Source organism: Dromiciops gliroides, chromosome 1 (genome assembly GCF_019393635.1).
Source record: "Dromiciops gliroides isolate mDroGli1 chromosome 1, mDroGli1.pri, whole genome shotgun sequence".
Lineage (NCBI taxonomy): Eukaryota > Metazoa > Chordata > Mammalia > Microbiotheria > Microbiotheriidae > Dromiciops > Dromiciops gliroides.
The window spans coordinates 546,808,838-546,953,016 of NC_057861.1; the positions used below are offsets into that span (position 1 = coordinate 546,808,838).

At 40.1% G+C, this 144,179-nt stretch overlaps 3 protein-coding genes across 4 annotated transcripts; all 3 read left to right on the forward strand.

Annotated features, from left to right (window-relative positions):
- Positions 1-5,835: 5,835 nt before the first annotated feature.
- TMC7 (transmembrane channel like 7) lies at positions 5,836-79,472 on the forward strand. 2 transcript variants are annotated; one of them, XM_043979588.1, is made up of 16 exons: positions 5,836-6,000; positions 21,561-21,810; positions 28,659-28,807; positions 34,341-34,508; positions 35,041-35,123; positions 44,612-44,757; positions 51,143-51,290; positions 53,289-53,462; positions 54,879-55,036; positions 55,973-56,090; positions 59,557-59,654; positions 64,673-64,859; positions 67,524-67,654; positions 69,586-69,741; positions 76,393-76,471; positions 77,324-79,472. In XM_043979588.1, exons 1-16 carry the CDS (start codon positions 5,949-5,951, stop codon positions 77,396-77,398), a joined length of 2,172 nt encoding a protein of 723 aa, XP_043835523.1. In that variant the 5' UTR covers positions 5,836-5,948; the 3' UTR covers positions 77,399-79,472. The 2 variants fall into 2 exon arrangements, with proteins under 2 accessions (XP_043835523.1, XP_043835524.1); XM_043979589.1 differs by lacking the exons at positions 76,393-76,471; positions 77,324-79,472 and adding an exon at positions 73,975-74,250.
- Positions 79,473-84,882: 5,410 nt separating this feature from the next.
- COQ7 (coenzyme Q7, hydroxylase) lies at positions 84,883-91,261 on the forward strand. Its single transcript, XM_043976249.1, has 6 exons — positions 84,883-85,046; positions 87,980-88,158; positions 89,090-89,204; positions 89,285-89,424; positions 90,554-90,622; positions 91,089-91,261. The coding sequence occupies exons 1-6, from the start codon at positions 84,971-84,973 to the stop codon at positions 91,164-91,166; spliced, it is 657 nt and encodes a 218-aa protein (XP_043832184.1). The 5' UTR covers positions 84,883-84,970; the 3' UTR covers positions 91,167-91,261.
- Positions 91,262-122,301: 31,040 nt separating this feature from the next.
- Positions 122,302-124,650, forward strand: ITPRIPL2 (ITPRIP like 2). The gene is given in 2 exon segments (XM_043976286.1): positions 122,302-124,370; positions 124,372-124,650. Coding segments are annotated over 2 exon segments (1,608 nt in total). The 5' UTR covers positions 122,302-122,972; the 3' UTR covers positions 124,582-124,650.
- Positions 124,651-144,179: the final 19,529 nt, after the last annotated feature.

Below are 144,179 nucleotides of genomic sequence, written 5' to 3' on the forward strand. Positions count from 1 at the left end.
TAATAAATGTTTATTGGTCAATTTATTGGTTGGTTGCCTCTTCTGCTGCTGGAACAACAACAAGGAGTTGAATTTGCAAGAGAATCCAGGTGTCCAGATCAAACACACACTTTTGGCTGCCTGATGTTGTTTCCAGCCAATACAAGTTGTGTGTTTCCAGTTTCCAGTTTTGCAGAGTCTTTGGCCCTTAGCCTAGGAATATTAAAACATGCCCCCCACCCACCCACCGACACACACACACACCCTAAAGAGCCATAAAGTTCTACTCTCAAACTAATTCTATTTTTGTTATCAGCATCGTCACAGTCATCATCAGGGTCACTTTTTTCTCCTGTGGGCAAGAGCAACAGCTGTCCTGCTGAGAGATCAGGGTTTAAAAAAAAAAAAGGCAGATGGCTCTCTTCCAAGCTCTATTAGCTGCTATTTGAGGCGTACAAATACTGTCCTTGATCAGTCTTCTGGGCAATAGTGTTCAAATAACTTTTCCTATCAGGCACAGAAAGTGCTTTGACGTTCTAGTTCACTAACAATTACAGGCTATTCTGGGAGAGGACCTTTTTCAGTCTTAGTTGATCAAAAACTCGGCCATGCTCAACTTGACTCATAGAAACCTCTTAATTGCTTTCTATGATGAGTTATAAAGGATAGACTTCAAAGTCCTTAACAGAAATGTGTCAAGGTAAAACACTCCCCATGGTGTTCCTTTAAAGTAAATCTAATTGGGCAGCTAGGTGGGGCAGTGGATAAAACACTGGGCTTGGATTCAGGAGGACCTGAGTTCAAATCCAGCCTCAGACACTTGACACTAGTTGTGTGACCCTGGGCAAGTCACTTATCCCTCACTATCACACCAAAAAAGAAAAAATAAAGTGAATCTAATCTGGGGGCAACTAGGTGGCCCTGGATTCAGGAGGACCTGAATTCAAATGCAGCCTCAGACACTTGACACTTACTAGCTGTGCGACCCTGGGCAAGTCATTTAACCCCAATTGCCTCACAAAAAGAAAGAAAGAGAGGCAATTGGGGTTAAGTGACTTGCCCAGGGTCACACAGCCAGTAAGTGTTAAGTGTCTGAGGCCGGATTTGAACTCAGGTCCTCCTGACTCCAGGGCTGGTGACGTAGAAGATCAGTTATGCCAGCAGCAGCAGGGCAGATGGCCAGTCTCTCCTTGGTCTTTTTTTTTGTGAGGCAGTTGGGGTTAAGTGACTTGCCCAGGGTCACACAGCTAGTAAGTGTGTGTTAAGTGTCTGAGGCCAGATTTGAACTCAGGTCCTGAGTTCAAATCTGACCTCAGATACTTAATACTTATATTTTGAAACTAGGCATGGGAATGAAAAGGTGACATGTGCAGAAAAGGCCAAATTTGTCCCCAGATTCACCTTATGACATGTAAACCCCCAAAACACACCTCCACTGAAAAAGGTACCGGCCTTGGGGGTTGTCTCAAGCCCCTAAGAACTCTAAATTAGAATAAGCCCTCCCCTGTACCTCCCTAAAGTGGAGATTATTATAATGAGACTGATAATCAATTTATCCATACTATAAATATAATTATCTTTTCCTTCCCTATTCGAGAGATACCTTTCCACTTTTCTGGTTCTCTCCCGTTGATCACTCACAATATTGCAATAAAACTTCGGAAACTGAGTCACTGAGCCTTGTAATTCTTTTGGGGTGACTCATGATCAATTTGACCCTAAATCCATCCCACATCATGATTAATAATAAAATCAACATTACTTTTGTTCCTATGAAAAACATGCTCATTCCCTATGCCAGGGTTCTTAAATTTTTTCCATTCATGACCCTTTTTTCCCCGAGAAATTTTTATGGAAGCCCAGATATATAGGTATATAAAATAGGTAAAAATAACCTTTTGCCGTTGCCAAATTTTTTCTGACCTCCCACATTCAGTTATGTAATCCTATATGGGACTTTGATGCATAGTTTAAGATTTGCCCTGTGCTACCCTACTCGTAATCCCAGTTATTTAAAATCTCTATCACCTGGGCTGAAATTCCTTTTCCTGGCAACCACTATCCAATTCCTCATATCCCTTCGTATCAGTCCTTTCTCTCCCACGTCCTAATCCCATTCTACCTACCCTTCCAATGTCCCCTTTTGAACCCATTCTATTGGTAACTACTCTTCTTATTAACCCTATACTCTCCCTGGCCCTCATTATTCTATAAATGATGCAACATGTAAAAAGCACTTTGCAAACCATAAAGCCTTTATAGGAATGCCCAAAAGTCTTAGTGCTGTTTCAGATTATAGTTTAAAACTACACTGGTTATAAAGGCAGCTAGATGGCACAGTGGATAAAGCACTGACCCTGGATTCAGGAGGACCTCAGTTCAAACCCAGCCTCAGACACTTGACATTTACTAGCCGTGTGACCTGGGCAAGTCACTTAATCCTCATTGCCTTGCAAAACAAAAAACAACAACAACAATGAAACCCATGCTGGTTATTATTAAAGTAAACATATTAAACTAATTATTAAATTATTTAACTGGTATAAAAACATACAAGTTATTATTATTATTATTTTGTACTTATATGTGTACATGTTATTATCATCATCTCCCTCCCCATATCACCCCCTACTGAAATGAAACTCCTTGAGGTAAATGTCTTTATTTCTACTACCACCCCCTTCTCTTTGCACTACAACTAGAATGGCTCTAGAACTTTGTACACACTTCTCATAGCACCTAGAACAATGCTTGGAAGGAGTAGGCACTTAATTGAAATTATTATCTCATTTGATCTTCACAACAACTTTGGAAAGTAGGTGCTATTATTATCTCCATTTTAAAGGTGAGGAAACTGAGGCAATCATTAAGTAACCTTCCCAGGGTCACATAGCTATTAAGTGTTGGAAGTCAGATTTGAATTCAGGTCTTCCTGACTTCAGGCTCAGCACTTTATCCACAGTCACTTGGTTGCTCCTACAATATATATCTGTATGGAGATATAAAAATATATTTTATCTATGTGTATATATATATAGATAAGCATTATATATGCATAGATACATGATACACATTACACATATACCCATACATATGTATATGTATATCCATAGATATACATTATACTCTGTGTGTGTGTGTGTGTGAGAGAGAGAGAGAGAGAAAGAGAGAGAGAGAGAGAGAGAGAGAGAGAGAGAGAAGGGCAGAAACAGAGACAGAGACAGAGACAGAGACAGAGACAGAGACAGAGACAGAGACAGAGACAGAGACTGGAAGGCCAGAACTTGGAGCAATAGGTTGGAAGCTGCCAAAAGATAAATTTAAGATTAAACTTAAAAAACAAACTTCCTAATGATAAGAGCTATACAAAAGAGGAAGGAATTGGTTTCTGAAGCTAGTGGATTCCCCTTCACTGGAGGAGATAGCCTTTCAATTGAATTTCCCTGGGGATTTTTTTTTTCCAGGCACGGGTTGGAGTAGATGGCCAATAAGATCCCTCTCAACTTTGAAATTCTGTGATTCTATGTTTTGTTTTGTTTTTTGTTAGGAATGCCTTTTTTTTTTGGTGAGGCAAATGGGGTTAAGTGACTTGCCTAAATCACACAGCTAATAAGTGTCAAGTGTCTGAGGCTGGATTTGAACTCAGATCCTCCTGAATCCAGGGCCAGTGCTCTATCCACTGCACCACCTAGCTGCCCCTGGAATGTCTTATTGATATTGCACTGTTGTTCCAATGCTCCTCTCTTTTCCCTCATCCTCCATAAGATTCGTGAGAGCAGGAACAGATTTTTTGGCTTGCATTCACATTTTGGTATATAGCTTAATAAATAAATGTTTTCCAGATTGGAGTTTGAGCATATAATACAACAAATTTATTAAGCACCTATGATGTGCCAGGCACTGGGCTAAGTGCTAGGTGTGCAGATAAGAAAAAGACAGTTCTTACTGTTATGTGCCCAGGGTACCTCAGAAGTTTTCTGGGGTAAATCAAAGAACCTTCTCCTTGAGAAACTAAACCAAAGGACAGACACACTTAAGGAGATAGGGGGACTGAATTAACTCCAGGACCTCTACCTTTCATTCCAGTTTCCCCCAGCCCTTGGGGAGATAAGATTAGGTGTGGCTGCTGCCTTTGTGGCCTAAGGAGCAGAGAGATGGCTTGAGAGATCTGCAGCCACCCCTCACCCAACTCCTCCAGCCACCACCAGTGGGATGATCCTCCCTCACTAAGGGAACTTCCCACAGTCAGATGATCACCCCCATCAGTCCTCTATAAAAGTATCTGCCTGTCTCCTGCTCGAGAAGATTGGTATCTCAGAGCCACGCTCTGTGCCATGCCTTTCTCCCCATAAGAAATCCAAGCATTTCTCTCTTGGTTTCCCTTCCCCAGCCCCTAAATAAACTATTATCTTATTCTATTGGATTTGTGTGGAAGAGAGTGTAATTCTTTAAAGAAGAATTCTTAAAGACCCCAAACCCCTACCCCTATCCCAAACCCTCTACCCTATTTTCCCTACAACATCTATATCTAATAGAACTGATCAGCAAGGCTTGGCAGGTGACTGTCTTTTTTCAACAGTCCTGTAGCTAATGGAGCATTCAAAGACTGGCAAAATAATCATCCCAGGTGATGAATGAGGAGAAAAGAAAAAAACAAAACAATGGGAAACTAGCAAACTCATCCTTCTCTTCCACTGTTACTAGCCAGTCTAAGATGCCCACCATGATGTGACCATAGGGGATATTTCCATAATGTCTATCAGTTCATCCATTTCCTTTTGTTCACTTCCCAAATGATAGGGGGTCCATGCCTGTGGGGGTGGATGGATTTGGTGGGGTCCTATTTGAGGATCCCAGCTGAGGAAACTGAGGCAAATAAGGTTAAGTGACTTGGCCAGGGTCGAAGTGTCTGAAGCCAGATTCAAACTTTAGATGTTTTCCTGACACCTGTTTTCCTGACAGTCCTAGCACTCAATGCATAGCGCCGCCTAGCTGCCCCTTACAAACCTGCCTACCAAATAGGTTAAGGGACTTGTCTAAGGTGAGTTAAAGGTACGGCAAGAACTAGGATCTATGTTTAATTCCTGGGCTGATGCCTTTTTTGTATCAGAAGGGGTTTCTTAAAGCAACTTTGGAAAGGCACCATTTTTCGATCTCTTTAAGAAATTCTACCATAACCACGGAGGACCACGTACTGCCTCCCTTTCTCCCCTAACCCCATCTCCATTCCCGTTTTCCCAGGTTCCAATTCTCTAGCCTATCCCCATAGTCTCTGGTGTGTTGTAGGAGCTGACCAGACCCTAGGTAAAATGGCCTACAATTCCTAGGAATCCCCCAATCCGGCTCGATCCTCATTCTGGGACCCGCCCCCCATAGAAAATCCCACAAGGCTCCATCAAAGCATCTTCCTAAATGTCTGAGGTGAGCAGGGATAGGTAATTTTCTTTTATTGATTGACTAGTAGTCCCTTAATGCTTGTTGATTGGATAACCTGTACTACAGGGATTCTAATATTTCCCTTTCAGAGCCCTCCTACTTCCTATCCCCAATATGCCGCCCCCCTCTCTGCCCCCCCCCCCCGTCCCATGCCCGATGAGAAGTCCCCTACCCTTAAGGCCCCAAGCCTCTCATCCCTCGCCCCTCCTCCTGCTAACTTGCTCTAACAAGAGCTGGGTCGCCTGGGTCGTGCGGACGCATGGCTCTGACTCCATACACCTAGATGCCTCCTGGAATGGCAGCTTGGGACTCCTCCTGCCCCGTATGCTGAGAGCCAGCCAGAAGTGGGTCGCGGAGTGCAAGCCTCCTCCGAACACCCAGATCCAGTGCCCTCCCACTGCCTCTGTGACGTCAGTGACCGGAACCTGGAATCCCGGCGGCTGGGAGACCGGTAGGGCCGCAGCCGGAGATGTCGCTTGCTTCTCCTGCTTTTTCTCTCTCCTCCTCCACCTCCTCTTTCCAGTCGCGCAGCCATGAGTGACACTAGCTCGATCAGCCGGCTGACCTGGAACGACCACAGAGATGGTAAGCAAGGGGGATAGGGGAGAGCGCGGGCCTGGGCTGCAATGCCCCAGAAAGAACGGGCGTCTGGGGGGATTCCCGGGACCAGACTTCAAAGAATGGGCAGCTCCCCTCCGCCCGCACCCACTGGTTCCTAGGCCGGAGAGGAGACACTGGGAAAGGTGAGACACCAGCGGAGGACACTCCTTGAATCAGGGACGCAGGAGTCTCCAGCGAATCTGTAATTCCCTTTCCATCTCGCTTGCCTCCAGTGAATTTAAGCAGGAAAGGAGGAAATCTTTCTGGCCCCCACTGACTGGACTCTCCAGGCATCGGAAAGTTTGGGATCAGTCTTGTAGCTGAGCTGTTTCTACCTTCTCCGGATGCCCATTCCCTGAAAAATCTAGTTGGATGAAAACATCCATGTCCACCTTGGAGCTGGGAGGCAGTTACTGTGGAGTAATTGCAAAGGAAATTGGGAGAACTGATTTCTCTGTGAGTCTTACCTCTCACACTTACCTAAGTGTGATCTTAATCAGACTAGTCATTAACTCTGGACCTGTTTCCTAATCCTGAAAATCCTCATTTATATAGAGCTTTTAAGTTGAAACTGCTCTCTCTACAATGAGGAGGTTAGCTAGAATGATTAGAGGTTGCCAACAGGTCTACAAAAGCATGCTTTGGTTTCAAAAAGACACCTTCCCCAATACAAAAACTCAATATTTAGGGGAAAGTTTTGGGAGAGTTTCTAACATTTTAAAATCTTGCTAGTCAAAATTAGTCACAAGAAATGGACTATCTTGCCCTGTTCTTAATTTCAAAGTTTGTCTCTGTTTGCCTCAATGAGAATTTTCCCCCCTTACACAGACTACTTATTCAAAATGACTGGAGATTGTTGTTAATGGCAGGCAGCTCTGGGAAGCATGGGTTTTTTGTTTTTGGTTTTGTTGTTGTTGTTGTTGTTTTTGCGGGGCAGTGGGGGTTAAGTGACTTGCCCAGTGTCACACAGCTAGTAAGTGTCAAGTGTCTGAGGCCGGATTTGAACTCAGGTACTCCTGACTCCAGGGCCGGTGCTCTATCCACTCCGCCACCTAGCTGCCCCAGAGCACTGGCCCTGGAGTCAGGAGTACCTGAGTTCAAATCCGGCCTCAGACACTTGACACTTACTAGCTGTGTGACCCTGGGCAAGTCACTTAACCCCCACTGCCCCGCCCAAAAAAAAATGCTTACTATATGTCAGGCACTAGGCTAAACTCTGTAGATACAAAGAAAGCAAGCCTGCCCCCCCCCAAAAAAAAACCAACAGCAAACAAACAAAAACTCAGCCCCTCCCAGCTCTCAAGGAATTCACATTCTAATGAGGGAGACAACATGTAAATAACCATATGTTCATACCAGTGATATCTGGAGTCCACCACTTTCCATTTTAGGGGTAGACATAGCAGCTGAAGAGGAGGGAAGACCACCTGCAGAAGCTAAGACTTGAAGGAAGCCCTGGATGGCAAAGCCCTGAGATAACACTGAGCTTCTCTGCACTATGTCATGGTCCCCTGGGATTTAAGGGTTTCAATAAACCATTTTGATTTTTTACTAGTTTTTATTATTCCTGTTATTGTTTAGGAAAACTCACTAATTTTATGGTAGAAGTGATTATGTTTTGGGTTCTGCTTGGCATTTCCCCTGCACTGGGGAAAATAAATATTTAGGAGTGGTTTGAGAACAGCAAGTTCCACATAAACCAAGGGCATGCATGACATTGCAGCCCAAAATGCCAGTGCAATTTTAGGTGGCTTTAATGGAGATACAGTGTCCAGAGCAAGAGAAACATAGTTGTCTTGAACCCTTTACTGCTATGTTCAATTCTGGATGTTCCAACTCCAAAGGAACACAAATTAAATGAAGCATATCCAGAGAAGAGTGGTCAAGATGACATGCATGCACCTGAAGGGTCAGATTTTGGAAAGGTCATGAAGTGGTTGTTGTTTATCCTTCATCCTCCAAGAGGGCCATGTCATCTCTGTGATGTCATGACTTGCGCTCAATTGGATTTAAGTGAGAGAGGGCTGTACAAGGTCACCAACCTCTTTCCTCCAGAGCTATTTGGGTCCAGTGGTAAGATATATATCAGGACAAAAGGAGATGACCCCAGATTTTTCTTAAAGGCAATTGGGGTTAAGTGACTTGCTCAGGGTCACACACCTAAGTAAATGTTTGAGGTGAGATTTGAATTCAGGTCCTCCCAATTTCAGAGCCACCTAGCTGCCCCTCATGAAGTAGTAGATTTATTCTGGCAGAATAATACTATGATTAGCGAGAGAAAGTTACAGAGTCAGTTTATGGTAAAGGTTGGGTGAAATCTTTTTTTTAAAGACTAAACATTTTTATTATTCTGTCCTAAAACAACAATTAACAAGTATTTCTGCATTCAAACAAGAACAGAATGAAACAGAGTTTATAGAAATCTCCAAATACAGTTGGATGGTACAGTGGATAGAGCACTGGGTCTGGAGTTAGGAAGATGAATTCAAATTCAGCCTCAGATGCTTATTAGTTATGTGAGCCTGGGCAAATAATTTCACTTCTTTTTGTCTCAATTTCCTCCTCTGGTAGAATGGGGATAATAATAGCACCTACCTCCCAGAATTGTTGTGAGGATAAAATAAGAAAACAGTTGCAAATCTTAAATGCAAGCTGTTAAATACTCCTAACTACTTATAGCTTTCCTTTTTCAAAAGTAAGACATTTCTTTTTAAATATATATATATATTATTTAATTTAAAAAAATTTATTTTCAGTTCCAAATTCTCTCCCTCATTTACCTACTGAGATGGCAGAAAAAATAAGGCCCTTTACAAATATGTGTAGATATACAAAACAAACTTCTGCATTAGCTGTATTCCAAAAAAAAAAAATAGAGAAAAAAGGAGAAAAAAAATAGAAGAAAATTTGCTTTAATCTGCAGAGTCCATCAGCTCTCTTTCTGGAGGCAGATAGCATATTTCATTATGAGTCCCTTGGAATTGTTGTGGGTCATTGTGTTGATTAGAATTACAAAGTCTTTCAAAGTTGATTATCTTTATAATACTGTTGCTACTGTGTAAAATGTTCTGATTCTGCTCACTTTAATTTGTATCAGTTTATATGTGTTCCCAGGTTTTCTGAAACCATCCCCTTCATCATTTCTATTGTTGTGCTTTTTGTTGGTGATTTTACTATTTAAAGTGGTCCCCAAGCACAGTGCTGAAGTACTGTCTAATGTTCCTTTTTTTTATTTAATTTTTTTTTTTGGTGAGGCGATTGGGGTTAAGTGACTTGCCCAGGGTCACACAGCTACTAAGTATTAAGTGTCTGAGGTCACATTTGAACTCAGGTCCTTCTGAATCCAGGGCCGGTGCTCTATCCACTGCGCCATCTAGCTGCCCCCTATACAGTAATTCTTAGGCAATTTGATCAGTATGACATTGACTAAGTAAATTAATTTAGGTAATATTGTCATGCTTATCCATGAGCAATTAATAGTTTTCAAATTTTTTAGATATGTCTTTTTATTTGTGTGTGGAGTGTTTTATAATTATTTTTTTTTCCATATAATTCCTGTGTATATCTTGGCAGGTAGACAGACTCCCAAGTATTTTGTGCTACTTGTAGTTATGTTAAATAGAACTTCCCTTTCTATCTTCACTTGTTGGGTTCTGTTGATAATACACAGACATGATAATGATTTGTGTGGGTTTATTCGATATCTTGCAACTGCTGAAGTTGTTAATTGTTTTGATTAGCTTTTTAGTTGACTATAGGGTTTTCTAACAAAGGGTTTAGTTGACTCTAGGGTTCTCTGCAAAGTGCAATAGGTTTGTTTCCTCACTGCCCATGCTTATCCTTGTGTGTGTTTTTCTTGACTTAATGCTACCACAAGCATTTCTGGTACAATATTGAATAGTAATGGTGATAATGGAAATCCTTGTTTTGCCCCTGATCTTATTGGAAAGGATCTTATTATTATAGATAATGCTTGCTCTTGATTTAAGATAGATACTACCAAGGGGCAGCTAGGTGGCACACTGGATAAAGCACTGACCCTGGATTCAGGAGGACCTGAGTTCAAATCTGGCCTCAGACACTTGACACTTACCAGCTGTGTGATCCTGGGCAAGTCACTTGACTCTCATTGCCCTGCAAAGAAAAAAAAAACTAGATAGATATTACTTATCATTTTAAGGAAAACTCCATTTATCCTTGTGCTTTCTAAAGTGTTGTGTTTTTTTTTTTAAACAGAAATGGATGGTGTGTTTTGTCAAATGCCTTTTCTGTATCTATTGAAATAATGTATATATTTTTGTTATTGATATAGTCAATTATGCTTATAGTTTTCTTCATATTGAACCAACCCTCCATTCCTGGTATAAATCCAGTTTGGTTGTAGTATATAATCTTTGTAAAATGTTGCTGTTAGTTCCTTGCTAGCAGCTGAGGTGGTATATTGGATTAAGAATTTAGGTTGGAGCCAGGAAGACGAGTTCAAATCTATCTTCAAACACTTACAAGCTGCGTGACACTGGACTAGTCACTTGAACCCAGTTGACCTCTATTTCCTCATTTGCAAAATTGGGGTAGTGGAGGCAGCTAGGTGGTGCAATGTATAAAGCACTGGCTTTGGAGTCAGGAAGACCCGAGTTCAAATATCACTTCAGATACTTACTAGTTGTGTGACCCTGGGCACTTAACTCTAATTGCCTTAAAAAAACATCTGGGGGAAACCCCCCCAAAAAACATCTGGGGCCATCTCCAGACATTCTGATATATATCTTGCCACTGGACCCAGATGGCTCTAGAGGAGAGAGTGAGTTTGGTGACTTTGCACAGTCCTTCCTCACTTAAATCCTATTCAGTGCAAGACATGACATCACCCTGATGTCTTGGTCCTCTTCAAGAAGGAAGGACAAATAACAAGAATATAATACTTAATTTTTTTAACTATTCAGGAAAAGGCACTAACAACACTTTGACCCATGATTAGCAGAAATAGAATTTATTTGTTTCCATTTTTTTTCAAGGCCACAGACAGGAATGCCATAGAATATGTCTAGTAATCTTCAGTTATTAAAAAAGAAAAACAAATGAAATAACTTTGTTCGGCTGGTAGGGGTGGGGTAGTAGAAAGGAGGAGTTGGAATCTTGGGATTTTAAGAGTAGGGAAGCTTTATGCCACTGGATAGGAATAAGACTTAATGTGAGGTTTCCAATTCCTGGGTCTATGATCACTAAGGTTAATAAGGACATTGTATCCTTCTTCATACAGACTAAATCCATGGCCTATGGTCTAGCTATGTTAAATAAGGGTTAAATTGAAATTCATATTAAGAGCTTGTTTTTGCCCTGAAGCTGTGTAATTTTTCATGCTTACCTGCTAACTCCACCCATCTGAGTCAATTTTCACCCCTTAAGCCTTTTAATCTTCTCTCTCTCTCTCTCTCTCTCTTTTTTTTTTTTAATTTTCCCTTTTGCATCTTCATTTTGTATGGCTGTTTAAACCTTCAACCAGATGGTTGTCAATCCCACCATTTCCTCAGATCTGGGAGGTGATTTTTTTCTGACTGGGTTCTGAGTCAGTCTTGACACTACTTGACTTTTTCTCTTTTGTCCTGAACCATGGTTTCTAGAGTGGGGATGGGGGGTGGCGGAGGAGGTGGGAGGAAGAGGAATCAGTTTTGTTCAGCAACAGGTTAAGCTCAGCAAATTCCCTTGTTCTTTTTATTTATTTATTTTTCCCCAGGAAATGAGGAGTAAGAGGATCAAAGAAAGGAAATGGATGTTCAATATTGTAACCTTTGTTGTAAGCTAGTTACTTTTTACAGACCATTGTTTCTGTCTGAGGCTAATCCAACATTGAGGACAAGCCAGGTCACACAGGATTGGGTTCTAAAATTAACCATGGGACAAGAGGATTCTGACCTTAGAAAAGTAGTACTTCAGTCTAATGCGGTGATCTACAAGATATGCACATGCACATTATTATTATTTTAAAAAAAATTTTTTTTAAATTTTAGCAGGGCAATGGGGGTTAAGTGACTTGCCCAGGGTCACACAGCTAGTAAGTGTCTGAGGCCGGATTTGAACTCAGGTACTCCTGAATCCAGGGCCAGCGCTCTATCCACTGCGCCACCTAGCTGCCCCTGCAAGTGCACATTATTGATAATAATCCTTTAATCACCAGCCAGTTGAATTGAGTGTAGGAAAAAAGAGACTTGGGTGGAGAACAGCTGGATTTTAAAATGAGAGCCAGAGAGTATAGGAGATGGAGAGAAGAGGAAAAGGAGAGGAGGGAAAACTGTTTAATTCTCCTCATTCTCTCCACTTCATTACTCATTGCCATTTCTTTAGGTAGTCCAGGTATTACATTTAATATACTATTAAATACTTCAAAGTACTTATAGCTTGCCACTTAAAAAAAAAGAACTTTCTAATAGCTATCAATCAATCAATAAACATTTATTAAGCATCTACTATATTCCAGGCACTGTACTAATTTCTGGGAATACAAAAAAGAATCCCTGCCCTTAAGGAGTTTATAATTTAATGGGTGAGAGAATGTGCAAAACAAGCTATATACATGATAAAAAGGAAATAATTAACAAGGAAGGTGCTGGAATTAAGAGGCCTTGGATGAAAATAAATAAATAAAATTTTAAAAAGGAGCAGCTAGGTGGTGCAGTGGATAGAGCACCAGCCCTGAAGTCATGAGGACCTGAGTTCAAATCTGGCCTCAGACACTTAACACTTACTAGCTGTGTGACCCTGGGCAAGTCACTTGGCCCCAATTGCCTTACTAAAAAAATAAATAAATAAGAGGGCTTGGATGGGGGCAGCTAGGTGGCACAATGGATAAAGCACAGGCCCTGAATTCAGGAGGACCTGAGTTCAAATCCGGCCTCAGATGCTTGATGCTTACTAGCTGTGTGACCCTGGGCAAGTCACTTAACTCTCATTGTCCCACCAAAAAGAAAAAGGGGGATGGGGTGGGGAAAGCTTCCAGGAGAAGATAGCATTTTAGTTGGGACTTGGAGGAAGCCAGCAAGGTCAGGAGGCAGAATTGATGTGGGAGAGGGATGGGAACAGTAGAGAAAATGTCTGGAGCTGAGAGATGGGAGTGTCTTATTTGTGGAATAGCCAGGAGACCAGTGCCAGTGAATTAAAAAAATATGTATTGGGGAGTAAGGTATAAGAAACCTGAAAAAGTAGGAGGGGGTCTAGGTTATGAAAAGCTTTGAATGCCAAGCAGAGGGCAGCTAGGTGGCACAGTGGATAAAGCACTGGCCCTGGATTCAGAAGGACCTGAGTTCAAATCCAGCCTCAGACACTTCACACTTACTAGCTGTGTGACCCTCATTGTCCTACCAAAAAAAAAAAATGAATGCCAGGCAGAGCATTTTGTATTTGCTCCTGGAAGTACTAGGAAGCCACTGGTGTTTACTGAATGGGTGGTATGGTGTGGTGTGATGTTGGTATGGTGTGGTGTGTTTGTGACATGATCTGTTCAAAACTATCTAAAATTCTCAAGAAAGGGCTATCTTCCCCCTTTGCTTCTACTTCCTCACCTTCTGCTCAGTCTTGAAACTCTTGCCAATCAACTTCAGATTCCACCAATCTACTGAAACATCAAGGATAACCGTAACTGCTAATTCCCCCCCACCCCTTTTTGTGTTAGTTTTAAAAAATTTAAATGTACATTTTCTTTTCTTTTCTTTTCCTTTCTTTTTTGCAGGGCAATGAGGGTTAAGTGACTTGCCTAGGGTCACACAGCTAGTAAGTATCAAGTGTCTGAGGCTGGATTTGAACTCAGGTCCTCCTGAATCCAGGGCCAGTGCTTTATCCACTGTGCCACCTAACTGCCCATTTTCTTTTTAAAAATATTTTATCTCCCCCCCATTACATGTAAAAGCAAATTTTAAACTTTTTTCTTTAAGGTTTTTTTTTTTTTTTGCGGGGCAATGGGGGTTAAGTGACTTGCCCAGGGTCACACAGCTGGTAAGTGTCAAGTGTCTGAGGCCAGATTTGAACCCAGGTCCTCCTGAATCCAGGGCCGGTGCTTTATCCACTGTGCCACCTAGCTGCCCCTTTCTTTAAGTTTTGAGTTCCAAATTCTCTCTTTACCTCTCTTCCCTCAGAGATGATAAGCAATTTAGTATAGGTTATACACATGCAATCATGTAAAACATTTCCATATTAGTCATTTTGTACCAGAAGACGAAGGAAGGAAGGAAGGAAGGAAGCAAGGAAGCAAGGAAGGAAGCAAGGAAGGATACTTGGGTCTGTATTCAGACAATAACTGTTCTTTCTCTGGAGGTAGATTTTTTTCATCATGAGTCCTTTGGGAATGTCTTGGATCATGGTATTGCTGAGAATAGCTAAGTCATTCACAGTTTTTCATTGTTCAAAATTGCTGTTACTGTGTACAATGTTCTGGTTCTATTCACTTCCCTTTGTATCAGTTCATGTAAATCCAGGTTTTTCTGAAATCATCCTGTTTGTCATTTCTTATAGCATAATAATATTCCATTACAATCACATACCACAACTTTTTCAGCCATTCCCCAAATGTTGGGCATCTCCTCAATTTCCAATTTGTAGCCACTACAAAAAGAGCTGCTATAAATATTTTTGTACCAATAGGTTCTCCCCCCTGTCCCACCTTAAAAAAAAAATCTCTTTGGGATACAGACTTAGTAGTGGCATTGCTGGATCAAAGGGGTTTTATATATATATAGTTTATACTCTTTTGGGCATCCTAACTGCTAAATTCATTCATTCAATAAGCACTTATTAAGCACCTTTTTCTTATCACTCACAGGGGTAAAGATGTATTGCATTTAAAAGAATGGTAAATTCAGAGTCAGGGACTGTATCTAAATCCCCTTTCTGCTAATTAATACCTATATGATATTAGTAAAGTCATTTAAGTGCTCTCAGCCTAGATTTCTTTATTCTTAAGAAGGAGTTAAACTAGATTCCTTATGAGCCAGACTTTTCAAAGACTCATCATCAAGTCAATGAGTCTATGATCCTATGAGGTCATAGCCTAAGAATGAATGTTACTATTCATATCATCCAGTGCAATCATTCTGCGCGTGACCTGTGGCCAACTTTTCATTATAATGTTCAGAAAGAATGCTGAACCAGTAGTCAGGAGACTTGGATTCTAGTCTTGGCTCTGCTATTAACCCAGTGTATAATCTTGGACTTAACCCCTCTCTGGGCCTTCAGTTTCCTCAGTGTCAGTCTGGGATACCTGAATCATACTATTATTAGGGAATATACTCCAACAGTTTAATAAAAAATTAAAGAGTGAACTTTCTGCTTAAATATCTTCAAAACTGAATTATTTATCATTAAAAACACACACAAACTGAAAGCTATTTAAATGTCCAACATTGGAGGAATGGTTAAATAACTGTGGTACATTCATGTATAATGTAATTAAGACCAACAAGTGTGAGGAATATAAAGAAATTTTCAAAATACTTTATGAAATAATGATGTGGGAAAAAGCAGAACCCCTATAATACAGTACATAAGAAAAGTGAGTAAGAATGAATGGACTGTGAATCTTGATATAGGCTGAGAGGGCTGGAAAAGTGATGATTTATATATTGAAATTAACTTAAAAAATAGAGTGTCCCCAAAGTCGTTATGGAGTTTTAAATTTTAATAGCTTAAAATTGTACTAAAACTTAGTATGTCCTGTATATGTAGTCATAAAGCATATTTAGCTTTATTGACATTCAATGTTGTTTATAATAAAGCATTTAAAAATAATGTCTGCATTAGCTCTCATTGTGCTTGTGAGGATAAAATGAGATCATAAGATTATAGATTTAAGAGCCAAATGGAACCCTATGGACCATCTGGCCCAAATTCCTCATCTTTGAGATTAGGAAGTAAGAGAGACTAAATGACTTACCCAGTGTCTCATAACTAATTAAAGCGAGGACATGAAACCATGCTCTCTGACCTTCAACCAGTGTGTACTTTCTTTAAGAAGTATAGAATTTGGAAGCAGCTAGGTGGTGCAGTAGATAAAGCTCCAGCCCTGGATTTAGGAGGACCTGAGTTCAAATTTAGCTTCAGATACTTGACACTTACTAGTTGTGTGACCCTGTGCAAGTCACTTAACCCTCATTGCCCTGCCAATAAATAAAAAATTAATTTAAAAAAAGAAGTATAGAATTTGAAACAAACATAACATATTATGATTTTTCTTTTATTATAGCTATTGTTCACCCCAGGTTAGCTTCAGGAATCTCTTCTTTCCTTTCCTCCACCAAATAGATGTTCAAGAAAATGAAAACTCACTTTAATAATAATCCGAAACATGAAGAAAATAAATCTGTTGTTAAAATATCATTCCTTGTCATTTCAAAGGAAAACCAAGCTTTTACCAAGTGCTTACTTACAGTGTTCTCAGAACAGGGCTTTTTGTTCATTGCTTTGATCAAAGTTCTTAATTCCTTCAAATTTGTTTTTCTTTATGATGTTTACAATGTTATAACTATTATAGACATTGTTTTTCTGGTTCTCCTTGCTCTTCTCTATATTAATATATTATTATATATTGAATATTAATATTATATAAGTCTTCTCAGGCTTCTGTGGATCTATTCCTTTTGCTGATTTTTGTTTGTTTTTTGCAGGGTAGTGAGGGTTAAGTGACTTGACAAGGGTCACACAGCTAGTAAGTGTCAAGTGTCTGAGGCTGGATTTGAACTCAGGTCCTCCTGAATCCAAGGCCAGTTCTCTATCCACTGCACCACCTAGCTGCTCCCTTACTGATTTTTTATATAGCAAAATCATGTTTAATTACATTCATGTAGCATATATTTCTTCATCCATTCCTCAATTAATGGGCACCATCTTTATTTCTAGTTCTTTGCTTTGAGAAAAATATGCTTCCATAAATATTTTTCTGTGTATGGGTCCTTTTCTTCATTCTCTGATCTTGTTGAGATACAAATCCAGGTGTGATATCACTGGGTCACAGTGAAGTGACTTTTTGGGTAGAGTTCCAAGTCACTTTGCAGAATGTTTAGACAAATTCACAGTTCCACCAGCAGTGCATCCTCATGCATGCCTTCTCATAGCCTCTCCAATAGTTGTCATTTTCCTCTTCTGTCATCTTTGCCAATCTGATGGATGTATCATAGAACTTCAGAGTTATTTAGCATGTTTCCTATTATTCATTTGGAGCATATTTCATATCGTTCTTGATAGCTAGTATTTTTTTTAACTGCTTATATATATATAGTTGGCCTATTTACCTTTTGTGGAATGGCTTTAAAGGATTTTGTCAGATTGTCAAAATTCACTTTAATTTTCATTTCCCTACTTTGGGGTCATGGTGTTGGAGATTATGAGAGAATATAATGTCATAAATCAGGCAACACTAATCAGCTCCAAAAAAGGTTAATGGTATAGATGAAAGATGTTTGGACTTAGGTGTCAGATGATCTAGTTCATAATTTCAGCTCTATTACTTTTTTTTTTTTTTTGGTGAGGCAATTGGGGTTAAGTGACTTGCCCAGGGTCACACAGCTAATAAGTGTCAAGTGACTGAGACCAGATTTGAACTCAGGTCCTCCTGACTCCAGGGCTGGTGCTCTACCCACTGTGCTACCTAGCTGCCCCACTAACTTTTTTTAAAAAGGTAAATTGACATATTTTATTTCAACACATATAAACTTCCAGTATGCTCCCAATGGCATCCCCCACAATATGTAATACTTGTATACTCTTGCTTTTTATGTGATCCTTGGTAAGTTACTTAATCACTCTGGCCTCCAGGTTCTTCACTGGAAAATGAAGATAGTCAAATTAATTAAAATTTATCGGGCAGCTAGGTGTCACAGTGGATTAAGCACCAGCCCTGGATTCGGGAGGACCTGACTTCAAATCCAGCCTCAGACACTTGACACTTACTAGCTGTGTGACCTTGGGCAAGTCACTTAACCCCAATTGCCTCACCCCCCCCAAAAACATTATCAGGTGCCCTTTATATGCTAGGCACTGTGCTAAGCTCTGGGGATACAAATAAAGGCAAAAACTTTGCTGTCTTCAAGGAGATCCCAGTCTAATGGGGGAGACAAGATGCAAAAACAGCAAGCTATGTACACATTTAATTGGAGAGAATCAACAGAGGGAAGGCTTCTTGTAGAAGGGAAAGTGTTTTGTTCCTTTCCTTTTATAACAGAAACACTGAAGGATTCCCTGCCTTATCTTTTGCAGTAAAATTTGGAGAGGAAAAGCTAGTTGTGTGTCTCTGATGGAAAAGATGGGTAGCTTGGCTGTTGAGTAGCTCCTCCTTCCTATGTAAAGACTTCTCTTCTTTGTCAATAAAGCTCTTTTGTTTCATGAGATGTGGGGAAGTGACTGCTTGTCCTCAGAGCCTGGACCCGTTATGGAGCAAGCTTGCCCCCCCCCTTTTCTTTTTTGTAGACAGAGCACAATTCACTTTTGTGTGTGTGTCATGCTAGGCCACGATGCCAGCTGCTAACTACGACTTATGTCTCAATGTGCCAGCTGAAGGAATGCTTCGTGCATGGACCTTTGGAAAAGAATCCCTAAGTCCATAGTTGAGCAGCCATGACTGTGATTTTAAATGGCACTAACAGCTAGCAGCATGGATTTAGCTAGTTCTTTTTGCTTTCCAAAATGGTTTCATATACGTTATCTCAATTAATCTTTGAAAAAATTGTTGGATTGATTTTTTTAACCCTTTGAACTTTCCAGTAACATTTCTCCCAACAGCCTTTTGCCCTCCTCCCGCATATGAACCCTCCCTCGTAACAAAGAGGTACAACTGGGTGTAAAACAAATTGACCTTGAGTCTGACCAAATCTGCCTCATTTGGAACATCCATATGGGCCACCGCCTGTCAGGTGAGAGGAAGAAGGGATAATTTCATCCTCTGTACTCTGGAGTAAAGGTTAGTCAGTGCATTGATCCAAGTTTTACATCAGTGTGTTCCTGGTGTCTTTTATCCTTTGCTTACTTCACTCTATATCAGCTCATAAAAGTCTTCCCAAGTTCCTCAGAAATCAATAAACAGGCAAAAATTAATTATCTAGACTTTGCATATGAGAAACAAATGAGGTCAGGTGCCTTGCCTAAGGTCACACAAGTAGTCGAAGAGCCTGGACACTGTAGGAGGCCTTGTGGGAGGCAGTGTGGTGCAGGTAAGCCTTGTTTTTTTGGAGATGTATATTCAAAACATTCCTCAAGACCATTAGCAGCATGATCATGAGGAAGTCACTTATCTATCAGAGCCTCAGTTTCCTTTATCAATAAAATGGGGATAATAATACTTTCATAATTTTCTCCATCAAGAAAAGTACTTAGCAAGCTTTAAAGTATTTTATGATGTCAAAAAGTGAGTCATTGGACAGCTAGGTGGCGCAGTGGATAGAGCACCGGCCCTGGATTCAGGAGGACCTGAGTTCAAATGCGGACTCAGACACTTAACACTTATTAGCTGTGTGACCCTGGGCAAGTCACTTAACCCCAATTGCCTCACAAAAAATTTTTTTAACTGAGTTATTATTTCTAGTCTCAAACTCCATCAGTAGACTATCACAGTTGTGAGGGAGGACACTGTACAGAAAATAAATCTACCTATTCTAAGTGAGTTTACTGCTCTGTCTTCTATCCCAATAAGCAAATCAAATGAGATCAATATGACTTTGTCACTGATGCAAGGAAGTGATTTTTGTTCAAGACTGGTTGTGGTGTATGAAAAGATCCCCATTTTCTTCTTGGAGAGTAGAGCATGGAGTGATGGATAGAGGGTTTGGAGGTGGAGTCAGGAAAACCTGAGTTCAAATCCTGCCCAAACATTTATTTTTATTTATTTATTTTTTTGTGGGGCAATGGGGGTTAAGTGACTTGCCCAGGGTCACACAGCTGGTAAGTGTTAAGTGTCTGAGGTCGGATTTGAACTCAGGTACTCCTGAATCCAGGGCTGGTGCTTTATCCACTGCGCCACCTAGCCGCCCCCTCCAAACATTTATTAGAAATATGATCCTGGGCAAGTCAAACCATCTCTTTGAACATAGTTTCCTCATTTATAAAATGGAGATTATAAACACCTAGGGTTGTGAGGAGCAAATGACATCATGAATGAAAAGTGCTTTGTAAACTTTAAAATGCCATACAACTGCTGGATGTTACTGTTGTCATTATTGCTACTTCTACAGATGGTTTTATTGCTATTTCTTCCTCTCCAATAAACCAATTAAATGAGATCAATATGGCTTTGCCACTGATCTAAGTGAGTGACTTTTACAAGGCTGATTATGTTGCATGAGTTATTGCATGGCAAACCTTTTTGTTGTTATTATTATTGCTGTTCAGTCATATCCAACTCTTTGTGACTCCTTTTGGGGTTTTCTTGGCAAAGATATTGGAGTGGTGGGGGACAACTAGGTGGTGCAGTAGATAAAGCACCAGCCCTGGATTCAGGAGGACCTGAGTTTAAATCCGGCCTCAGACACTTGACACTTACTAGCTGTGTGACCCTGGGCAAGTCACTTAATCCTCATTGCCCTGCAAAAAAAAAAGATATTGGAATGGTTTGCCATCGCCTTTTCCAGTTTGTTTTCCCAATGAGGAAACTAAGGCTAATAGGGTTAAGTGACTTGGTCAGTGTCTGAGGCCAGATTAAAACTTAAGAAAATGAGTCTTCCTGATGCAGAAATGTTTCATGTGATTGTACATAAATAACCTATATCAGATTGCTTTCTGTCTTGGGGAGGGGGGAGGGAAGGGAGAGAGGGAGAAAAATTTGGAACTCAAAATCTTATGAAAACAAATGTTGAAAACTATCTTTACATGTAACTGGAAAATAATAAAATACTTTTATGATAAAAAACAAACAAAAAAAGGAAATGAGTCTTCCTGACTCCAAGCCTGCCATTCTATCTACTGTACCAATTAACTACCCTTTACAGATGAGGAAACTGAGGTAAATAGGGTCAAGCGACTTGCCCAGGGTCACACAGGTAATAAGTGTCTGAGGGCAAATTTGAACTTAGGAAGATGAGTATTCCTGATTCCAGGCCTAGCCCTCTACCTGTAAGGGGCTAAAATTCTAGCTAGTCTGTCTAAAATATCTAATGAGTGGTCGCCAATAAATTATAAGCTTTAGCAAGAGTTAGACTTTTAAGCATTTATTAAGGAGAATAAGAATTTGGTGAAGAAAGAAAGGCCTAGATTCATCTATCAAAGGGAGAGCACATTTCTCGCTCCACTTTCCCCCAATGTCCTGATGAAAAAAGAGAGCAAGAGAGCCAGCCTCGCCCCCTCTTCCTCCAACAAGCAAAGGTCACTTCCTGACGCCAAAGAAAAGCCACATGTCTTGCCCTCAGGCGCCTTCTCCTCATGGCGGAACCCTCCTACAGTAAGTCTCCAGCAGGTGGCGTCGTTCCAATCATTATATACCCATTGTGCTGTCTAGCTGCCCCATTATTTTATTATGATGATGCCATAGGTGTTTCTTGCCATCTAATGCTGTTTTCTCTTCCTTTGTGTTTGCACAGATACATTCTCAGATTACTATCTCTTTAATTCAATGACGATGAGCTTCCTTCAAGAGCTGCCCAGTTACCGGTCCATTGTCCGGAGGAGGACATCCATCCTCGGGAGGGATAAATCAGGAGGCACTTTGCTGAAGCCAGCCAGCTCTGAAAGCAGGTCCTATTTGGAAGTAGGAAGATCAGAGAAAGAACACCTCGGGAACCAGTCCATCAGAAAATATGCACTGAATATCTCTGAGAAGAGGAGACTAAGGTTTGGTCTGCAGTGTTTTTTCAGGTTCATTCAGAACATATTAAGAGACAGTGTCATGGGGGTGTGAAGATTCATTCAGCAAATATTCATTGAGCTCCTACCCCCTATGGTAGGGGTTATGGAGATTACAGAAGCATAAGATGTAGGTCCTGCCCTAAAGAACCAATAGTCAGCATTTATTAAGCACCTGCTCTGTCAGGCTCAGCAGAATTAAAATTCCTTGAGGTTAGGGACTTTGTGCTTTTTTTTTCTTGGTATATAGTAAATGCTTAATAAATGCTTGCTTCCTTGATGGATTGATAAGTACTGGGGTTACAAATTTTAAAAAGGAAAGCATTTGACCTCTTTAGGAAATTAACATTTTATCAGAAAACATGTGCCTATATAAGTTTATATATAAAGTAAATGCAATAATAATAATAATTAACATTTATATGGCTATTTCAATTGTGCAAAGCACTCTTTTTTTTCAAAGCACTCTCACAATGTTATTAAATAGCACTTTAAGGTTGCAAAACAATTTATAAATGTTTTCTCATTTGATCCTCACAACAGCCCATTTTATAGATAAGGAAACTGAGGCAGATAGGTTAAGGAGACTTGACCCAGGGTCACACTGCTAGTAAGTGGCTGAGGCTAGATTTGAACTCCTCTTCTTGACTGCAGGCCCAGTGTTCCATCCACTGTACCATTAACTATATTTTGAGATTTCTATAAACTATTTCATTTAGTTATTTGAATGCAGAAATACTTGTTAATTGTTGTTTTAGTACAAAATAAGAAAAAATTTAAAAGTCATTAAAAAAGAAGTGTCTGAGGTTACATGGTTACATTTGAACTCAGGTCTTCCTGATTTTAGGTGGCACTCTTTTATGATACCTAGCTGCCTAGGGGATTATTATATATATGTGTGTGTGTGTGTGTGTGTGTGTATATATACACATACATACACACACATACACATATATACATACATACATACATACATATATATATATATATAATTTTTTTTTTGCAGGGCAGTGAGGGTTAAGTGACTTGCCCAGGGTCACACAACTAGCTAGTGTCAAGTGTCTGAGGCCAGATTTGAACTCAGGTCCTTCTGAATCCAGGGCTGGTGCTTTATCCACTGCACTACCTAGCTACCCCATAGGGGATTTTTTTAAAAAAGTGAGGCAATTGGGGTTAAGTGACTTGCCCAGGGTCACACAGCTAGTAAATGTCAAGTGTCTGAGGTCGGATTTGAACTCAGGTCCTCCTGAATCCAGGGCTGGTGCTCTAACCACTGCACCATCTAGCTGCCCCTTGGGATTATTATTATTATTATTATTGTGTGTGTGGGGGGGCAATTGGGGTTAAGTGACTTGCCCAGGGTCACACAGCTAGTAAGTGTTAAGTGTCCGAGGCCGGATTTGAACTCAGGTCCTCCTGACTCCAGGGCCGGTGCTCTATCCACTGCACCAGCTAGCTGCCCCCCCATACCCTTTTTATAAAGAATTGTGACCTGTTTCACTTTTTAATATTTCTTCCCAATTACATGTAAAAACAATTTTTAACCTTTGGTTTTTTTTTAATATTTTGAATTCCAAATTCTCTCCCTCCTCGTATTCCCCTGTCCCTGAGATGGTAAGCAATTTGATATAGGCTACACACATGCAATCATGCAAAACATATTTCCATATCTTCCCATATGCTCTTAGCTAAAGCCAAATTGAATGACAATCATAGAATCACAGATTTAGAGCAGAGAGTAATTTTAGGGAATGTCCAGAGACTCCCAACCTGGGTCTCTCATAACCCCAAGGAATAAGAAGAGGTTGTCCAACAGGTACAGGGAATATTTTAATTTGATTGAAAAAAAATAGATTTCTAATAAAGGAAGGTAAGAAATTCTGCTTAAATTGATTTATAGAACCCAGGGCTCCTGTGAGTGCTTAAAAAGAAAACCACCGAATCACTTTATCTCATATAAATTCTAGAATTTATTCTTTTCATATTGAATGGGGGTACATTAGGGTTTACTGGCATCCAAGGGATAAGAGAACAGAAAAAGGTCAAAAACCCTGACCTAGTCCAGTAACTTCCTTTCATAGATGAGGAGACTGAGGTCCAAAGGGGTGACATGATATTTCCAAGGTCACATGGTAGTAAGTGGTAAGGCAAAGATTTAAAGCCCAGTCTTCCAGCTTCATGAACTACACTGCTCTCTCCTTAGAATTCTTATGATCTGCTTTTCTGCCCATATGTCTCTGTGCATATGTTGTTCCTTTGTCTGAAATGCTCCCTTCACTACTTCCGGCTGCTGGAACTTTGCCCATTATTTATATTTCAGCTCTTTAATAATATTTCATATTCATAAAATAATATTTCAACTCTTTAATAATAACGATGATGGAGGCAGCTAGGTGGCACAGTGGATAAAGCACCAGTCCTGGATTCAGGAGGACCTGAGTTCAAATATGGTTTTAGACACTTGACACTTACTAGCTGTGTGACCCTGGGCAAGTCACTTAACCCACATTGCCTTGCAAAAGATGATGATGATGATAATGATAGCAGAATTTAAATAGTGCTTTATGGTTTGCAAAGCACTTTACAAACATTACCTCATCTATCCCTCACAACAACCCTATGAGATAGGTACTATTATTATCCCCATTTTAGAGTTGTGGAAACTGATGTAGACAGCAGTTAAGTGACTCATTCAGGGTTATACAGCTAGCATGTGTCAGAGGAGAGATTTGAACTCAGGTCTTTGCCTAGCACCACCTCTTTCTAGAAGCTTTCCCAGAACCCTGAGTTCATTAATTTCCCTTTGGGCCTCACAGCACTTTTTGCTTGTTCCTCTCTGTACTTTCCATGTATTTGTTGTTGTTGTGTTGTGTCATTATTAGTGTGCTATGTGCCCCACATAGAATATAAACTCTAAGAGGACAGTGTCTTACTAAAATTTTGTATCTCCTCCAGCACAATGTTTGGTATGCAGGAGATGTGCATTGAACTAAATTGAATTGAAGAGTTTCTTCCTATTAGGTAATAAGAATAATGATATTAATACTTTTTTTAAAAGGCAGCTTGATGGCCTAGTAAATAGAGTTCTGGGTCTGGAGCCCAGAAAACCTGAGTTCAGATTTGGCCTCTGACACTAACTAGTTGCATGACCCTGGGCAAGTTGATTAACTTCTGTTTGCCTCAGTTTCCTCATCTGTAAAATGGGAATTATTAGGGATCTACTTCACAAAGTTGTTGTGAGTATCAAGTGAGATAATATTTGTAAAAAGTCTTTAGCACAGTGCCAGGTTTTGAAAAGATTCTATTTTGTAATGGGCCCAATGAAACAAGCCCGAGATTCTGAAGTGGGACAATGCTGGCTGGATGCTGCTGGAACCTCCAGAATGGGCAAGGCGGGAGTGGTCCCTCTTAGTTTTCCTTAACTTTAGCATCCTACCCCAGCTCGGGATGAAGTTTCCTTAAATGTCAAGAGAGTCTGCTCAGATGTCAATATATTTGGTAGTTTTTTACTTTATTTTTTTTTTTTTACCCTGGTACCCTTCTTACCTCTCAGGTTTCTCCTCATGGAATCCTGAGAAATTCTTTTCATTTATTCTTTTTTTTTTTTAGTGAGGCAATTGGGGTTAAGTGACTTGCCCAGGGTCACACAGCTAGTAAGTGTCAAGGGTCTGAGGCTGGATTTGAACTTAGGTCCTCCTGAATCCAGGGCCGGTGCTTTATCCACTGCGCCACCTAGCTGCCCCTCTTTTCATTTATTCTTATTGTACTTGGGTACAGCCAGTTATATAGCCTGTATAACAGAGCAATTGGGCCTATATGCATCAAGGCAGATTTGGACTCTCTAAAAGTTTAAATGAATTGGCCTGTAAATAAAGATCCTGTCATGTTGTATTTGGGTATGGAGCAATGTTTAATCCTTGTAACCCGGGATTATTGTTCACCTTTAATATCCAAGAGGAAGGAGGGAAAGCTAATTTACTCTGCTTAAAGAAATGATCTAGTCATCTTACCTTGATTAGCTGTTTTCTTAGAGAAAAGGTGAGCCTTCGGTTAACAATTGACAGTTTTTGGAGAATCGTGAAAAGTTGTTTCGTTCTGAAGCAGTGTGGGGAACCTGTGTCCTACAGTCTAGATTTGACCCCTCATTTAATTCCTTGGAGGAATTAACAGTAGATAATCTGTTTTATGCCTATAATTGTGACAATCCACCAAGGCTTTGAAAGACTTTGGTAGCATTATCTGAAAAGGCCTTAATAGGGGGATTTTCCTGAATTGGTCTTTCTCTCTCTCTCAGCCAATAGCCTTTATTTTTTATGAGTATCTCACTCTGAGTGTCTTGCTATATAGATCATTCTGGGTTCTTATCTGTATCTGTATCTTATATCTGTATCTGTTTTCCTCTTGTATTTTCCATTCTTTCTGTTTTTGTTTTTAAATTTCCTCCTCACTTTCTGAGTTTTGTTCTATGTCTTGGTATTTTTACTACTAAGAACTAAAATACTCTTCATTGCTAAACAAATTCCTTTATTGATAATGGGTCAGTCATAAAGTTTAGGTGGATTTAGCTGTTTAGCTCTACAGACAAACTAAGAGTGTTAGATACTGAATAGTAAATAAAACCAGGCTAGTCATCTAACCTAGAGTGGGTAGATAAACAGATTCCTTTTGTTTTCGGCTTTTACAAAGGTGCCAAAAAGCTCAGGTTCTACTTAGATACTTTATACTTTTCTATTTAAAAAGCAAAGATTAAAAACATGAAATCTAGAGCCAAGATTGGAAGAACATATTGGAATCTAATTGTGAGATTTAAAATTGGATATATAAGCATTAAACTCCCCCTTTAACTTTTCCCTTATATATCTCTAAGAAAAAGAAGCCTCAGCTTTAATCAGTGAGGGATTAGTTTTTATTGTTTGGGAATTAATTAGACAACAAAAGGTGATACCAATTAGGGAAATAGGAAAGTAGAAATACAAATGAATAATCTTAGATCTAAACTTAGTCTATTTTCCTTTATAAAACTCACCAAATCCCAAACTGCCCGCCAGGCCAAGAGCCAAGAGCCAAGAACCAGCACACACACCGCCATGGCTAAGTTTAAAAAACCATAGAGACCCACTTCTGTTCTTTCTCAGTTTTTAAACTGCTGTCCTGGAAGTTGGTGCCCTCGGACACGGCGTACTTGGCCAGCTCTCTGGGCAGCAGCAGGCGCACAGCTCGGCCGTTCGTCGTGGTCTCCTCCCAAAAAGGGTGGTACTTCAAAAGCTACTTTAGTAGCATGCGTTCAACTTTCAAATGATTCAGCTAAAACTTCCCTTTTTTACCACATAATAGAGCAGATATTTCTAACCCTATAGTTTGTGATTTAAATTTTTTTTGATAACCATTTAAATACATTTGATTTCCTTTGTAATTTTATGGATTTTATGGATTTAAAAACATTATTCAGAGAAGGGGTCCATAGCCTTCACCAGATTGCCAAAGGGGTCCATGACACGAAAATTAAGAATCCCTGGTCTAGGTCTTCCGATATGGTATGATGGCTTATCTCTTGGCGTGCTACTTACCTCTAGGCTTGGCTCTCTGGTCCATCTTGATTTTTTGGCTCTCAAGTTTCCTTTTCTCACCACTTTTTTTTTTTTTGAAGGAAGGATAAGGTCAATCAAAGTTGACCAGGGATAGATAGGTGGCACAGTGGATAAAGCACTGGCCCTGTATTCAGGAGGACCTGAGCTCTGCAATGATTGGAATGATGCCACCTACTGGAGACTTGCTGTGGGAAAGCTCCGCCATGAGGAAAATGCCTCAGAGGGCAAGGCCATGTGGCTTTTCCTTGGCGTCAGGAAGTGACGTTTGCTCATGGGTGCTGTCTATCAAGGCTACCAGCCAATCAACTTGAGGAGCCTCCTATTTTCTGGGAGGAGACAGGAAGGAAGAAAGAGGACCTGCATGGAGAGCTCTTGCACTTTTGGGTTCCTGACTTGATGGTGGTGGTGGCGGCAGAGGACTTCACAGGAAATTTGAGGAAAGATAGGAATGCCAGGCTGTTGGAATTCTGTTCTCAATCTTTTTCTTTCTATTTTTCAATAAACCCTTAAAAACCTAAACTCGTTTTATCAGTGATTTTAGTCAGTTTCCCCCAAAACTGGGGGAACAGATTAGAATCCACATTTAGAATCTTAAATTACACAGTTCAAATCCAGCCTCAGACACTTGACACTTACTAGCTGTGTGACCCTGGGCAAGTCAGTTAACCCTCGTTGCCCTGCCAAAAGAGAGAGAGAGAGAGAGAGAGAGAGAATCAAAGTCGACCGCTTTCTTAAGTTCCTTTTGCCCCAAACTCTAGCTACATCTGCCTTACTAGAAAACAAGCTGAGACATTGTCTTACATGTCTTTATATTCCCACATATGCCTTGCAGATAGCAGGCATTCAATAAATATTTGTTGAATGAATGAATGAATGAAAGAAAAAGTCTAGTCTTGTCCCTGTGACTCATTTATTACCTACAAGTTTCTGACAACCTGGCATTTCTAATAGGGTTTCAGATATCCCAGGCTGTTTCAAATGCTCTATTTTTTGTTAATATTGCCTCACCAGCTGGAATGAATTGAGCCATTTTAAACATCGAAAAAGTTGCTACCTCTGTTTGTCTTAGGAAAAGAGGTTGGGCTATAATCCTGCATAATACCATCTTACCTGGAAATAGTGTTCTTAGTGGGGGGAAACAAAAATCACAGGTTTATGTGTTATCTAGCTATTCCTCAGGTATAGTAGATATTAGTTCAAAATTCAGTAATTTTTGCTGTTATGTTGTTATTGTTTTTATCAACTTAGGGAAATTCGGGAGGCCCAGGTCAAATATTTATCCGACTGGGACCAGTGGAAACAATACAGCACCAAGTCATGGAAAAGATTTATTGAAGAGGCCAAGGAGGTGGCATCCCACTTGGAACTGTGGAAAAATGACATTCGCAGCATAGAAGGTATTGATGTGTCATGTATGGTTGAATAACACTGCTTATGGGATTCTTATTCAGAAAGTAATGTTGGGGTTGGAAGGCAGGTTTTCACTGGGGATTTTTTTTGAAAGTGATCTGCTTCTTTCTTTAAAAAAATATACATTTATACATACATATATGTATATATACATATGTATATGTATATCCACTGTCAACCGGACCTTTTCCAGAATCAGTCTCTAACCAGTCTCTATGTATGACTGGAGCTGCACAGAATAGGCCAGAGACAGGTGTCAGGAATTAGAGAGAAAGTTTATTTTCTAAGTGAGGAAAAGGGCATGCAAAGCAAGGTGGAGCTATAGACACAAGTGCTGGGGCCCCAGCCCTAGTGGGGGTGGGGTACCTTAGGTAGTATGGGGACATCTCAATACTTATAATAGTCTCTGTTCAGTGAGTTGTAGCCCTAACAATGAGGGAGCAGCAAGCATGTAGCAAGTTTGATTCACCGCAGGACAGTCTGACTTGGTCCAGTGTTTGTCTTGACCAGAGAACACCTGGTGAATTGTGTGACTAGCCCAGAGGGTGAGATCATCTAAAGGATGATTGCAAAGGATTGTCCTGCCAAGCTCAGGGCACAGCTTGCTTGCTGAGCCTTACCTCTGGAAACAGGGAGTCTAAATTTTACTTTGTCATCACCTACCTATCCATGCATTTATTAATTTTCTCTCTCACATATTCCTTCTCTCCTCCTCATCATAAACATATGGTTCTGTAAAAAAAATTCCTTCATTGTCAGTATCCAACAATATATGTCTTATATTGTATTTTAAATACAACACCTTTTCTTTTTCTTTTCTTTAAAATTTAGTTTTTAATTTTTCAGTTCCAAATTCTCTCCTTCTTCTATACTTTCCCCTAGTACCTTTCCACAGTAGCCATGTTGGTCCCCCCCCCCATCAAAAAAAAATAAAAAGAAGAAGCAGCAAGAAAAATAAAGAGAGAAAATAAGCTTTAATCTGCACTGAGTTCATCAGTTCTCTATCTGGAGGGGGATAGCATTTTTCATCATGAGCCCTTTGGAATTGTCTTCGATCATTGTATGGATTGGTTTCTGGGTCTTTCCCCTGGTTCTGCTCACTTCACTTTTTTTTTTCTTTTCTTTTTTCACTTCACCTTTCATCAATTCATATAAATCTTTGCAGGCTTTTCTGAAACACTCTTCTTCATCATTTCTAACAGCACAATTGTATTCTATCACAATCATATACCATCAGTTGTTTACCCATTTCCCAGTCAATGTACATCCTTTGCCACCACAAAAAGAGCTGCTATAAATATTTTTGCACATAGGTGTAAATCCATCAAAATAATGTTTCTTCATAATGTCATTGTATAAATTGTTTTCCTAGTTCTCACTTCACTCTATCATTTCATTGATATATTTGCAGTTTCCTCAGAAATTACCCATTTTGTCATTTATAGTACAATAATAATAAATATTACATTCATGGATTCTAATTTGTTTAGCCATTCCCTAATCACAGGCATACTCTTGGTTTCCAATTTTGAGTTAACCTGAAACATATAGGTAATTTTTCTCTTTCTTCGATCTCTCTGGGGTATTGGTCTAGTAGTGATATAACTGAGTCAAAGCATATGCATAGTTTAGTGACTTTGAGAACATTGTTCCAAATTGCTCTTTAGAATGGTTGGACCAGTTCACACCCAGTGCACAGTCAACCTGTTTTCCTGAAGGCCCTCCAACATTTGTCATTTTTCTTTTGTTATCTTTGTTAATTTGACAGCTGTGAGGTGTAACCTCAGACTTCTTTTAATGTGCATTTCTCTATTTAATATTTGGAACATTTTTTTTCATATTGTTTTGAAAGTTTTGTTTTCTTCCTTTGAAAATTACCTGTTCACAACATATCCTTTGACCATTTATCTATTGGAGAATGTTTCTTTCTTTCTTTCTTTTTTTGGTGGGGCAATGAAGGTTAAGTGACTTGCCCAGGGTCACACAGCTAGTAAGTGTCAAGTGTCTGAGACCAGATTTGAACTCAGGTACTCCTGAATCCAGGGCTGGTGCTTAATCCACTGTGCCACCTAGCTACCCTGAATTTTCTTATTCTTATAAATTTGAATGTGTTCCATATTTATCTTGTAGATGAAACATTTTTGGAACAATATTTTATTTTTTCTCCAATTTTAAACATTCATTTTTTGAAATTTTGAGTTCCAAATCCCTCCCTTCTTCCTTGCCATCTCCCCTCCCTGAGATGATAAGCAATTTGATATAGGTTATACATGTACAATCATGCAAAATATATTTCCATATTAGTCATGCTGTGAAAGAAACAGACCACACCCCACGCACACACACACACACACACACAAAATCCACCATGAAACAAATAAAATGAAAAATAGTATGCTGCAATCTGTATTCAAACTTGATCATTTTTTTTTCTCTGGAGGTGGATAGGATTTTTCATCCTGAGTCCTTTGGAATTATCTTAAATCATTATATTTCTGAGAAGAGCTAAGTCATTCATAGTTGATCATTGTACAGTATTATCCTTACTGTGTATAGTGTTCTGATTCTGCTCACTTCACTTTGATGAAACTTTTCTTAAAGAAACTTGCTGCAAAGCTTTTTCCCCAGTTATGTTTCCCTTCTCACTTGAACTGCATTAGTTTGGTTTGTGCATCTGTTTCTGTCATCTGTTTTCCTCTCCATTTTTTGGTTATTAACTCTCCCTTATTAAAGAATTTATACAGGATTGTACATCCTGTTATAATCTCTCTGTTCTCATCTTGATCTTCCTTCTTGGTCTAAACCTCATTTTGGAATAGAACCAACAGAAGGTGAGAGAAATGAGAGCCTCTTTCTTTCTTTCTTTCTTTCTTTCTTTCTTTCTTTCTTTCTTTCTTCCTTTCTTTCTTTCTTTCTTTTGGCAGGGCAGTGAGGGTTAAGTGACTTGCCCTGGATCGCACAGCTAGTAAGTGTCGGGTGTCCAAGGCCTAATTTGAACTCAGGTCCTCCTGAATCCAAAGCCGGTGCTTTATCCACTGCACCACCTAGCTGCCCTCCAGAGCCTCTTTCTAATTGGCTTTTGGAGGGTGCTATGGCTTTCCCAGGCATAATGAGACCCAGGGCACTGTGAACATCTTCCCCTGAAACACTTCTGATCTTAGAGGATGATTGATCCCTTCCCATGCTCTTCCAGCCCACCTGTTATCCCCTGGCTTCTTGTGTCTATAGATTTAGTCACTAGGTTAGTGGGGAGCCCCTGCTAAAATCCTAGGAGGAAAGACGAAATGTCTGCCAGATGTTTGTCCAAACACATGTTTTAACATGTCTCCTGTATGTTATTTTAGACAAGTGACTGTTATTCTTTAGTACTAGGGCCATGTCAGGGTTGAAGGCATAATATAAAGATCATATATTTTTTTAAAGATCATATTTTTTTTAATTTTTTTTTTAGTGAGGCAATTGGGGTTAAGTGACTTGCCCAGGGTCACACAGCTAGTAAGTGTTAAGTGTCTGAGGTCGGATTTGAACTCAGGTACTCCTGACTCCAAGGCCAGTGCTCTATCCACTGCGCCATCTAGCTGCCCCTAAAGATCATATTTTAATATGATGTGGATTTACTGCTGTTGAGTTGTTGACTCTTGGTGACTCCATTTGTGGTTTTCCTGGCTAAAATAATGAAGTGGTTTGCCATTTCCTTCTCCAACTCATTTTACACATGAGGAAACTGAGACAAATAGGGTTATGTGACTTGCCCAGGGTTTGAACTCAGCTCTTCCTGACTCCAGGCCCTGCACTCTATCCATTGCACCACCTAGCTGCCCTAGCAGCTAATAATGTGGATATTTGCTTATTGTTAATACCATCCAAGAATGAGGTCAGTGAAACCAAGAATGATGTCAGTGAAACCTAGAATGATAACACCATCTAAGTACAGAGATTTGTACTCCTTGAATTATTTATTTGTATTGTTATCATTTTTTCTCTTGTTTTTCATATTAACTGGTACAATGAAAATAGCATTGAATTTGTAAACAAAGAAAGGCATGGATACAAATCCTGAATGCTGCTGTACTGAACCATAGCTTCCTCACCTATAGAACCAGAATATTGAACGCAGTGACTTCTAAGGTCTCTGCCAGTTCTAAATGTGATCGCACTTAGCTGTAGTCAGAAGCCCATGAGAATCCATTGCAAAATATTCAGGGTGAGCATTAACATCTCAGCAAACTGCAACAAATCAGGACTTCATTTATTGTTTTATTGATCATATAGACTTATTGATCATATAGACTTAAGAAAGTGATGAAGGAAATGTCAGTAACATAAATTCAGCTTAAAAGGGGTTTGTGGGCACATTATTCCCCCACTCCCCAGAGGCAGCTGTTACACATTCACCAGCCCTCCCCTGTTTATATTTCAGAAGTGTTTTAAGGTTTGCAAAGTATTTCTCCAGCAAGCAACCTTGTAAGGTAGGTAAGATAGTATTACCATCTCTGTTTTTTTAAGAGGCAGAAATTGAGGAGATTTATCCATTCTTTGTGAGAAATGCACAACAGAGAAAGTTCTTTTTCAGCTTTATATACTAGACTTCTCCCCCTCTTCAAGCTCCTCAAAGTTTGTGTCAGCTCAGTGGTACCAGTAGAGAGAACACAGGAGCTAGAGTCAGGAATTCCTGAGTTCAAATCTGGACTCAGATGATAGCTGTATTTAAACACTTAACCTAAGTTTTCTCATCTGTAAATTGGGGAGAATAATAGCAACCTCTCTTGGGACTCCTGTGAGGATCAAATGGGTTAATATTTGTAAAGCACTTAGCCTAGTATCTGGCATGTAGAAAGCATTACATAGATGTTAACTACTGTTGTTTTATCACTACCAGAGTTGCAAGAAATTTCCTACAACCAGAAACTACCTCAGTGAAGAGAGATAGGAATAGTTAAAAAAAAAAAAAAGGAAAATAAGTGAAATATTTTGTAATAATGGTAGTATCCCATAGAGTCGGGAATTGAGGTAGAATATAGCAAAGAAACAATAAAATATGGTCTCTCCTATTTTCACTCTCCTGTCTCTATCAACCTAAAAACTTGGAGGGAAATGGCCAGAAGAAAGGAGGAAGGACATTCAAATTTGAGACTTTTCCTTCTAAGGGCAGAGAAGCACTCTGAGGGCAGAGATTGCTTTGATTTTGTCTTTGTTTCTCTATTTCATAGCATAGATCTGGTATTTAGTAGATCAACGAATGCTTGCTTTATTAAATTTTTTTAAAGTGTGTGTGTGTGTGTGTGTGTGTGTGTGTGTGTGTGTGTGTGTGTGTGTGTACATGCACATGCGTGGTATTCAGAAGTAAAGGAAGGAAATGAAAGAACTTAAAAGAAAAAACAAAAAATTATTTCTTTCCCCCTGTTCCTTCTCCCATCACCCCCAGCCTTCAACCTTAGCTATATCTTAGGATACCAGGTCCCTATTGGTCCATTTGACTTAATATCCCTACTAACTGGGGTTTGCTTTTCTGTTTTCCAGGAAAATTTGGCACAGGGATTCAGTCCTATTTCTCCTTCCTTCGCTTCCTGGTGATATTGAACTTGGTGATATTTATTATCATTTTTTTATTTATTTTGCTTCCGATCTTCCTTACTAAGTACAAAATCACCGACAGCACCTTCCTGATTGTCCCTTCCAATGAAGTAGGTGAGTCTTCTAACAGATAATTTAATTCCCAAACCCATATCTTGTTTTCCAAGGTGTTCATGTGCCCAAGAAAATACCATCTCATAGAGAAGAACAGGAAATGTACCATCAGGATAGGATGTTGTTGTTGTTTGTCCTTCCTTCTCAAAGTCCCATGACTTGCACTGAATTGGATTTAAGTTAGGGAGGGCTGTGCAAGGTCACCAACCTCACTCTTTTCTCCAGAGTCATCTGGGTCCAGTAGCAAGATATACATCAGGATGGCTGGAGATGGCCTCAGAGGTTTAATGCAATTGGGGTTAAGTGACTTTCCCAGGGTTATACAACTATTAAATGTCTGAGGTGAGATTTGAACTCAGGTCCTGCTGACTTGAGGGCTAGTGCTCTAGACACTACGCCACCTAGCTGGCCAATCAGGATAGAAGCATAAGCTAGGCCTATCTTTAAAAGTAGGATAGATGCTTTCCCCTAGCCTTTTGTGCCCTGACCTTTCTCCCCTAAGAAGTATTTTTTACTTTTTTTTTTTAAACAGATATACGATGCAAAGTTTACCCAGTGAATAGCACCGGACTCATTTACTTCTATACTTATATGATAGATTTGCTTTCTGGCACTGTGAGTATTTTGGTTAAACTTCCTATTTGTGGGTTTAAAGTATAAGTATTATTATTATTATCATTATCTTTGGAGGCAATCGAGGTTAAATGACCTGCCCAGGATCACACAGCTCACAAGTATCTGAGGCCAGATCTGAACTCAGGTCCTTTTGACTCCAGGGCTGGTGCTATATCCACTGCACCACCTAGCTGCTCCAAGTTTAAATTCAAGTAGAAAGGAATTTCACATCATTTCCTAGATTTTTGGCAAAGAACACTTGTGTTAATGAACAGCAACTAAAAAAAAATCTGCAAATAAGTTTGGGGACTTCAAGCTGAGAACCTGGGGCACTCAGGTTACAACAAAGGAGTAGGGACCAGTTCAGGAGCTCTGGGGTACAGATAGTCAATATTAGGATGAAGCTGGGTTAGAAGTAATAATAATAATAATAGCTTACATTTATACACTGCTTACTATGTGCCTCGCACTTTATAATTATTATCTTATTTAAGCTCACAACAACTTGGGAGGCAGGTGCTATTATTATCCCCATTTTACAGATGAGGAAAATGAGGCAAACGATTGACATGTCCAGGGTCACACAGCTAATAAGTGTTTGAGACAGATTTTGAACTCAGGTCTTCCTCTCTCTAGGCCCAGAGCACTATCCACTGTACCACCTGGTTGCTTCAATCCTAGAAATAGGATGACTAGAGGCTATAAACAGGAGATGGGGGGCAGCTAGGTGGCACAGTGGATAAAGCACTGGCCCTGTATTCAGGAGGACCTGAGTTCAAATCCAGCCTCAGATACTTGACACTTACTAGCTGTGTGACCTTGGGCAAGTCACCTAACCCTCATTGCCCCCCCCCCCCCAACCAAACCACAAACAAACCCAGGAGATGAGGCAAGAGCCACATCCTGATAGAAACCGGGAGTTTTTAGAAGATGATGAACAGAAGTCAAAGCTTCTTTAAAAAGAAAAGAGAAAAAAAACCCAGACTGGTTACCAGAGAAACAAAAACTTAGAAAACAATTCCACTTCCAGGATTCTTTGGGGGATTGGGATCTTCAGTCTGCCACACTCTTCTCAAACCTTAAAGAACCAGTGCCTGGTTGAAACCAGTCAGTCAACAAGCATTTATCATATTTATTGAACAGTTACAAAATGCCAGCTTGTGCTCAATGTCAGAGGTACAAATATATATACACACACAGTAGTGGATGGAAGAGCATCACAGAGAGAAGGCGCTAGCATTGGGGAGGATGGGGAAGTCTTCCTGTAGAAGGTGAGATTTGAAGTGAGTCTTTAAAAAAAAAAAAAGCCTGAGAACCCAGGAAGTAAAGGTGAGGAGACAAAGCATTCTAGGCAAGAGGAAAAGGAGTTAAAAAATGGACTGTCTAGTGCAAGAAACAGAATGTAAGAGCTCTGTGCCTAGATTGTGGAGTGAAAGAAGTCGGGGTAACATGGAGGAAGGGAAGGGGAATGAACAAACATTTATTAAACACCTACTGTATATACCAGGCACTGTATTAAGCACTTTACAAATATTATGTCATGTGATCCTCACAACAACCCTGAGAAGAAGGTGCCATTATTACAGATGAAGAAACTGAGGCAGATAGAGGTTTGGTGACTTGTCCAGGGTCACACAGTTTGTAGGTTATTGAGGCAGGATTTGATCTGAGGTCTTCCTGATTCCAGGCCTATCCATATACCTCCCAAAACAGCATCAGATTCTAGGATCTAGAGCTTGAAGGGACTTTAGAGATTGTCTTTGGCATTTTTGTGTGTCATGTACCCCATGGGCAGTTTCATGAAGCCTACTGACCTAAATTCAGAATAACATTTTTAGATATTTAAGTTTATAAAATAGAATACATAGGAATATAAAGGAAACCAATTATGTAGAAATAAATATGTATTTTCTTTCTATCCAAGTTCACTAAACCTCTGAAATATGTCTGTAGTTTGTAGATTAAGAACCCTTCAACCTAGCCCAACCCCTTCTTTTTATAGATGAGGAGAATGAAGACCAGAGAGGTTAAGTAAGTTGTCCAAAGTTTAGTGGTATTTTATAAGAAAATAGTTCATGACCTAAATTGTCTTAATTGAGAATAAATCTCAATTATGGAGGGATAAGATAGCATATTAATTTATAGTTTAAAAAAAACACTAAAAAGATACTATATTTCCTATAAAGAGTTCATTCAATAAACATTTATTAGGCACATAGTATGGGCTAGGCACTGTGCTAAGTGTCGTGGGTACAAAAAAGAGACAAAAGATTGATCCTGCCTTCAAGGTCACAATCTAATGGGGGAGACCACATGCAAACAAATATATATAAACAAGCTATATACAGGATAAATAGGAAATACTTTTTAAAAAATAATACATTTTTTATTTATAGTTTTAGGTTCCAATTTTTATCCCTCTTTCCTTCCCTCCCCTCACCCCTCCCAGAGATGGCAAACAATCAGATATGGCTTATACATGTATGGTTATGTAAAACATTACATATTATTATATTTGTCATTTTGTACAAGCAAACTTGATTAAAAGAAAAAAAATGAAAGAAAGTGAAAAATAGCATTCAGTCTGTTCCATCAATATCAGTTCTTTCTTTGGAAGTGGATAGTATGTTTCATCAATAGTTCTTTGGGATTGTCTTGGATCATTGTATTGTTGAGAATAGTCAAGTCATTCACAGTTCTTCATCAAACAATATTGCTGTCTCTGTGTACAAATAAGAAATAATTAACAGAAGGAAGTCATTAGAATTAAGAGGGTTAGGGAAGGCTCCCTATAGAAGATGGCATTTTAGTTGGGACTTGAAAAAAAAGCAGGGAGGTCATTAGGTAGAAGCTGAGGAAGGAGAGGCATGGGGACAGTAGCAGAAGATGCTTGGAGCTGAGAGATGGGAGTCTTGTTTGTGGAATATCTAGGAGGTCAGTGTCACTGATGAAAGAGTACCTGGTAGGTAAAAATTATTTTAAAGAGCTAGAAAAAATAATAATAATTCATATGAAAGAACAAAAGGTCAAGAATGTCAAGGAAACTAATGAAAAAAAATGCACAGGAAGGTGGGCTAGCTGTACCAAATCTGAAGCTATACCATAAAGCAACAGTCATCAAAACTATTTGGTACTGGCTAAGAAATAGAGTGGTGGATCAATGGAATAGGTTAGGCACAGGAGACACAGTAGTAAATGACTATAGTAATCTACTGTTTGATAAACCCAAAGGCTCCAGCTTCTGGGATAGGAACTCAGTATTTGACAAAAAACTGCTGGGAAAACTGAAAGATAGTATGGCAGAAACTAGGCATAGACCAACGTCTTATACCATATACTAAAATAAGGTCAAAATGGGTACATGATTTAGTGGGGGGTTTTTGTTGTTTTTTGTTTGGGGTTTTTTTTGCAGAGCAGTGAGGGTTAAGTGACTTGCCCAGGGTCACACAGCTAGTAAATGCCAAGTGTCTGAGTCTGGATTTGAACTCAGGTCCTCCTGAATCCAGGGCCAGTGTTTTATCCACTGTGCCACCTAGCTGGCACCCTGTGTACATGATTTAGACATAAAAGGTAATACCATAGGTAAATTAGGAGAGGAAGGAATAGTTTACCTCTCAGATCTATGGAGAGGAGAACAATGTATAACCAAACAAGAGACAGAGAATATTATGAAATGAAGAATGGATGATTTTGATTAAATTTAAAAGGTTTTGTACAAACAGAAGCAATGCAGCCAAAATTAGAAGGGAGGCAGAAAGTTGGGAAACAATTTTTACAGCCAGTATTTCTGATAAAGGCCTCATTTCTCAAATATAATGGGAACTAAATCAAATTTATAAAAATGCAAGTCATTCCCCAATTGAGAAATGATCAAAGGATTTGAACAGGCAGTTTTCCAATGAAGAAATCAAAGCTATCTATTGCCATTTGAAAAAATGCTCTAAATCACTATTGATTAGAGAAATGCAAATTAAAAAAACTCTGAGGTACCACCTCACACCTATCAGATTGGCTAATATGACAAAAAAGGAAAATAATAAATGTTGGAGAAGCTGTGGAAAAATTGGAACACTAATACATTGTTGGTGGAGCTGTGAATTGATCCAACCATTCTGTAGAGCAATTTGGAACTATGCCCAAAGGGTTATAAAACTGTGCATGCCCTTTGGCCCAGAAATACCACTATTCTTTATACCAAAGAGATCATAAAAAAGGGAAAAGGACCCACATATACAAAAATATTTATAACTGCTCTTCTTGTGGTTGCAAAGAATTGGAAATTGAGGGGATGCCCATCAATTGGGGGATGGCTAAACAAGTTGTGGTATATTGATGTAATGGAATACTATTGTGCTGTAAGAAATTATGAGCAGGCAGATTTCAGGAAAATCTGGAAAGACATAAGTGGACTGATGCTGAGTGAAATGAGAAGAACCAGGAGAACATTGTATACAGTATCAACAACATTGTGTGATGATCAACTGTGATGGACTTAACTCTTCTCAGCAATACAATAGTCCAAGATAATTCCAAAGGACTCATGATGGAAAATGCTCTCCACATCCAGAAAAAAGAACTGGAATCTGAATGGAGATTAAACCATACTGCTTCTACTTTTTTTTCTTTTTTGAGGTTTTTCCCTTTTGTTCTGATTCTTCTTTCACAGTATAACTAATGCAGAAATATATTTAATGCGATTGTACATATATAAACTATATCAGATTACTTGCTGTCTTGGGGAAGGGGGAGAGAAAGAAGGGAGGGAGTGAAAAAATTTGGAACTAGAAATCTTACAAAAACAAATGTTGAGGGGGCAGCTAGATAGCACAGTGGATAAAGCACCGGCCCTGGATTCAGGAGTACCTGAGTTCAAATCCGGCCTCGGACACTTGACACTTACTAGCTGTGTGACCCTGGGCAAGTCACTTAACCCCCATTGCCCCGCGGAAAAAAAAAAATGTTGAAAACTATCTCTACATGTAACTAGAAAATTATAAAATACTTTTATGATTTTTTTCTCTGATTTTTTTTTTTGGGTGAGGCAGTTGGGGTTAAGTGACTTGCCCAGGGTCACGTAGCTAGTAAGTGTCAAGTGTCTGAGGCTGGATTTGAACTCAGGTCCTCCTGAATCCAGGGCTGGTGCTTTATCCACTGCACCACCTAGCTGCCCCTGATATTTTTATGATTAAAAAAAAAAGAAAGAGTACCTGGTGAGGAGGAAGGTATATGAAGATTCAAACCAACCAGCAGGCTATTATAATAGAGTGGGAGAGACGATGAGGACTTGCTCCTGGGGGGTGGCTGTGAGCAGGCAGCTTTATAGTTAAATTCACAGGTCTAGAAATGTGTGTGTCAATGTATGTCTTAAACAGGTTTTTTTCTTTCTTTGTTCTTTCTTTCTTCCTTTTTTCTCTCCTTCCTTCCTTCCTTCCTTCCTTCCTCCCTCCCTCCCTCCTTTCCTTCTCTCCTTCCTTCCTTCCTCCCTCCCTCCCTCCTTCCCTTCCTTCCTTTTCTCTGTAGAAGGAGAAAAATGACTTGAAAAAATAATTCATATTAAAGTGTTAGAATCTTAATATTCTCCTCCTGCCAAGAGTTTCTGTGCAGAAGTCTCTACTTCTCTCAGGTATATTTGCATAGAAATTAAATTTCTTAGTTCTGGAGATTGTCTCTGAGAGGCAGATGTTATCTATACATGCCATCTCATCTTCTGTAATGTTGTCACTGCAAAAATCTGCAGTAGAGTTCATTTATTAGCAAGGCTAGCAATTGCCCCCAAACTGAGATTCCAAGCCCCTTGGTGGCCAGGGATCAAAAAGTTACAAGATTTGGCTAAATAATAGACATGTAGGATTTAAATCCTCCGAAGTTTTAGGTGTGGGTTCCCAATTTGATATTCTATAATTCACCACCTCAATTAGTTATTCAATTGTATTAAGATCTGGTTTTTTGTGGGTTTTTTGGTGAGGCAATTAGGGTTAAGTGACTTGCCTAGGGTCACACAGCTAGTAAGTGTAAAGTGTCTGAGGCTGGACCTGAACTCAGGTCCTCCTGAATCCAGGGCCGGTGCTCCATCCACTGCGCCACCCAGCTGCCCCAAGATCTGTTTTGTAAAAGGTTATAACAGAAACCCCAGGAACCTTTGCACCTCTGAAGGCCCACCTTCAGAGCTGCCATCATCTGAGACCAACTCCAGAATGAGACCAGGAGAAGTTGTTTCCAGGGACCACATGAATACCTGAAACATCTGAAACTCAATTAAAGATTACATAGACATTGGCAGTAGGCAACTTGCGTACAAAGGCACTTGATCATTGTATCACCTGGAGGACATGTAGATTCTACCTCTCCCATGTGTCGTTTTCTCTGTAAGGCTAACCTACTGAAGGGGACTTTTCCCAATGGATTTTGTCAATGAACTGGCCATAGGTAGCACCAAAGCACTCTTGAGTCATGGGACCTGGACCATTTATAACAGCCAATCAGCGCCAGTAAAAATCAAACCTCTCATGGTTTACCTTGTATAAAATGTTGAATTCTGTTCTCATTCCTTATCCCAAGATCTTTCAGCAATAACATTCACACTTTTCTGTCTTAACACAAGGTAGATGGATAATTTGTTAAATGAAGGAAGGGAAATTGAGGAGGAAGTGACTTCTCATAAATCATTCTGATTACTTGTTTTTGAACAGGGTATTAAAATTATGCTGTTTCCTTTGTATAAGTCCCTTTAGAAAAACTGTGGGCAAGTAATTATGATCATATCTTTCTTGAAGGTGTCTCAAAATTCTTTTCTCTCCTAAGGCGGTGTGGGGTAGTAGAAGGTTTCATAGTGGTCATCTAGTTTAGCTTACAGATGAGAAAACTGGACCAGCTAGGTGGTGCAGTGGATAGAGCACCCGCCCTGGATTCAGGAGGACCTGAGTTCAAATCCAGCCTCAGACACTTAACAATTATTAGCTGTGTGACCCTGGGCAAGTCACTTAACCCCAATTGCCTCACCAAAAAAAAACCCCAAAACAAAACCAACCAAACAAACAGATGAGAAAACTGAGGCCCAGAGACAGTAAGTAACTTACCCAAGGTCACACATGTAGTGCAGCAGAGGTAGGATTCAAACCTATACCCCTGACACTAATTCTATTCTTTCTGCTCTACCAGAGGCAATATGAGTAGACAGGAGATAGAGACAAGAGATGCTGCATGGAAGAGTAGAAGGGTCAATGTGCTTGAAGTTCAGGAAGGTTTGGATTAAAATCCCATTCTAGACACTTACTTTGTGTCCCTGGGCAAGTCACTTAACAGCTTTTCTATAAAAAGAAGGGATTAAAGTACATGCTTTTCTCTTTTTTTTTTCTTTTGGTGGAGACAATCAGAGTTAAAGTGACTTGCCCAGGGTTACACAGCTAGTAAGTGTGTGAGGCTAGATTTGAACTCAGGTCCTCTTGACTCCAGAGTCAGGTGCATCCACTATGCCACTTAGCTTCCTCACTGGATGTTTTCTTAGGGTCATTTTCAGCTCTAAATTTATTACCCCAAGTTGCAGGATATAAAATAAACCCCCATAAATCATCAGCATTTCTATATATGACCAAACAAAGAGTGGCAGCAAGAGATAGAAAGAGAAATTCCATTTAAAATAACTGCACATTAAATCTGGCCTCAGACACTTAACACTTACTGGCTGTGTGACCCTGGGCAAGTCACTTAACCCCAATTGCCTCACCAAAAAAACAAAACAAACAAACAGAAAAACTGCACACAAGAAATCTATCTTCCTGTGCTGGCAAAGTAGAAGAGACAAGATTGGGCAGCTGTTTGGAGAATTAGAGAGAGTGATTGATTGGACCCTGAGAGAGAGAAAGTTTTTCCTTTTTTCCCCCATTTATTTAGAATTTTATTTTTCCCCAATTACATGTAAAAACAAATTTTAATATCCACTTTTAAAACTTTGTGCTAAAAATTCTCTTCATCCCTCCCTTAAGAAGGCAAGCAATTAAATATGTTATATATGTGTAATCATTCAAAACATTTCCATATTAATCGAGAGAGAGAAGGGAAGGTCAAGGATGACTCCAAGATTTTGAACCTCAGTGACTAAAAGGAAAGTTTGGAGGAGGAAAGAGCTTGAGGTGGAAGGGGGATAGCTTTTTTTTTTTTTTGGCTGGAGAATGAGAGTTAAGTGACTTACCCAGGGTCACACAGTTAGTAAGCATCAAGTATCTGAGGCCAAATTTGAACACAGGTCTTCCTGAATGCAGGGCTGGTGCTTTATCCACTGCACCATGTAGCTGCCCCCGGAAGGGGGATAGCTTTTGCCACCTTTGCCAGTTCAATGGATTAAGGTGTGATAACATAGCTGTTTTAATTTGTATTTTTCAGATTATCCATCAGATTTAATATTCTTTCAGTGATTATCGATAGTTTGAGGGTTCTTTCAGGAACTACCTCTTCACATCTTTTGATGACTTACCTTTTGGGGAATAGTTCTTAATATTATAAATTTGTTTCAGGAGTGCCATTTTTTCTCATCTTATTTCATTAGTATATTCTCAGTCTTGGGATGGACTAAATCAAATCTACCAAAATCTACCAAATCTTCTTTCTCAGCAATTAATCCGTCTCCTTATCTTCCAAACAAACCAAAGCAGCTCTCTCATGCTCCAGGTTTCTTTCCTCTTGGACTAACTTCAAGCTTATAGCTTAGAGACATATCAAAACGTAGAGCTGCAAGCTTTGAGTCATCCTCCTTCCCAGGTGAGAAAAGACAAGATAGACATGAGATACTCATTGGCTGTGCATCTCCTTTCTCTGAGTTGAAAAAGAAGGTAGAATTAGAAGAATAAACAAGAATCATGTAGTTCCTTATTGAGATTTTCTTAGACTATAACAGCACCAATTCCCAGGGTGGTTGTGAGGATTAAAAGAGATAATATTTGTAAAGTGCTTTGCAAAACCTTAAAGTGCTATACAAATGTTGCTATTATTATCAATGATGTTGTTGTTATAGTGATCATACTCTTAAGATTAAGTAAACAGATTTTTGCCTTGCTTTATATCCCCAGGATTTACCATAGTGCCCAGCATATAGTAGGTGCTTAATAAATGCTTGTTGACTGACTGACCTCAAAGCAATAAACCTCTTCAAGTTATAAGGAATCTTAGACATCATCTGGTCTAACTCCATCTTTTGACTAAGGAAAAAAAACAAGTCCAGAGGTTTGAAGTGAGTGCCCACGGTCACAAAGCCAGCTAATAACAGGATGAGGCTAGAGCTCAGGTCTGCTTTCTCCTACATCTATTCCCTTTCTAGTATGCTACCTCTGACTGATGGATGCAGAAATAGGAAACTGAGTCCTCTTCCCAGGACTGAAGCCTTTGGCAAGGCTTAATAAGAAGAGCTTTTTTAGATCAGAATAGCTCTCGTTACTTAGCCTTCTAACCCTTTAGGAGATAATCTCACACTGTGTCCTTTGCCCTATTTTATTCAGGGTTTCTTGGAATGGACCAGCCTGTTTTATGGCCATTACACTGTAGATGGCATAAAATTCAAAGAATTCACGTATGATTTGCCCCTCGCCTATTTGCTGAGCACAGTGGCTTATCTGGCATTGAGTCTCCTCTGGATAGTGAAAAGGTAAAGTCTACTTTATTATTGTTTGTTCATTGCTCAAGACTGCTGCACTTTGAAGCCAGGACCACAGCGAGAAGTTCCATTTACCCAGGGTGTGTGGGCCTGTCAAAGAAATCCGGGCATCTGTGGAGAAAAGTATTGGAATATATGGTCTGGTTGAGCTGTGAATCACTGGGGAGAATGGTGAAGCTTTTAGGCTTGTACCATCCTCCCTGTGAGGAGCCCTTGATAATCATCAAGGGATATTCTGCCTATTTCTGAGCTGCCTTCCCAGTCAAATGTCCCAGCTCAATCCCTGCCTCCCTCTCCCCGACCTTGTTGTGCTTTGTAACCATTTAGGCAAAAGGAAAGGTTAGAAGGAATCCTCTTCCAAGCCAAAGGTCTCAGTAGTCCAGTAAAGCAGTCTGTCAACAACTGGGGAACTAATGCAATCAGTGAATGTCCTGTCTGGTTAGAGAAGAAAGCTGGGGGCAGCTAGGTGGCGCAGTGGGTAAAGCACCAGCCCTGGATTCAGGAGGACCTGAGTTCAAATCTGACCTCAGACACTTAACACTTACTAGCTGTGTGACCCTGGGCAAGTCACTTAACCCTCATTGCTCAAAAAAAAGAAAAAGAAAAAAAGAGAGAAGAAGGCTTATGAGGCCAAGGACATGTTGGATAGGGTCCTTAGTGAGCTAGTTAGGTTCAATCGGTTCTCAGGTCATTAACTGGATTCAACTCCAGTTATGTCATATATACAGCCACAAGGACAGGGCAGGGGACTATGATGGGCTTGGATCAGGGAAAGCTCATTTCTATTCCACCATCATGACCCCGACCACCATGACCCCCAGTGGAAGAACAAGCCAAAATACATGTACTCCTACTCAGTGGGTTTCTAGAATAAGATCTTATTACATCACTGGGGATAAGTAGGTGTTTGCTGATCAACTGTTTTCTAAATCTTTAGGGAGATAATCTTACACCATGCCTATTGTGAAAATATTTTGGCTAACTTGCTTAATTTGGGGGGACTAAACTGACTGGAGGACTAATCTGGGGACTTTTGACTGACTGGCTATCTGACTGCTATTAACTTAGCATGTGTCTCTGGAACTGTGTCCTTCTGTTCTCTTAATCTTCGCTTTCTCCAACCTGTACCCCGTGCTGACTGCTTCTGTGCTCTCCGCTGCCTCCTGTTCTGTCTGTCTGTCTGTCTGTCTGCTCCATCAGTCTGCCCTCTGCTGCCTTTGCTGCCCCTCTAATCTTGTCAGCCCCTTCTTAATCTTGTCTGCTGGCCTCTCTATTCTCCTAATCTTGTCAGTCTTCCCTTGCTGTCTAACTCTCAAAATTGATAAGCTAAAGATTAAGAAGCCTCTTAACTAAATAATCAAAGCAGAGTTTATTTATGAGATGCAATTTAAAATTATGAATACAGGGAAATAAAATGTACAACCTGACTGCATTCCTGTGGTCTCTTCCCACCTTTTGTGCCTGGAACTTTTTTTTTTTTTAGTAGGGCAGTGGGGGTTAAAGTGACTTGCCCAGGGTCACACAGCTATTAAGTGTCAAGTGTCGGAGGCCATATTTGAACTCAGGTACTCCTGAATCCAAGGCTGATGCTTTATCCACTACGCCACCTAGCTGCCCTGCCTGGAACTTTTTTAATACAATAAGGGCCAGTGCTGCATCTTGCCTTAGTGTATGTTCCACTTTCACTTCTCAGGTCCTTTATTCTAACTCCAAGCCCCTTTCATTTTGTAAATCCCCCTGCTTCTAACTTTCCTCTCTTTACTGCCACTGCTGAACCCCTGTGTTTCTCTCCCATCGACCTATCCTTCCGTTCTCCTAGTGCTCCAGTGTCCTTCTCTGTTCAGTTCCTCTCATGAGCCCCCTGCTGTCTCTAGTCTCTGGAGTCCTCCTTAATCTTGTCCTTGGGGGGGGGGGGGCTGGCGGCTAGGTGGCGCAGTGGATAGAGCATGGGCCCTGGATTCAGGAGTACCTGAGTTCAAATCCGGCTTCAGACATTTAACACTTACTAGCTGTGTGACCCTGGGCAAGTCACTTAATCCCAATTGCCTCACTAAAAAAAAAAAAAAAATCTTGTCCTTCGGCCTCTGTCCTTTCTTTCTCTTAGCTTTTTCTCCTTTCCCCGTCTCTTAGTGCTCCAGCCTTTCTTTTCTCTTAATCTTGTCAGCCCCATCCCCCTTCTTACTCTCAGGTCTATATATATCTTGCTTCTCCCCACTCAAATCTCAGGGCTTTTTGTACCCCCACACCCAGGAAGCTAATCCACCAGCCAGGGCTGCGGCTGGGGGGACAGGGACGCTCAGGTGTCTCATGCGTACCATACCCAGGGCTCCAGGACCCTTGACCCCTGCTGTATGCCTGACCTCGGCACGGGCTATGCCAGAGCCCGGCCTAGAAGAGCCGGGATGTCTGGGGTAGATTCTCTCAGGGTGAAGGGAGCTGGGGGCTTTTTCCTCCCAGCTGTCTGACCTGGTGTCTCATACAGCCCAAGGGGCTTTTTGGCTCAGCTGAAGCTGATGGAGAGTGGCACCAGTCCCTCCCTCACAGAAAAGCCTTGAGGGCCTAAGGCTTTCTAATCTCAGCCCAAAGGTAGGGTCCCCAAATCAAAATTAATTTCCATACTATTTTATTCAGGGTTTCTTGAAATGGACCACTTGCTGATCTAGCTCCAACTGTTTTTAACCCACTATATGACATTGGGTGTCACTTTATGATATTTTTCCTTCCTGGACTTCAGTTTCCTCATTTGTAAGGGTGGGGTTGATGAGTGAACAACAGTTGAAAGGGTTGAATTAGATAATCTCAAAGATCTGTTATAATCCTAATATTATTTGATATTTATTAATATCCTCAGTTATTGTATAACTCTTTTCTTTTTATCTATATTTAAAGGGTTCTTAACCTTTGTTGTGTCATGGACACCTTTGGCAATGTGGTAAAGCCAATGGATCTATTCTCAGCAGAATGTTTTTAAATGCATAAAATGAAGTCAATTATATTGAAATGCAGTTTTTAAAATATGAAATTCAACAACCCCAAGTTAAGAACCCTGATATATTAGTTTTCTTTTTTCCATTGTGACCCTAAAAGTTATGATGATCCTGGAACATGGAAGGAGAAAAAAATTTTCACTGGTGGAAATGGAGTTTTCAGTGTGTTTGGCTAGCACTGACATTCCCATTCGCAGAGGGATGGTGTCCAATTCTTTGATTTGATTCATATATGTATCTCGCAGATGAGAGAACTCCCTCTTCCAATGCAGATCAACATCTTTGCAATTTATAATTTTAGAGGGTTGCCTAGGTCACTGAAAGGTTAAGTGATTTTCCCAAAGTCATATGGCCAGTATGGGTCATTGGCAGAGCTTGAATTCAGATCCTTCTGACTTTAAGGTCAACTCATTTTCCACTATACCATGGTGCCCTTCCATATTCATCCACAATTATAGAAAATGAGTGACTAGTTGTCTGATACATTGTAGAGAGAATTCTTATTTGGGTACAGTTTGGACTAAAAAAAGCCTTTGAAGTCCCTTCTGTGACAGTTAAAAATATGAGAGACATGGTTTCTGGGTAATTTAATAATTTTATTAATAAGGCCAATGGAAGGGGCAGCTAGGTGGCGCAGTGGATAGAATACTGGCCCTGGAATCAGGAGGACCTGAGTTCAAATCCGGCCTCAGACACTTAACACTTACTAGCTGTGTGACCCTGGGCAAGTCACTTAACCCCAATTGCCTCACTAAAAAAACTAAATAAATAAAAATAAGGCCAATGGGTTATGTTATTAGTAAAATCAAGTCTATGGCATTTCTCTCAGACCAAAGACCCCTTCCTCAAGGTCAGGTCTTGGTTCATATACCCTTCCCACTGTAGGAGTTCCATCAAATAACAATCAAGTCTAACTGGTTAACATCATTCAAATCTAATTGGTTAAAAAACAAACAAAAATTGAGGGGGCAGCTAGGTGGCGCAGTGGGTAGAGCACCGGCCCTGGAGTCAGGAGGACCTGAGTTCAAATCTGGCCTCAGACACTTAACACTAGCTGTGTGACCCTAGGCAAGTCACTTAACCCCAATTGCCTCACCGAAAAAACAAACAAATCTAATTGGTTGATATGATTGGAGGTGGATTATACTAAAATGAAATCTGGGGAGACATGACTCAGGTTGCCCTTCTCTTGAGGAAAATGATGTCACAGAAAGAATGTAAGACCCCCCCCCCATTCAAGCTATTTGCCAACCTAGGTGTTGTTTAATATCATCAGTAGCATTTTTGGCCTACAGAACCAACGATCTGTCAACACTCAAGACTCCTTTGTTAGCTTGGGTCTGGTATGATCCAGATGAATCTGACTTTCAAGGACTTAAACATAGAGTAGGGGTAGAGAAAAGGACTAAGAAAGAAGGGGAGATCACTGGGTCTCCCAAAATATTGATTATTAATAATTATTTCTCACACTCCCATCTGGAAATCCTGTGATCTTTCAAACATGGAATGTACCCCCTCTCCCCCTTCATTTCCACACTTTTGAAATACTCCTCTTTCTTCAAGTCTCAACTCAGAAGCTCCCTCTTCCACAAATCACCAGAGTTGAAAGTGATCTATCCTATTTCCTAGCATATTCTGTTTTAATATCTTCTTTTCCTTCCTTTCACGTTTTACCTTGTTCATATTTATTTGTGTCCATTTCCTTGTTCCACTTTCTTCTCTACTCCCAATAGATTATATTTCTTTTTATTTATTTATTTTAAATGCAGGGCAATGAGGGTTAAGTGACATGCACAGGGTCACACAGCTAGTAAGTGTCAAGTGTCTGAGGCCAAATCTGAACTCAGGTCCTCCTGAATCCAGGGCTGCTGATTTATTCACTGTGCCACCTAACTGCCCCCTGCCCCCAGTAGATTATAAAAGTTCCTTGGGCTTGAGGGACTATCATTTTTCAACTTGGCACATTCAGTGCCTAACACAGTGTCTAGTTGATTCTGAATAAATGTTAAATTGAACCAAATGGGTTGTCGAATAGTTTACAGAAAACACAAGAAAATTTAGCTTTTAAGAGGGTGAAAAATTTGCAATTTTTTGCAGAGATAATGGTAAGTAATTCTGTTTTGGGGGCAGTTAGGTGGCAAAGTGGATAGAGTGCTGGGCCTGGAGTCAGGAATACCTGAGTTCTGATCTAGCCTTAGACACTTACTGTCTGTGTGATCTTGAGTAAGTCACTTAAACTCTGTTTGCCTCAGCTCAGCGTTTGTAAAATGAGCCGGGGAAGGAAATGGCAAACCACTCCATCATCTTTTATAAGAAAACCCCAAACAGGGTCATGAAGAGTCAGGACTAAAATGACTGAACAACACGTTCTTTTTCTTTTGAATGGAAGGATTAAAGAATGGAAGGAAGGAAGGAAAACATGTATTTAGCACTGTATGCCAGACACAGTGCTTAACTCTGGAGATAGAAATATAAGAAGTCCTTGCCTTCAAAAAGCTTGCATTCTAATAAGAAAGGATAACATATATAGTGAAGTGATGACCAAGATGGGATATTTTGATTTTGAAAGTTATAAGAATGGTGAGTGGGGCAGCTAGATGGTGCAGTGGTTAAAGCACCGGCCCTGAATTCAGGAGTACCTGAGTTCAAATCCGGCCTCAGACACTTGACACTTACTAGCTGTGTGACCCTGGGCAAGTCACTTAACCCCCATTGCCTGCAAAAAAAAAAAAAAAAAGAATAGTGAGTGAGTGGAGCCTTAAGGTAATATGTTGATAAACCCTTTCTGGGAGCAATTCGTAGGAACATAGATCCAGAGGTGAAAGGGAACTCAGAGGACATCTAGTCCAACCTCCTTTCTTAACAGATGATGAAACTGATGCCCAGGAAGGGTTAAGTGAATTGCTGGAGGTCACAAAAGTACTAAATGTCAGAGGTAGGATTTGAACCTAGATCCTCTAACTCCAGAGTCCATGTTCTTTTTTTTTTTCTGATTTTTTTTTTAATTTTCATTTTTTTCAGGGCAATGAGGGTTAAGTGACTTGCCCAGGGTCACACAGCTAGTAAGTGTCAAATGTCTGAGGCCGAATTTGAACTCAGGTCCTCCTGAATCCAGAGCCAGTGCTTTCTCCACTGCACCACCTAGCTGCCCCCTACAGTCCACATTCTAAGGCCATTAATTTAATTATGATTCCAAAATTGGAAAGGGGTGAGGGAGGGTCAGAGGGAATGAACGCAGCAGTGTAGAGGCCAGCAAGGGGAGGGCCGGGGAGTAGAGTTAAGCGTGCCTAGAGATGGGTACAGACATGGTGGCACACTAAGACAACCATCACTCGGGTTCTTTATGCTAGGATACATATCCGTCTCTTTTATTTGTTTGTTTTGATCAGGTCTGTGGAAGGATTCAAACAAAACTTGGTGCAAAGTGAAGAACAGTATCAGAGCTACTGTAACAAAATCTTTGCTGGCTGGGACTTCTGTATCACAGACCAGTCGAGTGCGAAGCTCAAGCACAGCAGTATACAGTATGAGCTCAAAGTGAGTTCTGCCGATTTTGACCATCGCTGTGGATTCCTGAAGGGTTAAATCAGCTTCAGATTTTAGGGGGAGGGGACTAGGGCTGGAGGAACTCTTTTCACTCTTTCATGTGTCATTTTCTGGGGTTTATCCCTGAGGTACAATATATCAGAGAACTTGCTTTGAGAGGGACCAGTTTGTCTGGAGATAACGGAGTGACTCAGGGAGGGAACAGACAGGAAAAGGAGGTGACAGTAGCCACACCGAACACCACCCTCACCAGTTCAAACCACAACAAAACAGCTAACACCTAAGAGGCTCAAGTACAATCTGCTCATAGCCCCTATCTGCTACTAAAGCAATGCAGGCATGACTAATGTGGCTGCCTAAGCAACAATTTCTACCTTCTCTCTCTCAGACCCTTCCTTTCCTTCCCCTCCCCCCACTAATCTTTCCCCCTTTCTTACTTTTCTCCCCTCTCCTTTCCTTTTCCCCCTCTTTCTTTTTCTCTTCAAAATTGCCCTTGCTGATATTTTAATATGATTTCACCACGATAAAAATGTCCACAGGTATGTGTTGGAGAGGCTGATAATCCTACACAGTGTGAGTATACTCACATGTTTAGACACTCCCCTTTCTGCTGTGAGCCCCTGTTTCCTTTATACTACAAGGAAAATGTGACACAAGAAGCACAAAGTGTGACATAAGAAGCCAGCCTGGAAGGAGGAAAAAAAGGAGACAGATTGTGAATGCAAAGGAGAGAGGCCCTTCTGCAATGAATTGTGATATTTTTCATTCCAGATCAGGAAGTCTTAACTTGTGGTTAAGATTTCAGAGGGGGTCTGTAGAGTTGAATGGGAAAGAAAATTTTCGTTTTTATTTTCACTAATCTCTAATTGGAATTTAGCATTTCCCTCAATTAAGATTTTTCAAAAATTTTCTGAGAAAGGGTCTGTAGACTTTACCAGACTATCAAAGAGATTCACATAGTTAAGAACCCCCAGTTCTAGACAGACTCTGTTCTGTAAATGTGAATTCTGGGTCTCCTTTCTAGCCTGTTGCCCAAAGAAACATACTAGAAATACATGCTGGGCAAGATTGGTTGGTTGTTGTCCTTCATGCTCGAAGAGGACCAAAATGACATCACTATGGTGGGGTCAAGGTACAGTGTGTCCAACTGTGGCCAATCAGACCAAGATGAGCTCAGAAGACCCTACCACAGGCCAGGCACAAATAGTCCCCATGAATATTTGGGGTGGAGTTGTCTTTATGTTTGCGCAGCTCACTTTTCTTTTGAGCTACTACAGTTCTGCTTTGCTTGTAGAGCACACTGCCTTTTTTTGATGTGGGCATGTCATGCAGGGCAGTCCTGTGCAATATGTTCTTCAGAGGGATTTTGAGAGTGTCTTTGTATTGCTTCTTTTGACCTCTGTGAGGGTACTTGCCTGGTATGAATTCTTTGTAAAATAGCCTTTTAGGCAAACATACATTTGGCATTCTAACAACATGGAATGCCCAAAGGAGTTGTGCTCACTGTAGTAGAGTTCGAATGCCTGTTGGTTCAGTTAGAGAAAAAATTAATTCTTAAGAGTACTGGACTCCCTCCAGGAATATTATAGCCAAATTCCAGAACTCCCAGATCAAGGAGAAAATATTGCAAGCAGCCAGAAAGAAGCAATTCCAGTATTGTGGAGTCACAATCAGGATAACACAAGATCTAGCAGCTTCTACATTAAAAGAAAAGAAGGCATAGCATGTGGTTATCACAAGCCTAGGGAGTGCCTTTAGAAAGTGGATGGGGGGGGGGGGCGGCTAGGTGGCGCAGTGGATAAAGCACCGGCCCTGGAGTCAGGAGTACCTGGGTTCAAATCTGGCCTCAGACACTTAACACTTACTAGCTGTGTGACCCTGGGCAAGTCACTTAACCCCAATTGCCTCACTAAAAAAAAAAAAAAAAAATTCAAGATCTGGATTTTGCATCCTAATGAGAATGGATTCCTTTTGCTTTTTGGTCCTTAGACAGACTTGGAGGAAGAAAGAATAAGGCAAAAAGTAGCACAGAGGACTCCGGAGGAAACCTTACGGATTTACAGCCTCAGACTGCTTTTGAATGCTCTAGTTATAACTGTCCTGGCAGCATGCTTTTATGCAATCTATGCAGCAACTGTTTTCTCCCAAGAAAACATGAAAAAGGTAAGTAAATTTTCTTTTCAAATTTAAGGCATGATTCAAAGAATTCACAAAACAGAACATAGGATTTATTTAGGTCCAGAGTTGGGGGACACAGAACACCTGAATTTTCTCCCCATGTTTATGATTCCCTATGTTGGTCATTTAAAGTCTGTGACACTATGATTAATCAGTCAACAAGCATTCATTGTCTTTACTATGTGCCAGACATTGTGCTAGGCTCAGAGAATACTAATACAACCAGAAAAAAAATTCAGTCTCTGCCCTCAGGGTCCTTACATTCTAATGAGTGTAGATTATACATAAAAGGAAGCTGAAAAGGGATGGGGAAATAAAGGGGAGGGCAGTGCTGGTGGGAGAAGAAAGTTCAAGTCCAGAATGTAGCCTAGAGCAAAACTTCTTAAACTGTGGGTCTTGTAACTGCATGGGGGTAGAAGGGGGTGAAAAATTTGGCAACAGCAAAAGGTTATGTATACCTGTTTTATGTACCTATGTACCTGGCCTAGAGAAAATGGTCAGGAGACTTCTCCTTAAATGGAGATTTTGGGAGGAGCCATCCTAATCTTAGGGTAAAGGTACTTCCACTATATGAATTCCAAGGCTGGAGTCAGACTTCAGTATGAAGAGGTAGGGCATTGTAAATGTCTGGATGCAGCCTGGGGAGGAATAAAGTAGAGAATGAAATTATATCACTTAAAGTGAAAATACTAGTTACAACCTTCAACAGGTGCATTAGGCAAACAGCCTTCACAAAAATGAATGAAAAGTAGAAGAGGTCACAGAATTCTTAGTGGTCAAATGATACTAGTGGGATGGAAATCTGGTCCAGGGAATTTCTAGAGGGTGTTGTTATCAACTAGGGATTCATCGAAGGCAATTTAATGTGGTATAAAGCAGCGCTTCTTAAACTTTTTCCACTTGTGACCCCTTTTTGTCTGAGAAATTTTTACGTGACCCCGGGTATATAGGTATATAAAATAGGTCTACATAATATTTTCAATGTTGCCAAAATTTTTACGACCCCCATATTCAGTTATGGAACCCCGCATGAGATCGAGACCCACAGTTTAAGAAGTTAGGGTTGGGGAGCAGCTAGGTGGCGCAGTGGATAAAGCACCGGCCTTGGATTCAGGATGACCTGAATTCAAATGTGGCCTCAGACACTTGACACTAACTAGCTGTGTGACCCTGGGCAAGTCACTTAATCCTCACTGCCCTGCCAAAAAAGGAAGAAGAAGTTAGGGTATAAAGAGCAGCTAACTGACTGGGTGACTTGGGATGCCACCCTGGAGCTTGGTTTCTTCACCAAGATACTGAACTAAATACTATTTAAAGTTTCTTCCAGCTCAGACTTTCTTTGGTTCTGCTGCCAAACTGTTTTTCAGTCAGTCATTCATCTCGATTCTTTTACTTTGCTAGGAGATTAACAAAATGGTATTTGGAGAGAATCTTCTGATCCTTTATCTTCCCTCCATTGTAATTACGCTGGCTAACTTTATCACTCCCCTCGTCTTCTCCAAGATCATTCACTATGAAGACTATTCACCAGCCTTTGAGATCAGGTTGACTCTTCTGAGGTAAGTGATAACTCAATTTGGCCAAGTCAACGTGTCAATACTTTGCCAACCTTAAGGTGCTACAGGAATTCCTTTTATCATCAATTTAATTTAAAGACCATTGGTTGAGCATCTCCTATGTGCAGCCTGCTGTGTACTATGTGATATTTTATTGAAGCTGGAGAGGAAAGAGTGTGCAGAGAATAAAAAGATAATTAAGACCCAGTTCTTGTCCTTAATGAGTTTACAATTTATGCAGTCACCTGCCTTCTTTTTCTTTTTTTCTGTTTGCTCTCCTGGCTTCCAGATTCTTCATAGGATGAATCAATAAGGTAGGGTTTCTAAGCATCTTAGAGGAGGGAGGAGGGAGAGGAAAAGGAAGAGATTAGTCCCCTCACCTTCCCTTTCAGAGACCTGGAAAATAGCCTACCAGCAGCAGCTGCTAGTAGCAGCATACACGGGGCAAGACTTCTTAGAGGCACAGGACAAAGCATCAACATAGAATTCATTTCAACAAATACTTATTAAGCACCTGCTTTCTGTGAGGCACTGAGCTAGATGCTGGTTGTGTTTTTTATCCATCCTTCCATCCATCCATCCATCCATCCATCCATCCATCCATCCATCCATCCATCTATCTATCATCTATCTATCTATCTATCTATCTACCTACCTACCTACCTATTACTTTTTTCCATGGATCATGATGTTTGGCATATTTAGAGATAAAGACCGCTCAAAATGGAATTATTGGGGGATGGATAAGGATGATATTTTCCCATTTTTTCCCCTAATTTTTGTGGGAAAAGCAACAGAGTTATTGGAGGAAAGCATGTTTTTCCCTACTTTTTTGGTCCTTTATATCTTTAGCCATAAGTGCCAGCAGATTGTGTGGGCAAAGCAACCTGATTGCCTGTCTCTCCTCCTCCCTATTCTCTCCTTTTTCATCCTACACAGGTGTGTCTTCGTGCGATTGGCCACCATTTGTGTGCTTGTGTTTACCCTGGTGTCCAAGATAACCTTCTGTGACAATGAGGATTGCCGAGTCTGTGGCTATAACCACAAAGTCTATCCAGTAAGTCCAGTTGGCTACTGAAATGTTTTAGAGCCATAACAGTTGTTCACCAAACCAAAAGGGTCCACATAAGATCTGTTTTGAGTCTAGCTTAAGCTGGCTGGCCTCATTTCATCACAACACTGGCTAAGCTGTGGATTCCAGTGATGGTTTTATGGATCAGGGGCCAAGTGGAGTAGAGATGGCTTTAAGTATGATCACCTCAAGAAGGATAGCTTTACTTTGAGGTTTATAGGAACCATAACCACAGAAATCCTATTGTCTCCTCTTCTTCTCACCCCCACCACCTAAAAGCTGGAGTTCAAGCCTCACCTTCAGCCCCACTGAAGCAGTGGGGACACAGGAGAAGTAGCTCCCATTCATTTCCCAAGTTCCCCTAGGTCAAGAGAGATCTGTGTTGAAGTTTCCACTATTTAAAAGCATTAAAACTGGGGCAGCTAGGTGGCGCAGTGGTTAGAGTACTGACCCTGGATTCAGGAGGACCTGAGTTCAAACCTGGCCTCAGACAGTTGACTTGACACTCACTAGCTGTGTGACCCTGGGCAAGTCACTTAACCCCAATTGCCTTAACCCCCCCCCCAAAAAAAAAGAAAGAAAAAAAAAGCATTAAAATTGCCACTGATTTCAAGGTTTCTTTGTACAGATTTTCAGCTGACAGTTGCTCTTCATGCATCTATCTTGGAGCAGATTGAGTCATAGCCTCCATCCTAGAATTCCTCATTGTTTCTGAGATATGAAAGACTGGAATATTGTAATGAGTCTCTTGGTGATTGATAGTATTTCTCAGCCTTAGTTTATAACTCAGTGGGTTCTTTCCCATGGAAATGTAACTGACTCAGGGAGACATTTCTTACCAGTCCTTTATTGTGCCCTAACCACATTCTAGATTCCAGTGCTTAGGAACTTAGTCTCACGAACAAATGAAATTGGCAGTGAAGGGGGTTGGGGTTTGGGACAACTCTTTTAGAACTGTTGGTCTAAAACTACGGAGCCTTCATTACGTGGTTTGCTAAGGTTGTCCTAGTGTTGTTTGAAATATTGGGGACTAGCCCTTTTCTGCCTAAATTATTGGGGAACTAAGCTGGGGTTTCTAAGATATTGCTACTTATAAATGAATGGCTATTGCATCCATTTACGTAGTAAGCATTTATTAAATCATATTAAATGTTAGGAGAGCATTGACCATATTTAACCTAAGCTGAAAATCCCCCAGCACCATATTGTCTAAGAGAGAGAGAGAGAGAGAGAGAGAGAGAGCGAGCGAGCAAGCAAGCAAGCGAGCACATGGCTCCAAGCAGAGTTCAGAAACTTTACATTACCTAAAGAGAGAGAGAGGACAACCTTCCTCAGCTAGCGTCCACCCAGAATGGCATTCACCTTGTGATCTTAGTCTTTTTTCCACTTCTGATAGAGGTGACTCTTACACACTGATCAAAGATAATTGGCTATAATCATTCAATTCCATTGGTTGACATGACTTGAGGGTGGTCCATATTAAAATGAGCTGTACTATGATCTAATGATGTAATGACTTAATGGGGAAGTGTGCAAAAAGACCATCTTTGAAGGACAAGGCAAGATGAAGTCTAGGTCTGGTTTCTATCTCTACTTTATTGAGTTAGTCTGATTTCCATTTCTATCGCTCCACTCATGGGCTCCTGGGATGGTCCCAAAAGAGATTAGCTAAAGTTTCTGAGCTAAGCCTTCTAGTAGGGTGGGGGGTCCCTGTGTCCTCCAAAAGTTCATTATTAATAATTTTTTTCTCATGCCTACTAGGACTTGGGAGTCCACAGGACAAAGTTGGATAGGACTTTGGTGCTCATATAGAGAGGAGGATGGCAGGCAGGTACCCTAAGTTAGGCAAATCAGTGGCCAAAACCAGACCAATCAATTCCAAAGTTGTTAAGTAGAGAGCCATGGGTCTAGGCACAGAAGAGAAAGTAATGTAGATCTAGGCTACTAATAATAACTCACATTTATGTATCACTTTAAGGCTTATAAGAGTACTTTCCTCACCTTCCTTGTAACTTATAGCCTTAGAGAATTAGCTTAGAAGAATACTAAGAGGTTAAGTGAGTTGTCTAGGAGCACACAGCCAGTATGTGTCATAGAAAGGACTTGAACCCAAGACTTTTTGGCTTTGAGTCTGGCTTTATATCCACTATGCCATGATGTCTCTTTAACAGTACAGCAAAGCTTCATGGATTAGAAATACAATTGGCTATCTACTATACCACACCTCTTTTCATTCTGCTCCATACTTCCCAGCCTAATCAGTCTCCTCACTGGAAACTCAGAATCTACCCCAGGGCTCTGACCTTTCAACTTATTCTGCCAAGATGGTTCCCATAGCACTTCCCAGCTCTCATAATATCCCTGTGAGCCATAATACCTTCATCTTTCCCCTTTTTTAGCACTCAGATAAATCAACCTCATTTTATAAAAGAGTAATAAGATGAAACTACAGAAGGTTAAGTGATTTGTTCATGGTTGTGTAACTACTAAATGTCTGAAGCAAGTCCAGAGTCTGAAAAGACTGGGGAGCATGGAGTAAGGAACCCTGGGTAGGAGATGATGGAGTCAAAGTACCAGGTACTTTGGTACTTGGTGACCAAGGGTTCAGTATCTAGGCACTGGGTACAACAGAAGAGGATGGAGCTGGTCACTGACCCAAAAGCTTTGTGAGCCATGGATTCTTTGTATCCTGGCTGCCCAGGACCAGAATTGGTTTTGTAGGTAGAGGCAAGTATGTGTCTATCTAGAAGCAATAGATAGTAAAGCAGCACCCTACAAAACAGTAGGCTCAAGAATAGACAATTGAAAGAGAGATTAAAAATCAAATGGGGGTGGGGGGAAGATAGGTGGCACAGTGGCTAAGCACTGGCTCTGGATTTAGGAGGACCTGAGTTCAAATCCGGCCTCAGACGCTTGACACTTACTAACTGTGTGACCCTAAGCAAGTCACTTAACCCTCATTGCCCCTCACCTCAAATCAGTTGGAAATTAAATAATCTGATCCTAAAAAACAAGTGGGTCAAAAAACAAATCATAGAGATAATCAATGATTTCATTAAAGAAAATGACAATGGTGAGACAACATACAAAATTTATGGGATGCAACTAAAGCAGTACTTAGGGAAAAATTTATATCCATAACTACTTACATTGATAAAATAGAGAAAAAGCAGATCAGTGAATTGGGCATGCAACTAAAAAAAACTAAAAAATGAACAAATTAAAAATCCTCAACTAAACACAAATTGGAAAACCTGAAAATCAAAGGAGAGGTTAATAAAATTGAAAATCAGAAAAACATTGGGCGAAAAAAAAGAAGAAGGCATAGCATGTGGTTATCACAACCCTAGGGAGTGCCTTTAGAAAGTGGATGGGACAGGGATTAGAAACTCAAGGTCTGGATTTTGCAACCTAATGAGAATGGATTCCTTTTGCTTAATTTTGGTTTCAGTGCTGGGAGAATCAGTTTGGACAGGAAATGTATAAGCTGACGATATTTGACTTAATCATCAATCTTGCCGTGACTGTATTCATTGAATTTCCTAGAAAGTAAGTATGAGTAATGTTCTTACTCAACACTATAGCTTTCATTCATCTACTCATTTATTCAACAAACATTTTTCTTAAATTAATTTTTCTTCAATGAATAAACATTTTCTCTCCCTCTCACCTACCCCAAATGAAAAAAAAATAATAAAACAAAGCCTTTGTAATAAGTATACATAGTCAAGTAGAATAAATGATGTGTCTCACTCTGCACCGTGAGAAGTCCATCACCTCTCTGTTAGGAAGTGAGAGCATGCTTCATCATTGGGGTGCTCTGGAATCATGATTAGTTCTTGCATTGCTTAGAGTTCTTAATTCTTTCAAAGCTGTCTTCAACAAACATATATTAAGCATCTACTATTTGCAATATTTGTGTGTGTATCTGTACATATATAGATAGGCACACACATGCACATATATATGCTAAATGTTGGGGAAGATTATGAAGATAAATAAAACACAACTAGCTCAAGGAGCTTACAATCTAGTGGTGGAGATAAGACAAGTAAATAAATAGAATTAAAGTCCATCATGATCATGTTAGCAGGATATCAGCTGCTATAGTACTATACTCCAATAATCAACTTTATATAGCTTGTATCAAAATAAATTTCTTATATGTTGATATACATATATAGTTATATTTCTATGTGATAGTGTATATTTTCTTAAATGTTGTATTTATATAGATTATAAAAATATTTCTTATATATTGTTATATGTGGTTACATTTCTATAGACGAGTATATACTTTCTTATTATATTTATTATGTAGACTAGCAAAACATTTCTTATAAATTGATAGTTATATTTCCATGTAATAATATATATTTTTATACATAATATTTATATAGAACATATAAAACATAAAAAATATATTGATAAAAAGCTATATTTCTATGTAATTGTATATTTTATACATATTTATATAGACTATATGATATATACTTGTATATTATTATTACATATAGTTGTATTTCCATATATAGTAGTATATCTTTTCTTTTTTTTTTTAGTGAGGCAATTGGGGTTAAGTGACTTGCCCAGGGTCACACAGCTAGTGTTAAGTGTCTGAGGCCAGATTTGAACTCAGGTCCTCCTGACTCTAGGGCCGGTGCTCTATCCATTGCGCCACCTAGCTGCCCCATATCTTTTCTTATACATAATATTTATATAGACCATATAAAACACTTAAAATATATTGATATATAGCTATATTTCTATGTAATTGTACATTTTATATAGTATATTTATATATACTATATAAAATATACTTATATATTGTTACATAGAGTTATATTTCTACATAATAGCATATATTTTCTTATTTATAGACTATAGCAAGCATACTTTACAATACAAACATATATTTATATCTTATATATAAAAACATGTGTGTTGGGGCGGCTAGGTGGCACAGTGGATAGAGCACCGGCCCTGGATTCAGGAGTACCTGAGTTAAAATCCGGCCTCAGACACTTAACACTTACTAGCTGTGTGACCCTGGGCAAGTCACTTAACCCCAATTGCCTCACTAAAAAACAAAACAAAAACAAACAAAAAAACAAAAAAAAACATGTGTGTTGCTCCTACAAAGATACATTCCAAAGTGAGGATGATATCCAGGATGTTACCAGAGATAGGTATAACCAGAAATGATGATGGGGCTGGTTAGATAGTGAGCCCAGGGAATGCCAGCTAGCTGGAGAGTTGCATTGTTATGTTCTCTACTCTCCATTGGTTTTTCCCTCATGCTTTATCCCATATAAATATTAAAAGCAGCAGGGGGGGCAGCTAGGTAGCTCAGTGGATAAAGCACTGGCCTTGGATTCAGGAGGACCTGAGTTCAAATCCAGCCTCAGACACTTGACACTTACTAGCTGTGTGACCTTAGGCAAGTCACTTAACCCCCATTGCCCTACCAAAAAAAAAAAAAAAGCAGCAGGGGACAATCTCTAACATGTGTCTTCCAGAGCTGGGGCCCTTAACGTTTTCTGTTTTGTGGATGGCTATTTGGTGAAGCCTGTGTACCACGCCTCAGAATGAGGCATAAATATACAGGATGAGAAAGCAAACCAGTTATATTGAAATGCATTTGTTAAAATGTTTTAGAAGGCAAGTTTATGGACCCCAGGTTAAGAACCCTTGCTCTAGAGGATTTATATAAAGATACAGACAGATAGAAAGAGAACCTGCTGTGGGGCAGGAATCGTGCTAAGTGCTGATGATACAAATCAAAACAGACTGGACATTCTCTGCCCTCAAGAAGCTTCTATTCCAATGGGAGAAGAGAACATAGAGAGGGGTGGGGTGGGATCAACTACTTAGAGGGGCGTGGAGAGGGTCTAGAAAGGTTAAGAAGGTCATTTGATAAGAGCTGGCAAAATATTACCTATCAAAGCCCAGGGAGCTAGTACAAATTTCCAGTGAGGGGACCCATTAAGTTGGGAAGTGATGGATGAGCATGAGAAGTAGCAGTGTAATGGTGTAAAGGGTGTGATGGATGATAGAGAGTTGGCCTCAAAGCCAGGAAGACCTAGATTCAAGGCCTATCTTTGCCACATACCGGTTGTGTGATCCTGGGTGAGTCATTTAACCTCTTGGTGTTCTAGGCAGAGATGGTGCCAGCCTGCATTAGTAGATGGGGTTTCTTCTTCTGGGAGTTCTTTGTACCAATGAATTCATAGGTCTATATATCCCTTTGGACAGAATCATACAGGAGAAGAAGGGATGATCTTAATTGATAGAGAGATAAACTGAATGGATGACATCATGGATCCCCCAAATTATCAAAATATAAATATGTGCAAAAATGTTATAGATATGAATGTGTGTTGTAGACAAAGACATTTATTTGTGGATGATGTATGGTGTATGTCTCTGTGTATAGAGACAACTAAGTGGCATAATGGATAGAGTATTGGGACTAAAGTTGGGAAGGCCAGAGGTCAATCCTGGCCTCAGGTGTATACTAGCTGTGTGATCTTGGGCAAGTCACTTAACCTCTATCTGCCTCAGTTTCCTCATATGGAAAATGGGGATCATAATAGTACCTGACTCCCAGGATTATTGTGAGGGTCAAATGAAATAGTTGTAAAATACTTTGTAAACCTTTAAGTGCCATATAAATGTTGTTATTATTATTATATACCAGGACTCCACAGATTTGCTTCATCTAAGATGGATTTTTTAGTTTTCAAAGTGTATGTGTGTATGTACATGTAGGTATGTATGTGTGCGTGTATACAAGAAATAAGCATGTTTCCCTAGGGTACTTGATTTCTAGTCTCTGGTCAAATGAGATTCTCTGAGGATCTAAAAAAAGGGCTTTGAAAGGTCTTCTCCACTGACTTTGAGCTGGAACTATTCATATCTGACCGAGGAACTCCCTGAGCCATATATAAGGTGGGCAGAAGTCCTGCTGGCCAGTATTTCCTCTGTTCTTCTCCATATGTCTCCTTCCCTTCCCTTCCAATTAATTCAAGGAGGGGCATCTGAGCCTAAATGGCAATAGCTGCAGTGTCTGCTTCAAAGCCCCCAAATTACTTATAAAGGTTCCCAGTGCTGTAGGTTTATTCTTTTCTAGTTTATCTTTTTTTTTGGAGGGGGGGGAAATGAGGATTAAGTGACCTGCCCAGAGTCACACAGCTAGTAAGTGTCAAGTGTCTGAGGCTGGATTTGAACTCAGGTCCTCCTGACTCCAGGTCCGATCCTCTATTCATCACCTAGCTGTCCCCTCAAGTTTATCTTGACCATAAAACACAAATTATCAGGAGTAAGAAAATCCATTACTGTCTTTTTTCTTGTAAACAAGGTTTTGCCTCTTTGCTGAAAAAGACTTACATTCATAAGTCCTGAGACTCTGCCATCCCATTTATAAGACTGTACCTGGAAACTTTTATGCCGTACTATTGTTGTTGTTGTTGAGTTGTTTTTCAGTGGTGTCTGAATCTTCGTGATCCTGTTTGGGGTTTTCTTGGCAAAGATACTGGAGTGGTTTGCTATTTCTTTCTCTAGCTCATTTTACAGATGAGGAAACTGAGGCAAACAGGGTTTTAAGTGACTTAACCAGGGTCACACAGCTAGAAAGTGTCTGATTTGGACTCAGATCCTCCTAACTCCAGAGTTGGTGCTCTATCCACAGTGGCACCTAGGTGCCTACCTACTTCTTCTTCCATCCCTAGCCCCAAACAGAGAAATTGGGATGATTTTACAAATCTTTTATAAAAGATTATTTTAATATTAATAATTTTAATAATATTAAATATTTATGAAATGCTTTTATAAAAGCATTTTTATTTTACAAAAAGTATTCATGACAGGTTTCTGAATAAGTAACATGTTCTCATGCATTTAAACTGTGATCTAGTGATTTAAAATTAACAGATGACTTTTCAGAAACATCTGTTAGGTATCCTGACACAGAACTCCTTTTTTTTTTGCGGGGCAGTGGGGGTTAAGTGACTTGCCCAGGGTCACACAGTAGTAAGTGTCAAGTGTTTGAGGCCAGATTTGAACTCAGGTACTCCTGAATCCAGGGCCAGTGCTTTATCCACTGCGCCACCTAGCTGCCCCGACACAGAACTTCTAAGTAGCTCGTATATAGAATGTGATCTGTATTTATGGTGTGATGTGTATTTAGCACATATCTTCTTTTTTCAAGAGCATTTTGTTCTTTCCCAATTTTTCTCTCAGTATCTTTGAAAGAGTAAAACCAGTCAGGAAAACCCAAGTTCAAATCCCACTTGAGACATATAATAGCTTTGTGACCTTGGGCAAGTCACTTAACTTCTTTCTGTCTTAGTTCCCTCATCTGTAAAATGGGGATAATAATAGCACCTACCTCCCAGGGTTGTTGTGAGGACTAAATGAGATAATATTTGTAAAGCGTTTAGTACAGAGCTTGGCACATAGTAGGTGCTTAATAAATATTTCCTTCTTTCCTTGTATCTATATCCCTAGCTCTTCACATAGTGTGTGACACTCTATGTCATCTCTTAATGAATCACATTTGCTTTCAGGTTATTGGTGACCTCCTGTTCTTCCTGGAGATTGATTCGGTACTGGGGGCAACAGGAATTTGCCATTCCTGATAACGTCCTGGGGATAGTTTATGCACAGACAATCTGCTGGATTGGATCCTTTTTCTCCCCGCTCCTCCCTGCAATTGCAACTGTCAAGTTCATTATCATCTTTTATGTGAAAGAGGTAATGGCAGAAATGAGAGGGGCCTAAAGGTGATAGACAAAGGGGCCTACAGGGTGCCAAGCCCCGAACTAGGTATTCACGGTCCACAGACAGAAACAAAGAGTTCCTGCTCTCAAATAGTTCACATTTAATTGGGGGAAGCAACGGATACACATCTAAGAAATTATATAAACATGTATCTATAGATACATATACATATGTATAGGTATAACATAGTTACTTGGATCTGTCTTGTTTCCCCCAGGAAACCGTGAACTTTAATACATATGCATGTGCACAGGTGTGTATGTATGTATGTGCTGCACACATGTATATTTTGTGTATATGTATATGGCATATATATTTATATAGTACAATGCATATATACACATGTTTATATATACAAAGCATGTATGTATATAAATAGTGTAATTTGTTAACAGAGGGTACCTATTAATGGAGGACTTTAGAAAGATCTGATATAGGAGGTAACCTTTGAGATGAAATTTAAGGGGGGCAGCTTGTCATGGTATTATAGATGAGAGGCAATCTGGCCAGACTTGGATTTAGGAACACTCATATTTTGCTTCTGATCAATATTAGTTTTCTGGACATGAGCAAGTTTAACATTTTGATGTCACCAGGCAACTCTAGGTTTCATAAGAATTTCTGGTCTGCATGAATGAGGGAGTTTCCATACCGGAAGTTCCTTACAGTGATAAAGGCAGGCCTTTGAGGTTTTTTTTTTTTTAATCATTCTCCAAATCAGGAAGGGTACATATCCTTGGGTTACATGCATCTAAGTCCTCTCTTCCCTGTCTCTCAGTAGCTCCGGAAAACGAACAGCACAATTTATGCCACGTTGCTACTTTAATCACCTGGGCTAATGAGCGCCATTGGGACGAGATGATCTCTGCCTCAGTTGAAGGATCAGTAGGTTGAAGATAGTACCACCTGGGGTCTGACGTCAATTTTCTGCTCACAGACATTAGGAATAATACCTTTTCTTTGCTTTGGAGTCTTAGTAGATATAACTGAGTAACTGTTACCCTGATCTTTCCATCTTTCCTTTTTTCCTTCTTTCCTTCTTTCTTTCTTTCTTTCTTTCTTTCTTTCTTTCTTTCTTTCTTTCTTTCTTTCTTTCTTTCTCTCTCTCTCTCTCTCTCTTTCCTTCCTTCCTTCCTTCCTTCCTTCCTTCCTTCCTTCCTTCCTTCCTTCCTTCCTTCCTTCCTTCCTTCCTTCCTCCCTCCCTCCCTCCCTTTCTCTCTTTCTTTCTTTCTTGACAATAAGGGTTAAGTAACTTGCCCAGGGTCACACAGCTAGTAAGTGTCAAATGTCTGAGGCCGGATTTTAACTCAGGTGCTCCTGAATCCAGGGCCGGTGCTTTATCCACCATGCCACCTAGCTGCCCCCACCCTGATCTTTCTCTTGGGATTATGGAAAAGATTACTGAGAAAGTACTTGATTAGGATTGGATTTGGAATTAGAAGAACTAGCTACTTACCACTAAGTGACCTTGGGAAAGCTTTTTGAACTCTGAACCACAGTATTGTAAAATGTAGTGAGGATGGATTAAATGACCTTTAAGGTCCTCTCCAGCTCCAAATGTTTGACTATGCTCTATTATGTGGTCATTGTGGTTAATAACTGTGTGACTGGGCAAATCATTTAACTTCTTTTTGCCTCAGTTTCCTCAACTGTAAAATGGGGATAATAATAGCACCTTTTCTCACAGGGTTGTTGTGAAGAACAAACAAACTAAAGCATTTAATATGGTGTCTGGCACATAGTAGGTGCTTAATAAATGCTTATACCCTTTATTCCATTAAACTGTAAATTCCTTGAGGGCAGGAACTATGTTTTCCCTTTTTTTGTATCCCCTGTACTTAGCACAGTGCCTAGAATATAGTAGGTGCTTAATAAATGTTAATCGAATTGAACTCCCTCCTATGAGGGCACTTCCAATACATGAACTCCCTCCACCAATTACAAATCATTAGAACAGCATAACCAGGGGCAGCTAGGTGGCGCAGTGGATAGAGCACCCGCCCTGGAGTCAGGAGTACCTGAGTTCAAATCTGGCCTCAGACACTTGACACTTACTAGCTGTGTGACCCTGGGCAAGTCACTTAATCCCAATAGCCTCACCAAAAAAAAAAAAAAAAAAAAAGAACAGCATAACCTGTGACTTAGTAAATAAATCCTAGAGTTGCTTGAGGTGTTGACTAGATTAGGATCATAAAAGAAGTAAGGATCAGAGATAGAATTTGTACCCAGGTCTTCTGACTCTAAGCCAAGCATTCTAGACATTACACCATATACTACCTTTTCCTGAGACACTCTTTGTAAGGTAAACGGGGTCTTGAACTTTTCAACCAGAGGGATGGTTTGATCATGGCCTTAGTCATGTTCTAAGGGTTATTGTTGGGAACTCTCCTTTGGTGTCTTTAAGTAAGGTCTGATACTTCCTTGAAAGTTAAAAAACTACATGGGGCAGTGAGGAATGATGGGAAGTAGTTGGGAAAATTTTACTAAAAGGAAAAAGCAGTTGGGGAGGGAAGATAGAATGAAATAAGGAAAAGTTTGGTTCTTAAACCAGTCATCCTTGTTTTCGTTTCAGAGATATTAGGAAGAAGCTAAATTAGAGGTCTCTCCCACCCCCTCTTTCTTTTCTCCTTTCTACAGATAAGCCTGATGCACACCTGTAGACCCTCCACAAGGCCTTTCAGAGCATCAAATTCAAATTTTTTCTTCTTGTTGGTGTTGTTAATTGGACTGACATTGGCCTTCATTCCACTGGGAATCACCATGACACAGTAATCAATTAATTTGTTTTCCATAACCCTTGAATACTTTGGTTTGTGGACTGGGTTTTGTTTTTTGTTTTTATGTTTGAAAAAGAAGTTTAGGGGGCAGCTAGGTGGTGCAGTGGATAAAGCACCAGCCCTGGATTCAGGAGTACCTGAGTTCAAATCTGGCCTCAGACACTTGACACTTACTAGCTGTGTGACCCTGGGCAAGTTACTTAACCCCCATTGCCCCGCAAAAAAAAACAAAACAAAACCCAAAACAACAAAAAAAAACACACAAAAAAAGAAAAAGAAGTTTAAAATGGTATGTGAGATACTTCTCTGCCTGAGCTAAAGTATTATTCTGCCTTTGTAGAAACTTATTAGAAAAAGAGATAAAAATCCAAGGAGTTTTTAGCCTTTTGTAAAATTGACTTCTTATTTTTATAAAGAAATTTTTATCAAAATCTTTTGGTTTTTGCATAGCCTACATTTCCCCTTGTATCTTTATTCCTCCAAAGAAACACTCCATATACCAAAGAACTTAAAAAAAGAAAAAAAAATCTACAAAGCCTATCAATACATTGAAAAAAATCTGACAATATTTGCAGTGTTCTACACCTATAGCTCCCCCACCTCTGACAAGTAGTAGAGGGCATGTGTGTTCTTTCATATGTCTTCTTTGGGGCTGAACTTGTGTTTTGTAACTTTGCAAAATTTATTTTCAATTTATTTTGTGTCTAGTCCAAAGCTTCTTTTTTTGTTTGTTTGTTTTGTTTTTTTTTTTTGCAGGCAATGGGGGTTAAGTGACTTGCCCAGGGTCACACAGCTAGTAAGTGTCAAATGTCTGAGGTCACATTTGAACTCAGGTACTCCTGAATCCAGGGCCGGTGCTTTAACCACTGGGCCATCTAGCCGCCCCCTAGTCCAAAGCTTCTTAAACTGTAGTTCTTGATCCCATACAAGTCATGTAACTGAGTGTGGGGGTTGTGAAAAATTTGGCAATAGGAAAAGGTTATGTATATCTATTCTATATACCTAAATACCCTGGGTCATGTATAAATTTCTCAGGTGAAAAGGGGCTGTAAGTAGAAAAAGTTGAAGAAGCCCTAGTCTAGTCAACTAGCATTTATTCATTGATTAATTGGTTATATAATTATTTTATTAATTTATTAAGCACCTACTATGTACATTGTACATTGTGAGGTCATCAAATCCACCCTCACTACATTTTACAATGTACCTAAGAGTGGAGGACTTAGGAAAGATATATAGGAGGTAACCTTTGAGATGAACTTTGAAGGTCGTTACTGTGATAAATGCTGGGGATACAAAAAAAAGGGAAAACCCCCCAGTACCTGCTCCCAAGGAGCTCACAGCATAAAGGGGAAGACAACATGCAAAGAACTGTGTATAAACAAGCTATATTCAGGGTAAATAGGAAATAAGTAACAGAGAGAAGGCACTAGAATTAAGAGGGATTGGAAGAGGCTTCTTGTAGAAGGTAGGATTTTAGCTGGAACTTGAAGTAAGTCAGGAGGTGGGGATGAGGCATGGGGGACAGCCAGTGAAAATTCTTAGAGTGGGGAGATGCAATGTTGTATAGGAGGAACCTCCAGGTGCAGCCATACCATTAGAACACAGAGTACATCATTGGAGGAGAATAAGATGTAGAAAGACCGGTAAGGTAGGCGGGGCAAGGTTTTAGAATTACAAACATTTTCATATTTGATCCAAAAGGATCAATAAAATCCAAAGTGTTTTATATTTGATCCTGGAGGTGATAGGGAGCCACTAGTGGCGGCTTTTCTTTCCATTTACATGCTTGTAGTCATTTTCGTTTTCTCGGATGTGTTTATCTCACTTTGCATCAACTTGTGCAAGTCTTTCTATGAAACTGTTGACTGGAATGCTGATCTATCAGCTGGTTGACACGAACGACTGGTCTATTTCAACAGCATTCCATCTTCCAAGGCCTGTGGACCATTCACAAATTACAATACCTCCTGGGAAGTTGTTCCTAAGACTGTAAGCACTTTTCCAAGTCCTTTGCAAGCACTCACCCGAAGCATCACTTCAGAAGCATTTGCTGTGCCTTTCTTTATTGTTATCTGGTGAGTAAAGCCCACGTAAATTTACTATTTACATCAGTAAAGTGGATGTTAAGTTAAGCAAGGCAGCCACATGATAGGGCATAAAGGGTGCTGGAATGGAAGTGAAGAGACCACAGTTTAGTGGGACCAGTCCTGGATTTGGGAACTGGACCAATCTCATCCTGACTGTTATTTGCTGTGGGACTTTGGGCAAGGTGCTTCACTTCTCTCTCAGCCCGAGTTTCCTAATCTGTAAAATTGGGATAATGCTTCACATGGATATTGTGAACCAGCGTTTGTAAAGTGCTTTGTAAACTATAAAACATGATAGAAATGTAAGACCAACTATTATAAGGAGTCACTTTTTACCTCATTGGGTCCCAATTTCCTCACCTGTGAAATAGAGAGGTTGGATTAGATCTAAAATTTTATGATTTGGATTCTTGTACAGAAACGATCATTTTTTTTTCATATTATCTACCCTTCTAGCTTGGAATTGTGTTTATTAATAATAACAATAATGATGGGCTAGCATTATATAATGCTTTAAAGGTTTACACATGGCACAGCTAGGTGGCGCAGTGGATAGAGCACTGGCCCTGGATTCAGGAGGTCCTGAGTTCAAATCCAGGCTCAGACACTTGACACTTACTAGCTGTGTAACTCTGGGCAAGTCACTTAACCCTAATTGCCCCACCAAAAAAAAAAAGGTTTGCACAACACTTTATATACGTTATCTCCTTTGATGCTCGCAATAACCATGTGAGATAGATATTTTATTATCCCTAGTTTACAGATGAAGAAACTGAGGCTGAGAGAGCTTAAGTGACTTGTCCAGGGCCACTAACTAGTGTCTGAGAAAGCATTCAGACTCAGTTTTTTTCTGACAAGTTAGCACTCTATCCAGTATACTAGTTACCTTCCTAGAATAGGAACATAGAGGAAGAAAGAGGTTATTGCAGTAATGTCCAGGTCTTTTCATCACAAATATCTGAAAGTCTTTTTCATTAAAGTCCCATTTTTTCCACTGAAAGATTATGCTGAGTTTTGCTGGGTAGGTGATTCTTGGTTGTAATCCCATTTCCTTTGCCCTTTGGAATATCATATTCCATGCCCTCCGGTACTTTAATGTAGAAGCAGCTAGACCTTGTGCTATCCTGACTGGGGCTCCATAATACTTGAATTCTTTCTTTTTGGCAGCTTGCAATATTTTCTCCTTGACCTGAGAGCTCTGGAATTTGGCTATAATATTCCTAGGAGTTTTCCTTTTGGGATCTCGTTCTGGAGGTGATCTGTGGATTCTTTCAATTTCTATTTTAGCTTCTTATTCTAGAATTTCAGGGCAATTTTCCCTGAGAATATCTTGGAAGATGGTGTCTAAGCTCTTTCCTTGATCATGGTTTTCAGGTAGACCAATAATTTGAAAATTATCTCTCCTGGACCTATTTTCCAGGTCAGCAGTTTTTCCCAGAAGATATTTCACATTGCCCTCTATTTTTTTATTCATTTGGATTTGCTTTATTGTGTCTTGGTTTCTCATAAAGTCACTGGCCTCCATTTGTTCAATCCTAATTCTTAGGCAATTGTTTTCATCAGAGAGCTTTTGTACCTCCTTTTGCATTTGGCCAATTTGATTTTTCAAGCTGTTGACTTTTTTCTCATGTCTTTCCTGCATCACCCTCATTTCTCTTTCCATTTTTTCCTCTACCTCTCCAACTTTATCTTCAAAGTCCTTTTTGAGCACCTCTATGGCCTGAGACCAATTCATATTTTTCTTGGAAACTTTAGATATAGGGGCCCTGATGTTGACATCTTCCTTTGAGGGTGCCCCTTGGTCTTCCTTGTTACTGAAGGAACTTTCTATGGTCCTCACCTTTCTCTGTTGGCTTATCTTGCCTTTCTTTTACTTGACTTTTAGCTCCTTAAAGTGGGGCACTGTTTCCAGGTTGCAGTATCCCAAGCTTCAGAAGTCCCAGGTGGTATGATTTAAGGAGAATCAGGTTCTTCACTCACCTGGCCTGTTCCCTGGTCCTTAGATGACCCCAGACCAACTTGCTAATTAACCAGCTTTGTGTGTTGTGGTTGTTAGCTCTGAGGAGCCTGTGCCCCTCCACCACCTGGGCCACTGCTACTCAAGCCTACCTCCTGGTTCTCAGCAGGGGTGTAAAATCCAAGTTCTGCCTTAGCACCAGCATAGACCCCTGTAGTCTCCCCCCTGCCCAGGGCTCAGCCCACTCACCAGACTGTGAGCTTAGTTCCAGACAACACTGGTGATTCAGCTGATTCAGAGGTTCTGGGGGTCTGCTTCTCTGGTGAGGCCTTTCTGGGACTGGATCTGTGTCAGGGTGACTGTGGGGTTGGGCTCAACTCCTGTATTAGCACAGCAGCTCCCTCCTTCTGACCTTCCAAGCTGTTCTTGGTTAGAAGATGATTTCAGCACATTCTTCTGTGAGTTTTGCTGCTCCAGGCATTTTCCTTTGGTGTTATTTGGATGTTTTTTGGAGCAATCGCATCATGAGTTTGGGAGCTCACTGCCTTTCCTCTGCTATTTTGGCTCTGCCCCTAGACTGACATGTTAATGGGACAAAGAAAAAATGAGCCTGATTAGATTGGAACATGTACATTGTGAAGTAGTGGGAAATTGGATTGGATGGATTGTGTAGGACTAAGAACAATACTTAATATAGAATATATAACAGAGAATATATGATAGAATAGCTATGTTAAGGGTTAAAATTCTAGCTAAACTGTCTAAAATATCTAATGAGTGGTCGCCAATCAATTACAAGCTTTAGCAAGAGTTAGACTTTTAAGCATTTATTAAGGAGAATAAGAATTTGGTAAAGAGAGAGAGAAAGGCCTAGATTCCTATCTATTAAAGGGAGAGCACATTTCTAGCTCCGCTCTCCACCAGAGTCCAAAGGAAAGAGCGCGAGACTGAGCGCCAGTCTCTTCCTTCCTCCTCCCACTAGCCCGCGTCACTTCCTGACTCCTGGTCTTGCCCTCAAAGACCTTCCCTTCATGGGCAGAACTCTTCTACAGTAAGTATCCAGCAGGTGGCGTTATTCCAATCGTTACAGCTAACATATGGAATATATAACATAGAATATATCTCTTGGCCAGGTAGTAGAACTTAGGCTTAATATGACTGAATACTACTTAAAGAAAGTGACTTAACATGTGTAAATTAACATATTCTAAACCAGGTGCATACATTATTGTTTGTTGTTGTTATTGTTGTTGTTTTGCAGGAAAATGAGGGTTAAGTGACTTGTTCAGGGTCACACAGCTAGTAAGTGTCAAGTGACTGAGGCTGGATTTGAACTCAGGTCCTCCTGAATCCAGGGTCAGTGCTTTATCCACTGCGCCACCTAGCTGCCCCCCAAGTGCATGCATTATTATGTTTAGATTATCTGTTCCTTTTTAGAGGAGCAGCATGGCATAGCGGACAGAGAGCTAGTTTTAGGAGATAAGACCTGGGTTCAAGTACCACCTCTGAACACATGCTGGCTGTGTTTTCCTGAGCAAATTATATGATCTTTCAGTCCCCTGAAGCAATTGGCTAAAGACTATACCTTTCAAGGGGGCAGCTAGGTGGTGCAGTGGATAAAGCCCTGGCCCTGGATTCAGCAGGACCTGAGTTTGGATCCGGGGTCAGACATTTGACACTTACTAGCTCTGTGACTCTGGGCAAGTCACTTAACCCCCACTGCCCCGCCAAAAAAAAAAAAAAAAAGACTATAGCTTTCAGAAAAGGTGCCAATCTACACTGCTAGGGGGAGCTTCTTCATTGTGAGTTTCCTATACCCACGAAGTAAAGATCAAGACCAGTGGGGAAAATCTTCTATTTTTATATCATATGTGACTTGTTCTCCATTAAGGTGGCAGATAAGTGAAGAATTCACTGCATAGTCACATCCTGAAGTCTTTGAACAATATTGCTGTTACTGTATACAAAGTTCTCTTGGTTTTTCTCATTTCACTCTTCACTATTTCATGTGTGATAAATGAATATTAATAATAAATATCTTGGGGAGGTTCAGTACTCCCCCTCTTTCTTTCTAAGTCCTTCAGGTTTTTTTTCCGAAAGGAATTTACTGATAGGATTTGGACTTTATTGCCCCAGACCACTTCTAGGTGGAAGCTATTGTGCTCTGCTCAGCTTGGGTGGGGTCTACATTCTTTAAATTGATTAATTTATATAGACATACTTTCCAAATCCAAGTGACCCTCCCATTCTTCACTGTATTATAGCCCACCTCAAGTCATGTCAACCAATTAGATTTGATTGCTATTTGATGGACCACCTACTGTTAGAAGGATATACAAACCGTGAGTCTGCCACTATTCTTGGTCTTTGGAAGGAGAGAGACAGCCAGTGACCATCCTTTTATTAATAACCTGCCGGCCTTATTAATAAAAATGATTAAATTACCCAGAAACTATATCTCATATTTTTAATCGTCACACATGTGAGTTTTTGCATGTTTTCCTAAAATCAACCTGCTCATCGTTTCTTACATCACAGTAGTATTCCATCACATTCATATACAATTTGTTCAGCCATTCCCCAGTTGATGGGCATCCCCTCAATTTTCAATTCTTTGCCACTACAAAGAGAGTTGCTACAAATATTTTAGAACCTATCAGTTCTTTCCCTTTTTCTCTCATTACCTTGGGAAATAATGTAATAAAGGTATTGCTGGGTCAAAAGGTATACACAGTTTTATAACTCTTTAGGCATAATTCCAAATTACTCTCCAAAATGGCTGGATTACTTTACAGTTCTACCAAGTATATTAGTGTCTCAATTTTTTCCATATCACCTTCAACATTTGTCATTTTCCCCTTCTATCATTTTAGCCAATCTGATAGGTGTGAGATATCTCAAAGTTACTTTAATTTGCATTTCCCTAATCAGTAATGACTTAAAGCATTTTCCCACATGACTACATATACCTTTGACTTCTTTATCTAAAAACTTCCTCTTCATATTGTGGTAAAATATGAAAGTTTTTAACAGTCGGTTAGGATAACTGAAAGACGCCAGTTTTTCAAGGACCACCCTTTTGGGGAGGAGATGAACAGTTCGCCTGCTGCGCATGTCAGACTGCCTGCCGGGTTTTTTGACTTCCGGGGTGGAGAGAACGAGAGGAGGCCTTTTGCCTGCTTGGCGGGACTCCTGACGGCGCGGCACAGACTCTCTCTCCAAAGGTGGCCTTTTTCGGTTTGGTGAGTTTTTATAAGGAATATAGACTAAGCTTAGACTTAAGACGATTTGTATTGTGTTTCTACTTTCCTATCCTTCTAATCAACATCACCTTGTGACTATCATAACTATAAATAAAAAGGTCTATCTAGAAAACCAAAAGCTGCTTCCATTTACTAGTTTGGGAGATAAATTAAGGGAAAGGTTAAGTAGGGGAGATTTATGATCTAATATCCAAGTTTAAATCTCACAATATCCTTTGACCATTTATCAACTGGGGGATGACTCATAAACTTACATATTTGAGGTATGATACCTTTATCAAAGAAACTATAAAATTTTCTTCCAATTTTCTGCTTTCCTTCCAATCTTGGTGACATAGGTTTTATTTCTTTGAAAACATTTTAATTTAATGCAATCAAAATGATCCATTTTACATGCTCTATATCTCTTTATTCATAAATTCTTTTCCTAGACATGTCTAATATGTTCCATGTTCTTCATTTTCTTATAATATGTCCCTTTATATCTAGGTCACGTATCCATTTGGACTTATCTTGGTAAATGGTGTAAGATATTGGTCTAGGTCCAGTTTTTGCCAGACTGCTTTCCAGCTTTCCCAACAATTTTTACCAAATAATGAATTCTTGTCCCAAAAGCTATTGGAATTAGTCGATCTTTAAATGTGTAGAAGAATTTACTTGTAAATCCTTCTGACCCTGATGCTTTTTTTCTTAGGAAGTTCATTTATGGCCTGTTTCATTTATTTTTCTAAAATAGGTTTATTTAGATATTCTATTTCTTCTTCTGTTAATCTAGGCAGTTTATATTTTTGTAAATATTCTTCCATTTCACTTAAATTGTTAAGTTTATTGGCACGTAATTGGACAAAATAATTGCTTTGATTTCATCTTCATTAATGGTATATTCACCCTTTTCATTTTTGATACTAGTAATTTGGTTTTCTTCTCTATTTTTTGAAACCAGTAGTTTATTTTTTTTCATAAAAATTAACTCCCGGTTTATTTATCAATTCAATGGTTTTCTTACATTAAAGTTTTATTATTGTCACCTTTAATTTTTTTTTTTGGTGGGGCAATGAGGGTTAAATGACTTTGGGTCACACACAGCTAGTAAGTGTTAAGTGTCTGAGGCTGGATTTGAACTCAGGTCCTTCTGAATCCAGGGCCAGTGCTTTATTCGCTGCACCACCTAGCTGCCCCGTCACCTTTAATTTTTAGGATTTTCAATTTGGTTTTTAATTGGGGATTTTTAATTTGTTCTTTTTTAGTCTTTTAAATTGCATACCCAGTTCATTGGTCTGCTCTTTCTCTGTCTCATTGATGTAAGCATTTAGAGATATAAATTTTCCTCTGTTTATAGCCTTTGCTGTGAATGATGTTTTAAAATCCTTAAACTCATGTAGTATACCCTTGTTCTTGCTCCATTTCTTATTTTTGCAGCCTCATCATGTTCTATTTCATTGCTCTGGCTGGAGCACACAAACGGGTTGTGGTTCAACTTAGACAGCAGTTGGCTATGGTAAGGTGGAATCCAAAATGGAATGATCCCAGGGAACAGTGGGCCCATCTTCTGCTCTATGGTCTATAGGAAACTTAACATTTTTCAAGGGAAAAGTGGAATGACTTTGTAGAAACTCTGCCTAGTGACCCAGTATAATGGGGAGTTGGTTAGCTTGTTCTTTGTATAGGTTTTTGGGGTTATAATAATTGTGTCTTCTCTATGTTCATACTAAGATATGTGACACTTGGGTTGATATACTTAGCAATAGTCATAGGGATAAAGACTGACAAACAGAGCAAAAATCTCTCCAAAAAGATAAGACAGCAAGTCTGATCTGCCAGTCTTTTCTAAAGGAAAATCTGGCTAAGACGTTGACAGTGTTCCCTTATATTAAGTGAACAAGTGGCTGCTGACTTCATTATTACTAACATTTATTAAGCACCAGTAGCATACATGGTGTTTGGATCAGTTATTCAATTAATGAACAAGTATTTAGTAAGCACTTATTATGTTCCAGGCACAGTGCTAGGTGCTGGATGTTGTTGTCCTTTGACCTTCATTCTCAAAGAGGACCATGGCATTGGCATGATGCCATGACTTGTAATGAATTGGATTTAAGTGAGGGGGGGCTGTGTTGGTGACCTTGGTAGGTGCTGGAAATATAAAAACAGAAACGACAGCCCCTGGAACTCAGAATATATGAAGGCAAGTAGAGTATAAGAAGATTGGAAAGGTAGGACAGGACCAGGTAGACAAATGTTGTAGCCTCCCAAAGAAGGTTATTGTATCTTCATATGCATTCATTCATATGTTTTTTTATTTTTTTGTTCATTCATTTTTTCATTTATCTATTTATTTATTTACTTATAGGAAAGTCGAGACAAACACTATCTTATTCGGAAACTTACAACTGTTCAGGAAGAGTTGAGAAACTGTCCAATCTGATTTTGAACACAATTCTTATTTCTTTCAAGCTGAATGAACTACCATACTGAACCTCCAAACTCATCTGTAGAATTTTGTACACTAAATGTGTTTTTCTAGAGTTCAAGCATTTTCTGCACTCTGATGCTATTATTGCTGCTGTAGTTTTGGATTATGTCAGTGTTTACATAACCAATTTCTATTTGCGGATTTTGTAAACTATAACAATGGTCTGAACTGAGTCTCTGCTTGTAGAATCTCAGCTCAGTGACTATAAAAATCTTTTAGGCTTAGGCTATTTAAGTTTTTACAAGGGAATTGGGAACAAAGAGAGCTTTATCATTTTTTAAGATAGTTTGAGAAATTTTGTTAAGTTAAATTTGAAGGCCATTACTTCGTGAGACTAGACTGATACTAATGAGCCAAATTTCAATGACATAAAATGAACTTTTCCTTTGACATTCTTTTTAAACTTCAGGGTTATGCTAACCCTAAAATAGAGGTTGCTTTGTAAAACAAGATAAACTCCTAAACCATCGTGTTATTAGCAGTTGGTAAGAAAATTGGAAACATAGTTATGTAACTAGTGTTAAACTTCCTAATTTTAGTCCCAGTTTGGTAAAATGAGATGCAAAAATGTCCATCATCTTACTCCAAAAGCTATCAATACTAGGCATATATAGCTCCTGCATGACTTTAAATTCTTTTTAGGTAAGTTCATAGATAAGACTAGCCATAGTTTCTGAACTTCTGTGGCAGTGCAGGAGCAGAACAGAAAGCTGTTTCAGGGAAATAGGTGCTCTTTGAACTTTTACCTCTCTTTTAGGGCTGATCTGTGGTTTCTGGGAAAAATACCCATTGTTTCCAAAAGTGGGAGAAGGTAGAGTTTTCTCGATTCCCTAAGGTCTGTTTCCTTTTATGTTTTGTAGACAATACTTTTAAAGGACATTTCAAGTTTCAGAAATGTTTTGGGGAGAATGTTTTAAGATGTGTTTTATATTCCTGTTTGGCTATGGATAAGTGCTTTGGGATTATGTCACACCTTTGAATTCATGTTAAATCCCTCTTACTCCAGATGGCAATACAACCTAAATCACTGACTCAGGGCCTTTTTAGATACAACGTTTTAAAAATTTACTCAACTAGATTTCTAAGGAGGAATTTAGCTTCCTTGTAACACATACAAGCACATTTCAAAGTATTGTTTGTTTATAATGTTTATATTTTTCTGTGTATGTACATGTATTTAGTGAAATGTAATGGAATAATTTATAGCTCCTATTGTAGTTAAAAACAAGTAATAGATGCTTTGAAACTGGCTAATATTTGGCACTGTTGGGAAAATTTCTAAGTCTGATGGAGGAACAGAAACAATGAAGTCTCCAGCCTGAAGCAAATAGGTTTATTGAGAGAAAATCAAATCTCACAATAAAGCCGGTCAGTCAGAGGTTGACCTGAAAGACCTTGAGTTACAAAATCAATGGGTTTTTATACCCCTCCCGAGCTTGTATGCTTATATACCATACTAATTAGAAGTATCTAAAATTAAAGCATATTCTTAGGAAATATTGAAACTGCCTACATGACAAATGTCAGCATTTTCCAATACTCTTATCAGTCTTCTTGTGGCAACAGGGTCATAATTATGCTGCCCCTTCTAGTAGTCAAGTATATCACTAGTGATCTGCATGACCCCCTTGAGTCAAGCATAACACTCGTGGTTTCTAAAATATAATATTACTGACTATTGTATCTTCTGATATTACTTAATGCTTAACATTGAAAAGTATCATCTGACATTATTAAGTAGTAAGAAGAGAGACTTAATCTACTAATACAATGAAAAATAAGATATCTAAATATAATATCACAATTTTTCAATTAATGTTTGATTATTATCATAATTAAATCACTTTAAATCTCTTATAACTAAGGGATGGGGGAAATCTCACAGCCCTAAAGATTTAGCCTTTTGAGTTATTCCATGGCTTATCAACTAATATAACATTATCAAAAAGGAGTGTTGTCTAAATCTTTTTTAATATATGCAGATCTTTTTAAGTAGTTAATTTTCATTTAGTGTCTTCAGGCTGGATATTTTTTCCAATGTATTTGTAGTTTAGTTTTTCAAAAGTGATTTTAGTGATGGTTTCTTACTGTTTATCTTTTTTTTTTTTTTGGTTTTTCTTTTCTTTTAAATTCAAACATGCTTTAAGTAGTAGTTTAAATTTCAGAGGCTGATGAAGTTTTATGGAAATGGTTGCTGATGCTGAGGAATATTGTTCAAGGATAATTTCTTTCTTTTATAGATGATTGATCATTTGTTTATAGAAGTATTTTTCCTGTGTCATGCCACAGAGTGCTTCCCCTGTGTGTATAATCCCAGTGCCAACCAACTATTGTTTCCTTCTAATTCCACAAAGCTAGTTTATAATGAAAAATAGTTTAAGATTGACTTGAGTTGCAGCAAGGATTTGTCACTTTTATGTTATGATGACTACCAGAAGCAGGGGATTTTCAGGGATCATCTTTCTTAAGGCCTCAGATGTTCTTATCAATATAAGCTGCTTTTGAATATGCAGAACTTCATTATCCTCACTGAAAAGAATTGTAGCCATTTCTAACCAGTGTCAACATAAATAGCAAGACTAATTCCGAAGTTCCTGACATGTATTTTCTGCTCTTTGTTAAAGAAATGCTGAAAACAAAGAATTACTGTTATATATTTATTTCACTGTTAAGAAATTCTGATTAATGTAGTATTAGCTGTAGTGAAATGTTGACTCTTGTAAATATTACTTGGAATTTTTTTTTTTGGTCAAACTATAACTTCTGGTTAAAGTCATAGGATAAAAAGTATATCTTTTCTCTGTTTAATGTGCATTAAACTTACTAATTAAAACAATATTTAAAATCTTAGAATGATTACATGTATGTTTGGACTCACAAGGTTATTCTGTAAGCAAAAGATCCTGGAAATCTATTAGTTTTTAAAGTTATCTTTTTGTCTTCTCATTGGAGAGTCTAGTGTCTTATTCAAATGAGTGCCTTCCAAAGATGAATTAGAAATTTGTTTGGGGGGGCAGCTAGATGGCACAATGGATAGAGCACCGGCCCTGGAGTCAGGAGTACCTGAGTTCAAATTCGGCCTCAGACACTTAACACTTACTAGCTGTGTGACCCTGGGGCAAGTCACTTAACCCCAATTGCCTCACTTAAAAAAACAAAACAAAACAAAAAAGAAATTTGTTTGGAGGGGAGTTGTTTTCAAATGTTCCTGAAAACATTTGTTTACTCAATCCAAATAATTCACACCTAAAGTTCTAGCCATCAAAGTAGTTCTAATTTCTTCTCACCAAAGAAAGAGAAGTTTAGCCTTTAGTTGGCATTTTTTTACAGAGTGGAGAAATGTAGATTTTTGCTTTGGAAAACCTGTTATTATCTACCTGACTTTATTCATTGAACAGATATTTAAATAAGGCACTGTACTGAAGGAGTAGGTAACCATGTCCCTATACCAACATAGTAACATAGAATGAGAGAAGTGAGCTTCTGAACTTATCTTCCTTAAATGGAAGCATATTAGCTTGTTTCAATTCAATTCAATTCTATTCAATTAAATATTAAGTGCCTAATTTGTTCAAGAACCAGATGAGGAATGGCAGCCCCACTTGCAGATGAATTGATGATTGCATTTCTGTTATAAGGGGAGATTCATGGAGAGTGGGAGAAGCAAATATATCCAGAAATCACTGTGATGTGAAAACAAAAGGCATGAATAAACTTTAAAAAAAGAAAAAGAAAAAAGAAGTACCCTGTTCTCAAGGAGTTTAAATTTTACTGCAGGTGAGGCACCGCAAGTACAAAGAAAATATAACTGTAGGGTTTGATGGTGGCAAGGAGGAAACCAAAGTGGTCTTGGAAAATCTGAAGAGAATGTCTTTTTAAAAATGGAAGGAGGGAGCAGCTAGGTGGCGCACCGGCCCTGGATTCAGGAGTACCTGAGTTCAAATCTGGCCTCAGACACTTGACACTTACTAGCTGTGTGACCCTGGGCAAGTCACTTAACCCCCATTGCCCCAGCCAAAAAAAAAAGTTAAAAAAAAGGAGGGGGGGGCAGCTAGGTGGCGCAGTGAATAGAGCACTGGCCCTGGAGTCAGAAGTACCTGAGTTCAAATCCAGCCTCAGACACTTAACACTTACTAGCTGTGTGACCCTGGGCAAGTCACTTAACCCCAATAGCCTCACTAAAAAAAAAAAATGGAGGGAGGGGCAGCTAGGTGGCACAGTGAATAAAGCACCAGCCCTGGATTCAGGAGGACCTGAGTTCAAATGCGGTCTCAGATACTTAACACTTACTAGCTGTGTGACCCTGGGCAAATCACTTAACCCCAATTGCCTCACCAAAAAAAAAAAAAAAAAAAAATGGAGCCAGGTAATCTAACCTTTAAACAGAAATTTAGGATCAAATCTGCAATAGAAAAAAATGGTTATGTCAGAAATAGAATGAGAAAAGGATTCCATCCTTTTTACACCCCACCTTTGATTATTTTTTATACATTAAGTTTAAAAAATTTTTAAATTCCAAATTCTCACACTCCCCCCAGCCCCTTCCCCAGCTGTTGAGAAGGCAAGAAATATGATACCCATTATACATGTGAAGTCATGCAAAACATTTCCATATTAGGTTGCAAAAGAAAAAAGAAAAATAAAGCAAAAAAAAAAAATACTTCATTCATGCTACCCATGTGCAATTAATATCTATTTATGTGAATGGTGTTTTGTAATTGTGTTCACATAGTTCCTATGTTTGTCTTGACAGACTCCCAAATATTTTATACTGTATGTAGTTATTTTTGAATTCTTAATTTGTTTTTTTTTAATAAATATTTTTTGTTTGTTTTATGGGGGGTGGGCAATGAGGGTTAAGTGATTTGCCCAGGGTCACACAGCTAGTGTCAAGTGTCTGAAGCCAGATTTGAACTCAGGTCCTCCTGAATCCAGGGTCAGTGCTTTATCCACTGTGCCACCTAGCTGCCCCCCCCAATTTGTTTTTAACATTAAAAAAATTTTTCATTCTAAATTTTCCCATCTACCCCATTGAGAAGGCAAGCAATATATCAATTATACACATGATGGCAAGCAAAACATTTCCATGTTAGCCATGTTGTTAGCAAAAATAAAACAAAATAAACAAAAAAACAAAAGCCAAGAAACATAAAGCGAAAAAATTATTCATCAATCTGCACTCAGACTCCATATCAGTTCTCTCAGGAGGGTAGATGATATTTTTCATCATGGGTCCCTTGGAATTGTCTTAGATCATTGTCTTGATCAGAATAACTGTTAAAATTGGTTATCTGAATGTTATGGGGAAAATAGGGTAGGGGGTTTGGGATAGGGGTAGGGGTTTGGGGTCCTTAGGAATTCCTCTTTAAAGAATTACACCCTCTTGCACACAAAAGCAGTTAGAATAAGATAGTAGTTTATTTAGAGGAAGGGGAAGGGAAGGGAAACCAAGAGAAATCCTTGGACTTCTCATGGGGAGAAAGGCATGGCACAGAGTGTGGTTCTGAGATACCAATCTCCTCGAGCAGGAGACAGGTAGATACTTTTATAGAGGACTGATGGGGGTGACCATCTGACTGTGGAAAGTTCCCTTAGTGAGGGAGGACCCTCCCCCACTGGTGGTGGCTGGAGGAGTTGGGTGAGAGGTGGCTGTAGATCTCTCAAGCCACCGCCTCAGGACACAAAGGCAGCAGCCTCACCTAATCTTATCTCCCCTGGGTTGAGGGAGTTTAGAATGAAGGGTGGAGGTCCCAAAGCTAGCTCAGTCCAATCTGGTTCCACTTATCTCTTTAAGTGTGTCTGTCCTTGGTTTAGCTTCTCAAGGAAGAAGTCTCCTTGATATACCCCAGAGAATTTCTGGGGTGCTCTGGGCCCATAACATGAAATAAAAAGTTAAACTGAGGACAAAATTACTGAGCCATCTATGACTTTAATTGCAAAACTAGCACCTGCATATTAAACCAGGTCCCCTGATTCCTCAGAGGTCAGAGACAAGGAGTGATTTACAGAGATGACTTTTATTTTAAAAAAAGGAATTGGAAAAATTACAGAAATCTTTTGAACATAATTCTATTAGAAAAGGCAGGTCACCTGACTGGTTAGCTTCTCCCAGACTTTCATAATTCTATGCCAGATTTGCTCCTGGGGTACTTTTTGTAACTAGAAAGTGGACTGGGAAAGTGGAACTTGTGGTCATGATGTGGGCTAATTCAGCCCACATCAGTTCAGTGGGTAGCAGTCACCACCTCCCCCCTACCTTAGCAGAGTCTATTACTCAACTTAAACTCTAGCTAAAGAAAGAGAAAAGAGGGCTTAATTTTACTACTGGCTAACTTGTCTCCAGCTGCCAGGAAGGGGAACTTGACCTCTGGTCAACCTAGCTTCCTGCTTAGCCTTTGGTCAACCCCCCTAGAAAGCCTTTTGAAAAACTTCATAATATTATTCTTCTAAATTATCTGCTATTAAATGATAGTCTCAATCTATTCACTAAATCTATAGGTAACGTAGATGTAAGTGACTGCTAGTCTGGCTTATTTGAGGTCTAGCTCTTTCTAAAGAAGGGGCCCTAATCAAACTAAAAAATCAAAGTAATTTTTTAAAAAGCTGATCCCCCCCCCACAGCTAATCATCCTTACAGTATTGCTGTTATTTTGCCCAATACTCACTTCACTCTGCATCAGTTCATATATGTGGTCTTCCTTATTTCTTCCTGTTCAGGCTATCGTTAAGACATTCCCCTCAATTTCCAGTTCTTTGCCACCACAGAAAGAGCTGCTCTAAATATTTTTGATACAAATAGGTCCTTTCCCCTTTTCTTTGATCTCTCTGGGATACAGATCCAGGAGTGGTACTGCTAGATCAGAATGTATTACAGCCTGATGGGCAAAGTTCCTAATTGTTCTCTAGAATAGCTGCACTAGTTCATAACTCCACATGCAAAAAGGCATGTGTCCCAATTTTTCCCCGTCCCTTGCAGCAGGCATGTCATTTTTCTTTTCTGTCATATTAGCCGATCTCATAGATGTGAAATCCGCCCCATTTTTCTTGCTATCCGTAAGCACACACTAGCAGCAAGAGAAATTTATGATGGCCCGTGTTCTCTCCCAATAAAGTTGCCGATCTGGGTTTCCTCCTGGGTCCCGAACCCCTAAGGCAGCCTCCCGGAGCAGAACCAGCGACTTTCCTTCCCTGCTTTATTTTCCCATGCGCAGGCGTTGTTTCAATCTCCCAGGCAGCAGAAAGAGTACTCACCCTACACCGGCCTAACTCTTAGCCAATAGGAACCCCGGCTAGATCTTCCCAGCCAATAGGAACTGTGGCTGTGATCAACAAACACGTGACCACCTCGGAAGGAGGAGAAAATTTTTCTTCTCAATGGGAACCACAACCCCACCCAAGCGCTGCTGATGAAGCGCTGCGTCATAAAGGCGCGTCCGCGGCGCGTCCCGCACGTCCGTCATCTGCGTGCGCGGAGAGCTGTTTCACCTGCTTCTCCTCCGGGGAGAGTCGGCTAGGGTCAGCAAGATGTTGGGCTGCGCTGGGGCAGCTGTGGCTTCCCCGCTCTGGATGCTGTGCTCTGGAGCTCGGAGGCTCCCCTCAGGTAAAGAGGGAGGAGCGGGGTCTCCGAGGGCACGTCCCTAAAACACTCCCGTGGTGGAAGTATGGGTGCTACAGTGTTATCCCTACTTTACAGAGGAGGAAACTGAGGCCGAGAATAAGTGACTTGATGAAAAATTGGGCCTTCCTGACTCCGAGCCCAACCCTTAATAAACTGGGCTACCTGGCTGGCCGTGCTTTTGTATACAATATAGGCACACCTGGTCAAAAATATTGACCAAGGGGGTTGCTAGGTGGTACGGTGGATTAAAGCACCGGCCCTAGATTCAGGAGTTCAAACCCGGCATCAGACACTGGACACTTACTAGCTGTGTGACCCTGGGCAAGTCACTTAACCCTCATTGCCCCACCAAAATAAATGAAAATACTGACCAAAGGGAAAATGTGGGGTTAGGGACTGGACTTATGATTTCATTGGTATAGGAAACTTCCAGGGAAGGTTTTTACCAGTGTAGGTTACAAGTTGTAGAGTTGTCTAGGCTGTAGAGGACTGACAAGTTGAAGTGACTCGCTGAGGGGTTATACAGCCCATATGTATCAGTGGAGGGATTGGAACTCGCATCTTCGTGGTTCCAAGGACACCTCTCTGTCCACCAGACTTTAGCTTCATGAAGGAAAAAGAAAAAGAAAAATGCTTTTAAACATTAGCAAACTGCCTCCAGAGAGGTGCTTTGAGTGATCCTGCCTGGATGAAGAAACACTGAAATGTACCCTCTCCTTCAGAAACAAGCTTTCGCTGAGAGCATGTTATATACCTAGTACTAGGTACTTTATGGGTATGAGATAAGTGTACAAAAGAAGTCTAAAAAGCATTATACAGGCTCGTAAGAACCAGCTTAAGAAAGGTTATTGTATAATCCAAAAGACAAGCTGAATCCATAGATATACTAAACAATAGGTGATTTCAGTTCAGGAAATATTGGGTTCCAGTTATATATAGGGTATCCTGTTAGGTAAAGCATCTGGGTATGAAATCAAAACTTTAAAAAAAAAATGCCTGTACCACACTGGTAAGAAGTAATCAAATTTTGAGACAAAATATTGGCTCAAAGGTAGGCAAATGTTATTATTATGTATGTTATTATTGTTCAGTTGTTTTCAGTTGTGTTGGACTCTTTATGATCTCATTTGGAGTATTCTTGGCAAAGATACTAGAGTGGTTTGTCATTTCCTTCTCCAGCTCATTTAACAGATGTGGAAACTAAGGCAAACAAAGTTAAGTGACTTGCCCAGGATCGCACAACTAGTAAGTCTCTGAGGCCAGATTTCATCTCAGGAAGGTGAGTCTTCCTGACTCCAAGCTCAGCATTCTATCTACTATACCACCTAGCTTCCCATTTTGTGTATGTGTGTCTGTGTGCGTATATACATACATATACACACACACATATACACACATATAGTTTGCATTGTATATATCATATTTTATATGAGATGACTCCAGAGGAAAGTGAGGCTGGTGACTTTGTAACAGCCCTTCTTCACTTGAATCCAATTCATTGCAAGTCATGGCATCATCTTCCAGAATGAAGGACTAACAATAACCAACATTCAGTCCCACTGGGGACCCAACTGGCCTGTTCCAGTTGGGCTACACAGCTCCTTCCTTTCTTTTTTCCTTTTTTCTTCCTCCCCTCTCCTACTCTTCCCCTTCTCCTCCCTTTTTCCAGATAGGGAATCATACCCTTACCTGTGGGCACTGGCCAAATGAATACAAGTTTGGCTGCAGAAGCCTCACAAGATTTCTTGGGGTTTATCTGTAAGATGTCTTCCAAGGATCATTTCTTAAACCTAAATAACTCTGGTCCTCTTTAATTGACCAACAGGTCCCAAGCCTCATTTTCCATTGTTTGGCCTCTTGATGGCTCAGGGTGGGCCTAAATAGCAGTTTTTATCTTTTTTGGCCAGAAACCCTGAGGGTCTCCCCCACCTTTAACCTTTTTTTTTTTTTTTGGAGAGATAAGAGAGGCCTATCTTTCCCTCCTTCCTTACCTTGCCTTAACCACCCTATAGGTGTTGCCTTAGGCAAACTGAGACCTGTGAAAGGCCTTATCTTAAAAGGCCAAGGTCACCCAACCGCAGCAAATCCAGCTTCAGACACTTGACCCTTACTAGCTGTGTGTCCCTGGGCAAGTCATTTAACACCATTACCTTAAATATCCAGAGCCATCTACAGTTGTCCTGATTCTTGCCACTGTACCCAGATGGCTCAGGCGGAGAGAGTGAGGCTGGTGACTTTGCACAGCCCTGCCTCACTTAAATCCAGTTCATCACAAGTCATGACATTACCTCCATGATGTCATAGTCCTCTTTGAGAACAAAAGACTAACAACAATAACAACATAGTGTATATATGTATTATATACATATATGTGTGTACCCATGTGCACATACATATACACACTATGTAGGTATATGGGCATGCATATAGGAGTTCAGCTTAGATGTAGTCTAGGAAGGTGTATGAGATAAAGCCAGAAGGGTAGAGTGATACCAGATTGTGGAGAAACTTGAATGTTAGGATAAAGAATTTGAACCTTATTTAGGAGGCAATAGGGCTATTGAAGGGTTCTCAGTAGATAAGTGACCTGATAAATACTTCTTGAATTGAATGATTAGACCTAGACAGGACAGAGATGAATCTGGCTGTAGAGTGAGGTTCATTGGAAGGGACAGAAAATAGGAATGATAAAACCTGTTTGGAAGCAATAGCCCTTTCAGATGGTATTGAGAACCCTCAAGAGGGGACAATAGAAAGAGGTGGGTAGATTTGAGAGAAAATCAATAGAAAATTAAGTACAAATAACAGTAAAGTGAAGACTTAACTCTTAACTGGTCTTTTCAATTACATTAGGTAAAGTCAAAATCACCTTTATTATAGCTTTACATTCTCACAAAATACAACTTGTTTTATAGGTTATACAAGAAATGTCAGCATCAGATTTCGCAGTACAGGAATGACCTATGAAAATGTCAACCATGCCACTATCGATCGTATCATCCGGGTGGATCATGCAGGGGAATATGGAGCAAACCGCATATATGCTGGACAAATGGCTGTACTAGGTAGAACAAATGTCGGACCACTTATTCAGGTCTGTATATGCGAATCTTTGCCCCTTCTACTTTGTGCCACTGAACATTTGATTATAAACAAATGTTCGTAAATAAAAATAAGTATTTCATTATAAGTAAATATATCATAATTGTAGTCTGTAGGAAATTCCAGTTCTAAATTGTTTTTCATTTACCCTGTTAATTGGTATTTGAGGAAAAGAATAAACCACTTTATAAGAGGAACTCAAAAGGTGGAAACTGACAAGCAATTAGCCTTGCCTTGAGATTTTTGTGAGAAGTATAGGATATTTTATTTTATTTTATTATTTTTTGTTTTGTTTTGTTTTGTTTTTTGGCGGGGCAATGGGGGTTAAGTGACTTGCCCAGGGTCACACAGCTAGTAAGTGTCAAGTGTTTGAGCCCGGATTTGAACTCAGGTAGTCCTGAATCCAGGGCCAGTGCTTTATCCACTGCGCCACCTAGCCGCCCCTGGGATATTTTATTTAGTACAGTCTAGCAGCCTGGAATCAAATACTTATTATTCTGACCTTTCAGATTTTAAAATAAGCAAAATAGATTTCGTTTCTTTGTATTATCATCAGTACAGATCTTTTACCTTTATATAAATAGCAGTATTTCCAGAAAAAAACTAAGATAAACTAATTGGGAAATGAACTAAATCAATACTTGATCACCTTATACATTAGAGGCTCTCTCTTTGTACTTTGAATCTCTTTTGTGATGGTCTTTTCTCTTTTTTACAAGTAAATGATTTGGGTTGAAGTGGGGCAGAATTAAATGTAAATCATATATAAAGGGAGAGAGGAAAAGTCTTTCCCCCATTTCTACCTTGATTTCCCTTTCATTGTATAGACTGAGAAAATGCTGTTTCCATAGCACATAGTATCATCCTTGTTAGGTGTGTTTTTGGGATGGTTGGATTCTCTTATTAATTTATTTCTTCTGCAGAAAATGTGGGATCAGGAAAAGGACCATTTGAAAAAGTTTAATGAGTTGATGATTACATATAGAGTCCGACCAACTATTCTGATGCCCCTTTGGAATGTAATGGGATTTGTATTGGGTGAGTTTCCATTTACGTGAATTTATTTTACCTAAAGGAGGCTAAGAATGCAATATGATTTATGATGTGGACAATTTCAGGTGCTGGAACAGCCTTGCTTGGGAAGGAAGGGGCAATGGCTTGCACTGTGGCTGTAGAAGAGTCAATAGCACACCATTATAACAACCAGATTAGGACATTAATGGAAGAGGATCCAGAAAAGTATGAAGAACTCCTTCAGGTGCTTAGTTTTGTTTTGGAATTTGGCTGATTTAGAAAAGGTGTGTATATGTATATATGTGTATGTATATTTTCAACATATGGTGATATATATATATATATAATCATATGTTGAAAATAAATTTGAAGGGATCTTAGAAATCATTGGATTCTTATTTTATAGGAAACTTAGTTTTAGATTTTTGAGTAACTTGCTGAAGATCCCACTGGTAGTTAGTGACAGAGTTGGGACAAGACTCTAGTCCAGAGTGATTTCCACTACATCATCTTGGCAGATTCTGAATAAATGCCTTTAGCATGAAGAGAGGTCAAACAAAAGAATGAAGAGACTCTTTTAGTCAATTTCCAAACAAAATATAGAGTTATTTTGACATCCTGATCAACATATATTTAGCATCCATGTGGTATTAATCTTTTGAGATGTTTCTACTTTTATATATATATATTTATAGATATCCAGTTTCATGTGACCTACTTCTTGAAGCCAGTTCAGTTTCAAGGTGAAAAGTGCCAAAGTCTCTATAAGAGAGGTAGCTAAGAAGTGGTATGTCACGTTTTTTATCCTTTTTCTGCCTTACTTGTAGGTCTAACTCAAAAAAGAAATTTGTGGGCAAATTTGTATCATATTTTGTCAGTCGTTGGCTCCTGCTCAGTCTAATAATATACAAAGCATCAGTGAAAGTCAATACATTCAATAAATATCATTTATCCTTGAATATAAGATGTCCCAAGAGAAAGAAATGTGTGTTGATGGTTAGTAGTATCACATAAGATAATGTATATGGAGCGCTTTGTAAACCAAAACGTACTATATAAAAATAGATATTGTAATGATTTTCACATTTACATAGTGCTTTGTAGTTTACAAGACAGTTTCTTTAGAACAATTCTGTAAGGTTGTTCAGTAGTAGTATTATTCCCATTTTACAGATAAGGACACAATCGCATCCAGGTTAAGTATTTGTCCCAAAGTCATACCTGCAGTATCAGGAGCAGTGCTGGGATCTAAAGCCAAATCTTCTGAATTGAAATCTAGTGTTCTTTCTGAGATTTCCAAACTGAAGACATGATATATATTTTCTGGTCCATTAAATGCTATTGCTATCTTGCTGTTATTTTTATTTAATCAGATAATTAAGAAATGTCGGGATGAGGAGTTAGAACACCATGACACGGGGCTTGACCACGATGCAGAATTGGTAGGTACCTGTCATTTATACTCTGCTGTTGGTGCTTTGGCCACTGTTATTTGGAAAGTAAAATGGTTGCCAGAGAAAATACAGTATTCATGCAAATTATTCAGACTTGAGGGGTCCTGTTTTTTGTTCTTTCTTAATATAATTCTTCCTGGTGGCCTTTCTTCAAGTATGAGAAATCAGCAGTTGTTATTTTACAAAGGTTTGTTTGTTTGTTTTGAGGCAATTGGGTTAAGTGACTTGCCCAGGGTCACACAGCTAGTAAATGTCAAGTGTCTGATGCCAGATTTGAACTCATATCCTTCTGACTCCAGGGCCAGTGTGTTACCTAGCTGCCTCTATTTTACAAAGTTCTTAGAAAACACAAGTGAATTATTTCTCACTTGCTAGTGTATCTTTGCCTGTGAAAACATTTCTTGCAACTCTGCATTGGGACAACTAATAAATTCAATCTTGTGTTTCTTTTTAGGCACCGGCATATGCCATCTTGAAGGGTGCTATTCAGGTTGGGTGCAAAGCTGCAATATATTTATCGGAACGAATTTAAAATAATTCCTTGTGACGTTATGTAAAAGGTAACTGAAGGAGTTAAATTTGCACATGTGAACTTTATAATTATTGTGAATTTTGTTAATAAATTGAATAATTCTGCTTTTAAAAACTCTGGTTTTTCTGTATCCTGCCTTCATGTCACATATATGTACTGCCATTTATTTTGGTGAGGCAATTGGGGTTAAGTGACTTGCCTAGGGTCACACAGCTAGCAAGTGTTAAGTGTCTGAGACCGGATTTGAACTCAGGTCCTCCTGAATCCAGGGCTGGTGCTTTATTCACTGTGCCACCTAGCTGCCCCTCCCTCCATTTTTTTTTTTTAGTGAGGCTATTGGGGTTAAGTGACTTGCCCAGGGTCACACAGCTAGTAAGTGTTAAGTGTCTGAGGCTGGATTTGAACTCAGGTACTTCTGACTCCAGGGCCTCCTGACCTCAGGGCAGGTGCTCTATCCACTGTGCCACCTAGCTGCCCCAACAGAAATATTTAAAAGAACAGAATCAGAATTCCTTGGCATCATCAGTCACAGTCATTTAAAAACATTAGTATATTTTAGGATTGCTGTGTCAGGACTTTTTTTTCTCGGCTTTAAATTCTCTGACAAGAATGCTTACTTCAAGGGGCAGCTAGGTGGTGCAGTGGATAGAGCACTGGCCCTATCCGGCCTCAGACACTTAATACTTAACTAGCTGTGTGACCCTGGGCAAGTCACTTAACCCCAATTGCCTCAGTAAAAAAACAAAACAAAACAACAAAAAAAGAATGCTTACTTCAGGGGCAGCTAGGTGGTACAGTGGATAGAGCACCGGCTCTGGATTCGGGAAGACCTGAGTTCAAATGTGACCTCAGAGACTTAACACTTACTAGCTGTGTGACCCTGGGAAAGGTTGCCTCACCAAAAAAAAAAAAAGAATGCTTACTTTATGAAGAATGGAAGGTGCTTTTTCAGGGGGGCTTCTTTAAGTAACCTGGGTTTTCATTTTTGTTGTAAAACTATCTTTTGAAAAGTTTTTTTATGCCCTTTAGAGAATTTGATCCAACATGACAAAAATGATCTTATTTGTGTCTTTTATGACCTAAGATTCTTAGAATTCAGACAGATTAAATTATAATAAAATGCTTGAGGACAAGTACTGTGTTTTAGAGTACTAGCCTTCCACATAGACATAGCACAGCAACTTTCCACATAAGACATACAGTACACACTAATTGTATTGAGTAAAAAGATACAAATTCAATTTCTTTTTTATTTTTATTTTTGTTAGTGAGGCAATTGGGGTTAAGTGACTTGCTCAGGGTCACACAGCTAGTAAGTGTCAAGTGTCTGAGGCCGAATTTAAACTCAGATCCTGCTGAATCCAGGGCTGGTGCTCTATTCGCCCACAAATTCAATTCTAATTAAACATTCAAGTAGGAAACATGGCAATTTGGTTTGGATTAGTTAAAAAATGTAATCCCCACAGATCTATGCTGAAATTCCTTGCATATGCCCAAGTGAGGTAATGTTCCTGAATATTTTTGTTAAATCAGAATGAAAAAGAGATAAGATTTTATGCTCTAAATCCTTCTTATTCTAAATGTGGTGTTGGGAGGGACCATCTACTCTAATGCTACTTACATCATGAATCCTATAGTCTAGAACATCCCTGAAAAACAACTGTTTAATCTTCTAAATCCAGATGTTTGGGTGATTACCCCTGAAATGCAGTTTCCTTGTACCTGTCCTGGTCCTAAGCACCTGTCAAAACATACCAGACAATACATGCCTTTAATTTTGGGGGAGGGTGTAGTAGGGTTTGGTAGGAAGGGTTGGACCTCTGAGGTGCCATCTAGCTCTGTAATTCCACAACTTGGCATATTACATCTGCTTTTCTGTCACCAGACATAGAGCACTAAGGTCTTATTTTATTACTTTTTTTTTTTTTTTGGTGAGGCAATTGGGGTTAAGTGACTTGCCTAGGGTCACACAGCTAGTAAGTGTCAAGTGTCTGAGGCTGGATTTGAACTCAGGTCCTCCTGACTCCAGGGCCGGTGCTCTATCCACTGCACCACCTAGCTGCCCCATTTTATTACTTTTCTTGTTAGGGGTGAGGAGCGTAGAGGGAAGGATTGTAGAAAGTTTAGGAAACCCTGCGATGATAGCCCAGCCTCCTTTTGTCTTGGCCAACAGTGGAGGCATTTGTTTCAGATGAATCATCTAAATACGGAACTTTAAATTTCATATAGTATGGGAAAACATTCCTATATATGTTGGGTGGAGAAACTACTACTTTAGTAGGCTGACCTTTAAACCACCATAGTGATGATGCAATCTTTGGCTTTCAGAGAAAGCGATACCATGCCTTAACCTCTCCTAATAAGGCAGATGTGTATTGGCGGTTATACTTCTATAAAGGCCCACTGCATTGTGACTGAAATTTATATGGGTAACCTATATTTGCTGCTGTTTGCTTAGCTTATCCTTCAGAGGCAGTGAATAGGATGTGGGCTATTGATTCATTTATTTTTCTCTTTTGATGGCTTCCAGAACAAGGCCAGGGAAATTGCTTTCTCTCTCTTTGATTCTTCTTAATGTCATTACATCTTGTCTTTATATATTAACATGGCCATCTTGTCTTTTTCTTGCCTTACCTTTCTGACCTTTCAGGGAAAATGTGCTTATGAAACTGGATACCAGCCAAATATGATGACAAAAGGGTGATTGTGTCTGAAAAGACATATGTGTGAACTACAGTTCTTTCCACTGTGGGTTATACCATCCCTCTGCTTAGTTTGTTGGTATAGCAATTCACATACGCATCTGACTTTGAGGTGTCCTACTAGGGAGCCATCTAGACTACAACAATATGTAAATTAAAGAGATCTTTCAAAGTGGTGTAAGAGCCTGCACAGCTAAAGAATTTTCAAGAGAAGGATCAGTTCGATTTCCTTTTTTTGTTCTTCTCCAAGGATTTCTTTGCCTTCTAGGACCTAGTCCCTCCCCGCCTTGTGTCCTAAAATGGCAGCCTGGCTATGTTGGGACTAAACAGTAACCTTGGAAGATGTGCTGCGTGAATTGCCAAGGGCAAGAAAGCCTGCACTCTGTCCACCAGAGGGCACTCCGATCCCAGGATTACCACCCTATGTTTTCAGTGACTCCAGAAAGATTGCAGATTTGGTATCCGGCACTGCTATTGATTTCTGAAATGTGACACTGTGATAATTCCATGAAAGCTTAATGTTTGCCTCTCCTTTAGCCTAATCTTACTTGCTGGTTGACTGGTACTGACAACATGGCTACTTGGGCATCATTGTGACAGATAAGCAGGAAACTTTAGGCTGCTTCTTCATTTCAAGATATGGTATCTCATTGTGGTTATACCACCCATCCTTGCATTTATTTTGGTGTCCCCATCAGGATGGTTATACTTTTCTGTCCAAAAAAGGAAGGGGTGGCAAAATGAGTGGGAATGGCAGGCAAGGGATTATCCAGCTATTCAGGAATGCTTAGTGGGAATGGCAATGTCAAGCTTTGGACAAGGAACCCTAAGGAACTTTAATAGATGCCATTGTTTTACTTTAGACAATGAGCCAAATTCTTTCACAATTTGCAAATCATTACATTTCAAATTATGTCTGTGATTTTTCAGGTGTGAACATAGCTTATAAACTGTTAGGTAAAAAGTGAGGAGAACAAAAGTAATGGAATCCTGCGTTCCCGTTGAATTTCTTTGGTCATCAGGAAAGGACAGCTTGATGTTTGCCCCCAAGGGATGGCATAAAAAAGCCTGGCACATATATTAGCCCATTATTGAATTTCTGCTTAAATGACTAGGGTAGCCATCACATATTAATTGTAATTAATTTATCTTTAAATTTAGTTACAAAGATTTTTAGATGTAGAATGTCAGAGCTTCTTAATGTTAGACTAGAACAAGACTACATAAACATAAAATAGATGCTTTTTAGAATTTAATTTTTAGTCTTTGCTATATCCAGTGTTACACTGTGTGCTTTTATCTGTATTGTTTTCTTTCCTTCAATTTGGATGTAGTTTCTATCCCTGTTTTCTCCAAACAATTCATTGCCATGACAGCTGGAGATATATAGCCTTAAGTTTCCTTCATTAGCTGGTAACAATAGGTTGCAATTATATACTCCGTGTTCAACAAATCGACTAGGTCTTTGTGCTATAATTTCCACTGCCTAATTTCCCAGTAGGTTTATTGAAATAATGAATAACTAAAGGTGTCACCTGTTGTACTTAATGCCTGGTACTTTAGATATATTTAGACATAAACATGGTTGGGCCCAAGAAAATAATCATTGCTAGTCAAATATTATTTGAGTACTGTATGAATGTGTGGCATTATACTACGTTTTGAAAAATTTTGAAAAATGAAGACTGTCCCTTTCCTCAAGATTATTTTGGATTAGGACTGGTGAAAATCTAGCCATATTCAAATGTGTATAGAGTGATACAGAATAGCTAGTTTTGATTTTTTTACATATTGATAGTACATTTTTTGCATTAATATATGCAAAACATGCATATATTAAAACATCCTGGTAATCCCATTTGCTTTCCCACCACTTCATATAACACAAATATTAATAACAGAAGCTAGCAGTTAAATAGCTCTTTAAGGTTTGCAAAGCATTATATGTATGTGTTCTCATTTGATCCTCACCACAATCCTGTGAGGTAGATACTATTATTGTCTCCATTTTGCAGATGGGGAAACTGAGACAGAGAGTAAGTGACTTATCCACAGTCACAAAACTAGTAAGTGTTTGAGGCAAGATTTGAATTCAGCTTTTCCTGATAAGAAGTCCAAAAACCTATCCATGGTACCACCTGTCTAAAAAAATAGCATACACTTGTCATTGATGATTGTGCTGCCAGAAGTCCTAGAAAATCACTGTGTGGATGGACATGTAGTCATGCAAAGGAGGAGGAGAATTGTTGGTGAGCCACTTGCTTTGCTTACTACCTCTCCTTCCATTGAATTTCTTGCTAGTTGTCTGGTATTGACAATGTGACTGACTGCTTGAGCTCCATTGTGACAGTGGAGTGGGAACTCTGGGTTTCTTCAGTTCAAGATATAGTATTTCTGATTATAGGACTAGAGATTCTTACATTCATTTCAGTGTTCTCATAAGGATGGTTATACTTTTCTGTCCAAAAAAGAGAAAGGTATCAAAACTTGGGGAGCCTGTAAGGTCTTTATATGTGAAAATAGGATCTTTTCCCTCATAGAACTTATAGTTTCAATAGGGAGAAAAGTCATGTTTTGGGGTGAATAGTTTTAGAGAGGTAAATTCATAAACTCAGCCAATCTCAGCCAGGCCTTAACTTCAGCAAACTCTTCTCTGATTGACTCCCCATAAAAATAGTCCCAAACCTTCACTTCTCTTCTCAAAGCTCACACACTGAACCCTCTACATATTCTCCCAACTAAGGACTTTATCTCATACTTTAGGTGAGAAAATAGAGGCCATCTGCCATACCCTTTATCTTCTTCCTTTCTTTGCATTTTAAGACCTATTGACATCCTCTAACTCCCTTCTCCTTTATTCAGTCTCTGGTAATGAGGTGATCCTTCTCCTAGCCAAGACTAACCCCTCTATATGTGTTCTTGATCCTATCTCCTCCCATCTGTCCTCTCTAGGTTTTTGTTTGTTTTTTTTTTAGTTAAGGAGCTTAACTTAAAGCCCGATTTTAATTAACTAATTCTCCTTGGTTCTCCTCTTACCTATTTAACTCCTGCTTCTCACTCTCCTTTGCTAGATCATCAGCCATATCCTGACTACTAACTGGAGGTGTACCTACCCTTAAGCTCTGTGGATGGTCTTTTCTCTGTATCCTCTCTCTTGATAAACTCATCTGCTCCATGGATTTCTCATCCCTGTGCAGATGACTTTCGGATCTACATATTTGGCTCCAGTTTCTTTCCTGAGATCCAATCCCACATCATCAGCATTTCACACTTAATGTATCCCTAACAAATGTTTTCTACTTCCCACCAAACCCTCTCCTCTTCCAGTCTCCCAGTTTGGAAACTATAGTGCTATCCTTGACTCCTCACCCTTACCTCTATCGAATCTTGAGACTCCATCACCTCACTTAAAGCTTGACCTTAATTCAGCACTTGATCATTTTCACCTGGACTACTGCAATAGACTCTCAATTGGTCTCTGTGTTTAAGTTTCTCCTCACTCCAAACTGTTCTCTACACAATTACTAAAGTGATTTTCCTTAAATGTAACTCTGATCATGTCATACATCTATTGAATAAATGCTGGTGGCTCCCTGTTACCTTTAGGATAAAAATGTAAACTTATTTCTCTGCCTCTTTATGACAAAGGTGTCAAACACTCCGAACCAGATTAAAATGTGATTGGGAAATATTTATCTCTTTTTTGGAACCACGTTCTTTATAATTTTACAACATCTGATATATATGTGTGTGTGTGTGTGTGTGTGTGTGTGTGTGTGTGTGTGTATAACTTTACAACATCTGCTTGTGTGTGATTTATTTTTATGTTGTAGACACTGCATATTGTTTTCTTTGCTCTGATTCTTTCAATCTGCATCATTTCGTGTAGATTGTTACATGCTTGTTTGTATTCATCATATTTGTCATTTGTTATAGCACAGTAATATTCTATTACATTCATGTACCACACTATGTTTAGCCATTCCCTAATCAATGGGCATTTGTTTCTAATTCTCTGCTATAACAAAAAAGTACTGCTGTAAATATTTTGGTGTGTATGTATTTGGTGTGTGTGTATATATATATATATATATATTTTTTTTTTTTAGTGAGGCAATTGGGGTTAAGTGACTTGCCCAGGGTCACACAGCTAGTAAGTGTTAAGTGTCTGAGGCTGGATTTGAACTCCAGTACTCCTGACTCCAAGACCAGTGCTCTATCCACTGTGCCACCTAGCTGCCCCTATATATTTCTTATTATTGACCTCCTTCTAGCCATAAGCTCCCCACCAAAAACAAGTCTTCTCTTGGTAAGTATAGACAAGCAAAAAAAAAAATTCTGCAGTTTGGATATGTCTGAAAATATATCTTTCTGCATCTTTAGTCCGTCACTTCTTTGTCAATACATTAATTAGAGTTATTTAGTCTTTCAAAGTAGTTTGTCTTTATAATGCAATTATTGTATACATTTTTCTTGCTTTCTTGATTTTCAATCAGTTCCTATAAGTCTTCTCAGATTTCTCTAAATCTATCCCTTCTGTCATTTCTTATAGCATAATATTATGCTACATGATTACCATAATTGGAAAGTTATAACTATAACAAAAATTGTTTTTGTACGTTTGCTTCTTTCCCATAGTCTTTGATCTCTTAGCTTAATAGTGGTATGGCTAGGTTAAAGTCTATGCCCAATTTAGTATGGTTGTATGGTTCTGAATTGCTTTCTAGAATAGTGCAATATTAGTGCACAGATAGCCCTTTGCCAAGTGGCATTTTCCATTTTTGTCATCCTTGTCATTCTGGTGGGTGTGAGGTGAAACCTCAGAGTTCTTTTGTTTTGAATTTATCTTCTTGTTATTTGAAGGGTTTTTTCATATGGTTGTTGATAACTTGTCTTTTTTTCTTTTTAAGAATTTGTTCATATCCTTTGACCATTTCTCCATTGGAGAATGACTCTTGTTTTTATATTTATAGCAATTCCTCTATATCTTGGATATCAGACCTTTATTATTTATTTGTTTGGTTGGTTTTGGGTGAGGCAATTGGGGTTAAGTGACTTGCCCAGGGTCACACAGCTAGTAAGTGGCAAGTGTCTGAGGTCAGATTTGAACTCAGGTACTCCTGACTCCAGGGCCAATGATCTATCCACTGCACCACCTAGCTGCCCCAATATCAGACCTTTATTAAGGAATTTTTTTAAGGAAAGATTTTTTCCCCCAGTTAACATTTTTCCTTTGCTGTTTGTGCAAAGACTTTTCAAGTTTATGTAATCCAATTTTTCCATTTTATTTCCTGTGTTTCCATCTCTTCTTTGGTCAAACATTCTTCCCCTCTCCACTTGATATGATCCTTTAGAGCTAGGCATATCTCCAGATGGTGCTTATTTTGACAATTATCATAAAGATGTTGTCTAAACCTAATTTCTGTCACATTGTTTTCCTTTTTTTTTTTTTTGCGGGGCAGTGAGGGTTAAGTGACTTGCCCAGGGTCACACAGCTAGTAAGTGTCAAGTGTCTGAGTCTGGATTTGAACTCAGGTCCTCCTGAATCCAAGGCTGGTACTTTATCCTCCATGCCACCTAGCTACACCCCACATTGCTTTTCAATTTCCTCGGCCATCTTTGTTGAGTGGTGAGTCCTTACTCCAGTGCCCAGTGTACCTTTGCAGCCTCATTATATATATATATATATATATATATATATATATATATATATATATATATATATATATATATATATATATATAAAATCACTTTCCTGCACTCTAGTTGCTGTTTGGCAAACTGGCTTGCTTTCTGTTCTTCATATATGACATTCTACTTTCTATCTTCATGCCTCTTCACTAGTTGTCCCCCATGCCTAGAATGCACTTCCCCCTCACCTCTATTGCTTTAGCAGCCTTTATTTTCTTCAAAACTCACCTTGAGCACTGCCTTTTTACATACTGCACAAACTTTTGTTACACAGAGCCTTTCTTGATCTCTCCAACAGCTAGTGCCTTCGGACCTAAATACCTTGTATTGTTTTTTTAATTCTGCACATACATACATTTACTTGTTGTCACTTCTCATAGAATATAAGCTCCCGTTTTCATTCTTGTCATTGTAATTTCCCCCTTCTCCTGCCCCCCATCCCCACCCCTTCCCAGATCAGCACTGGCTGGTACGGAGCAGGTGCTTAATAAATGTTTGCTTTCCTGATTCTTTGATAGACCCCAGCCAAGAGGTTTGCAAGGGTTATATAAAACCCTACCAGGATAAGTGACAGGATCATTTCCTTGCACCTTTAAGAGCTGCTCAACATTAAAACATTCATTGTGTGCTTCTGTTAGTATGGAAATAAAACTGCATACACACTTTAATTCCCTTGGTTCTACTTGGAATGTGGCACCAGCAAGGATGCACATTCTATAGCCAGCTGGTATCAGTACGGGTGAGACAGAACAACCTTTAGCTCCCTAGTTTGTGCCAGTTTAGGTTCCTGAGGGTATGTCTCCCAGGTAGCCCAGATGGTATTATATCTACCAACAGAAATAATGCAGATCTGTTTGCCCATATCTTTTATTTTAAACTTGCTTCTGAGATTTTTGTTGGACTTTCTGTTCATGAGAAAATTATTAATAATAAAGGTTTTGGGACTCCCAGAGGCCCCCCGCTGAGAGAGCCTGGCCTGACCTTTCTTAAGGCCAGTCCAGAGTGAGGAAGTTACCTCACTCAAAAGCACACTTACTTGAAAGCCTTGTTCCTGCCAGAGGGTCTGTTCTCTGAGCTCTGACATCATCATGACTGTGCCAAACCACTCTCAAGTCCAGTGAACCAATAGATTTGAATGATGCTAGTCAATTAGCTTTAAGCAGTATGTAAGGGCCGCCTCTTGTCCTTCCCTCAGGGAACTTACATTCGGGGGAATGTGGAAGGGGAGCTATGCGGCCAAGTTCTTTCTCCCTGAGATCCTAGCTAGTCTTTCCTAACTTTCAGAGCCATGTGCGCTCCCTTTACTAATATTTACTTTGTTTTAATAAATGCTTAATGTCCCAAAACTGATGCTAAAGCATCTAATTTTGGGGGGGGGGAGGCAATTAGGGTTAAGTGACTTGCCCAGGGTCACACAGCTAGTAAGTGTCAAATGTCTGAGGCCGAATTTGAACTCAGGTCCTCCTGAATCCAGGGCCAGTGCTCTATCCACTGTGCCACCTAGCTGCCCCTAAAGCCTCTAATTTCTAAGCAACAAATATATGATAAACCCTAGCTAATTTTCCTGAAACTTGGGACAGTAATAGGGTGACCATCATTTAATTTTAAACGCCATGTGTTTTAACTAGCAGAAAGAGGAGCTTAGCAAGTTCTCATTCCCCATTTCTGAATCTTTACTTTGCAGTTTTCTTGCATTTATATGAGTCTTACTTGTGAGATAGCCCCTTGGCATGTAGCCTATGCCTTTATGGCCTTGGAAAAAAAATTATATATTTTTTCCCCAAAAAAGGTCCTTTTAGGAATATGTCAAAAATATTGTGAAACAAGTGAAAGCTTTACATATATATGTATGTGTGTATTTTTTTTTTCTGGGGCACTGAGGATAAAATGACTTGCCCAGGATCATAGTAAGTGTCAAGTGTCTGAGACCAGATTTGAACTCAGGTCCTCTTGAATCCAGGGCTGGTGCTTTATCCACTGCACTACTTAGCTGCCCCACATATATCTTTAAAAATTAAATTTTGTTTTTAGTTCATAATTTTCTCTCTGCTTTCTCCCCTTCCTTTACCTGTTGAGAAGGTAAGAACCACAAAACCCATTACAAAAATATATAGTCAGGAAAAACAAATGACCACATTTGCCATGTTAAAAAAAGAAAAAAAGACAGAAGATCAAATATGCTTCATTTTTACTCCAGGGCATCAATTCTCTATCTGGAGGTGGATAGCTGTTTCATCATGAGTCTTTTCAACTTGTGATTGATCGTTGTGTTGATTAGAGTCACTTAAGTCTTTCACAGTTGAATATCTTTGTAATATTGTTATTATCATTTTTACATATGTTATTTCACCTACATGTATTTCTTTCATTTAGAGTGGGGGAATCTCCCAACTAGGAGTTTTGTCTTTGTGGTTTATATCATACTTAGTAAAGCTTTCTTTTTATAAAAAGAAATAATCTTATTGTGTTTCTTTTCTTTTTATGTCTTCCTCTTTCTGAATATTTTCCTCCCCTCTCTCCTCCCCAGCAAATTATTCTCATAATAAAAGAAAGAAAAACAATAGTTCAGCAAAGCCAAGGAACACATCCTCTGTGGCTGACAGCATATGAAGTGTTTCACACCTATAAGTCCCCTTCTTTGCAAACAGGGGAGAGTTGTGTTTTCTCAATTCTTCTGAGCCAACTTTTGTCATTATAATTATATAGATTTATTTTTTCTTTCCATTTACATTGTTGTAGACGTCACACATATTGTTTTCCTGGTTCTGCTTACTTCTATTTATATTAGTTCATATAAGTCTTTCAAAAATATATGAAGTGTTTTTAATAGATATTGCCTTTACCAACTACTCCTAATCTCTAAGTTATATAAAATTAAAAGCTTTTAAAATAATGGTTGTTTCAAAAGTCTTAGGCATTTTCAAGCTATTAAGGTTTAATATCTGAACTAAGATTTTTTGGATATCCTCTATAATAACCTAGTAGAAGAAATCAAAATCATGCAGAAATGAGAGGAATTACAGATTGTCTCTACCTTGCTGTCTGCTATTGGAATTGTCCCAAAGATGCTTTCAGTGAGCCTATGAAAGATGATCTTATATCTTAATAATTGTGTTCAATTAAAAAAAAACAACAAAAAATTCTATTCACTTTTTTTGTTTTGTTTTGTTTTGGGTTTTGTTTTTTTTGTTTTGGTGAGGCAATTGGGGTTAAGTGACTTGCCCAGGGTCACACAGCCAGTAAGTGTTGAGTGTCTGAAGCTGGATTTGAACTCAGGTCCTCCTGACTCCAGGGCTGGTGCTCTATCCACTGTGCCACCTAGGTGCCCCCTCACTTTTAAAATAGTCTACAGAACATTGATTATAAAAAAATAATAGCAGGATATTAATTTGTCCCAAGACCATTTCTCTTTGAACATCATGTAAGTTTTTGCATGTTTCTCTGAATTCATTATATTCATTGTTTTTTGTTGTTTAGTTATTTTTAGTTGTGTCCAATTCTTGGTGACCCCATTTAGGGTTTTCTTGGCAAAGAAACTGGAATTGTTGGCCATTTCCTTAACCAGCTCATTTTATAGATGAGGAGGTGAGGCAAACAAGGTTAAGTGACTTGCCCCAGGTCATGAAACTAGCAAGTGTCTGAGGTCAGATTTGAACTCCAGAAGAAGACTTCCAGCCCAGTGCTGTACCACCTAGCTGGGTTTTTTTTAGTACAACATAAATTCCACTACATTTATTGACCACAATTTTGTTTGACCATTCCCCAAATAATTGGCATCTTTTGTTTCTAGTTCTTTGTAATACAACTATAAATATTTTGGTATACATGGACTTTTCTGTCTCTAACTTCCTTGTGGCATATACCTAGCAGTGGGAGCCCAGGGTCAAAGGGCATGGACACTGTAGTCTCGTCCCCGCCCTGCCCCAACAATTCCATATGATTTTCTAGAACAGACCAAGTTCATAGCTCCACCAACAGTATATTAATGTGCTTTTCTTATTGCAGCTTCTCCACCATGCACTATTTTTATCTTTCCTAGCAAGGCTTTATTAAATTTTAGAACAGAGTGGAATATTTATATGTGCATGTTTATAAGAATCATAAAGGGAGTTTCTTGAACAGAATGAATTATTCCAAACTTCCATGACTTGGGGCTGGTCTAACAACCATCCTAATATAATATACAAAAGCAAAATGAATAACATGATGCCTAAGGCTGAATTGGGAATACAGATGATGTTAGATTTCAGATGAGATCTAGAGTGGTAGGAGAAGGTCTTCAGATGGGAATTCAGCTGAGTCTTGAAGGATGATTATCCAAACAATCAGAGTAATATTGCTCATGGGTACACTAAGTCCATATAAAAATGACAATTCTACTAAATTAGTCTACTTATTCAGTGCCGTACCAATCAAACTTAACCAAAAATTATTTTATAGAGCTAGAAAAAATAATAACAAATTTCATCTGGAATAACAAAAGGTCACAAATATTAAGGGAATCAATGAAAAAAAGTGAAGGAAGGTGGCTTACCAGTACCAGATCTCAAAACTATACTACAAAATAGTAATCACCAGGGGCAGCTAGGTGGCGCAGTGGATAGAGCACCAGCCCTGGAGTCAGGAGGACCTGAGTTCAAATATGGCCTCAGACACTTAACACTTACTAGCTGTGTGACCCTGGGCAAGTCACTTAACCCCAATTGCCTTACTAAAAAAACCAACCAAATAAACAAAAATAGTAATCACCAAAGTGATCTGGCACTGGATAAGAAATAGGAGTGGTGATCAATGGAATAGAAGTAAATGATCACAGTAACCTAGTGTTTGATAAACCAAAGATCCAAGCTATTGGGGCAAGTATTCAATAAAAACTGCTGGGAAAACTGGAAAAACAATCTACAGAAAGTAGGCATAGACAAACATCTCACTGTATATCAAGATAAGCTCAAAATTGGTACATGCAAATTGTAAAGCTTACACTTAGCAGATTGACTAACATAACAAAAGGAAAATGACAAATGTTGGGGGGCATGTGGAAAAATAGGGAAATGAATGCACTCGTAAAGTTGTGAACTGGTCCAAACATTCTGGAGAACAATTTGGAACTATGTTTGACCTAGAAATACCAGGATTAGGTTTATATTCCAAAGAAAAAGGAAAAGGACCCATATGTAAAAAAAAAAAATAGCAGCTCTTTTTGTTGTGGCAAAGAATTAGAAAATATGGGGATGTCCATCAACTAGGGAATGACTGAATGAGTTGTGGTATATAATTGGGATGGAATATTATTATGCTTTTAAAAATGATTAAAGAATAGCTTCAGGAAAACCTGATGAGATTTATATGAGCTGATATGAAGTTAAATGAGTAGAACCAGAGGAACACTGTACATAGTAACAATAATATTGTACAATAATCAACTTTGAAAGACAGGACAATTCCAAAGGACCTATGATTTAAAAAAAAAAATCTGTCCCACTTCTAGATAGAAAACTGATGAATTCTGAGTGCAGATTGCATATTTTTTCACTTTATTTTTCTTGCTTTTTTCCCCAACATGGTAAATGTGAAACTGTTTTGCATGACTTTATATGTTTAATGAGTATCATATTTCTTCTCAGTGGGTGGGAGAGGGAGTAGAAGGAGGGAGGAAATTTGGAACTGAAAATTTCCAATAAAAGAATCAATGAAGGAAAAAAGGATATTGCAGGCAGGGGGAATAATGTACAATGTTGGAGAAAGATATGAGCAAGCTATGCCCTGGAGGTAATAGACAAGCCTACCTAAAGCAATGTCTTCCCATTGGGAAGAATTGGGAAATTCAGTAAAAATGATAGGTAGCACCAGATTGTATGAACCTTGAAAGTCAGGCTAAAATCTAGACTTTCCCGGTAGATGGTAGGAAGCCACTGAAGCTTTTTTGAGCAGGACCAGAAATAACATTAATATTTTAAGTTTTTGGACGTGATGTACAGGATGAACCATAGACAGGGTGTTTAGTTTGGAGATTGCTATAGTAGTTTAGCTGTAAGATAATTAGGACCTGAAGGGGTATAATGACAAAGGGAATAAAGAGGATGGGATGGATGGAAGATGCAGTGTGAAGGAAAGCGTTATGAAGGTCAGAAAACAAAGGAGATGGATGAGTCAAAGATGATTCAGGTTTTGAACTTGGGTGATTGGGAATGGTGGGAAATAGGATAAAAATAGGCAAGTCAGGAGGAGGAGTCAGATTTATGAGGAAGAAGATGAGTTGTTTTACACTGGTTGAAAGAGCATTCAGAAACAGTGGACCACATTGAATGAACATTCACAGTTAAAAGGCAGGAAAAGAAAGGAGAGCAAAAAATATCACATAGTATCAAAGGACAAGAGAGCTGAGACAATAGCATTAAATGCTATAGAAAAGTTAGTGAAAGCAGAGAGAGAGAGACAGATGGAGAGAGGAAGGGAAAGAGGGGAAAGAGGAAAAAAGAAAAGGAGGGCAGAAGGGAGAGAAGGAGAGAGAGAGAGAGAGAGAGAGAGAGAGAGAGAGAGAGAGAGAGAGAGAGAGAATTGTAAAGTAGAAAGAAACCTTAGAAGTTATCTAATTTTACCCCATTATTTTACATGTGTTAATAAGAATGTATGGACCCCTGGATTTGATGGAGCTGCCTTATTATCCAAAAGTATTCTATGAAACCCCGGATTAATAGGAGCAAGATGCCCTTCTACTGAACTCCAAACTGAACTCAGATAGCTAGCAGATAAGTCCTTATCTGGTGACTTCTTTCCCCAGGATAGTAAGTCCCTATCTTGTGGGGACATCTAGGCATCCTCATCCTTACCAAACTCCTTTTTGGAATCCTGTAATCTTATCATGGTGCTTCTGTATTTCCTCCATGCTTGTTATAACTGAAATTGTTAAAACTGCTTTGCATTACATCCATTTCAAAGGGAGTTAACTCACTTTAAGACCACCCTCAGGTCATGTCAATCAATGGACTTGAATGTTACTGGCCAATTAGCTTGGATCAAGATGGAGTGACCCACCTCTACCTGAGACAGGTTAAAAACCTGAGACAGCACGGCATGCTCTTCCCTCTCCCATGCTGCCCTCTGACTCTTGCTCTCTATCCTAATAGCTCCTAGGTATGTAGGGCTTCTAACCATGTGCTCTCATTTTCTCTAACATTCAGTATGCTTTCATAAATGCTTAACATCCCAAACTGGTGCAGTAGCCTCTAATTTCTAGTTTCTATATTAGAAACCCCCGCTAAATTCCCTAAAACTTGGGACAGAGAGAGACACCCCCATAAATTTTCAAATGACACAACGGGCTGCAGGGTCAAAAAACCCCACAACCAATCCTCATTGGATTTGGAGTCTTAAGACCTGGGTTTGAATCCTGGCCCTGCCACTGAATAGGTTTGTGATGTAGGACAGATCTCAGTGATTCCCTCAGTACCTCAGGTTCCTTTTCTGTAAAATGATATCTTTTTATCTATAAGATGGGAATTTCCTCAGCTCTAAAATGGGACAACCGAGACCTCTATGCTTTTATGAGGAAACCCTTTGGAAAGTTTAAATTGCTGTTATACATATGAATTCTTATTATTATCAGAACATGAGGGAGAGGTTATTAGAACCTATTTCTTATCCATTGGTATCAGGAAATTAGCACTTACTTAAGAAAGGTGATAAATTTTAAGGGATTCTAAGGGGCTTCAAAAAGACAGTCAAAGTCTGAGTCTGGTGATTGACCATTTGGCCATTTCTCCAGTAGCCAGCCTAGATAAATTTTGGGGGGGGGGCGATGAGGGTTAAGTGACTTGTCCAGGGTCACACAGCTAGTAACCGTCAAGTGTCTGAGGTGGGATTTGAACTCAGGTCCTCCTGAATCCAGGGCCAGTGCTTTATCCACTGTGCCACCTAACTGTCCCCCAGCCTAGATAAATTCAAAGAAGCTTGGAGATCTCTGTTTCAGGGCCATGAATTTCTTGGCTTTAGCAACTCCTACAGACCATCTACTATTTTATAAAGAAGTTGCAATTTGCAGAGGTGGAGGAAGTTGTCTACATGAATAAAAGTATACTATTAAAATGTAATGATTACTGTTTAAATAAAAGCCTCCACCTTCATTTGGACCCTTAGCACATGAAAGGGTGTTTATGTCACACAGTTCATATTTTGTACTGAGGAGGTAGACCTTAATAAACCTTTAGCTACTTCCCAATTAATCTTAGGGAAAAAGTAAAGGAAATGCTCAAAGCTAATTTGCTTTTGCCCACTTTGGAAGTAGCCAAGTTCAAGTTTTAGCCATTTAAAAAAGAGACTTTTCAATGATTCAGGTTGTGGTGGTATGTATATAAATCTCAAAATCACAAGGTATCTATATAATACAGCTCAAAACAATTTATGTAGATATCTATATAGAGAGAGAAATTAATTTTATATCTTATTGGTGAAGGAATTTCCACACTGATGAAATGTTTTTTGCTATGACCCTAGGATTTCAACAACCTGGAAACCTACACCAAGATAGATAGCAACTCCTCTGTAACGTATACTTGGGGGAAGCTAGGGTGGCACAGTAAACAGAGTGCTGGGCCTGCTGTCAGGAAAACCTGAGTTCAAATCCTGCCTCAAATCCAGCTGGGTATCCCAGGGCAAGTCACTTAACCTTTGTTTGCTTCAGTTTCTTTATCTGTAAAATGGGGGTAGTAATAGCTTCTACCTTCCAGGGCTGTTGTGAGGATCAAATGAGATAATATTTGTAAAGTGCTTAGCACAGTGCCCGGCATGGAGTAAGAACTATATAAATGTTAGATGGTGGCGGTGGTGATGATGATACAGGCTCCCCAAATTAGCATTTGTCAGAAGCAGGCAGACTTGAATGGAGGTATTTCTGACTGGCACTCTATCTCCTAGTATTATGCTAACTAATAACGCTCTTATAATCTCTGAGGATCTTCATTCTAATTTCTACTCTCTCAGATGAATCAGGTCTCCCAAATCAAGGCTAGTTCTCCTCTTCAGGATTCTAATGGTACCTTTGAAGGGCCTGAATGTCTTTCCCTATAGAACTGTGCATACCCTTTGATCCAGCAATATCACTGCTAGTTTTATATCCCAAAGACATCCCTCCAAAGAGAAAAAGACTTATTTATACAAAAATATTAATAGCAGCTCTTTTTGTGGTGGCTAAGAATTGGGAATCAAAGGAATGCTCATCAACTGGGGAATGGCTAAACAAGCTGTGGTATATGATGGTGATGGAATATTATTGTGCTATAAGAAATGACAAGCAGGATGATTTCAAAAAGGCCTGGAAAGACTTGTATGTACTGATGTATAGTGAAATGAGCAAAACCAAGAGAACGTTGTGCACAGAGACAGCAATATTGTTTGATGAAGAATTGTGACTGACTTAACTATTCTCAGCAATACAATGATCCAAGACAATCCCAAAGGACTAGTGATGAAACAGTCTATCCACTTCCAAAGAAAGAACTGATATTGATTGAACACAGACTGAAGCATGCTATTTTCACTTTCTTTTATTTTTTCTTAGATTCAAGTTTTCTTATACAAAATGACTAATATGGTAATGTCTTGCATAATTGCACATGTATAAATCTTCTTGCTGCCTCAGGGAGGGGAAAGGGGAGGGAAAGAAGGAGGGATAGAATTTGGAGTTCAAAACTTTAAATAAAAATGCCTATTATTTTAAAGAAATCTCTGAGAAGAACAGGTTCAAACTTAATGCAGGTTCCCATATAGCATTTTCTCTACCAAGTTCACTTCCAAATGTTTCCTAGCTGATGGAGGAGTCTGCATCTTTGATCCTGGTCTGGGTCAAGACTTTACTTATCATTCCCTGGTTTCTAGAAAATCCTGGCATGGTCTCCAGCTCCTGGACTTCTGACAACTCAATCTCCTGACCTTTTGAAGTTCAAAAGGTTGACTCATCTTCACCTGATGGATAGAAAGACAGAATGCAAAGACAGAAGTAGGACCATGATTTGTGGGGCTAAATGGTAAGAGCCAGATGGAGAAACAAGGCCCAAGGTCTCTCTCTTCATTCCAAGGTTTACAGAATTTCTTGTCTATATGCAAATCCAGGTATGCAGAAAAGAGAAAGACAAATGGAGCAAAGAGACTCATTTTGGTAGGTCAGTGCCTTTTGAATATATCCTAGTTCAAGCTACACAGCCAATCGATGGTTCATCTCTTCACCATGTGATTAACAGAGCAAAGCTAGAATGTCTGCACATGCTTCAAATCAAAGAGCAAGGTCCTTCCATTATACATCACCATTCCTTTCTGGAAGCCTGGCAGCAGGCAAAGCACTCTGAAGTGCTCCAAGGATGGAGCTCCATCTGCCAAGCCGCCACCATTACATTGTGATTATTGGAGAAGCAGCTGATTATTTTTTGAGTAACTTATACCACATTCAGACGGAATGTCGGTCAATCATCTTAGCTATCTTAGGTATTTTCCTTAGCTTCCACTTAAATTTTTCTTGTTGGTATTTAACTAATAAATCCTTCTTTCAGATTTAAAATGACTCTTTTAGCATGTTAAGAATAGGCATTACCCAAGTGTTGAAGTGGACAACTAGTTGGTACAGTGGATAGTGTCAGGCCTGGCATCATGAAGACTCATTTTCCCAAGTTCAAATCTGCCCTCAGACATTTAATAGCTATATGGCCCTGGTCAAGTCATTTAAATCAGTTTGCCTCAGTTTCCTCATCTATAAAATAAGATGAAGAAGGAAATAGCAAACCTCTCCAGTATTTCTATCAAGAAAACCAAAGTGAGTCATATCTGACTAAAAGGACCCAACAACAACAAAGCACTGAAGTGCCAGAAAAAAACTGGACCCCAAATTGATTAGTGTGCATCTCCCCTATACATAAATCGTCTGAACATGGTTTTAATACCTAGGCTTTATACCTATAATAAATTGCATCCAATTCAGCAAGTATTTTATTGAATGACCATTATGTACCAGGCACTGTGCGAGGCTCTTCAGTGGGTTACAAAGTACCTGACTTCAAAGAGTTTGTAATCCAGCCAAAGTGCATTTCAGTAGACAAATGAATATGGCACAAGATGGGGCATAGAAAGTACCCTAAGAAAGGCACAGAAGGTGCTATGGAGAAATCTAGTTTGAAGATATGTATATTCATGGACACGCCTCAATACTTAGGAGAGTGTTGTTCTTGTCAGAATGTGTGTACTCCTTTCACAGCTTCAAACCACAACTACTCCTTACCCATTGGATGAAGTCTGTGAATTGCTATCACAAAAAAAAAAAAAAGAAAGAAAGAAAGAATGAAAGGAAGGAAGGAAGGTAAGAAGGATGGACAGGATTACAATTCTTTCCTGGATCTCATGCTCAAGACCTTCTGCACTTTATAGAATCTTCTACAATTTATCTTCCACTGGCATAGTCTTTAAAAGGCCTGGGTTGTCCACATGCAACATTGAGACACTGAACAAGGAATTTATTGGAGAGGTATGCAAACTTTTTTTTTTTGAGCGGGAGAGTGAGGGTTAAGTGACTTGCTCAGGGTCACACAGCTAGTAAGTGTCAAGTGTCTGAGGCCGGATTTGAACTCAGGTCCTCCTGAATTCAGGGCCGGTGCTTTATCCACCGCACCACCTAGCTGCCCCAAACATTTCTTTAAAAAAAAAAAAGCAGAACAAAGAACTGCTCCATCAAAATAATCTTTAAAAGAGTATAGCCTTCCTATTAATCAATCAATTATTGTTGTTGTTGTTCAGTCATTTCAGTTGTGTTTGACTCTTCATGACCCCATCTGGGGATTTCTTAGCAAAGATACTGGAGTGGTTTGCCATTTTCTTCTCCAGCTCATTTTATGGATGAGGAAATTGAAGCAAACAGGGTTAAATAACTTGCACAGGGCCACACAGCTAGTAAGTGTCTGAGATCAGATTTGCCTTCAGGTCTTCCTGACTCCGGGGCTGGCAGTCTATTCACTGTGCCACCTAGCTTCCCCAATCAATCAATTAATAGGCATTGATTAAATGCCCACTATGTACCAGGTATTGTCCTAGTCCATCAGGCATACAAATACAAAGAATGAAACAATCTATGTCCTCAAGGAACTATACTTAAACAGGGGATGTAAGTACAATATATAACAGAAGAGAACAATACAAAATGGGGAGGGAGGAAGGGCACTAATGGCTAAGGGCATCAAGGCTTTAGGTAGCAAATGGTGCTTGAGGTGCAACTGGAAAGAAGAAAGGGATTCTATGAGGTAGAGAGAAAGAGCAAAAACATTCCTGATAAAGCAGATGGCATGGAGATGGGAGATGCAGTTCTGTGAGAGGGATGGATAGACAGTCTGTTTGGCTGGATATCAGCTCATGGGGTGGGGAGTGATGTGCACTAAGGCTGGAAAGAAGTTGGGGAATGAGTGTAATGAGTTTTAAAAGCTAAACAGAAAAAAAAAAAGCTAAACAGAGAAGTTTATACTTGATCCTAGAGGCAAGAGGGACCCAGTGACGTTTGTTGAGTAGGCAGTGACATGGTTAGAGCTGAACTTAAGGAATATGTCTTTGGTGGCCATGTAGAGGATGGAATGAAGTGAATACAGGGACTCGGATAAGGGAGATTCATTAAAAGGCCATTGCAGTAATCTAGGAGAAAGGGGATGAGGACCCGTGTGTAAGTAGAGAGAAGGGGTCAGATACAGGAGAAAAGAGCAAGTTTGGCGACTGATCAACTATACGGATGAGGAAGAATGAAGAGTCAGCAAAACGCTGAGGTTACAGACCATGATGGTAGTGCCTTCGTACATGACTGGATGAAAACAGCCAACCAGCTAGTTTGCATCTTGTTTTTACTCACGTAGACTAACATTGAATCAAATTATATATTGTACTTATTGGTCATCATGATGGTGATTTTAAAAATTATAGCATGGGGATTGTTAGATTCCTTTAAAATTAGGGGCAGTGGAACATTACTTCATGCAGATTCAGAAAAAAAATACATTAAAGATACACTTCAGGTGTATCATTTACACTACCACAGATGGCTTTGCTAAAGAAAGATCCTATAGGTCTGGATCAGAGAGTAAAACTGGCAAGCCCATTTTCCCTTCCACACACAAATGCTGTTCCCCACTACTGAGGAATCAATGGCCTTTGGAGAGGCCTGTAAAAGGTAAGCAAGTTTTTCTCCTGTTTCTCAACAATAATACATTAACAAAGGGGGAAATGGGTGAAGGATGTCTCTGGTTAAGTGCATTGAGAATGAAGTAGACTTGGGAATTAGTCAGTCTGAAAGGACTTGTCCATTAATGATGAGTGAGAAAGCTATCCCCTTAATGACAAATGTTTCCAGGTATGAATCTGACAATTTAGGAAGTCAGTACAGAAAAGTACAGCATTCACTATAACCCTCCTGGTATAATTATAGTGCAGAATAGTCAAATGAGGGTTGGAAATCAGAGTTCGCTGTAAAAAGGAGGCGAAATAATTAGAGAGCTTATGATTCAAAGCTTTAAAACACTGTTTCTAAATTTCTGACAGGTCAAAATAGGCTTGTAAAAGGATGGCAATATTCCCAGCCAGAATATTTTAAAATTAAAAAAGCGAACCTAGATTATAAAACTTTTAAAGGGATGAAGTTACTGTAGATTCCTCCACTTCCTCTCCTCTCACTCACTTTTCAATCCCTTATAATCTGGCTTCCAGACTCTGAGTGAAACAGCTAGGTGATGCAATGTATAGAGTGCCAGCCCTGGAGTCAGGAAGACTACTTCCTAGCTGTGTGAGCCTGGGCAAGTCACTTCACCCTGTTTGCCTCAATTTCCTCATCTGTAAAATGAGCTGGAGAAGGAAGGCAAACCACTCCAATTTCTTTGCTAAGAAAACCCCTGAGGGGGTCACAAGGAGTTGGACATGACTGAACATTAACAATAAATGGAGGAGGCAGTTAGGTGGCACAGTGGATAAAGCACTGGCCTTGGATTCAGGAGGACCTGAGTTCAAATCCAGCCTCAGACACTTGACACTTAACTAGCTGTGTGACCCTGGGCAAATCACTTAACCCTCCCTGCCCCACCAAAACAAAAAACAATAAATGGATACCTTGGTATCCTTGGTATCAATGGATACTTGGTATAAAGTGCACCTAAGAAAGATATGAGGATCTAAGGGGGTTACAATCAATATGGGTCAACAGTATGATATGGAAGCCAAGAACATTATACCATTTTTAATTTTTGGTCTTAATCCATGATTTCATCATAGGACCTTAGTGTCTCATTTGTGACTTAGTTTTGTTATTTGGGGGCATTGAAATGCTAAGTGTCTTGCCTATGATTACACAGCCAGTATATATAAGAAGTAGGATTTGAACTGGGGTCTGATCATCAGATCCAGTTCTCTATCCAATCTCTTTCCAATATTCTGCCTCTTAGGCAATCTTAGGTTTCATTAAGACAAACACCGCACCTGGAGTACTGTGTTCAGTTTTGTTGAGACCACCATATTGTGGTCGAGACCAGTTTATACTGGACTGGTAGAGACCAGTTTATACTGGAGAAATTTGAGAACAGGGCAACTTGGATAGGAAAGGGCCTTGAGATCATACCAGATGAAGATGATTTGAGAGAACTGGGAGGTTCAGTTTTGAGAAGAGAGGACTCAGGGAATGCCTGATAGATGCCTTCAAATATTTGGAGGCTTATCACATGGAACAGAGGTGTGGTAGGAACAATATCTGCCATGTGGGCTAGCCTAGTTTTTTTTACTTAAAAGTTTGAAGTCATCTCCAAGACCTAATTGTCTTTGGGGGATAAGGTTAACCTTTTGATGTAGCTTTCTGCTAGTAAGTACCAAAAGACAGAACACAAGGAGTCAGAAGCTCCTCCCTCATGACTGACATACCAACATGGCTAGGGAAGTTGATCTCAAATGAACGAATTGCTACATCCTTGCTGAGTATCCTTTCCATGATGTTCATCATTTCCATAATATGAATGAGTAAATCTCCTTCTGTTAATGATTAGTTTAGTCTCTGTGTCTCATTTTTCAACTCTTTTAAACCCAAAGCACTAGATGAGCCTGAATCAGAACCAACCTACAAAAAAATTATAAAATTAAAAAATGCAAGACTACTCATTTTCAGAAAGTGGTCTTTGGGCCTCTGGGAGTCCTCCTTCCAGGGGATCCATGAAGTAAAAACTATTTTCATAATAATACCAACATATAATTTGCCTATTAAAATACTTCTCCCTTTTCCAACTACATAGTTGTGTAAGGTCAGATTTTTCTACATATATGTCAGCCAAAACAACAGATTAAATGCAGACGCAGGTATAAGAATCCATCTATTTATTAAGAGACTTACAAAAATATGTAAAACAATGCCACTCATCTAAAATTTTTTCTGTTTTAGAAAATGTACTTTTTTCATAAACATACTATTTATATGAACATGTAATAGGTTTGTTATTATGTTTAAATGAATAAATATTTTAAAATCAGTTTTGATTTCTAATTCAGTAAATATCAATACATATAATTTAATCAACATAAACAAAAGCTCTTTGGAGTCCTCAGTAATTTTTCTTTTTTCTTTCTTGTCTTTTTTTTTTTTTTTGGTGAGGTAACTGGGGTTGTGACTTGCCCAATGTCACACAGCTAGTAAGTGTTAAGTGTCTGAGACCGGATTTGAACTCAGGTACTCCTGACTCCAGGGCTGGTGCTCTATCCACTGTGCCCCCTAGCTGTCCCCAGTAATTTTTAAGAGTGTAAAGAGATCCTGAAATCAAGGAGCTATGGGTTAAAATTTATGCTTGCTGTAAATGCAAACTGAGCCACTAGATGGTACAGTGGCCCAGGTGACAGGCCTGGAGTCAGGAAGACTCATCTTCCAGAGTTCAAATCTGACCTCAGACACTTACTGGCTGTGTGACACTGGGCAAATCACTTAAGCCTATTTAACTGTTTCTGAATCTGTAAATTGAGCTGGAGAAGGAAGTGTCAAACCACTCCAGTATCTTTGTCAAGAAAACCCCAAATGGGGTCACCAAGAATCAGACACAACCGAAAAATGACTAAACAACAGCAACAATAAAAAAATTATTAAAAACTACAGCTATCAAAAAATGAAATGGCTGGGTGGGTTTTCTCCTACTGGGAAGTCGTCAAGAAAAACACTATAGGACACTTGTAATTACATTAGAATTTTTTTTTTTTACCATCTCCATCATGCCCCGGATTCAGGAGTACCTGAGTTCAAATCCATTTCAGACACTTGACACTTACTAGCTGTGTGACCCTGGGCAAGTCACTTAACCCTCATTGCCCCGCAAAAAAAAAAAAAAAAAGATGGACATTGGACCTGATTGCCTCTGATATCTCTTCTAACTCTGACATTGTATGATTCTGAGATGGATTCTGTCTCTAGAACCAAAAAACTACATTGAGCAAAGCAGAATTTGATAACCGCAATAAGAGAGATACAAAGAAAAGGCAGTATAAGTTTTGGACAAGCTGAGATCATCATAAATAGGTGAGGGAATTGCTAAACCCATTTCATCCTAAGTATCCCTCCTCTGATTCAGTGAACACAACATTAAGAAGGGGAAAAAAAGTTTGATCGCTCAAAGCAATAATGTACTGAGTTTTCTATTCTCTTTTGGTGGCTGCATTCTCATGCTAGGCATGCCACTTTACCCTTCTTTCTTTTCCCCCCTTCAGGAAAATTAGTAAATCTGAGTCTCTTTGGCCAGAAGGAAGTCACAGTGACTCAAAGTGCTCCTTTGGGGATCAAAACACCCAATGGGGCAGCGGGTGGCGCTGTGGATAGAGCACCGGCCCTGGAGTCAGGAGTACCTGAGTTCAAATCCAGCCTCATACACTTAACACTTACTAGCTGTGTGACCCTGGGCAAGTCACTTAACCCCAATTGCCTCATTAAACAAACAAACAAAAAAACCCACCCAATGTCCAGTGACCTTGAGTTTCATGAAGATAGCAGTGATTTTTGTCTTTGGACAAAGAAAGGGAAGCCATCCCCACAGCCCACACCTCCAAGTAAAAAAATCAGAGTGTGATTATAATCTGAACTTGGTCCTGAGCAGCATGGTTTTCTGGCTGGTCAAACCCCATCATGACTGTGTCTGTAGACACATAATCACAGGGATCACCATTCAGTACTGCTCTTTGTTTTAAGTACAATTGACTAAGAGAACCACAAGAGCCCACCTGGGCAAAGCAAATACTTCTGAAGAGAAAAAAATAATTGCATCTCTAGTTTTGTCTGTTAATATGGGATAGCTGCGTAGTGCACTATTCAAGTGTGGGCTTCTAAAACCCCCAAGTTTGCCCCCATGAACTATATAACCAAAGTGAATTATTTACTAGCAAGTATGGAAACTATCTCAACAGACTTCCTGGGGATGATGACTTTCATAAGGGTCTATGATATTAGCATTCAGTGGAACCTAGTATGAATGAAAAAAATCAGTTTATTAATCTCTAATTGTGTTCGGTTTATAGTGTAATTCTCAAGGGCTTCAGCTGAATATTGGATCATTTTATAGGCATACAATTGCATTACATACTCATTAGCCCCCTTCTATTGCTTCATCTTGGTGAGACCAAAGCTCTTTTCCAGCACTGTGTGACTCTTAAATGAATAAAGGCCTCAGGACAGAGTACAGATCAGGGGGAAGCATTTTCCAATGACGTTTAGTAATCCAGTATGGGCTTGCTTTTCTCTGAAGCAGGACAGGGCTGGACCAACAGGTCTTTATGCAAGGTTATTAAAGTAGGGCCTATGTACCATACATGTGAAAAGTTCGGTTTTTTAAAAATTCCTTTAAAACGACAAAAGGTACCCAAAACAAACAAACAAAAGACACCAAAACCCAAGAGGCTGGGACCAAACTGGGGGAATTTCTCTGGGTTTAGATTTAGGCAGATCTGATTTTGAATCCTTGATATTTACAAGCTGTGTGACCCTGGGCATTTTACCTAACCTTTCAAAGATGGTTTCCTCATCAGTAAAATGGGAGTAACCACACATTGAAGTAAATTGAAACAATCAACTAAGGTAACATATGTAAAAGTGCTTTGCAAACCTTCTTGCCTTTATAAATGTGAGCTTCTATTTATTATGCCACATGGTTTTAGGATATATCCCTTCTCCCTCATTTTTCCCAATCATACCAGGACAATTCTGGGAATTTGTGTCCATGGTGAAGTGTCTAATATTGGAGAGTTTATGCTGAAAATGTCTTATCCTACACCTAGTTGCCCTTAGCTCTAATAGTCTTTTTTTTTTGGTAAGGCAGTTGGGGTTAAGTGACTTGCCCAGGGTCACACAGCTAGTAAGTGTCAAGTGTCTGAGGCCAGATTTGAACTCAGGTCCTCCTGACTCCAGGGATGGTGCTTTATCCACTGCACCACCTAGTTGCCCCTCTAATAGTCTATTTTTAAAGCTAGACAACAGAGCCCACCATCTTAGGTAAATGAGAGTGAATACAGCCCTCATTTCTTAGAGTGGAAACATTTGTTTTGAATAGCACTTCCCAGATCAACAACCAGACTTCTCATACTAGCATTCAAAGTCCTATCTACTTTTTCATAGTTTCAGGATGCACATACTCTTCTGTATCAGAGCTCTTCCTTATCTATGCCAGGTTAATGTTGGCTCTCTTATTTATATGCTACCTCTCAGGGTCCAGCTTAAGGCACTGTGACAAAGTGCATGGAGCAATGGACTTGGAATCAGAACATCATGAGTTCCAATCCAGTCTCAGATATTTACTAGCTGTGTGACGTTGGGCTTGCTACTTAACCTCTATCAACCTCATCTTCCCCATTGGTAAAATGGGGATAATAATAGCACCTACCTCCAATGTGTTGCCGTGAGGATAAAATTAGTTAATATTTGTAAAGTGCTATATAAATGCTAACTATTATCATTAAATCTTACCTCTTCTATGAAACTTTGCCCCCAAACTCAATCATCATGGAAAGAAGGAAAGGAGGATGGAAGGTAGAAAGGAAGGAAGGTAGGAAGGAAGGAAAGTAAGAAGGTAGGAAGGAAGGGAGGCAAAGAGAGGAAAATTTGTTAAGTTCCTACTATGCAGCAGACACTATGCTAAATGTTTTACAAATATTATGTCATTTGATCCTCACAACAACCCTAGGAGGTAGGTAATATGATCTCCATTTTACAGATGAAAAAACTGAGGCAAATGGAAGTTAAGTGACTTGACCAAGGTCACAGAGTTAGGAAGAATCCGTCTAGATTTGAACTCAGACCTTCCCTACTCCAGGCCCTGTGATCTATTCACTGAGGCCCCTAGTTACCTCAGGTAGATAATGTACCTTTACAAGTCCTGCCCATAACATCTACCCCATATGTCTTGCCACTTTATTGTATTAATTTCAGTATTTAATTTCTTTTTTAAAAAAATATAACCTGAAGCCCTTTAATTTTCTCAGTTACTTTTTTCTTTTCTTTTCTTTTCTTTTTGGGCTGGGCAATGAGGGTTAAGTGACTTGCCCAGGGTCACACAGCTAGTAAGTATCAAGTGTCTGAGGCCAGATTTGAACTCAGGTTCTCCTGAAACCAGAGCCTTATCCACTGTGCCACCTAGCTTTCCCCCAGTATTTTATTTCTAATACTGTAATATATTGGCTTTTGGGTGCTTCTCTCCACTAAGATCCTCTTTAGATGTTTCATCATGTTGTAGAGACTTTGGCTTCTGGAAAGTCATACCAAGCTGCAGAAGATTTAAGTGGGGGGTGGCTGTAGTACCGGGTCTACCTCACTACCAGGCTGTCAGTAGGGTGATGAGGTGGTTGTGTTTTTCTGTTTTGGTTTTTTTGGTCACAACCCTAAGACACCATCTACTAAATTATAGAGGACTCACACTGGTGAAATTATACATGTTTGAAGGAGAAGCAGTTGTGACATCTCCACAACCCTGTACGTTTCCCTAAGGCAGGGATAGTCCTGTAGACTTCTTGTGCATCCCCTAAAGAGGGTGTTCATTTGTTGAAGTGAATAGAAATCTGGGCTTGGAATCTTCCTCAGATATTTCTGTCTGGGCTAGTCGCTTAACTTCTCTCAGACTCAGTATCCTCTTCTGTAAATGGGGATAATAATATTACCAGCCTCAAGGATTGTTCTGAGGATCTTAAAAGAGCTATATAAATGCTAGCCATTAGTAGTGTTGCTTGTTATTGATGCTTGGTTCTTTGATATTCTCTGTAGTTTCCCTGAATGCTTTGCTGAATCTGGGGGTGGGGGGGTGTCAGCCACAATGAATCCCTTGTCCAGTGTTTCCCTACAGGGGATGTTTGAGGGGGACTCTGTAGTGACCCTACCCCATCTCCCCTATTCCAACATACCATCAGAGAGGAGCAAAGAGAGGTAGCAATGGACAGCATTAGGAGCTGACTCACATCTGGGAACTAGGACACATTCATAAGATTTGCTGATTCAAAGGGTGGTTCCTGGATAAAAATACCAGATTTATTCGCAGCTGCATGATTATAAAAAAAATGAGGGGCAGCTTGGTGGCGCAGTGGATAAAGCACTGGTCCTGGATTCAGGAAGACCTGAGTTCAAATCCGGCCTCAGACACTTGACACTTACTGGCTATGTGACCCTGGGCAAGTATCTTAACCCTTATTGCCCCACAAAAACAAAAACCAAAACCAAAAAACAAAAACGCCAATAAGATTATAAAAAAATTACATGCTAATTTGTAGTAAATTTCTCTTTAAATTCAAAATTCTAATTCTCAAGTGTGTAATATAAAATCTGGAGGGCCATTACAATAGAATGTTGGTACTTGAGGGATCCTAAAATCATCCAACTCTCTCATTTTAGAGATGAGTAAACTGAGGCTCAAAGTAGCTGACTTATGCAAGGTAATCTAGTCATTTAATGGCAGAACCAAGAAAGAACTCCCCAAGCCGGTAAGGGAAGGGGTGGGTTCTGGCACCCAGGAGCTGTTTCCTATTCCCTTGAAGCAAATCTAGAGATAGAATGAAACTAGAAATAAAGGAATCTACTTCAGGTTGCTTGAAGGAAAAGACTGAGAACACAACACAAATTTACCATCTCCGTCATGCCCCAGTCCCTAGTTTGCTACTCTCTTATGGATACCTTCTCTAATTTCTGTTTTGCTATGATTTGGATAGATGATTTTTCTTGGAGGAAGGAAGGAAGGAAGGAAGGAAGGAAGGAAGGAAGGAAGGAAGGAAGGAAGGAAGGAAGGAAGGAAGGAAGGAAGGAAGAAAAGAAAAGAAAGATCCAAGACAATTCCAAAGGGCTCATGATGGAAAATGCTCTCCACAGGGGGCAGCCAGGTGGCTCAGTGGATAAAGCAGCAGCCCTGGATTCAAGAGGACCTGAGTTCAAATCCAGCCTCAAACACTTGACGCGTACTAGCTGTGTGACTCTGGGCAAATCACTTAACCCTCACTGGGCCCCCCACCCCCCAAAAAAAATACTCTCTACACCAGAAAAAGGAACTGTGGAATCTGAATGCAGATTGAACCATATTATTTGTACTTTCTTTTTCTTGAGGTTTTTCCCTTTTGTTCTGATTCTTTTTTCACAACATGACTAATGAAGAAATATGTTTAATGTGATTGTATATATATAACCTATATCAGATTGCTTTCTGTCTTGGGGAGGGAGAAAAATTTGGGAACTCAAAATCTTATAAAGACCGATGTTGAAAACTATCTTTACATGTAACTAGAGAAATACTATTAAGATTGAAGAAAGAGAGAGAGAGATAGAGAAAGAAAGGAAGGAAGAAAGAAAGAGAAAGAAGGATGGAAGAAAGGAAAAGAAAGGGATCTATAACAGGAGGTATTTCCTGCAAACCAGAATATCTAGTAGGTCTATTCCTAGAGAAGAAACCTTGCCTCCAACCATCCATTATATATGATATGATACAATATAATCATACAATACAATATAATAATATAACCATCCATTATATGTTATTCATTATACAGAAGTAGGAGGGTAAGAAAGAAGTTAGGAAAAAGAGGAAGGATGGAAGGAAGGAAAAGAAAGGGATTTATAACAGGAGGTATTTCCTGCAAACCAGAATATCTAGTAGGTCTATTCCTAGAGGAGAAACCTTGCACCCAACCATCCATTATATATGATATGATATTATATGATGTGATATGATGGGATGATATTATATGATGATACTATAACACAATGCAATATAATATCATAACCATCCTGTATAGAAGTAGAAGGGTAAGAAATGTTAGAAAAAAAAGGAAGGATGGAAGGATAAGAGGGTAGGTTATATGTATATGACAAACACACCTCACCATCCCAGCCTGCCAGCAAGAGCTTCTAACATTTAGCTTGGGTGTGTTTTTAATTGCCCACTACTCCACCCCCCCTCCCCCCTTTTCATTTTAGCTGTTTATCAGCAGTCCCCCTCGTGCGGTAAGCGCCCCGGGCCAAAGCTAACACCGTGTGCGCCTGCCCCAGCAAGTCCTCTTTCATGCTTCCGAGTCTCGCATTTCTGATACTTTCGGCACCTGGCTGCAAAGAACCAAGTCTGTGGCCCAGTTCTGCTGGACTTCCAGGTCCGCTCCTGTCTCGTGTCGCTTTAAGGAGGCGGCCCCGGGGGAGGGGGCCGACCCCGCCCGTTCCCAGCTCGGCTCCCAGACATCGGCATTTCCTCTCCACTCGCTGGCCCGGCCTCTTCTCTCCTCGGAAGAGGAAACTTCGCGGCCCAAGTAACGGGATCAGGGGAAGCCAGGGCCTGCGGCTCGAGAGCCCAGTTTCAGCGGTGCCAGAGGCTGGGACGAGGCCCGACCGACCCGACAGCCGGCCGACCCCAGCCTCGGCAGGGGCGGGCAGGGCAGGGAAGGCTCCGGACTTTGCAGGGCAGCGAACGGAGAGAGGCGCGGACCTGGAGAGGGCAGCAAACCGGCTGGGGGCCGGGACCGCAGCTGGCAGCGGGCATTGAGCCTGGACTCGGGGCCGGGAGAGGAGCAGAGTTGGGAACCGCCCGGAGCCCGAGACGGGACGGGAGCTGCGGAAAGGCCCGGGCCGAGGCGAGCGCTGGAGGGCGGGGCGGGGCAGAGCCGGAACCCAAGCTGGAAAGAGAACTTGAGCTGGGAGAAGAACTGAAGGGAGCCCGGGAGCCAGAGAAGGTGCGGCAACCGGCACAGGCACCGATCGAGAAGAGGAGGCTTGCCTTCCAGGAGCCAGCTTAGGGCTGAGCCAGCCCCCGGGAGGGAGACGGAGGCAGGACCGGGCTCGAGCTGCAGCGTGTATGCGGGGGCGGAGAAGGGGGCGCCACCGTCGCCGGCGCGGCGGGCCAGACCATGGGCTGACCACCAGCGGACGTTGCCCCGGGCGCCCAGAATGTCGGTGCACTACACCCTCAACCTGCGCGTCTTTTGGCCGCTGGTGACGGGCTTCTGCACGGCCCTGGTCTGCCTCTACCACGTCCTGAGCGGAAGGGGCAGCTCCGCCGCGCCCCAGGACGGCGAGGACACCGGCTTCCCGCTGCTCAAAGCGGTTCTCCTGCTGTTCCTGGGGTACCTCCTGCTGCGTTTTCGCCACGCCGCCCGGCAGCGCTTCCTGCCCCGTGCTCCCCACCAGGGGCTCGCCCCATCTTCAGCCAGACTCCTCCACGAGCCGGGCCTCAGTGTTTTACTGGAGAGTTACTACGAGCACGAAGTTCGCCTGTCTCCTCATGTGCTGGGCCACAGCAAAGCCCACGTGAGCCGCATCGTGGGCGAACTGGTCCGTGCGGGCCGGGCCCGGGGATCTCCAGGGCCCTCCCCCGGGGGAGCCCTAGCTTTGGCCTTCCGGGGGGACTTCGTCCAGGTGGGCAGCGCCTACGAGCAGCACAAGATCCGCCGGCCCGATGGCTTCGACGTGCTGGTCCCTTTGCGGCTTCCGCCCCTAGTGGCGCTGGAGCCTCGGGGCCTGGGCGCGGAGCCCGAGTTGCCCCTAGCAGTTCGTGGCTGCTTCGTGTGCGCCCTCAAGGCTCCACCGGCTTCGCCTAACGGCGGGGCCGGAGGCCAGTGGCACCGGGACTGCAAACCCTTCTCCGACGGCTTCTGCGTGGACCAGCGCGGCCGGCGCCATCTCTCAGCGGTGCTGGTGTCGCGTTGGTTCCAGGCGCACTTGCAGCGCTGCCTGGCCACGGTGCGCTACAGTTTGGAGGAGCGCTGCCGGGTCAGCCTATCCCCCGGGGGTCTCGACCAGCCCCCCACCCTGCACATCCTACCTTGCCGCACCGACTACGGCTGCTGCCGGCTCTCCATGGCCGTGCGCCTTATCCCGGCGGTACACCTGGGCGACGGAGTCTTCCTAGTGACACCGCCACTGCTTCCCCCGGGGCTCCCGTCGGAGCTCCCGGGAGGGCTAAGGGCCGAGGTCCTGTGGGGACTGAACACTGCCCGCCAGGAGCAGCGGCTGCTGGGCTGGCTGCAGGAACGAGCCCCGCCCGGGGCCTGCCACCTTAAATGCCTGCAGCTGCTAAAGGCACTGAGGGACCTGGGCGGCCGAGGGCTGGACCCTGTGGCCTCCTCGCAGTGGGGGCGCATCTTGTCCTCGTATACGCTCAAGACCGCGCTCCTGACACTGCTGCTGCTGCGCGGGGATTCTCTGCACACCTGGGAAGACGTGCGCTTGAGAGAGCGGCTGGAGGAGCTGCTGCTCTACCTGCGGGACTGCCTGCTCCGCCAGCGCCCGCTTTTCCACTGTCTTCTGGGCCCCGATGGAGCCGTCGGACTCACGACTGAGATCGGCCCCCCTGCCCAAAGTGCTGCGAGAAGCCGCCCCAGTTGACCTACTGGCCTCCTTCGACCAGCGCGCCCGGGAGTTCGTGGCAGCGCGACTGGTGTACACGTGGCGCCGGCTGCCCCAGCTTCTCCGAGCCTACGGAGGACCCCGCTACCTGGCCAGGACCCCCCAGCCTCGGAACCAGCGGGTCCAAGGTTTCCCGGAGCACGATCCCTAAAACAGGGAAAGTGTCCTCATCTAACTGACCACTAATCCCCAGTAGGGGTCCTGAGGGATACAGTCACTAGTTTAGTAGGGTCCCTCTCGAAGTCTTCTTGGGGGGGGGATAAGATGCTGTTGGTTTTGGGGGTGGGAGGAGGTGCGTCACAACCTTTGGGTCTCTAGAATGAATGAATCATCATTAAGAGACCAGCCCTGGCTGCATATTTTTGGAGCCTCCAGAGTTTGGCCCTGGCCTTCCTTACACTATATGTACTAGAGATATATACATTCCTGCCACTACCTTGGGAACAAAGAAAACACAGTGCAAATGTCCATTCCTTTTTAATAGCTTATAGGAACCTAGACAATAGGAGAGTCCAGTTGGAAGGGGAGTTGGGGAGCATCTTTCGTCCAAGGCTCCATAGCATGTGGTCACTTGCCTTACAAAGATGAATCTGGATCTTAAAACACAGCTGGAGGAAGAGGGCATCATGTACTGTGTAACTTAGTTATAGATTCTACAAATTGGTATTCCTGTGCTCTGTGAGCATTGCAATTAAGAGCATGTTTGACAAGATTTCAAAACATTCCGTTGCTCAACATGCCAAAGGGTAATGGGAGAATTTGTTAGGAAAAAAACCCTTTTAAGGAGAAAATAGCACTTTATTTTGATAAATGCCTTAATTTTATAGTAATTGTTATTACCAAGTGTTGCATTTTGCAGACCAATTATACGGCAATATAAATTAGTTGGCATACTTACTTAACATTCCTGAAGAAGCCAGGCAGTGAAAAATGCTAGTTAGTGCAAAGAACCATGGGTAGCAACAAATGTTTTTCAGCAACAGTGATGAGATCATAAAACTTATCAGTGCCTAGATTAGAGAGAGATGTTTTAGGCCTTCCCCTTGGCATGTTAAACCAAAACTTTGCTACTCCTTAGAAGCTAATCTTTTCCTCAATATTGCTCCCCTCCCCCACCTCCAAAATGCCTTATTGAAAACCAGGGCACCTGAGGGGATGCCTTCTCACTTTGGAATGACCCGTGTTTCATTGCACAGCCACCACCCAAGCTGAATTTAAGAGCCTGAAGAAGCCCTGAAGGAAGCTATGCCAATTCTGCAAGGATTATTCTAATACTGTGTATTCTCAGAGTCTGCCAAGCTTCCATAAAACAGCCGCATTTACATCCAGTACAACACTTTGGGCATAGATTGCAGGTTCATTAAGGATGGTTATTCCTGAGGCTGTAAAGGGAAAATAAAAAAAAGCAGAGGAGAGCTAGGGAAATAATAACCTTTGCCAACTATTCCCCCTACCCCCTAACCCCAGGCATAAATCATACCCAAGTAGATCCTGCATAGCATTAGAGTTCTTTTTCTTTGGGTGATCTTTTCTGAAATCTTTTCTTGCAAGCCTCTAAATTTCTAGCTTTGACTAATGTAGTCATATTTTTACCATTTGCCATTAGGCTGAAAATAGTCAGTTGTCCACTGATTGGAATGAAAGCTTTACAGCTTCAAATTAGGGTTTTAGATTTGGCCTAGCTTGTTTTGGGCTCTCTTTCTGTGTGTGTGTGTGTGTGTGTGTGTGTGTGTGTGTGTGTGTGTGTGTTTAAAATAAATGGATGGATATCCCAAGAATTCACGATCTTTAAAATAGAAGTTCTAATTTAACTGCCCAGAATAGGACCATTGTTGAGTGCTTGGACAATCTTGAGGAAGTTCCTCAAACCTTGCTGCTTTGGGAGGTTCTTCTCTCAAGTTTCTGGAATAATAATTTATAAGTAATAACCTCACATGAGGACTTCTCAGACTGGGCTGCACTGAACACTGGCTTCCTTTGAAGCATATGCTGGATCATTACGGAAACAATTTGGAAATGTGTCTTGGAGGAGTTAGTTTTTTGGTAGACAACTCAGTTTGTAGAAAAGTATGGAAAAGTTTTCGTTTCTATACCAAAAACCATTCCAGGTTATATATATATATATATATATATATATATACACACACACACACACACACACATATATGTATATGTATATATGTGTATGTGTGTGTGTATATATATATATATATATATCAGTGTTAGTCCTTAGGTACTGAATTTGCAAAAGCAATCTGTCTATAAGCATGGTGACATAAAGGAATCTAAACTTCACCGTTAAGATAAATGTCTTAATAAATATTAAGGTTATTATATCCTTTATCTCTATGTAAAAAATTGCATGTAATCAATCTAAAGAGCATTCTCATTAACCAGTTCAGGAACTGGGACGATTAAAAATAGTTGATTTAAAAATATTTCCATCTTAGCTTAGGACAAATTTTTTGACCTTTCAGGTGGGGAAATAGAAGAATTTGAGCAACTATAAAATTTTGGAAGGTTAATTTATCAAATTTTCTAACTGTGGTGATGGGTTCTTTTTTTAAATGTTATTTAAAAAAATATAAATCTGGTAACGTGCTGCATCAGCAGCCTTATTTTCAGGTATCCTATCTAAAGCCATGGCTATTCTCAAGGTTTTATTATTATTTTTATTATTTTTTTAAATTAATGGGGCATTGTATTTGTGTTTCTAAACATAAATGTCTTATTTATATGCCATGCTGAGCATTTGTTCTTTGTACATGGTAACCAAAGCTTAAAGATTTAGATCAATTTTGGTCAATGCTTAGTAGCCCAAAACATGTACTATGTACACATGAAATAATTATGGCATATAAGCAAGGGATGATGGTTGTCTTGGGCACTTGTTTATTTTTTTATTTTATTATGGCACCATTATTCCCTTGAATGAGCTACACTCCAGTGGGTAGTTCTTTCTCTATTTTTTTTTTAAATTTACACATTTTTCTTTCTTTCTTTCTTTTTTTTTGGTATGTGTTTGGTACTGGAGATAAAATAACATGGAGACCTCTAATGAGCTTGTTTTATTTTCCTACTGGTGCCACTGAATTGCTGGTTACATGAGTAACTAATAAGTTACATGATTTGCTGGTGCCTGTAGAAAATTGGAAGATGAATCATTTCTAGCCTGAGGCACCCAAAGGTAACTTCCACTGACCCCAATGGGAACCCTACTGTATTCTTCTGGGGAGGGTAGAATTAGAGCCTACAAATGTTTTTGCAAAATGAAGCATGAGAAAGGGAAAATGTGAAAGGGAAAAAAGAATCTTAGAAGGATTGGGAAAGTGAATCAAAGATGGCAAAGTCAGGATGGGTAGAAGAGTGGAGACTTGATGTGAAGATAGAAGAGAGGGTGAGAGCAAATTGAATAGAAGGAATTCATTTTAATTGTGTATCGTGTTAAATGGTCTACTCCTCAAATATATATATATATTAAAAACTCAGTATTTCTGGTTATAGGTAGTAGTTTTGTTATCTATATATCGGGGGTGCAATATTCCAAGTATTAGCTTTTATCTTATCTAAGCTTGATTGTAAAGCTAAACCAGTAGATTAGTACAGCTACAGACAGGACTTTTCACATAATTTATCTAGTTGTGAGTTGAATTGTTAGGATAGCAATTGGATTCTTTACCAAAGGAAGTGTGGGTCAGTTCATAGCACTTCCTTCCTTGGGACTGTGGTCTCAGACTTTTCTGTCATATTGGACTTGGCTATCCAGATTGCACAAGCTTTTCTGATGGTGGCTGAGCAACACCTGGGAAACAGGAAGCCACATCCCACCAAGGGAAAGATTTGATGTCTGGGTATATGGAATCTAGGCATTTTGTCAGGTGACTTCACTTAGTTTTGGAGACATTCCAGGTAACCCACACCATATATATTTTTTAAGCATCCCAGTTGGTGTCTTTGTAATGATTTATCTGATGGCAGTGAGCCTCAGGGAAAAACAACAAAAAACAAAAAATTATCAGGGCTGTGGGTCACATCTCAGTTTACCACAGCTCAGTTTAAATCTTGTTTCCCCCTTGCACAGGTATATTAACTCTTTCAGGCTACTAGACTACACTTGACCGAAACAGGATTTTAATCCATTGGCACCCTTAGCCACCTAAAAGAGGTAGTCTGACTTCTCAAAGTACCACTTCTGCAATTGGGTTGAAATTTGTCAGTTAATAAGATGTGGCCCCTGGGGGCAGCTAGATAGCGCAGTGGATAGAGCGTGGGCCCTGGATTCAGGAGGACCTGAGTTTAAATCTGGCCTCAGACACTAGACACTTGCTAGGTGTGTGACCCTGGGCAAGTCACTTAACCCCAATTGCCTCACAAAAAAAAAATCAAAACCAAAACCAAAAAAACCCAAAAATAAGATGTGGCCCCAAGCTCTCCCCACGCCTTATCTCAACAGCAAGTGCCTGTGTGACTTTGGGCCTATCTGTCTCAGTTTCCCCATCTGTAAACTGAGGATAATTGCATCCCCTACCTCATGAGAAGTTTATGAGGATTAGCATAGCTAATACTGGTTTGCAGTGCACATTGAAAGGGGAAAAAACCCATAGTATTATCATCATTATTATTATTATTTTAAAAAGCATATCTATGACACTCCTGTTTTATAATTTCATTATCTACATATTTTATACCTATATTTTTGAAAGGTATAAAGCACTCCTAAGGGGATGTTATAATGACCTTATTAACTATGGGTGTAAGGGTTGGGGAAGGACTGGAGAAGAATAAGATTATAGGTATACCAAGAGAATACCAACTAAGTCATATACACTTTTCTTTCCCTTTATAAGTATCAGAAGATGATACATTTTCTTAAGCAAACCTAACACGTTTTGGTTATAAACACCGAAAGAAAAATATATGACATAGTTGCTGTTCTCCTGAAGCTAATATGCCTTAATTCAGTCATCTTAAAATGTTTCGCCTATTTTATTTTAATTTTTCTAAAGTGCATATTTACAAAGTAAGTCATGTTTAATACTCCTTTGTCCTTTGGCAGTGAAAAGTTATGGTAAAATGCCTCTTTCGAAAAAGACCAAAGAGTTAACGCAATGTTTGTTCTGCTGCTATTTCCAAAAAGAAAAAAGAAAAAATTAATTGTTTGAAATTTCAGCCTATTCCAAAGTGTTAAAATGTACCATTTACTTTCTCTTTTAAGGTCCAAAGACATTTGCACTTTTATGGGGAAGAGGGTGACTTTAAATTGTTTTTCTATATTTCACTCTATGAATAAACAAGCTTTTTGAAACCTCTGGCTGTAGGTTGAATTTGTAGTATGGGAAGATTCTTGTGGATGTACATGCAGAACTTGTTCTAGCTTGTGATGCTTTATACAAACGTGGATCTTATTTTTTCTTATATGAAAGGGAAGTTGTTTCCCATGAAGCAAATAGAGTGATTACAGTTTACCTATATATGTTATATAAAGGGATGGGGAGGAGTGCCAAGATGATACCTTGGAATGGGGGTTGTTGGAGCCCTGGGTACCTTGACCCCAGGTGCTTGTGGGAAGTCAGTCAAGACAGGGATTTCCTAATTTTCATGTACCTTTTCCCTATGTAGATATCCTGTGGCCAACCTACAGGTCCCAGACCTTCTCTCACTCTTTGGGTTCGTGGTCCTACTCTGGTGCCCTTCCAGTCTACAACCCAAGATCCTTCAGTACAACAATGCTCTCTGGCTTTCTCTGAATGATAAATGTTTACTACTAAGAAAGAATACTGACTTAAGGAGGAATTTGGGCCTGGAGTTGATAGAAAGAATGAGCAAAGCCTGCATGTCCTAGGGAGAGCTAAAAGCTTGTAACATAGCCAAGGTGAAACCAGTAGCCTTTTGCCCATTAAATATTAGTCATACCTATTAGATTTGCTCCAAGGAAAACCTAGATCCTTATGCCCAATTATGGCACACCCTACGCCTGAATTCCAGAAATGTTCATAGTGATGGATATTTGAGTTTCTTGCCGTTTGAGGGAGGCAGTGTGGTGCAGTGGATAGAGAGCTGGCCTCAGAGTCCCCCCCTTTTTTGCTCTGTGATGGGTCAAGTCACTTAACCTCAGCACCCCAAGCAACTTGAGAAGATTATAAATTGGAGAGCAATTATAAGTTGATTTGAATAGGTAAAGGGAGTTTACTTTTTAGGAGTTCCCTATACCTATGAAATCACTACTCCAATCCAAAGTCCTATGACAAGTTTGATAGGAAGAGAACTGGATTTTCTTCTGCTGGATGAATTTGAATAATTCCTCAGCCTCTGTGTTCCCACAGGTTTCTCATTTGGGAGACAGGGATTGTGTCATCTGTCCTCCAATAGGACGCTGGAAGAATTTGAACATTTGAAAAGTAGATTTCTAGAAAAGATAGGCCTTCTGAATTCTATATACCACCATCTTACCACTACTGCTATTGTAGGAGGTCTCTCTTGCTCCTTCCTTTAGTTGTTGGCATTCTAGGTGTGTGCCACGTTCTGCAAGGAAGAGAGAGAAAATACTGTATTCCCAGTGCATTTTTTGTTTTGTTTTTGTTCAGTTGTGTCCTACTCTTTGTTTGTTTGTTTTTTTGGTGAGGCAATTGGGGTTAAGTGACTTGCCCAAGGTCACACAGCTAGTAAGTGTTAAGTGTCTGAGGCTAGCTTTGAACTCAGGTCCTCCTGACTCCAGGGCCAGTGCTCTATCCACTGCGCCACCTAGCTGCCCCCGTGTCCTACTCTTTATCACCCCACTTTGCATTTTCTTGGCAAAGATACTAGAATGGTTTGCCATTTGCTTCTCCAGATCACTTTCCAGATGAGGAAACTGGAGCACGCGGAGTAAAATGACTTGCTAACACAACTTGTCACACAGCTAGTAAGTGTCTGAGGCCAGATTTGAACTCAGGAAGATGAATCATCCTGATTCCAGGCACTCTATCCACTGCACCACATAGCTGTTCTATATTCTCAGTGCAGCTGGCACCAAATCTGCTGTCAGAAGTAAAGCCAGACCCAAACTTGGAATGATAGGTGTAGAAGCAAGGTCTGCTCAACTAGCCCTCTTTTAGAGATTGAATATACTTCCTCAGATGGTGTTCATGTCCCACTTCCTTCAGTGCCAGCTGCCTTCACCATTTATCTTTTTACTTTTTCCTTTGCCTCCTATCCTGCCCCACCTTCTTCTGATCATTAGACTGTGAGCTCCTTTTCACTGTTTACTGTACCTTTCTTTGTATCTCCAGCCCTTAGCACAGCACTGGTCACGGAGCAGGGGCTTAATAAAGGCTACTGGAACGACTGGCTGATCTCCGTTTCTTGCTTCCTTCCATACTATCCACCCAGTAATGCATGTATCCCTTCTAGGGTTTGAAAAAATGATGCAAAAATATTGCCATCAATACACTCTGGGTATGGAATAAGCTAGTCTTGTGTGCCACTCCTGATGAAGCTGGTGATTTCGTATACTCACCCTTCAGAGCATGGGCCTCACCAAGAGTCCTGGCTGTCGGCCACAAGCAAGTCTTGTAATATCTCAGAGTCCTTTTGCACCCCTGTACAATAAGAGGTGGTAGTGGTTGTTCGTTCTTCATTCTTGGAGGACCAAGGATATCACAAGATGTCTTGACTTTCGAGTGAATTGGATTTAAGTGATTTGAGCTGGTGGAGTTAGGAAGACCTGAATTCAAATGTGACTTCTGAGACTTACTAGCTCACTTCACCTGTTTGCCTCAGTTTCCTCATCTGTAAAATGAGCTGGATAAAAGAATGGCAAACCATCTTAGTATTTTTGCCAAGAAAACCCCAAATGCAGTCACAAAAAGCCACATACAACTGAAAAACAACTGAGCAACAGCACCACAATAAAGGGGTTTTTCTAGATAATCTTTGTCCCAACCGACCTCAGACACTTGACACTTACTAGCTGTGTGACCCTGGGCAAGTCACTTAACCCCAATTGCCCCCCCCCCCACAGAATCTTTGTCCCCTTCTATTTTTATTTTTTTTTTTGGTGGGACAATGAGGGTTAAGCCCAGGGTCACACAGCCAGTAAATGTCAAGTGTCTGAGGCTGGATTTGAACTCAGGTCCTCCTGAATCCAGGGCCAGTGCTCTATCCACTGCACCAACTTGCTGCCCCCAATCCCCTTCTATTTCTGACTTTCTTCATAGGTTCATGGATTTAGACCTTAGAAATCACCCAGCCCAACCTCCAACATCAATCAAATAAGCATTTATTAAGCACTTGCATACTAAGAGCACAAAGAAGGGTAAAACCCCCCACAAACAGTGCCTACCCTCAAGACTCCTCTTTTTTACTTCAGGCCCAGCACTCTGTCCACTGTACCACCTTTTATTAAGAAATAGAAATCTGCAAGACTCTCTCTGGGTCCAGAGGGATGGAAGAAACTGGAAGAAACACATGGAAGCAGATGGGGGGGGAGGGCTGGTAATGTTGAAACCTTACTCTCATTTGGGTTGAAGAAAAAACAATGTGTACATCTGGAAGAGTGCAGAAGCTTTCTGAACATGTAGAAGATGAGAAAGGGGGGGACAATTGGGGAGGGACTCTTGAAGGGGTGTGTGGATTAGGATTGGGTGGGTCGGGTAGAAGGTGAAGGGGAACTTTTGGAGGAGTGGGTGGGGTGGGCAATGGGAGAATGTGGGGAGGAGATAAGGTAACAGGGATAAGGTAAAAAGAGAGGCTGAGAAAGAAAATAGTAAAAATAAGATTGAGGGAAATTCACAAATAGTAGTTATAACCTTGAATATGAATGGGATGTTTGCAACAGCTCTCTTTGCGGTGGCAAAGAACTGGAAGTTTCAGGGATCCCCATCAATTGGGGATTGGCTGGAAAAGTTGTGATGTATGGTTATGATGGAATACTACTGTGCTATAAGAAATGATGAACTCAATGATCTTAGAGGCATGGAAAGACTAAGACAAAATGGTGGAATGAAGTAAGCAGAACTAAGAGAACACTGTATACAGTAACAGCAATACTGTTTTAAGAATTACTGGGCAGCTAGGTGGCACAGTGGATAAAGCACCAGCCCTGGATGCAGGAGGACCTGAGTTCAAACCAACCTCAGACACTTGACACTTACTAGTTGTGTGACTTTGGGCAAGTCACTTAACCCTCATTGTCCTGTTCAAAAAATCAAAAATAAATAAATAAATAAAATTACTGAGTGACTAAGTCATTTTGACTATTATAAATACACAAATTAAAAATAAAAGGATAGGGGGCAGCTAGGTAGCACAGTGGATGGAGCACCGGCCCTGGATTCAGAAGGACCTGAGTTCAAATCCAGCCTCAGACACTTGACGCTTACTAGCTATGTGACCCTGGGCAAGTCACTTAACACCAATTGCCCTGCAAAAAAAAAAAATGTATGAAAAATAAAAGGATATATGAAGGGAGATAGTATTGGCATCCAGAGGAAAAAACACTGACAAATAGAAGTATGTGTAGAATAATTTTACATAGTATATACCTATTTGTATCTAATAGGAGCCATCTTTATGGTGGGTGCAGACAGTAGGGTAAGGAAGAAAAAGGGGGAGAAAAATTACATGATAACTTTGTTATATATTTAAAAGGAATATCAACCTGTACAGAATAGATTTGCAGTTTCACGTGCAATCTTTTTTTTTTTAATATACTATGTTATGGAAATGCTTGTTTTATTCCATTAATTAAAAATCAATTTAAAAAGAAACATTAAATATTTATGAAAGTTAATTCTTAAAATAAAAAAGCAGACTCTGAAGGCTCAAAGGCAGGAAGACTTGAATGTGGGTATTGTCTATTAGGATATGAGGGGCTTTCTTGACCATTGCTACATGGATAAGTTTCACCATGACATAATGGTCTATTTTTGGTTATACTTCCTTCTTCTTGAGCCAGGAAAAAAAGGGGAACCCATGTTGGATTAAATCATCTCTCCGATTCATAGTGATATTTTACATCTCCCTTTTGGAGATCTGTGGCCTTGGGCTTAATTTTATTCCAAAAATCTCTCTTCAATCATTAGTCCCCCAGGATATAAATCATATAAGCCTTTGCTTGTGTTATTTGGAGGAGAGACAAAAGGCAGCAGCAGTATAGTTTATTCTGCTTGGTTAACTTGGACTTCTGGGAAGGAATGGAATGATGTAGAAGATGTGGATGTGGTATGGCAACAAATAATTACACAATCTCTCTCCTATATGTCCCCTTTTCTTCCTTCACCATAGCTCAGGCCCTCAATCTCTCTCCTAGATCAAGGGCTTCTTAAACTTTTTCTACTCATGACCCCTTTTCACTCAATAAATTTTTATGTGACCCGGGGTATATAGATATATAAAATAGGTATACATGACCTTTTACTGTTGCCAATTTTTTGACCCCCACATTCAGTTATGTGACCCCACATGGGGTCACAACCCACACTTTAAGAAGCTTTGTCCTAGATTATAATAGCCTCTTATTTGACCTCCCTGCCTCTGGTCTCTCCCCTTTTCAAACTAACCTCCACACATTTGCTGAAGTGCTTTTCTTTTCTTTTTTTTTTTTTTAGTGAGGCAATTGGGGTTAAGTGACTTGCCCAGGGTCACACAGCCAGTAAGTGTTAAGTGTCTGAGGCCGGATTTGAACTCAGGTCCTTCTGACTCCAGGGTCAGTGCTCTATCCACTGTGCCACCTAGCTGCCCCTGAAGTGCTTTTCTTGAACGACTCTCCTAACTCAAAAATACCAGTAATGGTTGGTGTTTACATAACTCTTTAAGATTTGCAAAGCACTTAATGATTTCTTATCTCATCTGATCAATTATAAAGTGATCTTTTTGGCATTCAAAGTTCTTTACAACCTGACCCCTTTCTGGTCTTTTCACTTTCATTTCCCTCCACACCCCTATAGGCCACCAATAGTCATCCTTGTCAGCTGAGCCTTTTCTCTGAGATTACCTTCCTTCTAATCTATTTTATCTCACCTATTAAGATGAGTCCCCACAAGTTCAAATCTGGCTTTAGATACTTCCTAGCTGTGTGACCCTGGGCAAGACACTTAGTCCTGTTTGCCTCAGTTTTCTCATCTGTAAAATGAGCTGGAGAAGGAAATGGCAAACCGCTCTAGTATCTCTGACAAGAAAACCCCAAATGGGGTCATAAAGAGTCAATCATGACTGAAAAATAATGGCAATAAATGTAACATCTAGGAACACACATTAGATAATTAGAATTAGAAGATGTGCCTCTTGTTTTTTTTTTGTTAATTTTCTTTTAATGGATACATTTTGTTACGACACAGCAGACAAACCCAAACAAATTTGCAAATAAACCTCCCATAAAATACATTCTCTCCTAATTGTTAATCAGAGCCATATAATAGGATGACTGTGTTGGGTTGGTTATTATTGGCACTTAACTAAAAATGAAAGTGAAAAGATGTCTTTCAAATGTGATGCATGCACAGTTACTTTAATTATGAGTTTCGGAGAATCTTGGGCTCTCCTATCACTCATTTTCGTGTGAAACTAGGAAAAGGAAAAGGTGCTAAGGGAAAGGATTTGTCATTTTTCCAATGGTTTTTTTTAAAAAAATTTTTTTTTTTGGTTAAGTGCCCAGGATTCAGAAACTGATTGGTATGAGTTGTCTCTTTCCAAATCATCAGATAAAGTACTTAAAATGTGCTGGGGTTTACTCTTGCAAAATCCATAGCAGTGGGGGCCAGCTACTGGCAGAAGAGCACAGGCTTTGCCCGGAAGAACTCCAGTTTTTCAAACATAACAGTGGATTGCTGCTGGCTTGGAGGAAGGCGTCTGCCTTTAAGTTTCCATAGCTCCTTTCCAAAACCACTGCAGGGAGGGTCTTTTAAGCGTGTGTCTATTGGGAGAGGAGGTGCCCTGACCAAAGAGTCCCTTGGAAGTCTGTATGAAAAGAGGGTCCATGACAAGATGACCAGCAGAATCAAGGCATCTATTGCTTGGACTCTGTCTGTTCTTTGTCCCACCTCCAGAATAAAAGAGTGATTCATTTCCTTGCCTGTCCCCACCCCCACCCCCACTCCACTTCCCCAATGGAGGTTACTTATGCCGGAAGTGACTCTGTCAGTCCAACAGCTGGGGTCCAAAATGGACCAGCAGTGAAGATGTTTACAAGTTGTCTGGAAGAGGCATAGGGCTTGACTCCAGCCTCCAGATGAGTTTCTTAAACCCGGTGGATTGATCAGTCTCTCTCTCTCCCTCCCTCCCTGTCTGTCTGTCTGTCTGTCTGTCTATCTGTCTGTCTCTCCCTCTCCCTCTCTCCCCTCCTCTCTTGCTGTCTCTCTCTGTCTCTCTCTTTCTTTCTTTTTTGCTGTCTGTCATTCTGTCTCTGTCTCTCTCCCCCTTTCTTTTTTTCTTTCATGACCAAAGGAATCCTCTTTCATTTTTGCAAAAGCCCCATTTCCCAAATGACTGACTTCATACTGCGTTCTGCAATTAGGAGTTAGGAAGAAGTGGAGGCTAAGGGGAAGGGAAAGAAGGAAGCAGCTATTTTCTTCAAAACTTCACAGGAATTGAAATGCCTGAGGCACACATGATTTTTCTTTTCATGGTTTTTAGAACTTTTTCCCTTCTGAAGGGACAGATTATTGTTAATTTTTCCCTGCCCCCTACATTGTAGATGCCACATATGTGCATGTATGTGTACATATATGTTCACATACACTTTTTCTCTCCACAAACTTATTGCATCAGTTTCCTTAGTGACTCAGAGCACACGCACCCCTGCTTGCTTCCCCCGCATATGGGGTGTTTTCCAGGAGCCAGAGAATACCACCCTCATACAGCTGCTCCCAATCATAGCTTTCACAAATAGCCTTCTCAATCGTACTTAAAATGAGTTGGTACTCAGCATCATCTGCAATGGCAACATTTTGTTTTGAGAAACACTGTAAGGCTGTGTCCTCATGGACACTTTCAATGGCCAGTTGATTGGGGATGGGTAAGAATAGAAAGGTTAAGTAAGCACTTTGCCAGAGGTCAACAGCAAATCGGAAGCTAAGACTTGGAGCCAAATTCTTCCCTTTCTCTGGGGGGCAGGGCTCTATCCTCTGGAAGACTATGATCAATGAATACTTGTTGAACTGGATTGAATTGTAGAAAATATTTAGTCAATGTTAGCTTCAACTGATGTTTTACTTACTTTTATTTAAAGTAGAAAAATCACTGGCTTTGGAATCGGAATCGGACACAATTGCTGCCATTCTTACTTTTGACAAATTTCTCATACCTTCTAGGTCTGTTTCCTAATCTTCAAAAAAAAGAAAAAAAAAGTTAGCCAAGATGACTGATAAGGTCTCTTCCAGCTGTGTCCACTCTCAGTCAACATTGACACAGTGACAAAAGTGTACAAGAACAGAACCAACAGTAGAAATGTTTACATTGCTTATAGGCAAAAGAGGGTGAGAGCACTTAGTGGGAAGGTGGATAAAGAGGAAGTTGTGGAGGGTTATGCTTTTCCAATGAGTCAGGACAGGCGGTGGTTAGGGGAATGAGGTGGAAGAACTCCTTTCTGGTATACATATTTCCCTGGTAGAACCAAATGCATGGTGGAGGAGAAAATGACAGGTGGATTAATCCCATGAACACAAAGAAGGGCGAGAAAGGGTAGCTCCCAAGACTTTAGAGGACCTCCCGGATTTGAGAATACGTCTCCTTCCCTCAAATGAAAGATTGAGGGAATGGAAAGGGCTTCCAGCAAACTCAATGGAATCTACCTGGAACTATGAAGATAGGACGACTTGCTTTTTATGCCCTCAGGACTATGTGCACTAATTTTGTACTGATAAGATCCCAGAAACAAGTCAATGTCAGGTATACAAACTGGAATTTACTGTAAAGGGAGAAGATTTTACCACTTCCTTCCCATCAAAGTTATCAGTAAAGTGAACTATTGATTAGCACTAGGCAATTACAGTCAGGAGTATTTTTTATTAGATGTTATATTGATTCAGGTAGGTGTTTGTTTTTTTGTTTTTTTGTTTTTTTTTGGTGAGGCAGTTGGGGTTAAGTGACTTGCCCAGGGTCACATAACTAGTAAGTGCCAAGTGTCTGAGTCCGAATTTGAACTCAGGTCCTCCTGAATCCAGGGCCAGTGCTCTATCCACTGCACCATCTAGCTGCCCCTAGATGTTATATTGATTAACAGGCATAGGAATATTGGTTATATCTTCTCTTCATACATAGATTTAACACAAGAAGAAGGTTCTAGGCAGGAGTGTAAGGTTGTAGTTTCTATGGCTGCTTTGAAAATAGCATAGCAAAATCAGATGACACCAGATTTTCAGACTTCTGTTTAATGTCTCCCTGGCTATCTTTGTTTGTTTGTTTTGTGGGCAATGAGGGTTAAGAAGTGACTTGCCCAGGGTCACACAGCTAGTGTCATGTCTGAGGCCGGATTTGAACTCAGGGACTCCTGAATCCAGGGTGTTGTTTTATCCACTTTGCCACCTAGCTGCCCCTTCTGCTTTAATTCCTTTTTTTTTTTTTTTTTTTAGTGAGGCAGTTGGGGTTAAGTGACTTGCCTAGGGTCACACAGCTAGTAAGTGTTAAGTGTCTGAGGCCGGATTTGAACTCAGGTACTCCTGGCTCCAGGGCCGGTGCTCTATCCACTGCGCCATCTAGCTGCCCCGTGCTTTAATTCTTTATGTTGCCTCGGGCTTCCCAGGGACAAGGAGTTTAAATTCTGGCCTATGATGTTGGCACTAGACAGAGACTCACCTATGGCTTACTTGTGTACCTGGCTTCTCCCCTAAAGATTTTTTTTCTATGTATCTCTTGTCCACCATCTGTCAGGTTAAGGTAAATGATGTGAAAGTGAAAACAGTCCCTGGTGCTCAATATCATAGACTTGGAGCTCAAAAGGACCTTAGAAGCCATTTAGTCTAACCTTTTCAATTTACAGATAAGAAAATTGAAGTCCATCTAAATTAAATGACTTACTTAAGATCACTTAGCAAGTAAATGGCAGAGCCAGGATTTGAACCCAAATCCGTTGGCTCCAAATATAGTGCTTCCCCACCCCTACCATCCCACACTGGCTCCCCTTGTTTAGCTGAAAGTTCTAGTGACTGGTAGAGGGGTATGAATGTCTATTCTGCCATCTGGTGGTCCCTTGCTGTGGTAGAAGCAATATTTTAAGGCTCTACCCCATTTAAGTAATGGAAGGTCCTTTAGATGACCTTGAGGGAACCACCATCAAGTTATGGAGTGGATTAGGAGTGATAGCCCAGGACCTACCCCATGCAAGCTAGGCTAGTTTTTCCCCCAAAAAAGTGTTAAAAACCATTTTTGAGATTTAATTGACCCAGAAGACTAAGAAGTAGGTTGTCAAGGTAGCTTTCTGGTAGCCTAAGTACACCCCTCCCCCCCAAACCCAAGGACAAAATGGTATCATACTCTTCTCTCAGGCTTCCAACCAGTAAGCATGCCCAATGCAGCAGTGTGTTATCTTTGATGAGTGTCTTTTTCTTGCTATGGCTAAGTGAGTCTCCTTTGGTTTACTGTTAGATTTATGAGAATCTTCCTTAGTTTCAGTCTTTTAGATGAACTACTAGACTGTCTGAGTCAGGCCTGGCCTACCACACCTGTTATCACTCTACTTTTCTAGACTGGATAACTGAGAGAAATGGTACTTAAAACATCATCATTTTCTTTCTTTCTTTCTTTTTTTTTTTTGGTAAGGCAATTGGGGTCAAGTGACTTGCCCAGGGTCACACAGCTAGTAAGTGTCAAGTGTCTGAGGTCGCATTTGAACTCAGGTCCTCCTGAATCCAGGGCCGGTGCTTTTATCCACTGTGCCACCTAGCTGCCCCAATATCATAATTTTCTTTGTCAAGGGACCCATAGGGAAAGTTTTACTTGAGGTTTTCCCTAGCTGCCTCAGTAATTTCTTTCTACTAACACCAGGTTTCCCACAGATAAATTATTTTTCTAGATGCCTTGACTGTTTCTGAAAAAATCTCCTCTGTTCTCTAGGAATTAAGTGGTAGCTGTATATGCACATATCAGAAAATCTCAATCAGGACTCAGAGTCCTTGGTAGATGTGCCATCTAGAGCCTGGGTTCTCGATCTGGGAGCACCCATGATTCTCTTCCACTGTCAGCTTCAGGCCACAGATGACAAGTTATTTTCACTGTCTGTAGATACACAAGCCTATGGTATTCTCCTGCACACTTCCCCCCTAACCCCACCATCAGCCCACTTTCAATTAATAGCTGATGGGGAAAAAAGTGAGTCGGATACCTCCAGGGTTGTGATTTTTTTTCATGTAATCTTGGGTGTGGTGGTGGCTGTTCTAGTCTATTAACCATGTGATATGGATTTGGCTTTATATGGATTGGCTTAATAGTTTAACTTAATAGTTAAACTGAGGTTCATTCAAAAGACACTAGGCATCCAGGTCTTGATTGATCTTTTTTTTTGCCCTGGTTGAGTGCTGATCAAAGATATAGTGCCAAAGATATAGAGGCCTTGGGCTTTCTCTATCCAAGGCTATCATGTGCCCTGTGAATACAGACCTCTCTTCTTTGCCTCTGCATTCCCCCTCCCCTTTTTAGCTGAAAGATATTGGATATGGCTATGACCTTGTGAACTCCGAAAGAGCAGAAGATGACAGAGAGGTGATGGGCTAAATTTGCAGAAGAGATACATATTTTTGGACATGGCCAATGTGGGAACTGCTTTTGCTCAAATAAGCATATTCATTACAAGGGTTTTCTATTTCTTTTTTCTTGTCCCAGGGGACATGGGGGAAGCAGTGGGAGGGAGAGAAAATAAATGCTTGTTAATTTTTTTTTTATTTTAAAGAAAGAAAGGTCAGGAGAGCAAACCATCAGAGTCTGGGAGCCAAAGTCCATGGCAGGATTTTCCAGGAGCTAAACAGTGAGGTCTGAAGTCCTAACTGACCAACCTAGTCTAGCAGTAGCAGAGATGCAGACTTATCCACCTATCATTCATGCCACCATTGGAAGTGAACTTGGTGGGGTGAATGCTATGTGGAAACTTTTTTTTTTTTTAGGACAATGAGGGTTATGTGACTTGCCCAGGGTCACACAGCTAGTAAGTGTCAAGTGTCTGAGGTCACATTTGAACTCAGGTCCTCCTGAATCCAGGGCCTGTGCTTTTATCCATTGCGCCACCTAGCTGCCGGAAACTCTTTTAAGTGAGAGTCTACTCTGCCTAGAGACCCGGTGATATAAAGGAGAGTGTGTACCAGGCATTTGCACTTCTGTTCTTGCGATGTTTTCGAAGTAGTTCCCCCTTTATAAAAGCTAACTGATGTGAATCGATTAAGTGGAACTAGGCACCAATCACTGACAATTAACAGTGGAAGGAACGCAGCAGAATTGGGGCTAGCAGAGCTGAAAGCTTTAGAGAAAGACATCCTTGACCCCTTCGGGGTACCCTCGGTCTAAGGGGGAGAAGTAGCCCACCATGCTCTGGGACAGTGAGGTCAGACTATCATTTCACTTAGAAACCAACATCTTAAAAGAAACTGGGGGGAAAAAACACCCAAGATTTTTCTGTGATTTCTGGTGAGTGTATTCATGGCTTGCCCTTGAGTTTAAAGTCTTAGGGGCTCACCATCCTCTAAGGCTCTCTCCAAATGTTTGCTCCTTTTGAAGGGATTTTCAGTTAATTGCTTATTAAAAGGATGGGGCTGCCTTTGATTACAGGCTAATCACATTTTTCATTGCCAGGCCCAAAAAGCAAAGACTCTCTTGGTCTCACCCTCACAAGAAATAGAGTAGTCCTCCTGCCTGGGCCTGCCTGCTGTGGGAATCTTCATAGCTCGAGGGGGCCTTTCAGGAGGATAGGAAAGCCGGCCTGGTAGGACACCTTCTCTTGAGAGCAGATTTTTGTGAAACTGAGTAGGACTGAGGCATGGGGTGAAGGGAGGAGGGAGCCTGGACCCAGAGAACGATGTTCATTCATGTTGGGGGTTTGGGGGTGTGTGGAGAGGTGTTAGACTCCTGGGGGATTGAGGCTAATAAATACTCAAATTCCCCAAAGGTGAGAAAAGGGGCTTTGGGTGGTAACTAATGGTCTTTCTATGAGAGAATGACTCAGTTTCCCATTTAAAAGTTTTTTAATTTCCCAAGGAGTTTTCATTTAGTGGCTCAGGGAGGCTACTATGTTCCTTATGGTCATCTAGTTCAGTGGTATCAGAGTCAAATAGGAAAAGTATCCCTGCAGGCCTCATATTTATTTAGAAAGCCACAAATTAACATTTTCTATGTTGTATTGCATTTTTATTTATTTTGTTAAACATTTGCCAATTACAGTTTAATCTGGTTCTGATGTATTTGGAAATTTGGGGGGATACAAATTTGACCCTCTGGACTTGTCCAACACCTTCTTTTTACAGGTGAGGTCACTGAGACCCAGAGAGATATACCTAGCTGCCCCCTATCCTTTTATTTTTAATTTGTGTATTTATAATAGTCAAAATGACTTAGTCACTCAGTAATTTTATTTATTTATTTATTTTTGATTTTTTGAACAGGACAATGAGGGTTAAGTGACTTGCCCAGGATTCAAACTCAGGTCCTGTAACTCCAAGTTCAGCACTCTTTTCATTGCCACCATCAGCTTCCCTTCAACAAGCATTCACTAAATGCCTACTGCATGGATGACCCTGTGATAGGCACTTGGGGAAAAAAGATGAATATAAGACATAGTTTCTGCCCTCAAGGACCTTATAACCTGATTTTTTAAAAAAGTATAGGATTGCTGTAATATAAAATGAAATGTCGTAAATAGATTGGAGAGGTACAAAGTACAGTGAAAGGCGAGGAGAGGAGGGAAAGGTCACTTTCAGCTGGAAGGAATCATGGAAAAGCCTCCTGAGGAAGATGGAAATAGAATTTTAAGGTCAGATACATTTTCCATAGGTGGAGATGTAGTAGGGGGTGGGAAGTGGAGAATGCATTTCATGTACATGAGATGATGTAAGCAAATGTGACAAAGGCAGGAAAGGGTGGGACAGCTTGGGATCGTAGAGGTCAGAGTAATTTTGAGTGTAGCTAGTGGGGCTGGGGAGCCTGGATCTCGTGTTTATTTGAAAAGGATGTCTAGGCATAGAGTCAAAAGGCCTGGGTTTGAGTTGCTGTTCTGACATTTGTTAACAGTGTGATATTGGTCAGATAGTGAACCTTTTTGAGTTTCAGCTTCCTCAACAGGAAAAGGAAGGGGTGAAACTGTATGATCTCCAAGAGTCTTTCTAGTACTGAATCCTGGGATCTCTGATCAGCAAAAATGGGGTTCATAACAATCCCACTGCACCCCTGAATCTGGAGTCAGAGGTCCTGGGTTCAAACCCTAATTCTGCTACTTATTGCCTTGGTGACCTTACTCAATCTGTTATTAAATATATATATATATTTTTTTTAGTGAGAACTGTTATTAAATATTGATGTCTTTCTTTTTACAATGCTATATCCAACATCCCTCTGCTCCTCCCTTCCAAAGGGTCATACCATATAACAAATAGTACTTTTTTTTTGTTTGTTTTTAGTGAGGCAATTGGGGTTAAGTGACTTGCCCAGGGTCACACAGCTAGTAAGTGTTAAGTGTCTGAGGCTGGATTTGAACTCAGGTACTCCTGACTCCAAGGCCAGTGCTCTATCCACTGCGCCATCTAGCTGCCCCCAAATAGTACTTTTAAAGATAAAAGAAAGGGCATCTAGGCGGCACAG

Excerpts from the sequence above, each read along its gene's own strand:
- TMC7 (XM_043979588.1), top strand. The coding sequence starts at position 5,949 with ATGAGTGACACTAGCTCGATCAGCCGGCTGACCTGGAACGACCACAGA. Across the intron at positions 35,124-44,611 it reads TAGATTTGCTTTCTGGCACT|GGTTTCTTGGAATGGACCAG; the intron begins GTGAGTATTTTG and ends TATTTTATTCAG. Across the intron at positions 51,291-53,288 it reads GTATACAGTATGAGCTCAAA|ACAGACTTGGAGGAAGAAAG; the intron begins GTGAGTTCTGCC and ends TTTGGTCCTTAG.
- COQ7 (XM_043976249.1), top strand. The coding sequence starts at position 84,971 with ATGTTGGGCTGCGCTGGGGCAGCTGTGGCTTCCCCGCTCTGGATGCTG. Across the intron at positions 85,047-87,979 it reads AGCTCGGAGGCTCCCCTCAG|GTTATACAAGAAATGTCAGC; the intron begins GTAAAGAGGGAG and ends CTTGTTTTATAG. Across the intron at positions 90,623-91,088 it reads TTGACCACGATGCAGAATTG|GCACCGGCATATGCCATCTT; the intron begins GTAGGTACCTGT and ends GTTTCTTTTTAG.